Source organism: Lepisma saccharinum, chromosome 30 (assembly GCF_977018435.1).
Source record: "Lepisma saccharinum chromosome 30, izLepSacc3.1, whole genome shotgun sequence".
Classification (NCBI taxonomy): Eukaryota; Metazoa; Arthropoda; class Insecta; order Zygentoma; family Lepismatidae; genus Lepisma; species Lepisma saccharinum.
Window position 1 is genome coordinate 37,901,194 of NC_139258.1, and position 142,303 is coordinate 38,043,496.

General features: G+C 38.6%; 3 protein-coding genes across 3 annotated transcripts; 1 reads left to right on the top strand and 2 right to left on the bottom strand.

The window, feature by feature from the left end:
• Positions 1 to 6,133: 6,133 nt before the first annotated feature.
• LOC145981796 (uncharacterized) lies at positions 6,134 to 75,146 on the top strand. The gene is made up of 11 exons (XM_083115218.1): positions 6,134 to 6,291; positions 20,814 to 20,913; positions 27,454 to 27,580; positions 36,830 to 36,965; positions 45,571 to 45,654; positions 46,964 to 47,106; positions 50,747 to 50,848; positions 58,480 to 58,581; positions 59,868 to 59,920; positions 67,096 to 67,162; positions 70,912 to 75,146. Exons 2-10 carry the CDS (start codon positions 20,815 to 20,817, stop codon positions 67,159 to 67,161), a joined length of 912 nt encoding a protein of 303 aa, XP_082971344.1. The 5' UTR covers positions 6,134 to 6,291; position 20,814; the 3' UTR covers position 67,162; positions 70,912 to 75,146.
• Positions 75,147 to 75,864: 718 nt separating this feature from the next.
• Positions 75,865 to 102,153, bottom strand: LOC145981887 (TNF receptor-associated factor 4-like). The gene is made up of 2 exons (XM_083115372.1): positions 102,075 to 102,153; positions 75,865 to 77,311 (listed from the first exon to the last, which is right to left on the bottom strand). The coding sequence occupies exon 2, from the start codon at positions 77,271 to 77,273 to the stop codon at positions 76,287 to 76,289; it is 987 nt and encodes a 328-aa protein (XP_082971498.1). The 5' UTR covers positions 77,274 to 77,311; positions 102,075 to 102,153; the 3' UTR covers positions 75,865 to 76,286.
• A 29,184-nt stretch (positions 102,154 to 131,337) lies between these two features.
• Positions 131,338 to 132,753, bottom strand: LOC145981938 (uncharacterized). Its single transcript, XM_083115434.1, has one exon. The coding sequence runs from the start codon at positions 132,751 to 132,753 to the stop codon at positions 131,338 to 131,340; it is 1,416 nt and encodes a 471-aa protein (XP_082971560.1).
• Between the last annotated feature and the right edge of the window lie 9,550 nt (positions 132,754 to 142,303).

Here is a 142,303-nt window from a genome sequence, read left to right on the forward strand (position 1 = left end):
TGGCTATCGAGTTTTTAATTGTGTGTGTGACATGAGGACCCCAATGTAGATTCTCGTCCAATATTATGCCAAGGTTGCGTGCTGTTTCTACTTTCTGTATTTTGGAATTATTCAGTGCAGGGAGGGGGAGTTTTAATTGTTCTAACTTTTTGAGGTTACTCGTTGTGCCTAAAGTTAAAATGTAAGACTTGGATGAATTCAATTTGAGTGCATTACATTCAGACCATTTAGATATTGAATTGAGGTCCTGTTGCAATGCTTCTAGGGCCATTACACTGTTTCTTAATGGTGTTTGTATATATATTTGCGTGTCATCCGCATACTGGTGGTATTTGCAGTGTTTTAGAGCATCATTAAAATCTTTGATGTATAGCGAAAATCGGATAGGTCCTAGAATACTTCCTTGTGGTACTCCTTGTTTGATATCAAGCCATTTAGACATGCACGATTTATTATCATGTACTAATTTTACACATTGTTGTCTGTTCGTTAGATAAGACCGAAACCATAACAATTCTTTATTTTTTATGCCGATAGATTTCAATTTCTCTGCCAAGAGGTTGTGGTTTATGGAGTCAAATGCCTTGGTGTAATCAAGGAGTACCAGGAATGAAATGTTACCATTATCCATCCCCTTGGCTATGTCATCAATAACGCTAACTAAAGTCGTTACCGTACTGTGCTGTTTTCTGAAGCCTGATTGATGTGGAGAATAGTGGTCATGCAACATCAGATGGTCTACTAATTGTTCTTTTACTATGCGTTCTATAACTTTAGACATAATTGGTAGTACGCTTATTGGTCTTAGATCTTTAACATCAAGGGAAACAGTGGTTTTCGGTACGGGCGTCACTACAGACTTTTTCCAATCTTCGGGAAATATCCCTTGCGATAGAGAGCAGTTTAAGATGTGAGTTAGGCTCTGTAGGCAATGCGGGATGCAGAGTCTCGACATTTTTAGACTGATGCCATCATGACCCTTGGCATTGGAATGTAGTTTTTTGACCTCTTTCAACCTCTTCATGACACTTGTACAAACCACCAACGTCGTTTTGCGATAATGCAGGGTGCAAGTTTAGAGGTGCACAATTTTCGAAAGAAAGCACGCGTCCTATTTTTCTATTACATCTCGAGGCATTGGTGTACACATGGGGGAGCTGATGAGGCTACAACTCTCCCGAAACTTTGAGAAAAACAAAATTTTGAAATGAAATCTGTAAAGAACTCGGGGAAAAAAACAAATTGGTAAGTGCAACCCCCACACCCCCTAAAATGACCCTAGATACCATTTCTCTCTCTGAACAACTTTAAAAAGGAATCCCAAAAGTGGTAATTACCAAATATTTTATATTGTCTCTCTCCACCTCCCCTCCGAAAGAAACTCCTGCGTACGTTTGTGTCTGGAGGAGAGTTACAAATCACTCGCGTAATGTAAAGTGCTGCTTGAGCTGGAATACTGCTAGAATTTAAATTTGAAAATAATTTCAATGTTAAAGGCGTCATCATTATTACTATTATTATATTATTAATATGATTTTGTAACGTCCTATTTTGTTATCATCACGTCCCTGCCTAAATTCGCAGCCAGAAATACGATTGATTGATTGAGTTATTGTTTAAAGTCCACTTTATGGGGACTGGACCTGCAGTTTAAAGTGGGGTCCGAACTACTATGTGCCTCCACAGGGTATCGAACCCGGGACCCTTTAATTACAAGGCAACGACGCTACCACTGCGCCATCGAGGAGGCCCAGAAATACGAATAAAACGCGATCTTCTATCTTCAGGAAAGCAACGTCTTGACAAGGCACAAGGCGGTCCTAAGACCAGCACAAAGCTTGAATGGAGACAATACAACAAGCTTGTTCAACAAATGTTGGCGCGAAGGTTGCGGACAACCAAAGGCGGCACTGCGTCCCAAATACTCTCTGAACTGCCTGTCATAAAATATTCCTACGAGAGGACAGTCGTCACCTGTCGAACCTGACAAATTGCAAGGAGTGGTCTTTCTTGCTTTAAGGGAACAAGGAAAAGATGGAGAAGATAAAAGGAAGGAAATGACAATCAAATGGTAGAGAAGACTTATCCCTGGGTTGTACCCCTGCTGTTTGAGAGCACAGTTTCTGAAAGGCAATACGCAAATATGGTTAAATTTTCCCTTCCCCAGTAAATCTTTGTTTCCGATTCATTTTGTTCATTCTGCTAGTTTTTGCTTCTATCCAGGGTGCCAAGTACCAGAACGGTCCAATGACCTCGGTACCGTCGAGCAAGGAATAACTTGAGTGAGGAGGCAGGAGGGCTTTGGGGGAGGGAGGCGGGGCAGATGTAAAAGGACGAAGAAAATGTAGCAGTTTACTTACATGATGACTCGTGAAAGTAAAATTGTTATTGCTTGCTTGAAAGAATGAATCGTTGTACTGATTTTTGCATGTCTCAGCAGAGAGGAATTTTCAAAAACATCTCTCCTCTGAAAGTGCTAAGCAGATTTCGTAAATTCTGAAAAATGAATATGTGTAAGATTTCATCTGTAGGTTTGTTTGTTTGATTTGTTGTCTTCACTCTATGCACAGAAATGCTAATCAGGACTGGACCTACAGTTTAAAGTGGGATCCGAACCACTGTGCCATTATCTCCACCGGATATCGAACCAGGGACCCCTTGATTACAAGGCGACGACCTTACCACTACACCATCGGCGAGGCTCTTTCACCTGTAGGTTTGGAAGAATCCTCACGATGGTAGCATTTGTAGCTGTGTAGAAAATAAATGTAGTAGTTTTGTCTTTCCGGAAACTTAATATCACATATCTTGACAGACAATAATGCAATCCACAGGAGGATTCTCCAGAATAGCTAAATAGGAAAAATCCTGCACAGAATAATTTATCAGATGTCAAGAAATCAGCTTAGCACTTCCACAGAAGTTTCGATAAAAAAGAAGAAGTTGTCATTGAGACAGGCAGAAAGTAAAATACATTAAGAAAACTGTAAAGTAATAGTTTAACAATAGTACTTTCATAAATTGATTTGCTTCCTGAAAATTCTTGAACTCTAATGTTTATTTGACCTCCAGTATTCACATATTTATTATATACACTTCGTAGTAGTTTTATATACCAATGCACTGTATATGTAGCAATATTATAATGTAATATAATGTACATATAAAACATTATATATATGTGTGTGTGTGTGGGGGGGGGGGGGGTGGGTGTGCGTGCGCGTGCGCGCGCGCGCGCATCACACAGAGTTGTTTAACTTTACTGTCTGGTAATATTTGCATAGGAGATAAATTATATAGTGGTTTGCGTCGAAATAGAATTCCATTCCCTACATCTCTTACTGCCCTGCTCACGGACCCTACTCCTCCCACCATATGGCTTCTTTATGGATATGCAAGAAGATGTAATTTGACGATCTAACGAACAGTATAAATAAATATCAATAGATGTTTTTTTTTTCATTCTTGTGAAATATAAGTGAATAGCGAACTAAATACTTTTTTTAAAAAAAACAAAAAAACTCAGGAAGATGACTAAAATCGACTACCAGTTGATAGGGTCAGAAAAAGAAGAAGAAGAAGAAGAATATTTGCATAGGAACAAATTTTAGATTTGCCCCCCCGAACTGATCAACCTAGCTACGTCCCTGAATAACTCTCATGCAGAATATGACGAGTATAGCTCGACCACAAGGAAAAAAACCTTCCCTCAAAAGCGTTCGCGCATCTTCCCTGCCGTTATTTGTGCTCGGGGCAGTGTTGCCAGGTCAGACTTGAAAAAATCGGGAGATTGTTCCTTGGGAAACCAGAACATCTGCTACAAAATCCGTTGATCTAATAGTAGCGGATGAACGACCTTCTCGGCGGCGGCATAAGCGTGCACACTATGGGGCAAGAGGATGTCTGCAGATTTTTTCCAGCGAAGGGGAAACAATGTATTTTTATCAGGCGGGTAAACGAGGCATATTACCCCGTATAATGTTGCCCTCTCAGAAAACACCACTTGAGTTTGAAATTATCACGTTCCTACATCCCTATTATAATAATGGATGTAAATTACTGTAACTGAAATCAACTCATACGTCTGAAATAATAAGTACTTTTATGTCAACATTCATTTTCCTGAAGGGGAGGGGGTGGCGACCATCCTTGCACTTCCTTCTGGACGTCCATGCCGCTTTATAATTTTGTAGAAAATTAAGTATTTAAGTATAGAATAGTATATTAAGGATAGAAAATTAAGTATTTTCAAGCCGATGAAAGTTGGAAGCAGCTACGGAGGAGGGGGTGCATTATTTCCTTTGTAATTGAACTATGCCGCTTCGTTCTCTAGCAAATTTCTTGTTATTAACACTCACATGCTTTATTCGTCAGTTATGCTGCCTCTATGTTGCTGCATTTAATATATAATAGACACACACACACACAATCCATATACAAAATAATTTGCCCACGCTACGAAGTCAGTATTTCTACTTAGTAAGTCAAGGATGTTTCACTGTGTTTGTGTCACTTCATTCATTTCATCAGTTTTTCATTCATCCGTAGAGGCACAAAAGCGACGTAAAATAATTAAAATAGAAATAGATTTTCAGGTGGGATAAAATACAAGCATCTAAAAATAGTAATGTACATGGACGTCCGCAGGATTTTTTCCAGGCAGGGGCAAGGAAGGTATTTTTTTCTGAGGGGGCAAAGAAGGCACATTTTCTCCAATAATAGTGTAGTTCCCTCAAAAAACATTGCTTAAATTTCAATGTATCATATTCATGCAATAATTAACACACATTATTGCAGCTGAAATAATATATGTGAAAAATATATAATTTTCGGTTGACTTTCATTTTCCAGGGGGGCCACGCCCCCCCCCCCTTCGGGACGCCCATGGTAATGTAGTAATAGTAATAAAATAATAATAATGTCCTAGCACATCGTTTGGCATAATTTCACAGTTCAAACAGCACTTTTCATGGCTTAGTGGAGTTCCACTCTCCCTCCATGTTCAAGTAACGTGACAGGCCGTCGGAGGTGCCATAGCAATAGTTTATTATGGAATCCTACCGAGAAATCAATAGGTCTGGCAACACTGACGTTGGCCTCTCTGAAGGCTCCTTCCCAAAGAGAATCTTTTTGCTCCTTCCTCCTGTCTTTTCCCCCACCCGCCAGCGCGATGGGGTCTGCGCATCATGAACACCGCAGCCTCTTTAAACTTGAGGGACTCCATCTGTGGTGGTTTTCTTGGTAATTGATGCCAGAAGTGATGTGAGATCCTTGAAGTCGGTTTGCTGCATGCGTGTTACATGAAATTTCTTCTTTCTGTTTGCACTGCTGATCACGTCTGCCCATTCATCTGTTGTATATTGTATATTATAGGAAAATGTGAATGGCCTCCTGGAAGATTGTCCCTTTGTGTAGGAACGTTTCGTATTCTAAATTCTAATATTTTGCATGAGGTATGTGTTCAAAATTTCCCGAAGCTCTGGAAATCTCGAATTCTACACGTCATTTTCACTTTAAGTGATTGTTTTCGCATTTCTGGTACAAAAACGAACAATTTTCGATAAGTTCCAGACATTTACAATGCAGAAAAGGTCGAGATTAACGACTTTTGAAAATGGTCATTCGGTAGTTATTTCCAAACTTTTCGGGGTCCCGGAAAGTTGGGAATTTATTTCCCGAATTCGGGATCGGGACGGGGATTTTTTTCCCGATCCCGGTTCCGACTTTCCGGGATCCCGCACACCCCTAATTTTGATCAATGAGCAAAGAGTGTCGAGTAAATGATCTGTCTGCTCAACGAGCGAAAATCTTGCTCAGCGAGCGTCGCTCAGATACCTGATGGGTGGTTGTGGTACAGGGACAACGTAGTTAGTAATAAGGTGTGTTTTATACAGCGTATATGATACACTTGAATCCAAATATGAAAAAAAAAAAATCAGTGAAACGTATCAACATTTTCGTGGGTCCCAAAATGAATAGTGCAACATTATGCATAAAATACAAAATCAGTACCACTGGCTAAAATTAATGTAAAGTTGATAGGGCCACGAAGAAGAAGAATATCGTTAATAGGGTCATATAAATGAATAAGAAACTACTCAATGGTCGTGGCCTGGCAACATTGCTGAGAGAGAGAAAGTACTCGGTTTTCCATTGTTTTACAGCACACATTTTATCTGCCCGAATTGCTGTATTCGTTTTGTAGTGTGGAAAAACAGCTGTCAGAAGAAAAAAGTGTGTAGAAATTATTCACTTGTTCGTAAAGGATCAGTCTGTACGTCGTGGACAAAGGTAACTTTCTCGATCACACTTTAAACTGTAGGTCCTGTCATGTTCCCGAAGTTCTATTTACTGGTCCTGTCCCAATTAGCCTTATTATGCATGAAGTGGACTTAAAACACCAACTCAATCAATCAATCGTCGTGTTGATTTTATTTGTAATTAATGCAATTTCTCCCAATGTATAGGTTTGTACTGATATTTGGCATCTACCTTGATTCACTTTCACTAGGCTACATGAACTTTGAATACAACCATACCTGGCAGATGTTTCATTTAACTACAGCTCGTGTTTAATGTACCTTTCACGTTATGCGTTATTTGCACCCCCAATTCCAGAAAGATGAACTTCATTATAATGGCGAAGAAGCTTGCTTTACCTCTGCTTTATGCATATATAAGCTAATCGGGACTGGAACTACATTTTAAAGTGTGATCCAACCACCATGTGCCTCCACTGAATGAATTTAATTATACAATTTAACATTGTATATAAACTATAAACCTAGCTTTTGTGTTAGTCAGACCAAGTCTCATGAATCATCATTGTGTATTTTTTAAAGCATACATGTTCCCTTGCAAACTATTTGTTTTTTATGCTGCTTGTTAGATTAGGAAGTTATGTCCCATGTCTCTTCTAGAAAATAATCAGAAATGTCCATAGTGTGTTTGAGTGAGGTATTTCGCTTAACTGCCCTCAATAATAATAACGGAGTGCGTATCTTCACCAGGGTAAGAATTGACAATATAGAGAAAGTCTCCAATTTTGTTAATTTTCGGTATACTAACTAATTTTGGCCTCCTAATTACGAATCTGTTGTAAAAAACAGGGGGTCAGGTACTATTATCGTATGGGTGAAACACCTACGAATCATATATTTCGGACTTCTTTACATTGCTAACGTGTTGCGGAACATTTCTTAAGGCGAAATAATGCATTTCTAACTAAGATAATGTTTATTTTCTCTATTTACGAGTACTTACTGTTACTTGTTGTTTCGAATCTGTAACACATTATGGCCGTCATAGCATACAGGTTTAGGGGGCGTTCTGAGAGTGTTTTGTCGATTTATGCAGTGGTGCAACCTCGTTCACCGGAAAATTTCTACTTTCGTGCCCCTATTTGAAATTATGCTAATACGTCGCATTTACGTGTAGAACTTGTAAAATAACCTTGCGATTTAGCACGTTCATTGTCCATACACAGCAATTCGGAACCATCTTTCTTTCGCAATTCGTTAATGCTCTTCCTTTACGCACAACACTCTTGCAACCTTGAATATTGACGTTAGACGAGGAATGCCTACGTGGTTAGGTTAGGCCTGTTAGGTTAGGTTCCATTAGCATAAATACGAAGAAAAAATAATATTTTCGCTAACAGACGCGTTACCTTTGTATTGCCTAACATGAAAAAGGTCTCTCCTGTGACGTCAGAACACAATGTTGCTAGAGTTTGTGCGATAAGTGACACCCATTCGGGTCGGAACCATCTTTCTTTCGAAATTTGTTAATGCTCTTCCTTTACGCACAACCATCTTGCAACCTTGAATATTGACGTCAGACGAGGAATGCCTACGTGGTTAGGTTAGGCCTGTTGGGTTAGGTTCCATTAGCATAGATACAAAGAAAAAATATTATTTTTGCTAAGAGACGCGTTAGCTTGTATTGCCTAACATGAAAGATCTTTCCTGTGACGTCAGAACACAATGTTGCTACAGTGTTGTGCGATAAGTGACACCCATTTGGGTCGGAACCATCTTTCTTTCGTAATTCGTTAATTCTCTTCCTTTACGCACAACAATCTTGCAACCTTGAATATTGACGTCAGACGAGGAATGCCTACGTGGTTAGGTTAGACCTGTTAGGTTAGGTTCCATTAGCATAAATACAAAGAAAAATTGTGTGACGTCCGAACACAATGTTGCTACAATGTTGTGCGATAAGTGACACCCATTCGGGAAAAATGGCTTGTTCCGAACTCGACAGGTGGTTCTAGTGAAAACACGGCGAGGCTGAAACACTGGCTACGGGGTTGCATCGTCTTAACACACGGAACATTGCACTCTCATGCAAAAAGCAAATGGCGGGAGCAGAAACAGGGTGTCGGACAGAGATTTTCGCAGAAAACAAAACGCATTCACATTAAAATGGATCAAATCTACATTCAGGAACTTCCAAAACGCTCAAGAAAATGATTTCCGTAAGTACTTTCTCCTGTAAATTTGAAGGAAATTTCAAGGAATCCGTTTTACCCATACGATAATGTTACCTTTTTTTTTTTTACAACAGATTCGTGATTTGGAGGCCAAAATTAGTTAGTATACCGAAAATTAACAAAATTGGAGACTTTCTCTATATTGTCAATTCGCTCCCTTCACCAGATGATGGAGTTAGATTTGAGCTATTTTCACCAGATTTTAAAGTGTATGTGCATGATCCACAACCTGACCTACCCTTGCCTATTACACGGATGTGTGTGACGCTTACATTGGTTTGCATTTATTTTCGTGCAGGAGACAAGTACTTTTTTCTGTACACAATGGAGTTAGAAAAATACCGAAAGGTGTTTTAATTTGAACTAGTGCTGCTAATATGTTCCATGACATAAGTATGAAGTTCTATTACATTCCTAAGTGCTTCTTTTGTTAGGTTAGGCAGGTCAGGTTTAGGGCCGTTACCATTAAGATTACTTCTGTAAATACTTCCCAACACCTGAACATCTAATTTGTGGTCTACATCACTTTCTGCTATTCTCACTACCTGGTGACAGGGTCATTCCATGTCAAATCATCCAATTTTAAAATAATTGGTTGCATGATCATTTTAGAATTTTTTTTTAGTATATACGTTTGTACATGTTTCAGTACCAGTTAGATATAGTGAAAACACATTTAACTCGTTTATTTCCGAATTATTTACATTTGTACTTACCTTATATGCATAGCGGAACATTTTTCAATTTGGAGTTGTTTTTTTCACTGAAAAAGGCGTAATTTTCATATTACAAGTATTTATTGGTCGTTACTAATTCACTTTCATTACACACAATATGGTGGGCAAATCTTGACTCACGTTGTCTATCGTCAGCTGATATGCAGTGTTTCCAAACTTATGAACCAGAAAATGCCGCACAAACTTCACAAAAGGTTTTTAAGCGAAAATTGATCCACAAACCATTCACAGAAGGGTAGGTTCAGTTAGGTTAGGCAAACATAGAAAATTAGACACGTCATCTTGTAAAACTACCGCGTGGTTGCTACACTAACACTTATTAACCAAAAAATGATGGTTTTTAGGCTAACGTTGATCACAAACCATTCACAGAAGGTTAAGTTAGGTTAGCCAAACATAGAATACTAATTGAAAAAAAAAAACCTCTCTCTCACGTCATCTTGTAAAACTACCGCGTGGTTGCTACACTGACGGGGGGGTTACATATTCGAACGCACGGAACATTTGTTTCACGTTGTCGACAGTAATGGTGGCACGAGCTATCGTGCAACGGAGATACATTAATGTCACAAAATGACATTATTTACCAGCCGAATAAGTTGCACGAATGGAAAAAAAAACACTATTCCCAGCTTCCAAAAGTCCGCAGGAGCTCAATTCCGTAAGTACTTCCCCGTCATTTCTCCTGTAAATTTGAAGAAATCTGTTTTCACTATATCTAACTGTTATCCATGTTCCTAGATATCAAAAACAATGTTCAAAAAAATTATTGTCTTTAGTTCTCCTGGGGCAGCCATTTTTCAACTTGCCACATGGCTTTTTTTGCTCATGTAGCACTTTTCAGAGACCTTAATATAAAAAAAAAACATTAGAGCTAGAGACAGACCTGAAAGGAAAATTAATTTTTTAGATAATGAAGTGTACTTTCTATGATATTCAAGGATGTTTTGCTTAAAGTTGCATCGTAAGTACCAAAAAATTATGGTGGAAATTGGGGTAACAATAGTTAAAAAATTATTTTTAAGCCCAATTTTTTCAATGAAGTGGTTTAGTCTAAGGCTTGATTTTTTGTAGCGAATTTACCGGACCCCTCCCCGATTTTTGTAATATTTCGCATACTGACTAATTGAGGCCTTCTAATCACGAATTTGAAGTTAAAATTTGGGGTCACGTGTAGAAATTGCAAAATAAGCGAAAATTATGTGTTTCCAATACTTAAAAAATGAAATATACATTCCTTGATATTATAACGATCCCAAATTTTAACTATGCTTGCCTAAAGTAACGTAACCTTACCGTGAATGGTTCGTGGGGCTATTCGTCAATGGTGTGTGGGGCTACCCATGCATGGTTTTATGACCCCAAATTTTAACTATGTTTGCTAACCTAACCTTACAGTGGGCCTATCCATGGTTTGACCCTAATTGTGAAAACGAACCGATAAAAAAAATCTTATTTTTGTAGCACTTTAACGGCAAACATTCATCATCGAGGATGCCATTTTCATATCCTGCAATTTTACGATCGATACATTGTTGCCAAACTTACCTGTAATCAAATTAGTCCACATGTTCTTCTACATCGTGATTGTCACTTTCTTCTTCTTCGTCATCCTCGACGCATAAAGTGTATTAATTAGCCCATGGCCATCCTCCTCCACTCTCCACCTAACAATCTGTACAACATTAACAACTTTTTTATTGTTCTTTTCCGCCATTCTTACATGGTCCATGCTCTCCAAGTATGAAATCGACACTGTGGCAATGCTGTAGACAGCATAACTAATTGTGAACGCCAATTGTTCATATCAACAAATATTGCTACCATACTTGTATACGGAGAATCATTGCGAGAATTCAAAATCTTATTTTACAACTTCTACATGTTAATGAACAATTTCTTCACCTCACGCCAACATGTTAATCTGAGATAAATCATCGCGACTAATTATTTCGTGAATATAAGACGTAGCATAGAAATTACAGAAGGCATATTGATTTAACTGGTATAAGGCGTACTTGACACTTTTTTGCCTAACCATATGATGCAAATTGATTTTAAAAATTCCCTTACTTAACTTTTTCTTTAAGTGGTACTTCTGAAGATCTCAACATACTTTACCATAAAAAACCTTTTTCAATGGTTTTTGCATATTGTCACCTGTAGTCTTGACCTAAGTGTTTTATCATTTTCACTAAGTTTGTTAAGATTAATTAAGTATTTGGTAACCTTACCAAACCTTACCAAGGCAAAGGAAGAATGACAATAGAGATTGTCCATGCCCAGATCAATTCCAGGCTTGCCTCACATCCTATCAAAACATGTCTCTGAATCTTCAGCTGCGCATGACTCACATCTACTTCAACGAATATTTAAAAAATTTTTTAAAAAATCTGGATAATAAAGGAAACAAAAAATAATATATTCTATACGACGCACTGTTTTAGAAGCGATATCGGGCAGAGTTATGGAGAGCGTGTCATTGGTGACCAGCCAATAGCAGGAGTGCAACGTTGTACAGTTAGAAAACTGCAGTGAGCAAGTTAAGCGCCATGTTCTGTAATTTTTTTTGTGCGCAAGAAGTTTTTTATAAAACTCGTCACTTTAAGGTTCGTCATTGCATGGGACACAATATTATGAACATGACTGTCCAAGTCCCATGCATTTCCGTCGCCTACAGCCGGAGATATCGTTTCTCGAAGAAACAAGGGAAACAGCGCGTCTCTACACACACACAATGACCCTTAGTTTTCCTTCAGTGTTCCGTCTGCTTTTTTTATTTGCCACCTTGTTAATCCCGCTGAGTTGTGTCTTGGTAAAGCTATGGGTGTCAAATTTGGCTGAATATGAACAATGGCCCTTCATTGTCGTGGGCATTTACAAACATTGCGAATCTGAGTTACTTTCAGTTCAGCGTTCTCGTAACAAGGGCGGTGTAAGATAATTGTACTTGTACGCCACGAAGAACAGTTGTGAGACGATTCAATATGGCCCTTAGTGATTGATTAAATGTTGGTTTATTTTACTTCGCTTTTCTGCTACCTTTGGCTAATCGCAAAGATGAGTATGGATGATTATATGATGAAATTGTTGAATGGACACTTACAAACACCTATGCCCAGGCCAGGATTCGAACCCGTGACCCCTGGCGTCGTAGCGTGCTGTGAAGTCCAGCCCTTATGTTCGATAGTATGCAAAAGTGTGTGTTCCGCGACTGTTACTTAATAATTTCGCACTGGCCCCCATGGTGGAGGAGTTAGCATATCGCACTATGATGCCAGGGATCCCGGGTTTAAATCCCGGCCTGGACATGGATCTTGTGAATGTCCATTCATCAATTTCATCATATCATCGCTCATTCCCATCTTCGCAATTAGCCATAAGTGACAGAAAAGTTAAATAAAATAAAGTAAATCAAATCAAATTAATAACGTCGCACTCGAAACCTATTACAAGTAGTACAGCCACCAAGGGTAAAATATTACGTTCACAAGACAGAAATTTAGTGAATTTTCCAAGGAATTGGCATCGGAAGAAGTGCATGCTGAAACAATGTTTTCTCCGAGTTGAGAACTTACGGCTAAAGCGTGTGGTGTCTGTGCGCATACTGTGTTGCGTATTATAAAACTGGGTAACGTATCTACCACAAAAATCGGTGAACCCCTATTCAAATCTTCTGGGAAACATGCCAGAAACAGAAACAAGAGTGATGATGATGGTCTTACAGTTCCTCTATAATAAATACCTTCAAACTTTTTCAGGTACGAGTTTCTCTTATATGCTGCAGTGATATGATATAATCCTGTGTAGAATTCTTTACTATATACTAGTATTTCATTTTACTCAAATATCACGTGCATGCATTATATATAAAAAGCTGAATATTGGACACGGCGAAATCGCTGCGTATTGGCTGAACTCATGTTCCTTCTAAAAGCATACGCCGTATACCAGCTGTGACCCTCCAAAATAAATAGCCTACTTTCAGTGGACTGCCCAATGAGGGATTGGTGGGGGTCATAACCCAATATCTTTGGCCTAGTATTCCATAAACAATTACGTCAAAGGCAGGATAATGTTGCAAAAAAAAAAATACCAAACTGGTCGTGGGTACCTAATAAATCAAAACTTTTGCAATGAGATTTCGCAGATTTTCAATTGTCATACCTTGTAATTTCAATTTCTGGTAAGTCAAGTATAAAAACCTTATGTTACTATATTTTCTGAGGCTTTATTTAACCAAATTTAAAAATGAAAAAGAAAAGACTTCATTTAAGTATGGGATGTAGTTTAGCCTTACTTTGCAACGTCAGAAATTAGGTGACATACATTACCTCATATTGATCAAAACGAGTTGAATCTAAAAGTTGATATTTTTACTGTGAGTTAGGTTCATGCCAAATTTCAGAATTTTTCAAGAGGACCCATCTGAGATATTGAACCCCGAAAACTGTCAAAATTCAATGAACGTTCAATGAATGTTTGAGCGCATGCTGTAAAAAAGGGTTTGCATTTCTAAGCACTGATATTTTATTTACAGACACCCTGCAGGCAGGTCTACACATGAAAGAAAAATCAAGCCTAGACTCAACTCCTTAATTGAAAAAATTGGGCTTAAAAATCCAATTTTTTAACTATTGTTACCCCAATTTCCACCATAATTTTCGTACTTACGATGTAATTTTAAGCATAACATCCTTGAATATCATAGAAAGTATACTTCATTAGCTAGAAAATGAATTTCGTTTTAGGTCTCTAGCTCTAATGGTTTTCGAGATATTAAGGTTTCTGAAAAGTGCTACATGACCAAAAAAAGCCATGCGCCATGTTGGAAAAATGGCTGCCCCAGGAGAACTAAAGATAATATTTTTTTTTGAACATTGTTTTTGATATCTAGAAACATGATTTTTTTTCTAAAGTTGTCATGCAACCACCATTGTATGTTTTGGCATGGAATTACCGGACAGTAATAGTCGCACTCATTTTAAATTTATAGTAAGTTCGGCAACCTGCCAAGTAATATAATAAAATAAGAGACAATGTTACAGTATGATTCAGGAAATTACTTTTGTTGGTGAATGTAGCCACAAATACTGATATCAGGGCCCAAGTTCCTTTTGTTTTATTGCAATTTCAACATGCTACGTATGCAATTTTTAGATGGTTCGATTTCGATTTAATTCTGTGAACACATACTGTGGAGTTCTAGCGATTACTTACTGCTTGTTTCCTTGACACTGGTTTTTCACTTCCATATACTTCTATATAACTCTGTAATTGTCCAACAACCTTTTGTTTACTATTGTCTCAGTTATAAAGTAGTCCTACCTAGATAACGTGTACAGCGTTGCTAGCTGTCTGGAAAACAGGGAATTTGTCTTGTCAGAGGAAAATCAGGGAATTTTGCTGATCATCTGGAATTTACGTTCATTTTGGAGTTTGCAGGAGAAAAAGTTGGAAAATGAACAAGGAGTTCACTTTGACTTCTGTATTTGGTTCTTGTGATTCCACTCCCAAATAATATTCACTTCAGATACTTGTTTCTTTCATTCTTATGATTCTGTCTTGTGCAAAATTATGGTTCCTTCGAATTTCTGTAATAAATTTTCACTTTTATGATTCACTAATTTTAGAAAGAATATCAAAGTAAAATTTGCGGTTCAGATATCTGATTGACAATATGATCATATTTATCGGAAAGGTTGGTGGTCTATTATTTTATAGATCTTGGTCTTGTTGGCATTTCCTATAGAATTCCTATATGCAACAAAAATTTCTCCAGCATTTTCTACAACACTATAAATCAGTTTTTATATTGTGGAGATCTGTTATGGTGAAATAATGTACCTCTGTTACCTTAGCCTGAAGGCTAGGTATAACTTGACAAGTTTAAAATCAAGACGCTGCAAATAGCTGTTGCGCAGCTCACACCGCATTTGCCCACTTCATTCTTGGCAGCGACGTTGGTTCACAGTGTTGAATGGTCTGAGGATTTTCAACGAAATTTGTATTTGCTTTTACCTGGGCTGTTTTCTACCTGTCAGAGTTCAGAACTTCAGCTCACCTTTCGCCAACGACTCATTTTTTTCTTTTAAAACTTGAACTCCCCAATGGCGCAGTGGTAGCGTTGTCGCCTTGTAACCAAAGGATCCCGGGTTCGATTCCCGGTGGAGGCACATAGTGGTTCGGATCCCACTTTAAACTGTAGGTCCAGTCCTGATTAGCCTTACTGTGCATAAAGTGGACTTACAACAACAAATCACTCCAATCCAATTCTTTTAAAAGTTGAAAAACCATCCATTTAGATACTCCCGTGGTGGCGCTTGTGGACTCGACAACATTATACTTAAGTTATGTAACTCCTTCTGATTTCGCAAATATGTTGTAACATTGTAAACAATTTCTCTGGCCTGTCCGCTAAGGGGCTTTCCAGAGCAGATTGTGGATTTCGTTGGACCTGGCATGATTTGATTTTTGCATTTCAAAAATATGCAGCCAAGAGTAAAGAGCAAGAACATTTCAGTGCTTTAAAAAAGATCACAGGCAAGCATGTTATCAGATTGCCTTCTAGTAGTGATTGCTGTACGATAAGCAAAATACCCCTACCCCACATAGTTTTAATAAAAAGAAACACCACTCGTAGTCTCAAGGCCAGACCAGTACGGAGAAGAATGGTGGGGAGGATGACGTAATAGGAAGTGCTCCGCAGCGATCTGCGCATATCGGGACTTAACTTATTTATTTATTTATTTACTCAGATTTTCAGATACAGTCTTATTTGGCTATTTTACACTGAAACAACATAAAGTAGAAACAAAAAATAACAAATGATAAAAACAATAACAAGATGGGATAGATTTACATATTCTTGGTCAGTAATATACAAAAATTATGTTCTGGAAGGAAAATATCTACATTCAGGGGAAGTTTGTTGTAGATTTCTGGGAGCCTGTAAAACAAGGAGCGTTGTAGAAATGATAGCCTAGTGGGTGGGTTGTGGAAGAGTTGCAGGTTGGGCATTTGCTTTTGGGGTACCCTAAGTGTGAATTTACTGATTAAGAGATCTGTTCTGATTTTGCCATTTATTATCTTGTATAAAAATTTCATGTCAGCTAGATCACGACGAAAGGATGGAGTGTGAATATTCAGAGCAGCCATGGTGTCTGATTTGGAAACATGTCGAAAGGAAGGTATTCTATGGCGAACAATTGCAAGAAAGAAACTGAGAACAGAATCTATTCTTGTGAGTTTGGTTTTTGAGGCCATTGCCCAAATTGGGGAACAGTATTCAAGGATGAAAGATTTAAAGAATAAAGCAAGAGATGATGGGTTTTGAATTTCGCTAAATCTGTATAGAAGACCGAGAAGGTGCATGGCTTTTTTAGTGGTAGCTATAATATGATAATTAAAAGTGAGTTTTTCATCCATGATAATACCTAGGTCCTTTTGGGTAGAAACGTTTTGGATTGGATTGTTTTCAATAGTATAAGTAGACACCACTTTGTTCTTTTTTAGGGAATAAGTAAGGAAAGAGCGTTTCTGAGGGTTTAGTTCTAAATTCCACTGACGACACCACTTAACAAGTTCTGTGAGAGCATTTTGAAAAATCATCATGTTATGATGCGATGAGATCTCCTTAAAGAGTTTACAGTCATCCACAAACAAAGTATATTGATAGGGAGGGAGGACAGTTTTTCAGGGAGGTCGTCAATGTACAGAAGGAATAGGAGCGGCCCTAAGACACTCCCGTGGGGAACTCCAGACAAAACGGGAAGAAAGTTAGAAGAGGTACCTGAAAGCACAACACGTTGTTCACGCTCATGGAGGTAGTTCTGGAGTAAAGAGAGAGATTTGCCATTGATGTTAAATCTGGATGATAATTTATGAAGAAGAAATTTATGATTAATTTTGTCAAAGGCTTTCGAAATGTCCAAATATATAGTGTCAAGTTGGGAGTTATTATCAATAGCTCTGGCGGCATGCGAAAGTACGAGGGTCACTATTTATATTTTGAGCCTTGGCAACACTGATTGAAGTTAGACGCGATTTGACGTTTGCACGGAATCGTCTGGCATTATTGACCATAACGTACTTCAAATGTTTTGTCAATAGCTTCATTTGTGTTGTTTATGTTGCCTTGGAGATTGCGCAACAACAATAAAATTGAATTAACTCGTGAACATTTTTGTGCGATGATTTTTTACGATTTTCGACGTGGATTATCAAGACAAGAGTGCATCGATCAACTTACTTCCACATTTGGCGATGAAGCCCCATCCTTTGCCACTGTGAAACGCTGGTATAACGAATTTAATCGTGGCCGCCATTCGCTCACCGACGAGATTCGCGAAGGTCGTCCAAAATCAGTTGTTGTTCAAGAAAACATTGATGCTGTGCAAAACCTAATACTGCAAGATTGTCATGTGACATACTGTGTGATTGAGGCAACCATAGGCATTAGTTCCACCAGCATATATAAAATATTACATGATCATTTAGCTGTGAGAAAGGTATGTTCTCGTTGGATCCCACACAATTTGACAAAAACTCAAAAAGACGCTCGCGTCAATTGGTGCAAACAAATGCTCAATAAATACAATCGTGGTGCTTCAAAAGACGTATATAAGATTGTAACAGGTGACGAATCATGGATATATGCATATGAGCCGGAACGTAAACAGCAGTCGACTGCATGGGTGTTTCAAGATGAACCCAATCCAACAAAAGTTGTTCGCGCTCGAAGCACATCGAAACAAATGGTCGCCTGTTTTTTTTTTCCGGGAAAACTGGTCATGTGGCAACTGTGCCTTTAGAGGAACGTAGAACGGTCAACTCTGAATGGTACACAACAATTTGTTTGCCAGAGGTCTTCGGTCAAATACGGAAAACAAACAAACGCCGTCGGATCATTCTTCATCAAGACAATGCCAGCTGTCACACATCTCGTCTAACAACCGACTTTATGAACAGTCAAAAAATCGAATTGATGGGTCATCCGCCGTAAAGTCCTGATTTGGCACCCAATGACTTCTTCTTGTTCTCGAATGTCAAGAATAAATTGTGTGGACTACGATTTTCGTCGGCAGGAAGAAGCCGTTGATGCGTTCAAAAACCATATTATGGAGGTGTCTAAAGAAGATTGGAAAAACTGCTTTGACAAATGGTTCGAACGAATGCAAAAGTGTATTGACCATAAAGGAGAATACTTCGAAAAACAATAAAGCAGTTTTCAATGCCAAATTCCTGTTTTTTCATTGTTAGGCTCAAAATATAAATAGTGACCCTCGTAAGACGAAAATAATTGTTAGGCAAGAGGTGCCTGGAAGAAAACCGTGTTGTTCTGTGTTGATATATGGTGACGTAAACTGAAGTAACCTGTTTTTGATGATTTTTTCACAAATAATTGATAGTGGCGACAGAAGTGAGATTGGTCTATAGGATTTGACACATTTGTTATCTCCAGTTTTGTGAATGGGCACATTGTTGGCCCGTTTGAAGTTTTTCGGAAACACACCCTTAGAGAAACATTTGTTGAGTAAGGCAGACAGAGGAAGAGCCAAGGAGTCGGCAGTTTTACGAAGGAATATTGTGGGGATTTCATCTGAACCTAGGGACCGGTGGAGGGGCAATGAAGCAAGAAGGTATTTTACTTCCTCGGTGGATGTTTCGATTGAAGATAGTGTGTGAGGACAGACAGCATTTAAGTGGGGGAGAGGGTCAGGCTATAGGCATGTGATTGTAGCACCCAATACATTTGATGCCGATTGTAATTTTACATTTCACTCTTCAAATTTTCACATGTATTTGTGCATGTAAAATGAAATTTGCTAAAAAATAAAAGTTGTGAAAGTGAATATTCATAATGATTAACGGATTTTATATTTAATTGAAAAACACAAGGTTCCAAAGCAAAAATCATGATAAACATGTCTGGAAAGATTCCATAATAGAAAAATCATAGATACCCTGCATGTGTGAAGTACAAAGAGTTTTCCGGTATCCGTTCACGAAATCTGTTCATTTACTGTGCAGTGTGATGTGTACTTTCTTCTTGCCACCAAAATGTTTGAAGATTTTGTTCAATACATACTTTCGTAGTTAGATTAGGCTGGTCAGGTTTAGTTCTCTTAGCATTAATATAATATCCCTAATGCTTTCTAGAAAAATATTCTAAATTTCTTCTACATTCATTCCCACAAGTCAACGATATTTACTGTCACTTGTATCTACGGAGAAAGCCTTGTCCATGATGAGCTTGCATGCTTGTGTGAGGTATTTTTTTAAAAGTTTTTTTCTCCCAACGTAGGCTAAATTAAGGAAGGTTCAAATTTCATGTGACAATATTGCCAAAAAACTACAATAATTAGTCTTTGTGCTAGGAGAATTTGAAAAAAAAAAATGAAACAATCGGTACCTTTACAGATTTCACCACCTGGTGAAAATAGTCGCGGCCTAATAACAATAATGCTCATGATCCATGTTATACTTTATGGCTGGTGTGAGTAATTTCACTTACACAATATTGACAATGTGCGAAATGTATAATAGCATATGTAGTTAACAAAGAAAATGCTGGTGAAAATAGCTCTCACTACCTGCCGGCAACACAGCAAAACAATCTAGTCATGGTGCTATGCCATGGCCCATGATCCAGTTGCATAATTCCAGTATGATTTATTTATTTATTGTGCTGCACATATTACAATCTACAATAAATTTGATGTTTTGGAAAGTGCTCGTGATGAAGTTGCGACAAACCTAGACGTCCGGAAAAATTGAGGGAATTTTGTCTTGACAGACAATTGTTTCTTTGTGGAGTTGTTGATTAGATGCAGTAAATCTGTCATGTGTTTGCTTTTAAGGAGGTTGTTATGAAGCACTACAGGGGAAGGGCAGAAATGTTTTTAAAAAGACTTGGTGTCAACTTTTTGTGCAAAAACAAGGGATGAAGTCAGGTACGGAGATTAATTCCAGAAGGCAGACAAATTTGATAAACCTCTAAATGTCACATATAAAATACATTCACTTATCATTTTTTTTTGTGTGTGTGTATGAGGGTAGAAAGGAGACGGAGCTGTCTAGCATGGAAGGGGACACCATTCAACAGTTGTTGGACATTTTAGTCTGGCATTTTGTCAAACCTTTGAAGGAACATGGAAATAAATTAGTAGCTTTTATGCTACTCGATCTTTTATTCCCGTCTGACTAATGTTGCACTGTGGCATCCGAAAAATATTGTGTGTATGGTGTTCCCATGGTTGAGTTTTTTCTTGGAGGTGGTGTGCCATTTTGTTGGGACACAATTTTAGGTTCAGTTTATGCATGTAATTTTTTTTCAGGCATCACTGTTCAACATTTTATTCTGCAACTAAGAAGAATCACATGGATTGCGATCTTATGAATCCAATGTTTGTTGGGTGTCCCAGTATGAGATTTGTTTTGGGTATGAAATGTGACTGGTTGTTGTCCTGTCCTGTAGCATGCTGCTTGTACTGTAATTCAGCTGCAAACTAACAACAACCTGTTTACTCATTCTTAAATAAAGATGAGTGTTATATTTTTTTATTATTCTTTTCTCTTAGGATGATGGGCTACAGGGAAGGATTTGTGCAGTGCCCTTATGATCCTGCTCACAGGATCTTAAAGGATAGATTCCAGACGCACCTGGTGAAGTGCAGAAAGGTAAAACTTCTTAAGTGAAGGAAAAATATTAATTGTTGATTACCATGTATGAGGGACGTTCATAAAGTAATTATTATTGCCAAGAAAGAATACAGTAACGTGCACAATATTGTGTGAATAAATCAGTCTTTCTTCACATAAACTCCATCCAGAGTGACACACTTCTCCCATCGATGCCAACTTACAGATGCCGTTGTTGTAGAAGTTCTGAGTCTAGCTGTCCAGGAGGTCATTCGCTGCCGGAATGACGTCGTCATCGAAATGCCTCCCATGAAGGGCTTCTTCATTTATGGAAAGAGTAAGAAGAAGTCAGTGGATGCAAGGTCTGGTAAATGTGGAAGGTGAGGGAGAATTTTGAAACAAAAAGTGAATGCATGAGTCACCATCTCCTGAACAGAATGTCCAAAGGCGTTGTTGTGGATAAGGTGCTCTCTTTTCGTCAGCATTACATTATGTATTATTTTAAATACGGGCCCCTAACTAATGTTCCTGCCTGCTGCATTCATCTTCGTGCAGACTTGTTGCACCACACTGTAACCTTCTACGCCACCTTACCACTGTGTCATATGATGCAGCATGCCCTCCATACACCGCCACAAGTTCATTGTGGATTTCTTTTGCAATTTTTCCTTTCAAAAACTAAAAGCCAATCACACCTCGAACTTCAGCTACTCCACGGGTTGCGCCATCTTGGTTTTCTGTCCCTCTAGCGGTGTTCCGCAGAACTACTATGAGTGGACCAAAGACTTCCCTGCAGTGCAAATTCTTGAAACAAGCTTGCAAAAAATTAGCAAAAATTATTACTTTATGAACGTCTTTCTTTAACACATATTCATTGATTTTTTTCTTTCATTTTTATTGTTTTTATTGCAAATGCATAATTCAGTGGACCCTAGGTTTCCCAACACCTTTTGATTTATTTAAGACTGATGTTTACTGTTGTAGAGAATTTTTGTTTAGAAATATGTGCTTTCTTTTTGGAGGGGAGGGATGGTCCTCATGTATTGTACCCATTGCTTGTTATTCACTGCTTCTTCAAATATCAAAAATGAATAAAGACAAAACGACAAGAAACTCTTATCAGGCAAAATATAATCAGTAGGGGAGAGGGGGGAGAATAAGAAACAGGGGTAATAATAAACTTATTTTTTCTTTTCTTTATTTTTGAAAGTAAAAATTTGAAAATAAATCTCAAGCTAGCCCCATTAATTGTCTATCACTGTAAAAAAAAATAATCAAGAAGATTGCGGTTATGTTTAAGATTATTCCATCATTTGTTTATAATTGTGTGAAACTTTTCCATGGGAAAGTAGTGTTTTCACACAAATATTATTCTCTGTAGTAAATACAGAGTATACATTCTTGATATTTTTGACATGTTTCTGTGGACAAAGGACTTTCTGGTGTATTTTGTTAATTTTCTGTCACAAAAATAAAGAGTGATTATTGTCATGTATCTTATTACCCAAATATGAAAAGCAAATGGGGTAATAGGGTACTGATGTGTTTCCGATTGTTGGGTTGGGAGGGGGACCATAGATTTTTTTCATTACTTTAAACTATAATACTGCAATTGAATGTTTAGTCATCTCATGAAGATCAAGAAGATAGTGAAACAGATACTATGACATCAGCTGGTATGTGGGACGAGTTAGTAAAGTGCAAGAAGACAGCTGCATAATCAAGTTCCTCAAAGAATCTTTGGGTACTTTTAATTGGCCTTCTTATGATGACATACAAAGTGGACATAAAGATTTTATCTTATGTGGCCCTATATCTTTAAACGGAAACGGACCATTTACTTTAAACCGCTCAGACCTAGTTTGAATCAAAATACTGTATGCAGAGAAGAAAAAGGACATTATAAAGTCACAAATATGATTTTCTTATTTAGTCTTTGTTTATTTACTATAAAACCTATTGGAAATAAGTATTTGAAGATGTCAATTGATTTTGCTTTTAAAATATAGAGCTGTATAAAAACTTTTGCCATTACATTTATTTTCATGCATTTTCCTTCCTTTGTAGTAAAAAAATGCAAAAAAAAAACAATATGCACCAAAATTTTAAGGTTAAATAAGGTACACATGTTGAGTGTATCTTTTTACTCCAGCCAGTTTAATAGATAGAATGCATTAAAATACACAGCTTGTTTCTTATTACCCCTATTGAGGTAATAAGGTTTTAAAAGAAATTAAATTATTTTATAATTTTTGTGTGCTCTCTTTATTGCAGAATTGAACTCATATTTTTTTCTGGGTACATTGGGTTACCAACTATGCAAGAAAAAATGATCAATACTAGAAATTTAAACTTGTTGCCTATTGTGTCTAAAGATATCTGTTTGGCGATTACGGGGAGATAGGTAATTAACTCTGATAAACTTATTTTTCATTTTTCCACGTAAATTTTTTCGCGATCGATTTTGAAATCCGTCTGGTGTCTTCGTCAGGCATGTACTGTCTTGCTGCTGACGACATGGTTCCTTCTTCTTCCGCTTGTGCTCGTGGCGGCACTAGTTGACGTAGTCCTTCCACTTTCTGCCGTTCCTGTGCGGGCATAGTGTTTCCTTTTTTTACCACGCAACGGGGTTTTGGCTCTCTACGCGCCAGTTCCCGCTCTCGTTGTCTGCTTTCGTGGAGCGGCGGTTGTTCGCATGTGCAGGCGGACTTTTTAGTGAACGCTTGAGGTCCGTGCTTGGTTTCTTGTCGTGGGGGAGGAGCAGGTTGGGTGGGTGCGCATATTCCTGATAGCGGGAAGCCAGGTTTTATTGAGGGCCCCGGGGTTAGTGTTGTCGGCAGGCGTGGTCACTATTCCATAAGTTTCCTTTGAAAACCTTTTCGAATGTGGATTTAGCTTCCATGACTATTTTGGCTGAGTCTATGTTATGGTTTTCGTCTATGAGGTGGCTGGAAAAGCCTGATCTTCTCCTCCCATGTCGGTGGTCAGCATCATGCTCCTTGAGCCTATCATCGAGCTGGCTCTTTGTCATACCTACGTACTTGCCTTCACATGTGCAGGTGATCATGTAGATGCCACTTCTTGCATTGGGGTTGGTGTAATATCATTTGAAATGGGTTAAGTGGGAGGCTATGGAAGGAGGGGGTTGGTCTGCTATCTTGAAATTGTGCCTGGATAGATCTTTTTGAATTTCCTTGGTTGGGCCAGGATGTCGAGAGAGGCCGATCCATTTTTCTTTCGTCTTTTCTTTCTGGGGGCGTGGCTGGTTCATTTTTCTTGTTTTGGTAGTGTTCAGGAGGTGGAGGAGTTCCTGTTGGCTGTACCCGTTCCTGATGCCAAGGGAGATGATATGATTGAATTCCGTTTGCAGGAGGGTTGATGGCCCTCTGGAAGAAGTTGAGCCAAATGTTGTTTTTCTGTCGTGCAAAGTGACCTAAAAGTTTGTGGATGTATTGCGTTCGTGAGTTGAGTTTTCTATACACATTGATCTTGAATTTTCATTCTTTCTGCTTAGGGCGAGATCCAGGTAGTTTATTATGCTGTCCTTTTCTTCCTCTGGTATGAAGTGGATGCTTGGGTGGTCCGAGTTAAATAATCGTACAGCTTCTTGTAATTGCTCATGGTTCTTGTAAAAAAGAATGTAGTCGTCAGCATGCAGTCTGTAACCAATTCCGTAAAGGATGGTTGAGGACAAGACAGTGGTTTCTATTGCATTCATAACCATGTTGGAGAGGATAGCGGAAAGGGGGTTTCCCATGGCCAGGCCTTCCTCTTGATAGAAGTATTGGCCTTCGAACTGTAGGGCTGAGTTTTCCAGGCAAACTTGCAGGAGGGATATGATTAGTTCAGTCTCATACGGGCTTTTTGTGAGTATCAACAAGCTGGATTGCGCTGCCACCTTTGGAAACTACTCACTACTATTTTCAGCTATCCCACCTATGACTTACCCTCGTATAATAATTTATTGTGTTCATATGTAGCAGGCTTAGCTGGGTTGGCTTTTATATTAGACTAGCTGGTTGCCTGGCATTGCCCGGGTATTTATTTCTCCCAATATTCTATCAGACAGGAAAATAATGAATTCTAATTATAGTGTAAAATAAACTTTGAGTTGAATGCCAATGGGAGTGTCAATATTCATCCTAGCGACTCTGAAAACTATGGATTCTACACTAGTATCAGTCGTTTTAAATTATTTTTACATGTCATCCCCTTCCCACCCCTATCCCTAGGGGTGCAAGGGATGTCTTTTAGTTGAACGACATTGGGGGTGTCACTATTAATCTTAGCGACCCCAAAAACTATGGATTTCACACTAATATCCGTCGTTTTCGATTATTTTTACTTGTCACCCCCTTCCCCCACTTGTCACCCCCTTCCCACCCCAACCCCTAGGGGTGCCAGGGGTGTCTTTCCATATTGCAAGTGATCAGTGGCAGTGCCAGGATTAATCATCTTGGGGTGCTGAGGGGGTGCAGAATAAAATTTAAGAGGTGCGATCTTGAAAATAAAGAAAGCATAAAATATGCATTTATGCAGAGCCGCAATCACGAATTTTTGTCTGGGGAGGGGCAAGTACCAAGATAAATGTGCCAATAATAATAATGACATTATTATTATTATTATTATTAGTAGTAGTAGTAGTATAAAAGTTATCATCCTCATAAATCACGCAAAAATTTGAGAAGTCTGTGCTAAAGCATTTGTGTTGGACAAACAATTTGACACACAAATTGTATTTTTGAAAGACAGAAAATGTATGACATATAAATATTTCTGTACATACTTGTATAACTTTCATGTACAACATATGTTTTACACATATGCAACAAGGAGCGATGTAACACATAAGAGCATGCATATGCAACATGTTAACACTAGATTGTGTACGTATTCAAAGTTTCTTTAATACACTCACACACATATTTGTATATATATTATTTAAACGCATTACATAATCAATTCATCCGGTTCGTAATAAACCAGCAGCAAAAATGAAATAAATTTCTCAAATGTGCGTGCTTCTTTTCATCCAAACAATTGTACATGCATTTAAGACCAAACTGCTTAGCAGTAACATTCTGAAGTACATACTTAGTCTCACATCTCTCTCTGGTAATTTACAATGCATTATAGAAAAGAATGATGATATTGTTCGCTTCGCTCGCAAGAAACTTTGTAGATCCATATTATTGCAAACTATAAACAATATTAATTTAATAGAGACGGCTCTGAACTTTTATGAAATGACAGAAAAGTTTACTAAATGTATTTTTAATTGCATAAAATTTGAAATCAAGGATGGCAATTGCCTCTGTGCCCCCTCCCCCATTGAGGTGTCCTCGGCCGTCTGGAAAAAAAAGTAAATACATGAACAGTTGAACAATAATTCTGAAGTATCATTTTGTCATGCTACTCTTAAATTCTGCTAGCCTTGCTTTTTTTTACTTCAATTTTTGACCCCTTGCCCCTCGTAGAATTGATTTCTAACCAAGTTTGATCTTTGTTAAAATCCCCTTCTGGCTCACTATCCCCATCAACGAACTGTAACATTTCTTTGTGAACTTCGGGCTCCTCGGCAAAGTCTGAAATGGTACTTTACTAAACATGTTACGTGGAACATACAGAACGTACCGACAGGTAAACTACATGTCACGATACAACTAGCATTAAATAGTTTCCCGAACACAGCATGATATCTTGAAAGCATCTGACATTTTTGTTCCAGTGTGATTTGGAGAAAAGAGGAACAGCAAGTAGGCGGACAATAAAACCGTTGAACAACAATGCCAAAAAAAAAAGAGCTAACTGAGCTGTAGTCAAATATCGAAAAACACAAACAGGCTGCTTAAAACAAAAGATGAAACAATTCTTAACAACAATAGTGACGAAAGAAAAGACAACAGGCTCTGATCTTTATAGATTGCCGACTGTACAGGAAAATATATGCGGCTTCTCCTTCAATGCTTGGTTGTTGTATACCATAACAGTTGTCTCACTACAATACCTAACATTTGGGAGCTCAATGTAACTATGACATATGACACTGCAAGAAATGATGTTTTCAACATAGATTTTGAATAGGGGTTGCGGAAGAACACCCCCTTGCGCCGCCAGCCTCCACGATGGCGCAGTGGTAGCGTCGTCTCCTTGTAATCAAGGGCTCCCTAGTTCGATTCCCGGTGGAGGCACATAGTGGTTCGGATCCCACTTTAAACTGTAGGTCCAGTCCCGATTAGCCTTACTGTGCATAAAGTGGACTTAAAGCAACAAATCAATCCGATCCTTGCACCACCCTTGCAAGTGATATGTGTACCAAGTTTGGTTGAAATTTCCCCAGGCTTTGGAGAGTTATGCCAGAACAAACATACGCGCGCACACACACACATCCATTTTTATATATATAGATTGGTACCCTATCAATTACTGGTATCTCTTTGAGCAGAGTGGAATTGAGGGATGACATGCAGCATTGTTAGTATAAATTTTCAATGTGTGTTAGTCTTTCAGACTCCAGATTATTCGAGTCATTAAACTAATCTTTTTGTATGTTTACTTCTGTCTGTTTTTCATAAATAGAACCATCCAACTCAGGATTACAGAGTGTGTCCGTTAAATTCTACCCATCATGTACCGGCTCCGGAATTTAACTACCACATGGACACATGCCCAGGTCGTTCAATCGTGGAAACGCACATGTTCATAAGTAAGTATTAGCAACATATTTGTACTGTAACTTTATTGCTAATTGCCATCATGTTCAATGGTTGTAGTTTTTTTTTCCAACATGATTTTGCTTGGAAAAACTCAATGTATGAAGTCAGCCAGTGAGATGGATATTTTCATTCTTATCGTCTCAACATTTTCTATATGTGTATATATATTTTGGTATTCAAAAACAGTATTTCAGGGTGGCTACTCACCGGGAATTCTGCATGAATTATTGGCTCCGGTAATTATGCGTGAATTCTGCTTGAATTTTTCTCCGTAGACGTGAAAAATTGCAACTTTTATTAATCCAAATCCTATTGAATTTATACATATTGATTAGTGTAATGCTCTGAGGCGAGATTTTCACAGTTGAGTTTTTATTTTTTATCGAGTAAGGAAAATAATGTTGTGTGAAAAATAAAACCGAATTCTCATGTTTGTAGATGTATTTCCAGTCTGAGAATGTGAAATGGCAAATGTAAACTGAGGACCTCAAATTAAATGTTTTAAATATACCATTTAATGAAATTAAATTTTAGAATTTTTGGATACATTGGAATCACACAGACACTTCATTTCTTACTATATTTGTGTGTGCATATCAGTGGCGCCCAACCTTGAATGGAAATCAATTCTAAGGAGGGCATGGGGGCAAACATTGATGGCCAAGGGCACCTGCAGAGGGCACAGAGGGGTAATTATCCCCCTCTCGATTTCAAATATTATGCAAATAGAAATACATTTCATAAGATTTTCTCACTCGCTTCACTCGCAATGCCTGCTTTTCTTAGTCTCGTCAAGTTCAGAGCCGTAGCTAGGGAGCGGCGGGAGTCGGCCCTGGCCGCCGAACAATCTAAATGATAAAAGTTGTAAAAGAGTGAATGCAATGGCCCCTCGTGAAATTATTTGCCCCCTATTAAATTAATATTGTTTTCAGTTTGCAAAAAATGGAAAAAAAATCTTGTTCGCTTCACTCGCAATATGATTGTTTTCTGTAATGCACTGTAAATTACCAGAGAGAGAAATAAGACTTCTCTTAATGGATTTTGTCTTAAATGTATGAACAATTGCTGGGAGGAAAATCAGCATGCACATTTGAGAGACAATTTATATAATTTTTCCTGTTGGTTTGTTATGAGGTGGATGAATTGATTGTGTAATGAATATAAGTAATAGACCTATATGTTGCGTATATATAGGATGTACTCGCATACTTTCGACGTGGCCTTTGGCCACGTCTTGTACGCTCGCATGCGTGACCTTCGGCCACGTTGTTGGCGCAATCATGTTATAGATGGGGTTCTTCATAGATCTTAATGACTTTGAAAATGTCTGCATGTTGTATTGGATGATGGGGAACATATGTATAAGTTTGAAAAGTTTAGAAAGTAACTTTATATGTATATGGGCTCTAATAAGGTATAAATATTCAAACTATTATTGTCTATATTCTTAATAATGAACTGAGTAAGTAATAACCGTTTCAAGATAAGTAGTTGGATGTTTTGCTTAAACGAATTGAAAACCGACTAAATTGAAAATGCAATATTTACGTATTTTGTTATTTTCACATTTTTGAACGTAATTGGATAATAACTGTTTTCCGTCATTCCCTTCAAATTCCTACCTTGCCTCTGTAATAAATTCTGATGCTCGTATTTTGAAATTCGAAAAGTCTAGCATAATTCCCTTACAGTAGTTTCCGGGGTGAAAATAAAATTTCTTTAAATTCCCTAGCAACGTCCGTTTCCATGGACAACAACAGGCACGGTAAGCTCTAAGGAATTGCATGTCATTATACCCCCTAAACATTTAGTTAAAACAAGCACGATGTAGATATTTACGCATTGAGTATAACAATATATACGTAATTGTATCTGGGCTGAAACTCCTTATTATGTAGATGTCACCCTTGTTTCAGGCACCTTTTCAAAACCAGGAGTTGATTCATCTGTGTGTTACTTATCTGTGAGAAATATAATGTAGCTGGACAATTAAGAATTGAAGGAAACAGTGTGTGCAAAAGAAATGCCCGTGGCAACGGTTGCTAAGGACGTGAAAAAAGGGCATTTTCACCCTTAAGGAAGGGCCGATTGAGCGATTTTTGAATTTTCTCGGCCTTTTGGGACGATTTCATGGGGGGTCGTAATCGGGCGTTTTTCGCCTCCGGGGCTTCCTTCATGGAGAACATTTATGTCAGTGAGTCAGTGAGTCAGTGGTGGGATTGGGGCTATATATATATATTGGACTCGCGTACTTTCGACGTGGCCTTTGGCCACGTCTTGTACGCTCGCATGCGTGACCTTCGGCCACGTTGTGGGCGCAATCATCTTATAGATGGGGTTCTTCATAGATCTTAATGACTTTGAAAATGTCTGCATGTCGTAGTGGATGATGGGGAACATATGTATAAGTTTGAAAAGTTTAGAAAGTAACTTTATGTGTGTATGGGCTCTAATAAGGTACAAATATTCAAAATATTTTTCTCTATTTTCTTCATAATGAACTGAGTAAATAATAACCATTTTAAGATAAGTAGTTGGATGTTTTGCATTTACGAATTCAATTGCGACACTAAATTAAAAATGTTTTATTTACTTCTTTTGTCATTTTCACATTTTTGAACGTAATTGGATAATAACTGTTTTCCGTCATTCCCCTCTTTTGCCTCCCTTGCCTCTGTAATAAATTCTGATGCTCGCATTTTGAAATTCGAAGAGTCTAGCATAATTCCCTTACAGTAGTTTTCTGGGTGAAAATAAACATTCTTTAAGTACCCTAGCAACGTCCGTTTCCATGGACAACAACAGGCACGGCAAGCTCTAAGGAATTGCATGTCATTATACCTCCTAAACATTTAGTTAAAACAAGCACGATGTAGATATTTACGCATTGAGTATAACAATATATACGGAATTGTATCTGGGCTGAAACTCCTTATTATGTAGATGTCACCCTTGTTTCAGGCACCTTTTCAAAGTCATGAGTTCATTCATCTGTGTGCTATTGATCTGTGAGAAATATAATGTAGCTAGACAATTAAGAATTGAAGGAAACAATGTGAGCAAAAAAGAAAAGCCTTGGAAACGGTTGCTAAGGACGTGAAAAAAGGGCATTTTCACCCTTAAAGAAGGGCCGATTGAGCGATTTTTGAATTTTCTCGGTCTTTTGGGACAATTTCATGGGGGGTCGTAATCGGGCATTTTTCGCCTCCGGGGCTTCCTTCATGGAGAACATTTATGTCAGTGAGTGGTGGGATTGGGGCTATATATATATTGGATTAATGAAACTTTGAATATTTGTAAAACATAGTTGTACATGAAAGTTATACTTGTTATATGTACAAAAATAATAATATTCGGAATGCATTTATCATGCATTTTCTGCCATTCAAAAGTACAGTTTGTGTACTTGTTTTACATTATTAATTAATGTGAAATTGAACGTTTTTTTTTTTTTAAAAAAATGTTTAAAATCGTTTGTTCCAACACAAATGCTTTAACATCGACTTCTACCCCCTTTTTGTGTAATTTACAAGGATGATAACATCTTTGACACTACCACTACTACTAATAATAATAATGGTCATAATAATGTCATTATTATTATTATTGGTACTTTATTCTGATACTTGCCCCCACCCCCTCAGACAAAAGTTCATGGTTGCGCCTCTGGTGCATGTGTGTGGGTGTTGAAATAGAGAAAACATCTGCTTGTGGCCTTGAATTTTTTGAAAATTTGCCTTGAAAACCGGGAATTATACTTGAATTTTATCATGGTCCTAGAGTAGCCACCCTGTATTTGTATTTTTTTTCACATTGCTTTTCTGACACATTTTGCGATTGCGATGATGAGTATTAATGCTGATGAGCTGGGATGTCAGTGGTGAGATTTAGAGTCCCAACACTCAATGAGCATCACAGGTGCTGGGCGATATTGATTTTTCGATATCGTTGTTGATATATCGAGTAATGAAGATATCAATATTGATGATGTTCATAATATCAGTATCGTCAATATCGATATTATCGGTTTCAGATATTTCATTGAACGTATCAAACTTGGGTGATCGGCATCAGTACAAATTTCATACGAGTCCTTGAGTTAACACATTCCCTGCCACCTAAAAAATTGCATACTTTTGTCAGGATCCGATTAAGGTTATTATGTAATTTTGCTTATTTGTAGGATAAAAAGGATTGATTTATGTAAAATATTATACACATATTGTAGCTTGGTGCGTATTACTCACTAGTAAATAAAATAAACAACGTTAAATTGTATTAAGTTAAGTTTAACACTACTTACGTGAGTGAGTATGAAACTTTTTGGAACAACGTTTCAGGGTCCAACTGCCCCCTTCATCAGGTTCGTAAATATTTTCATAAGCACTGAACATAATGCCACGTTAAAAAGTGTTAAAGGAGGGTTAGGTTGAGGATAGGGTTGAAAACACTTAAAACTATCCCTGAGAGATTCATAATTAAAAAAAACTTCACATATTAAAAATCCCATAAGGACAAACCACCTATTTCGATTGAAACCACTTAATAAAAACTGGAACACATGAAATCGATAAAAACCCACGTCTGTTGCACAGCCAGCATTGGTGAACAACACCAATCTGATATGAGGTGAAAGCTGCTTCCCCGCCTATTCAGTCCCACCTTCCCCTCCTATTACGTCACTATTCAAGCACAAATTCCCGTTCCACACCGGCCGCTCGGATGACCTCCGGAGTAACATGAAAGCCAATCTTAGGCTCTGTTTTCATTGCTTATCCCATTTTTTGAAAAGTCTTACCCACCCTTCTTCCTAGTTGCCATCATCCCTGTTAAGTTTAGTACTCCTCCTTATGCAAATATTCGCGGCTTCGTAAACATTTTGTACCTAATTTATTCGCCTCTTTCCTGATGACCTCTCTCTCTATGATTTTATGCCCACTCTTAATAATATGCTCTGATAACCCTGTTTTGGGGACTCCCTCTCTAATGTCATCTTCATGTCCCCCCCCCCCCCCATATCACGTGCATGCTTCTTCCAGTCTGCCCAATATACTCCCTGCCACATTCACATTCTATTCTATTCTGTATACACCTTTTTGTCCATCTGGGTTTTCTTTCTCCCTTTTATACTCTGTGAAGTGTTTTTCTATGTTCCGAGGGGCCCTCATCCAACATTTAACCCCATATTCTTTTACAGTTTTTTCTATTTTTTCCAATACCCCTTTATAGTATGGAATCTCGACGAAACTAATTTCCCTGTTTCCTTTCCCTCTTCCTCTTCTTTACTTGCTTTCCCATTTTTGTCAGTGCTAGTCTCCCTTTTGATGATCTTCTGCACTTTCCTGGCTATTCTATTCATTTCTTGGTTTGTGTACCCATTTTTTCCCCCACCTCCATTATTCATTCTACTTTCTTCTCTTTTTCTTTCCCCTTTCCCTTTATTGCATAATCTTCCTGCCCTAATGAAAAAAATGAGAAAAACATATGTTTTTATTTTCCCGGGATGTTCTGATTTTTTATTTATCTATAGGTCCCGGCTAACGGTTTATGGTATATGCCTGTCTTTATTCCTATATAATTATTCCTTATTTTTAATTAGGAATGTGTCAGGGATAGTTTTAAGTGTTTTCAACCCTACCCTCAACCTAAACCTCCTTTAACACTTTTTAATGCAGCATTATGTTCAGTGCTTATGAAAATATTTACGAACCTGATGAAGGGGGCAGTTGGACCCTGAAACATCGTTCCAAAAAAGTTTCGTACTCAATCATGTAAGTAGTGTTAAACTTAGTACAATTTAACGTTGTTTATTTTCTTTAAAACTAGCTGATTACCCAGCAATGCCCGGGTGTTTAATGAATTCTAACTATAGCGTAAAATGTAACTAATTTTATTTACAGGTATTTAAAAGTATAAGTACAGTATACAAATTATAAATTATATTTTTTACAAATTCACTATAATATAAATTTAACAACAATTTATGAACATTTTTAGTTCCACCTCCAAGTCCAAGAATAAATAAATTGAAGGGCATTGGGAATGTCACTATTCATCTTAATGACTTCGAAAACTATAGATTTCACACTAATATTGGTCGTTTTACATGTCACCCCCATCCCTAGGGGTCCCAGAGGCATCTTGAAGATAAACAGCATTGGGAGTGTCCCTATTTATCTTATCGACCCCAAAAACTATAGATTCCATACTAATATCAATCGATTTCGATAATTTTTGCATGTCAACCCTTCCCACCACCCCTAGGTGTGCCAGGGGTGTCTTACCCCCACAATATTTCTGTCCAGATTGTAAGTCATATGTGCACCAAGTTTGATCATTGTGAATGTCAACAATTAGCTTAGCGACTCCAAAAACTATGGATTCAACATTAATCTTGGTCATTTTTGACATTTTAATTTTCACCCCCTCTCACCCCCCATTCTGATAGGTAATGAACTTGAAGTGGAGCGGCGTTACGAGTGTCACTATTCACCTTAGAGACCCCGAAAACTATGAATTCCACACTAATATCGGTAGTTTTCAATTATTTTTATGTCACCCCCTCCCCACCCCCACCCCCAGGGGTGCCAGGTGTGTCTTACCCCCACAGTATTTCTTTCCAGGTTGCAAGTGATACGCATACCAAGTTTGGTTGAAATCGCTCCAGGCATTCAAGAGTTATGCCAGAACAAACATACATACACACATCCATTTTTATATATTAGAAGATATTATACACATGTACGCATGTATTACATGCATTGTATAATTATTATATAAAGCAGTAGAATATATTAATGCATATATGTTTCAATACTTTGTTAAATTTTGATTTTGTTTATTTTACTTCGGTTTTCTGCCACTTTTGTCTAATCGTAAAGATGAGAATGAGTGATGAAATTGATGAAGGGACACGCACAAACACCCATGTCCAGGCTGGGATTCGATCTAGGACCCCTAGGGTCGTAGCATGCTGTGCTAACCATTCCACCACAGAGGCTGCATACTTTGTGCGATATTGATGTAACATGACAGAATCACGTATAAAAACAATATTAACCTTTTGTGTCCCAAGCTTCTTGATCGAGATACCCAAATGTAACCCTCACGGTCCCAAGCGTCTAGATCGAGACGCTGTGTCAAGGTCGTAGTTTTTACATTATAACTTTTCTATTTTTGGCTAGAATTTCAATTTTTTTAATATTGTTCCTAACACATGTATTTAACAGAAATGTTTTTTTGCTTTTTTTTGTGTTCTTGAAAATGGAGGGGAAAAGGGACTTCTCTTTTGCGTCTCTTTTCAAGGTCAAATTTTTGCCGACAAAGGAAGACCGGCTTTGTTGTTCTAAAGCAATGCTTTTCACTCCCTCCTGTTAACTGCATTCGAAGGTAGGTTGTTTATCAGTATCCAGTGTCAAAATGAAAGTTTTCTGTGAGGGCGCAAGCAGGGGGTGGGGTATGGGGAGGGGGAAGACTGGTTGTTGAATCTACGTTGTGAGAATGGAATTTCGAAGCACGCTGAAGGAAACCTTTGTTTTTTTAGCACAAGTTGCAACAGGGGTTACCCTGCATTGTCTAAAAATAGCATTTCAAGCAGCTGCAAGAATTGGCGTTCATTTTTCACTGCATTCTAGCTTTTGATATGATATGATATGATTTATTTCATCCCTTTGACCATTGTACAGTGGTTGTTTTCCACACATGGTATGGAACATGTCAGCACATTACAGTTAATAATTATTTTCAAATAGGTACAAGTATGAAGATATTATACATAACATTTAAAAAACATTGATTACATTATAATTGATTCTCCTTGTTCTTGCTGTTAGTTGCAAGGTTTACATTAATTTACATACATATAATAGATAAAATCAATCCATACATATACATGTCGTCCGTGAATGTTGTGCGTGTTTGTCATTTTGTGCCCAAGTGCGAGGACATTTTTTGGGTGAAGTGACAATTTTTTAAAATAATTTGTGGGGGTTTTCTCCCTTCCCCCTCCATATATATGCCAAATTTGCATAAATTTTCCATTTTGTGCATTTTGACATTTTTTCGGGGAGTGGGGGGGCGGGGAAACAATTTTTTTTAAGGAAAGTATTTTTGAGGGGATTTCCCCCCTTTCCCCCTCCATATGTACGCCGAATGTGCATAAATTATATATCGTCTGAATCTGTGATTCATTCTGCGTACAACGGTATATCTTTCATATCTCTAGGGCATTTAGTTTCTGAGCTATAGTCATTTCAATGTAACTCTGCATTTTGAGGCTTGAATCAGTGGCATGTCGACCATTCCTTTTGGGGGTACAACTCAAGTTACATTGGTCATATGATAATAATGCAAATATTTTTGTGTTCCTTACATGTCAGCGATCATTTCCATGTGCATGTCGACACTGTCATGTACTTTTATCTTGGGGGAGGGTGGGGGAACCAATTTTTTTTCCGAAATTTTGGAATTTTGAAAGTTAGCCCCCTCCCCCCACCACATATACACCGAATTTGCATAAATTTCATATAGTCTGAATCTCTGGTTCATTCCGCGTACAACGGTATATCACTCATCTCTCTAGGGCAGTTAGTCTCCGATCTACACTCATTTAATTGAAACTCTGCATTTTGCTCAAAATCGGCTCGGGACAGAGAGGCTTACATGTGAAAATGGCCTTGGGACTCAAAAGGTTAAATTTATAGGTTTGCTTGTGAAAGTCCAATGATAAATTTCGAGAGTTCCCATACATTTACTTCACTTATGGTAAAGAACAAAACAAGGTTCAATGCAAAGTCCTGTCTCTCCTGGAGATTCGATAGAACAGAATTCAGTGTTTTTTTGTTTATTATTACAGGAAATATAAATTGTAATGTTTCAGATTAGCAATGTTAAAGTTAAAAAACAATTTCTTTGCTGTTAAACTATGTCTTGATGCATGACAAGAGGAGATATAATGGTATTTGATGCAACAATGCTAAGAGAGATGTGCAAATGAGAAACCAAACTACTGTTTATTTCAAACAATCCTTCAGAAATGTGCCATGAAAAACTTAAAAGCCTGCTGTGCAGTGCTGCTGATGGACAAGCATTCAAAGATGGTAATAGGTATGATGCACATGTGAGAAAAGGCACCCAGCTACAACCACACGTGTGCGTCACCAGCAGCGAACGTGTTAATATGTGGTCCAAATGTGAGTAATATTTCAATGTTGTGTAAACTCTATTAATATTTGTTGCAGATAGAGACGATTCCAAACCAACAGCTGTACCTCTGCCGATAGAATTGCCTCCAACAGAGGAGAACTGGGATGATGTCACGGAGCCACAAAGCACATACGATCCTCGCAAGAAAATTGCTTCCCAGCCTGTGTTAAGGTATGTGTTCTTTTACCTACAAGACCATCCTATGAATTCTTATACAACATTGCATTGGAAAGCAGGTATCTGCATGGTAAATTAAAATGATGTTCCTGATTTCAGTATATTTTTATTCAAATTCTAGCACAGGTAAACGCAAACCTTTCTGATAAGAAAACCTCATTACTTAGCCTTGTTGTGCATACTTCTGGGTACACACACAATTCCAATTGTGGTGACAGCATCGTTTTGAGTTGTGGAAGAACTGAAGACTGCAAACATGTTAGGGTCAAGCTGTTTGTTTGAAGGAATATGCTGACAGATGGTGAATGTACATATCACCATTTTCAACAGTATTATTTTATATACCACTTTTGATCTGATTTTTCACCGCTATATCACTGAAAATTTTATTTACCTCTTTTGAACCTGAAATTGTCTGTTTTTGTACTGAAATTTTGCTTTTTTTATTTACCAAAAATATGTGCCTCTAATTATTGGCTCCGGGAATTATGCGTGAATTTTTCTCCGTTCGAGCTAATTCATTTGGCTTGAAGTCCAATAGGACTGTGTACAATTGGTTTTCTGAATTCCAGCATGGTTGCACATTTCTCAGTGATGAATTTCGTGAAGGTCGTCCATCCACATCTGTTGTTGCCAGTAAAAATGATGCTGTGCGTGAAATGATTGAGAGAGATCGGCATGTGCCATACCATGAAATTCAGGCATCCTTGAACATTGACATGAAAGCAATACATACGATTTTGCATGGTCATCTGAACGTACGGAAACTTTCAAGTCCTTGGATCCCACACAACTTGACTGAAGCTCAAAAACAGGCTCGTGTAAATTGGTGTTAAGAAATGCTCAATAAATTCAACCAAGGCAAGTCAAATTTGGTGTACTACATCGTTACAGGGGACGAAACTTGGATCTATTCATAGAAACCCGGAACTAAACAGCAATCCACACTTTGGGTGTATCAAAGTGAGCCGAAGCGAACAAAAGTTGTTCGTTCGAGGAGTGCTGCCAAGCAAATGATTGCTTGTTTCTTCGGTTATACCGGACATGTGGCAACAATAGCTTTAGAAGTTCAAAGGAGTGTAAATGCTGAGTGGTATACAACAATTTGTTTGCCAGAGGTCTTCAATGAATTGTTTAAAACAAACCCAAATCGTCACATTATTCTTCACTACAACAACACCAGTTCCCACTCAGCACACCTTTGCATACAATCTATCTGACAGGCTGAATATTATTGTAAGATATCTTGAAGTTCATTAGTTCAATTTGAGTTTTAAATTCGTATAGTTAACAGTTTTTCGTAGATTAGTACATCCCCTAACATTCGTGACTTGCATTTGTAGATGTATTTCGAACCTCAGTATGTGAAATGGCAAATGTAAACTCTGCACCTGAAATTTAATATTTTAGATATATTTACCATGTAATTGAATTAGAATTTTCTGATATATTGGAATCAAAATATTGGAATCCCACAGACTCTTCATATTAATAATATATTTTTTATGGGTGATGAGAGGCAGTAATATGTAAGGTTGAAATAGAGAAAACATCTGCTTGAAGTCATGGATTTTTGGAAAGTTCACCTTGAAAACTGGGAATAATTTTTGGATTTTATCATGGCCCTAGAGTGGCCACCCTGTGTCTCCCTCCCTCGAGACAATCAGACTGGAAAGAAGGGAGGGAAGGGAAAGTGGAAGTAACATGTGGCAGAATGGAAGGTCCTGGATGTTTTAAAGATAATTTTGAAGACCGAGAAGCAGGACTGTAGCATTCATTTTTATGAGCAGCATATTTATCTATGAACCAAGTTGCAGAAGACAGAAAGAATAACAAAGGGGGAAGGATCATTGCTTTCTTTTCCCATGCTACCAATATAACAGACACACGAGCAATATTTCTTATGCAGATAGCTGCATTAAAAAAAATGGGAGTAGGTGCTTCATAAGTAGAGAGAGGGGTGACTTGTTTCACTCATTCCTAAGCCAACATTGGAACACTGTACAACACCGAATTTCTTTCCTGAATAATAATAGGTGATTCTGAAAGGGTTTTTTCTGCTGAAGTCAAAAATGATATTAGTTTTCCCGTATCAGGTCTCAATTTTTAAAAAAACTGAAAAGTGAATTGAAATTGTTAATTTTCTGGAACTAGCTTGGAAAAATATTTCCTGATGATAATAATGTTAGTTATAATTTTTCATACACTCCAATATATTAAACACAAACGTTTATTAATATAAAATAAATTACCCCCCCTGCCCCTCCCATCACAGACTAAAAGTTCAGAAACTTATGTGGGAGAAAAGGGAAATGTGATCGTCGGTGTAGAATTTACCTACCCACACTTGGCAACACCGGATGATTCTGAAACAATTGAGCATGAGTAGTACATGTTTACTCTCTTGCTTGTTCGTATAGTGAGCTTCATTTTGCTGTTTAACACTGTAACGACGGACGGGTCTTTTTGGCCCGGTTTTAATTTTTATACCTCTTTAATTTTTTAATGCTGCAAATGAATGTGTTCTCCTTCCGTGACTTTTTGTAAATTTCGAAGGCCCTTGAAATCATTTATTGTAATCTTTGCTTATTTATTAAATTTGGTCAGAAAATGTATTACTCGTGTTGCGGACGGACGGGTCCTTTATGCCTGATTTTAATTTTTAAATATATATATATATTTACTGCAGAAATATCCCGCTTCGCTTCTGTGACTTTTCAACGATTGTCGCAACATTGAAAAGCGTATAGCCGGACCTTTTGGCTGAGTGGTCAACACATTGCACTGCAATGCCAGGGGTACCTAGTTCGAATCCCACCTTGGCATGGTTGTTTGTAAATGTCCGTTCATCAATTTCGTCACTTATCTCAGTCTTCGCAAATTAGCCAAGAGGCAGAAACCGCGAAGTAATAAAACAAATCAATCAATCAATCAATCAATTGAAAATCGTATACAGTACCATTTGCCTGTTCAGCTTACCCAGGAAAATCAAATATCCTAAGTTGCAGACGGATACTGCGGAAATTTTTTTTTTTTTGGTTTGTCCACAATAGTCTGCATAACCATTGTTGCTTATTTCAGTTTGTTGGTTTCAAAGCACAGGTGCTGCAATTTTCCGGAACTTTCTGAACGAGTCTGCATGCACACATTGTTTGGTGCAGAGCATCTGTATAGTTTGGACGACGAATTTGTTAGTTCTCATGAGTTCTTGTGTATAATTGAAGAAATACAATGGCTCACGTACCAAATACACGAAGGCTTACTGCTGAGGAGCTGAAACGCATAATGATGGAGGAATTGGAAAATTCTGAAGATCCGATTCTCTCAAGTGACGATGGAGAAGGAGATGTTACAGAGGACCGGGAGCAAGTGGAAAGGAATATAGATGACGAGGAAATGCCATTAGACGAAGAAGAAACATTACTGGAAGAAGACGTAGTTACTGATGAAGCTAGATGGTATATCTCACGCAAGGACGAAGAAATTTGGTGCTCCAAACCCGTATCTAACCCAATGGGACGACTCAAAGCATGCAACGTCATCAAAGAAAGGCAAGGTCCGACACGCTGGGCAGAAAGACAATGTGAATCTCCTGCGTCGACATTTCTTCTCATCTTTCGAGAACCACTTCTTCAGAAGATTTGCTCGTGGACCAATAAGGAGGGCCGTTTAGTGTATGTCGACCAGTGGAAGGAACTGAAAACAGAAGAGTTGAAAAAATATATTGGACTAGTCATTCTCATGGGCATATTCAAGTCAAAGAATGAAGATGTGAGTGAAATGTATAGTAGAGTAGAAGGTCGTCCACTATATTCTCAAATAATGAGTCGTGATAGGTACAATGCAATAACTCGAGTAATGCATTTTGACAACGCTGAGAATAGAAGAAAGCATAGGTCTCCAGATAAGCTCGAACCTATAAGAGATTTGTTCGAGACTTGGACTGTTTACCTCCGGGAAGCGTACATTCCTGGTTGCAGAGCATGACTGTAGACGAACAACTGGTCACTTTTAGAGGGCGATGTCCTTTTAGACAGTACATGCCGTCGAAACCTGGTAAATACGGAATCATGCTGTGGCTGATTTGTGATTCTCAAACAGCTTATGTTTGGAAAGCCAAATCTACAAGGGAAAGGAAGCTGGAGATAATAGAGAGAAAAATCAAGGAGAGAAAGTTGTGAAGGACTTAGTGAAGGAAATCGAAGGTAGTGGAAGAAACATCATGTGCGATAATTTCTTCACCAGTGTTTCTCTTGCAAGGGATCTACTTTGCAAGAAACTTACTCTGGTCGGCACGATGCGAAAGAACAAAGGAGAGCTGCCGCCAGAGTTTACTGCCACAAAACAGCGAGTGAGTTGCTCCACTTTGTTTGGATTTCAAGATGATCTCATGATAGCATCATATTGCCCCAAGAAGAACAAGGTGGTGATTCTACTTTCTACGTTGCATGAACAGCCGAAAATCGACGCTTCCACAGCTCAGCTAAAGTCTGATGTTATAATTACTTATAATAAAACAAAATTTGGTGTTGACAAATTGGACCAAATGGTGTGAAACTACAGTTAGCCCAGTCAAATTAGACAAAAGATGGCAATCGAGGGAAAAAAATCCAAGAGTTTTGAAAATTGGAATGGTTGTTCGTTGGTACCTACAGTACAACATACTAAAAGTCCTGGAGGGTGGGGGGCGAGCGGGGTGTGGGGGAGCTGTTTAAAGGTGACTTTTCCTCTTTTTTTGCTTATATCTCTGTAACTATCAACCCTACGGAAAATTTATGCATATACAAAATTCAAGTAGACAAAATTTCCTACAAAAAAGGTCCTATTCATTTTTCTCGTAGGAGGGATACTTTCAAAGTTGTAGAGTAGACAAAACATATTTTTTAAAAAAGCCTTTATTGGCATTTCATAAGTAAATTTACAGAAAATGTGTATTTGAATGAAATTATGACAATTACCGAGCACCATATTTATATTATACATTAAACATTAAGTAAAATCAAATTGTTTTTGTGGAAACTCATTGGTCTGGGTCTTCGGCTACATCTTCATCGAACTCCTCTTCTTCTGGTGGAGGGCTATTCGTGCAACTTCCCTTACAATTGCCACAGACTGAAGTGCATGTTATCCCAGCCTTACGACATCCGCATCGTACCCCACAACCAGCTGTACATTTGCAAAATATGGTTTTCATGATTGAGTCAGGAGCTGCAGGGTCATTGGTCATGATAGGTTCGAGGGTTTGACACGCACCTTCTGCCTTTAGGGCTTTATGTTAGTCTAGTTATAACCCTTTTATCGGACTTCTCAGGGGCTTCTAAGGGTTAGTAGGACCAAGCCCTTGCGAGGTCTGTGGTGTAGGATTTATTTTTAATTATCACCTATATAGGTTTGAAATAAAAGATCATTAAGACCTTTCACTCGAAGATTTATTTAAACTGATGATGTTATACAAACACGTTTTCAAACAGACAATTCACCCGGTATAACTTGTAGGCCTAAACCTATTAGTTATACCGAAGTTTATAACCCTGGTCTTTTGATGATGCAGGAGAACACCTTATTCAGAGTTGGGTTTGTAGAATATCCGCCAAAATGGAGTACAAGTACACCAGCCAATCCGAAGATTGAAGCAAGATATTCCCCAACGTCCCCTGAACCATCAACCTTTCGGCAACCAGGAGAATGTCCCCTAGACTTACAAAAATCTAGCTCTTTTATATCATATTGTTGTTTACAATTTACCATGGTTATTCCATAGTTGTTTAGTATTTCCATAGTTTCAACAATTTTTTCTGATTTAAGTTAAACAATTCATTCCTATTGTAACATTAACAATAACACATTTTTTAAAGAAAAGATTCCAACATAGATTAATATAATACAGATTGAATAGTTCTGTGCTTGAAAAAGTATGTGTTGACAGGGGCGACACAGGTTCCATCCACTCCTCGTTTCCATCCCCAGGCCTCAGGTGTCAGCTGGTTGCCCAACCATATTTGCACTTGCAGAAAGACTCCGTATACATGCTGCTGGGCAGAGCCTCTTGTTGGTGGCAAAGATTTAAGGTCTGGCTTCAGCTTGTTCGCAGATTTTAAGATCTTTGTTAAACCAAGTGTGTATTACTTTCTGGCAGAGCTAAAGCAATCAACAAGACCAGCAAATCAATGTCTTCGCCTATTATTGCTACCTTGTCCTCAGATGATGCTTTGTCAAGTCCACATCGCACAACGGTAGTATCAGCATCCCCCTCAGCTGTTGTTGTTTCAATATCATCCCTATTTAATTTCTGAGACAGCATATTAATGAACTTAGTCTTGTTTCTCTCATTAGCAAGGAATAAGAACACACCAGTCCCACTTTTAGTGTGTTAAAACCATGGAGAAACCAGCATGTAGTGACTATTGGTTTGGCACAAACATAAGATCCAGGTTAACGTTCTAATTAGGGATATGCCGAAGCCGATTACAGATGTATGAAAATTGGCAGAAATTGACATATCAGTATCGGCATCGGCAAAAATCAGATATTTAAACCGGTACAGATTATACTAGAGTTTTACCTTCTAATAAGTTTTATATTTTAGTTTTGTAAGATTTATTGAAAATTTGGTTATGATTCATCATTATTGTAGAGTTTTTGTAATAAAATTATTGCAAACTCTCATTCAGAGGATCAACCTAACTAATATCGGAAATAAAACAGTACATTGCTGAACCAGGATCTGCTGTTGTATTGGAAATTCAAAAATGAGTACTCAAACCTGAAGCAAGTGCTGAGAAAATACTTGGGCATACCTGCTGCATCAGTATTAAGAGAAGAAGTAGGTAACTTTCTGAAGTGCTTCCAGAACTCGTGTTTCTGAAGTTGAATGTGGCAGCAGTAAATTTCCAACATTAAGAACATAATTCATTTTGCATTTCAAAGAACTGCTTGTGTACTAATGTAAAATCTCTTGATTTTCTTAAAGGTTCACATAACCACCTTTTGTAGATGCAAATGTACATTCGCATCTCTTGAGAATATATATGTATATACATATGATATGCAATACAAATGTACATGGCAAATTTATTTTTGTCATGCTGAAAATAACATCCCATTTCTGTTTAATAATCTTATGTATCGAAATAGATTAAATATCGGCATCGGTTCCAAAAATTATCGGTGAGTACATCGGCATCGGTAAATTTTCAGCTTCGTCACATCCCTAGTTCTAATGTTTCATGTGGTCTTTGTGTACTTAATTATACCAATTATTAATTATATTAATTATACCTTCCTGTTTTGTACCTTGTTTCATTTGTACTTGGTACAGAGTCTGAAGAAGACCTTGATAGAAGGTTGAAACGTTACATTTAGTTTGTTTTAAAATAAAATAAATTTCTGCCTTGGTCAGCATATTGAGTTTTTCATATCATGGAAACAAGGCTTAATGGTGTTTTAATTATAGCATTTTAATTTCAAAAATATGTTTTTACTCTTCTGCGTCCCATAAAACATATAACCGAGATTCCACTGTATTGTAAGTGGGAACATCATTTTGATTTACTTTGCATCTGGTGATAAGTTATTTATTTTCATTACTTTTAGTCAAATGTGAGTAGTGACAGTGTGAATTTTTGTGTGCATAAATAAACAGATTTTTTTTACAAGAATTCATGGTTTTTTAAAATCTCAATTTTCTGTTGATTTGTACTTTGTGGCTATTTTATGTTGATTTTATACCTCTTCATGATGATTAAAATGAATGTCGAATTGCTGGAACAAACAAAGGGAAGTGTGGTTAACACGTTCTCTGCCATGTTGCTCATTATGACCGAAACATGTGGCTTTCACTTTGTTTAATTACAGTAGAAATTTTATGTTAAATACTCTAAGAAGAAGTCACGATTTTGTGCTATTTTCATGTAGAAATCTACTGCAGTATGTGGCTGTTAGAATTTCCCACTTTCTTATTGTAATTTTTGGGTTGTGTTTGGTGGATATTGGAATTAATAGAGATTATATTACTAAATTTTACTATAATTATTTGTATGTTATTTGTGCCATATATGTTATAATTTTTTTATGCAAAATTTCTTTGTTATCCATAAGTCAGTGCTGCCATTATTACTTTTACCTCTGAAGTGAATATTCTAAATATTTGGTTAAGTACGATTCTAAGTGTAGTGTTGCTTAAAATATAGTGACCTTCTTACACACGTGTTTAAATATGTGAATTGTCCTATTGGCTTTGGTCTGGAGAATTTGTTTCTTTGTTCTGGAAAAGTCAGGGAATTTTGTTTTTACAAAATTGTAAACACCCTACTTCATGCTTTCATATTTACTTTTTGAGATAAATGATAATCCTTTTATCTAATGAAAATGCAGTGCTGTGTAGGCATGAACAAACCCTGGAAAGCCAAGGTGTATAGGTAAACTCATTGCCCCACCTTTACTTAACTGATCTTTTAGAATGAATGCAAGAAATGTGTGTCTGAATGCATGTCAGAGAACATGAGATGTTAGTGAAATTTCTGTGTAAAGAACTTGCATAGTTATGTAAGCATGATAAAAAATGTTCATAAAGTTTGACAATATTTTCAACACATTGCAGGAGGCTTACTGGAGCAACGAAGTCTGAAAGAAAAACCTTCAGATTAAAGGAAAGGGAACGGCTGAAGAACTTAAACGATGGAAGGTTAGTTTTATCGCTTTTATTCAGGAAATTCCTCTTACAAAATCGATGGGAATTATGCATAGAAATATTAAATTTTTAACTAAAATTTTCAGTGACTACCATTGATTTTTCATCATAAAGTTAACTGCATTTTTAGACATTTATGGTGGAACCTCAATGTTATGTTTTTCAAGGGACCAAGCCAAAGAAATTTATAATGCAGAAAAATGTAAAATGTGGGAATTATTTGTAACATTTTGCTTTATTGGGGCCATCAGTATTGAATGTATAATGCAGGAAAATGTAAAATCAGGGGTAGAAGTTTACAGTAAATTAGAGGACATTTATAGAAATATTTGATATATAAAATTGAGAATTTTACTGATTTACCAATACACTGGTATGCTTATATTGGCTACTATTTACAATCTGGAGAAAGCATTTGATAGAGTGAATTGGATGAAACTTGCAGAGATACTGAAAAGTAGGGATGGGCTGATATGAAATTTTGGCCGATAACGGTATAGTACTGATATGAAACTGATTATTCTACCGATGCAATATAAAATTCCAAATGGCACTGGAAGAACCTGAATTGTTCATTGACCTCCTTAATATATATTTTTTTAGATGACTGCGGTGCAAGAGATATTTATTTAAACATTTACTTTATTTTAAAAAGTAGGACATGGAGATTATCCATAAAAATTAAACAAAATGGCAGAATTTTGCTCTAAATTATAAGATATTTATAGATATATCGAATTGGTAAAAATAATTGGTAATTTTACCGATACTCTAATTTGTCTGTATCGCCCTATACCAATAGAGTAGCAATAAATCTGTCCCTTTCCTAGCAAAAAGTATGAGTGTACATTGTAGGGAGAGGAGACTGTTAAGCAATCTGCATATGAAACAAAGTGAGAATAGAAGAAATTGCTGAAGGGAACAAAATTTGGAGAGAAGGACTACATTATTCAACATCTATTTAGAAGATGGAGGATATGACCTTGTAAGCAGAACGTGAAAGGATGGTGAATAGTGTATGTTAGAAGACTTAATACACACTGTGAGCAGTTTGGGTTGAAAATAAATATGAACAAGACAAAGTGAATGGTTATTGGGAATAAATCAAGGAAAATTAACATGAGAATTCAACGTCGAGTTATTGAAGAAGTTGACCTCTCCTTTAGGAAACCTTCTTTCCTTTAAAAAAATATGCTGCATGCAGTTAAATTTAATGATATATTAGATTCTTATTATTGCTTTAATTTCGTGTACGTGTACATTCTGAATTCTCAGTTCTTAGATGCACTAATCTGTATTGTAGGCCACCTTCAGAATGTTCCACAGAGCTGACCTCAGATCCTGAGTTCGATTTTCCTATAGATGATGAAAGCAAGGAAATTAGAAGGCCTAGAGAGCCATCTAAAGTCATGAAAATGTTCAATCCCAACATGGGCCTAGGCAGAGGTAAGTAAAGAAACATCATCTTCCACAATAAATAAGAAAGATTTGTATTCTGTATATGTATATAATTGGATTTCATTTACTATAAATTTTTACCTGTATTATTAATAAAATCAGAATGGAATCATGAAACAGCATAAACTGCACGCACACAGGAAAAAGGCTTGCAAAGTGCTATCAGTGTTTAAGGGATATCATCACCGAACACCAAGATAGAAAGGACTGATATAAGGCAAAAACTATTCTTAGGCGATATATCATCCTGACAATATGTCATGATATTGTCCACGTGATAATCAATTAGACAATATATCATCATGATAACACCATTAAGCCTTGTTTCCATGATATGAAAAACTCTATATGCTGACCAAGGCAGACATTTATTTTAGTAAAGGTAAAAGAAAAAAGGTAAAGTGTTCCCCTGTGCTTAGCACCATGCCATGAAGGCGTATAGGGGGTGTGGGGTTAACGCCCAACACTTTCTTCATCCGGTCGTGAGTGCGGGTGATGTGATCAGCACCACGCCCCTGACCACCTTTACCCCCCAGGTACCCATGTTATTCGACGCTGGGTGGGTGCCGGGGCCGCTTCCAACGTTAGAAAAGTTCCCGGATTTGAACCGGCCGGGGATCGAACCCGGGTCCTTGAGCATGGTAGTCAGACGCGTTACCGACTGAGCCACCGCGTTTTAGTGTAAAACATAAACTAAACGTAACGTTTCAATCTTCTAGCAAGGTCTTCTTAAGACTCTGCACCAAGTGCAACGCTTCCTTTTGTGGATGCGTGGGAAGTGCCTCTTCTTTCCTCTCCCGAAAGAGAAAGGTATTTAAAAGGAGAGAAAGAGGCGAGATGAAAAAAGAAAGAAAGAAGCAGTGAGTCTCTTTTCTCTCTCTTTTCCTTTCTTTTTCTTGAAATAAATAGAAAAAAAGTATTGGAGAGAAGAGAGAGAGACACAAAGAAAGAAAGACGAAGATGGAGAGAGAAAGGGTGGGGGGTATTTGTACCTGGTGCAGAGTCTGAAGAAGACCTTGCTAGAAGGTTGAAACCTTACGTTTAGTTTGTTTTATAATAAAATAAATTTCTGCCTTGGTCAGCATATTGAGTTTTTCTCATCATGATGATATTTTGGCGGTATATTGTCACAATATTTGGCGATATGTATTGTGTTGGTGATATGTTGTCATGATATTTTAGCGATATATATCATGTCAGTGACCTATCGTCACGATATTTGGTGATATACAGGGTGTTTCCGGGCTGATGATACAAACTTTCAGGGATGATGGAGAAGGGTACATTTATCAATTTGAGATAAGGAACACTGGTCCGGAAACGACTTAGTCGAAAGTTATAAGCAAAAATCGGTATATAAAGATGTAATACTTTTATTACGTGCACAAGTTTCACAAGCTACTACATTCACAACAGTTGTTCAAAGTTGCATCCCCCAGCTTCGCTGCAGGCATGACAAGACAGTCTTGTGTACGAGACACCTGTAGTAGACTGAAGAGGATCTCCTGGCAAGAATTCTCGCTGCCTGTGACATTGTTCGAACGACTCCGGGGTTCCAACGGGTACGCCAGAACTTTGTGCGACGATGTCATGCCTGCAGCGAAGCTGGGGGGGATGCCACTTTGAACAACTGTTGTGAATGTAGCAGCTTGTGAAACTTGTGCAGGTAATAAAAGCATTACATCTTCATACACCGATTTTCGTTTATAACTTTCGACTAAGTAGTTTCCGGACCAGGGTTCCTTACCTCAAATTGATAAATGTGCCCTTCTCCATCATCCCTGAAAGTTTGTATCATCAGCCCAGAAACACCCTGTATATTGTGGAGATGATATATCGCTGATATAACGATACGGAAAAAAATTTCGTATCGTCTGTATCAAATTTGAGATATTGTCCACCCCTAACAGAAACTCACCAAAAGTCAGCAGAGACTGAACTGAATTCAGATGGTGTGAAGGTGTTACATTGTGGCAGTCATTGTAGTCTTTATGACATCTGCTTGTTTTTTTGCAAGACCATGTGAAATGATTACCAAATTCTTTGTCTATAGCTTATTTTTTCTTTTGATTGTTACCGTATTTGCGCGTGTAGAATGCGCACTCAGGTTTTTGATGGGGAAAGGTGACAAACAATTATATCTTGTATATAATGCGCAGCACAATTCAGTTTTATGAAACTGTGAAGTCGAAAAGGTGTTGCTATGGAGATCAAGAGTAAATGAAATCATACCTATTCAATGAGTCACCTGTTGCTGTGTGTCCCAAGAGAAGAATATACTCTTGTGTAAACAATAAGTCACCAGCCCCCCCCCCCCCCCCCCCCTATCCCTCCACTGTGTTTAGCATCCCAAAGCTTTCACTCTTTAACCACCTTATTTATTCTGTAATACAGTGCTCAAAAAAGTTTTGCACATTCAGGGTTTGTGATCATTTTATTGAACTAGATACATGGAATCATATTCAAGAGTACAGGGGAGACATTCAAACAGAAAGAAAACTGCAGCCATGCAGAAGAAACAAAATCACACCAGAAGCACAAGATTGAAAATGTTGGATGTGAAACACAAAAGCAAGGCAGTGCAATACCGTGTAGCTACGGCTTGCAGGCATGCTTGGGATCAACAGATGGGAGTTCAGTACCGTACCGTATATAGCCACCTCGAGCCTGAAGGCATGCTTGAACATGACGGGGCATGCTAAGGATAAGAGCATTCAACTTCTCCTGAGGAAGACTGTCCCACTCTTGAATGGCAGCCTCTCACAATTGCACCTTATTCACAGGAGGATTTTCGCGGCTGACAATTGCTCGCTTCAGGTGTTCCCATGCATGTTCCACACAGTTCATGTCTGGAGAATGCGCCGGCCACACCATGCGTAGAATGCCATGCATATCAAGGAACTCTTGAACCACTCTGGCTCGATGTGGTCGAGCGTTATCATCCACCAGCGTGAAGCCATCCTCCACAGCTGTAGAGAAACCTGCTACCACGGGTTCCTGAATAGCGTTCTGTACATCAGACCAGTCATGTGACCCTGGAGAGGAATTAGGGGCGTACGTCGACCAAACATGATTCTACCTCAAAACATGATGGAGCCCCCTGCTGCTGATGACATTCCTGGATGAAGGGCTCGTTCAATCACTCATCTGATCATCTCGAAACCCTTATTTGTTTGCTTAACGGGTGCAAACTGATATTTTGCTCAAAATAGTGGCAAAAATAATTGTAGTGGCCGCTGTGGCTCAGTCGGTAACTCATCTGACTACCATGCTAAAGGTCCCGGGTTAGATCCCCAGCCGGTTCAAATCCGGGAACTTTTCTAACGTTGGAAGAGGCCCCGGTGCCCACCCAGCATTGAATGACATGGGTACCTGAGGGAAATCCTGGGGGGTTAAGGTGGTCAGGGGCATGATGCTGATCACATCACCCCATTCACAACCGGATGAAGAAAGTGTTGGGCATTACCCCCACACCCCCTATACACCTTCATGCTGTGGTGCTAAGCACAGGGGAGCACTTTACCTTTTTTTATATATATATATATATATATTTTGTTCAAAAGTTCATTGAATGTATTTGCATATTTGATTAGAAAAAATGTTGATTCAATATTATTTTTCTCTCTAGGGGCACGTGCAAACTCATATGAAAGTGAAGAACAAAGTAAGCGGAATCTGACATTTGATTCACACCTTGCTGCCGATTTTTCACAGTTGCAGATAGACAAAGGTTTGTATTACTTAGATTAATAGTGTACATTAAGTGGCATGCTCAGTTGAATTGAAGTCCATTTAGGGAAGTGATGAGTGTGTGAGTACGAGTGGGTACCCCCCCCCCCCCCCCAAATGGTTTGTAGCAGTTTTTCACCCGAAGAAGGGAATTTTCCAACTTGTTAAGTCAAAGGAAACAAATACAGAAAGTGTTGCATTGTAAATACGAGGTGTATCCAGAAAGTAAGTTCCGAAAGTGCCCCAAGATTAGGCTGACCAGACACACACATTCAAGGAGAACCAAGCCATAAGAGAGAGGACACCGCAAAAAAAAGAAAATCTCAACCCATTTGTGATTACTCTTAACTTAATAAAATAATCTTATCTTACCGACACTTTGCTCACAGATACTTCTTCGATGATACTTCTTCGATGATCTTTTCCAATAATCTTCTCTTACCTATCTTAAGACCTGACAATAATAACTAAGAATGTCTATAATTTGAGATTGAGCTTTGGTATGTAGTTTACTTTGTGCACACAATGGCTAATCAGGACTGCACCTACAGTTTAAAGTGTGATTCGAACCACTATGTGCCTCCAGTCTATAATTGAGTTTTGCTTCTTTTCCAATTCTTGGATTTTAGATTGAAATATCCCCATAGGTGAATGCAAATATTTGCTTAATTACTTCCAGAACACTGAATTAAAATTTTAAGTAGTTTAGATTGGAACAAAAAATATGATTTTAATGCCGACAACAACTTTACACTCTTCCTCATATTCGTTTCTTCTATCCTTAAAGCCTACACATTTTCTTAAGAGATCATTGTTGAATTTACAATTTCGCTTCGTTATTTCACAAAAGTAAATATTACTTAATAATCAAAATTCTCACCGCTTTTCTGCATCGCGTATGTATAACTCAAATAAACTGGACAAACTTCATGTGTTCCCCACTCAGAGAGCTATGCAACGAGTTAGATTAATACTAATTACTCATTCGGGCAAAGTGATCGTGGTTCAGTTCTCAAATGCTCAGTGAGCATTGTTCGAACACTTAACGTGCCCAAAGTGATATACTTCAGACGTAAAATGCAGCACATTTTCTATGATGGATGCTATACTCTTTCCAAAAAGGAAGACATTTTCAGATTTATACAAAATCCACCCAGTTGCCGACACACCTAAAAAGGAGGACATGTCCAGATAAAAGAGGGCGTCTGGTCACCCTACCCAAGATGGCACGAGAGCGGTCAGAGCGGTACGTGCTTGCGCAGGAGTGGAGGAGGAACACATAGTCATAACCTGGCGCAAGCGCAGTTGTGTGGAGTCAGTGGCGAGAGAACTGTAGTACGGGAAACATGGCTGCGTGCATACAGTCTTTCGCCGAGTACGAGGTACGTGCAGTAATCAGATTTTTCCAAGCTAAGAAGCTGTTGGCGGCAGAGAAGTGTGTGAAGTGTATGGACAGAATGACATTAGTGAAGGAATTATCCGAAGATGGTGCAGAAAATGCACAGCAGGCTGCACCAGTGTCCACGGCGAACCCATTGTGCACACAATGTGAGAAACTGCAGTTACTTGGTGACGATCTCATTCAGCAGGGAATGGAAGATCTGCGGAAACTGACATGAGAGGTCGGACATTGTAAACCGCTGGTTCTGCAGCATTGCTTGCTGCACACTTTCCTCCAGTTCAGGTGTCACGATGCCTGCCGGGGGATCTCTGACGCCAACAGCTTCTTAGCATGGAGAAGCCTGATTACCGTGTGTACCTCGCACTCTGTGGGAGACTGTATGTGCGCAGCCATGTTTCCCGTACTACAGTTCTCTCACCACTGACTCCACACAACTGCGCTCGCCCAAGGATATGGCTACATGTTCCTCTTCCACTCCTGTGCAAGTGCGTCTCGCTCTGACCACTTGTGCCATCTTGGGGCACTTTCGGAACTTACTTTCTGGATGTGCCTCGTATTAATGCAATCCAGTGTCCAATAGTGCTGCATTTGAAGGCCCATAACCCTTTATTCTCATTTCCTCATAACCAGGGAACGGATTTATATGTAAATACATATTTGTGTATGAAGCTAAAATCAGTTATATTTTGTATTATCTTCGCTCATCATGGCATGTAGACTAGAAAAATTCAGTTTTTTTTCCCATTATTGCACATATGTTAGGTTTTGGCTCATATTTTACATATTTTAGTTGTTTACATATTATTTCCATATTTCAGAACATTTCTCAACATATACTCCATATTTGTGCAATAACTGCATGTCCCCATGCGACCGAAAGAGTTGGGAGAATTTCTTGTGAATAACTGACAAAGACTGAAGCGATGGTAAACAAGCGAAAGTTTACGACCTTTCTTATGCCCTCCAATTGAGTTAATTACAAGTTTTCTGTCATCTGAACAGTATTTTTTTTTTACAATTTTTACACCTCCCAACTATTTGCTTTTGCTATTGTAAAACACTTGAAATTCCTGTTTATTTACAATTGTTGTCAACAATAGAGAGTGAGGACTCAAGCATCAGCTCCTGCTTGTTACAAACATTATTTTGGCAGTGTTGGATAGTCCCAAGCCAAGCAGCCCATTTCTAACCCCACCCTTTGCTACTAGTTGCATGCCAGACAGCAGCGCCAGAAGCAACGATTTTGTGGCACATGTACGGGATTTGCTTCTGTTTTCTCTTCAAGACAGTCACGGTAATAGTTAAAATACCAAGACTATTTTATTTAGCTCGTGTAGTGTCTTATATTATTAAAAAAGGTAAATATTTACAATTTTATGTCCATTTTTAACTCCAAATTTTATTGAAAATAACTTAATATGGATGTACATATTTAGCACATTTTTACTACGTATAAATCTGTTTCATGCTCAACATATCCTAGCCTCATTTTCAAGATACATTCTTGTTCACTCCTCCAGTACATTCTATTCATATCTCTCTCTCTCTCTATCTCTCTCTCTATCTATCTATCTCTCTCTCTATCTCTCTCTCTCTCTCTCTTTCTCTCTCTCTCTCTCTCTCCCCAAGAAGGATATCAGCAAAACTTTTTGTTTTCTTGCTGCATTGCACTCCTGTGTGCTCTCACAATCCTCATCAAACCATCCATTTCTCTTATGTCACTTAGGGTTTCCATGCTTCTGCTTCTTAAAATGGCCTACTTAATACTTAACCATTTTCTCTCTATTGGCTCATTCTCACCATTCCTTCTCATTTCTAATTGGTTTGTGCTACTTTACATTCATGGACAATAAGAACATCTTTTTCAAATAGGCTGGCAGAAAGGTAATAAAATTTGAAAAATTGGCATTTCCATTCAGCATAAAATATGGCACAGCTTGAGTGATGGCAATGTAAGGACTAAAATATCAACTATTTTTTTCCCCTGCATCTTCTCATAGAGATGGTCAATGGAACATAGCCTTGTACTGTATATTATTCCAGGAAATAATTTGAAATTTCTATTCAGAATCAAACTTTCAATGATTTGTTCCCTGTTTTTGTCTTTGGAAACACACAACCTTGAATGATCAAAGTAGGTAATTTGAGACCCAGTATAATTTACACGAAACATTAATTAAATTAAATCCTGAAGTGTGCTTATGAATGGAAAAATTGTCAATCTGTTCACATAGTCATTTGGGCAAAATTAGGACTATAGATGAATGTGCTTTTAGAATAGAAATATTTATTGCAAAAAGTATCATATTTTATGCCATTGCATCACTGCTTTGTAATTATCATATGTGTACAGGTGTACCATTTAAGTTGATAACTTTAAATATCAAACGAAGCTTTTACGAAATAAAAGTTAATTAACTGTAAGGGGGAAAGAGAAAGCCATTATGTAAGTTATAGTAGGTGACCATTTTGAAGGTCACTCATTTTTTTTTAAATGGAAACCTAATTTTTTTATTACTGTTACAAAAATAAACAACTTCTGTGGAAACCATATTGCCATTCATCACATAGTTTTACAGATATTTGACAAGAAAAATGGTAACAGAAATTCATACTATTTCATAAGCATCGATATTTTTATTCCAAAAATGCAAGAAATAAAGTTTACATCATTGTCAATGCTGTACAAAAGTATTATTACTTACGTGAAATCTAGAAATTTTGTATTTCCGCGTTGCACAATTTAATAGTTAAATCCTATTAATTTCGAAGATCCTATGTCTTCATTCACTAAGGGTACGGCGTTTCCACTCCACTCCAAAATTGCGCAATGCGGAAATAACAAAATTCCTACATTTCACGTAAGTAATTTTAAACCGCGTTTACCGCATCCATCATGAAAAGTATTATTATCCAAATTTTCAATTTTTTATAGAAAGTAAATTGTCTAACATAAATTGGTAATTGTGAAAAACATTACAATCATATTGTGAGGATCCCCGGGACCATTAAAACAAAATCTGGACTTAATGGCTGCTGGAAGTAGAAATGACGATGGATAGTTGGAGAACACCTTTCAAACTATTTATCACATGCACTATTTAATCTTCCGACTCGCACGTTTGAAAATCCATGGGTCAGGGTAACACTTGAGTTAGGAGTGTTGCTCCAATCTGGAAGACATACCAGCCGCACGAGTCATGAAACCCCGACTTCATTCTAGGATAGCAGCTGGCCTCAAAGCAATTGCCTAAATGTCATACAGATGGAAGCACATGATAGGTTACCTGTTTCAAGAAGACGTGTTTCCATTCATGGTGTCGCTGCATGACAGAAAAAAAAGAAGGGGTGGAGGTCAAGGGACTTCGGTATCTCCGTAAACAGTGACAAGACACTGCCACAAGAAAAATTCAAACATGTGATAAAGATGGGGGAAAATATTTATTTTAATAAATGTTGATATTTTACTGCAGCTTGCGATCATAGTAAGTAGTTTTACAGTGATGTTTGCAGTAGATTTTGATGTATACATGTACCTTGACGTATACATATACCTTCACGTAGCATTCACAATCGTTTACGGCTAGGACTAATTCACTTTCTCCGGCTACTGGGTGTATGTTTATGTTTGTATTGCACATGCAAGTTTACATACTCTGTACTGCAGAATGTGCACAGAAAACATCTGCCAAAGTATACATTTAATAGCATACTATATATTTCTCGCTTTTTATATACACAGTTTGAGTCTTACTTCCAATTTTAAAAGTATTTAGTTTTGAAATTCTGAAGTGATACAGTACCAGTTGCGGATAGCAGCCATTACTCTGCTCCGCGTGGGTTAACTCCAGTTTTACTCCCAGCTTGCCCGGCATTTCTGTTGGTGCAACAGATAATCAGCCGATTAGTGGGCTAACTCTGAGTTTACTCTTACTCGCGAGTAAAGCGTCATTGGTGCAAACGGGACTAGTGGTTCCAAACATATGGCATGATGTCATCCACCAATCACATGTAACTTTGCGTGTGCAGTCCTTCTCCAAAGTACTACTACAATCGTTCTAGTGGTCACCTGTTTGCACACCCTCCATGTTTGTTAAAATGTGTAAAACACTTTGGATTAAAATGTGTGTTACATCAACTTTTTGCTCATGTAGGCTTATCAGGACTGGACCTAACGTTTCAAGTGGGATCTGAACCACTGTGTAATGTGCCTCCACCAGTGGCCGAACCCTTGGCTTACATCCACTACACTATTGGAGAGGCCCTCGTTCTAATGTGTAGTAGGATATTTAGTTTCTTTCTCTTTTGGAATAAAACATTTCAATGCTTAAGAAATAGTATGAATTTCTGTTACAACTTTTCACTTGTCAAATATCTGTGAAACTACGCGATGACTGGAAAAGTGGTTTCTACAAAGTTGTTTATTTTGTAAGAGGAATAAAAGCTTAAACAAAAAAATTAGGTTTCCATTTAAAAATTGAGTGACCTTCAAAATCATCACCTACTAAAACTACAAAATTACATTCTCTCCCCCCCTTAAAGTCAATTAACTTTTTTTTTTTTAAACATTTGTTTCAAAAGTGCTTTGAGTTATCAAGTTAAATGGTTCGGTCTTAGTCTGTGTATCTGTGTATGTGTGTATACACACACACAGGGTGTCCGGCTTAAACGTCCAATAAAAGAAAAAAATTCACGTAAGTATTTTAAACCGCGTTTACCGCAACCAGCATGAATAACTTGAGATGTATGCGAGATATTTCTACAGAGTTTAGTTCTACAAATAGAGTAACTCAAAATGTTTTTTTACATACCTAGTTTCAATATATGCACCATTTGTGGCACGACAGACGTCTAATCTGTATTCTATCTCTCTTCAGATGTTCAGCATTGCAGGCGTAACATTGTTGATAGCTGCACAAATGCTATGGTGCAGATCACGAACTGCTGTTTGATACACTTAATTTTTTACAAATCCCCAAAGGAAAAGATCAAGCGACTTAATGTCTGGGTTTCTAGGGGGCCAAAAAATTGGATGGGCTACTCCTACCAATCCAACGCCCAGGAAATTCACGGTCCAAAAAATCTAACAATTCCTGTGTAATGACACGGCGTGCCATCTTGCTGGAATATCAGGTCACGAGGAAGTTGTGGCACAACGTACAACTTCAACATATCTAGGTAATTTGCTCCATTAACGGTACGCACCGTGAAGAAGTATGGCCCTATAACCCTGTTCTTCAAAATGCACACCAGACACTCTCTCATTACACAGGGTGGTCCCGTTCCCCAGATGCGGCAATTGTGTTTATTCACCTTCCCAGAGTGTGGAACGTACACTCATCTGAAAAACAAAGTGAATCAAGGTATGCATGGTTCTTGTCTATTTTAGCAAGAATTTCTTCCACGAATGCTTCCCACAGCGGCTTTTTCTGAGGTTTGAGTTTCTGACAAAGCTGCAATTTGTATGCCTGTAGGCACAACCGTTTATGGAGAACATCTTATACACTCGACTTAGGTACCTGTAATTCCCTACTTGCTCGTCAGACGGACTTCCTATGGCTTCGTTGGGAGGACATGGGGATATCTTCAACACTAGCCTCTGAAACTGCATGCTTTGTGTGGTGGTCTGACATTGACTGCACACAGGCGGTTTCCCGAAGGCTTTTGTACCTTTTCTTGATGGCTTTAAACGTGGGAACATTGTCAGTTGGTCGTAATTGATACTCATGCCGAAAACGACGTTGTACAAGTGTTACAGATTTCAGATAGGTGAAAGCAAGCACACAGAAAACCTTCTGTTGTGGAGTCCGCATTTGTGCTCGCCGCAAACAATGCATTGGCATGCTTTCGCACTTTTTGCGGTTATGCGCATGTGTATGTGCGGAGCAACCACACAGAAAAAACATTTTGAGTTACTCTTTTTGTAGAACTAAAGTCTGTAGAAATATCTCGTTATGATTTTTTCTTTTATTGGACGTTTAAGCCGGACACACTGTATATATGTATATATATATAACTGGCACAAATGAAATGTTTATGAGTGAAATTAATATAGTGTTTTGCAAAAGTAGTCATATGACTAACAATGTTGCCACTTCAGAACAAAGTTGTTTGGTGTTTTGAAGTAATTCTTTGTAATGACAACTGAAAGGATTAGAAATACAATCATTTTAACTTGTCAGTAAGATACCACATTATCTATTAACATATAATATTATTCTGTTTTCCAGAAGTACCACAGCATACTCTATCTGGCAGAGGACGTGGTACTCTTTTCCAGACTCCTGAATCAATTTATGAAGAAACTTCTTCAATTTCTACAGTCACAAATGGTACATATCTGGTTGTTAGATAAGTTGAAATCAGATTTCTTCATCTTTATTTTAATGTGTTAGTCTTGATTGATGTTCATTTCATAGACGATCGTGTGAAGATGGCAGAACATTGAAGGTTCCGGATACCTGTTCTGATTGTGTCGTGTTGGTTTCTCACTTGATTCCGGAGATGAAAAAAATATATAAATTGAGAAAAATATAAATTCAAATAAATAATGGTGTACTTGAAATTTAATAACTATACAACCATTTAATGCATGTAGTTATTGTACTTACAGTCCAAAGCTATTAGGGTGGATCAAATGAAAACGGAACAGGGGCCACAGAATGAAATCAACAAGGTTTATTTGAAACTTAATCTCCAAAGTTACACAAGCACTTGTCCTAATGTTTAACCAAGCGGTGAATATCCTGCTCATAGAACTCCTCTGGTTGAGATCGGGACCAGTAGCGAATATTTTCCATGAATTCATTGTCCAAGTGGAAGCGCTGACCCCTCAATTCTTTTTCAACGGACCAAATATATGGAAGTCGCATGGTGATAGATCAGGGCTATACAGTGGCTGATCCGACACTATGTACACCCGTCGCCAACATGTTCTTTGTAACAGCTGAAGTATGTGGCTGTGCATTGTCATGCAGCAAAACCACTCCAGAAGACAAGGGCCATTTGGCCTTGATTGCTGCATGCAAACAGTGAAGGATACTGCAGTAAGAAGCGGCATTGATCATTGGTCTAGGAACGCATGATCGAAGAAACATGTCAGCATCACTTTGCACCATCTTGGACTTCTTCAGCGGTGGAGAGCTCTGTTCTGTACATCCACAGTTCCGTTTTCATTTGATCCACCCTCATACATTAAAGCTTATCATTGTTCTAAGTTTAGCAAGTTATAAACACTAATTGTGTGAATCACATTTCAAGGCCAACTGTACAAGTTGCAAAGTGCAAAGTTACTGGATAGGGACCTTGATTTTTCGAAGCTGTTTTTTTTTTTTTCATTTCCTTTTCCAGAATTTTCAATTTTAATTGACGTCTTGCAACTGTTTTCGAGCTGGCTTGTATGGCATTTTTTTTTTCAGTTATTGTTCATCACTAAATAAATGGTATGCCATTTAGATCATTTAGTAAAAGCATAGAGCATTACAAAACTGTTTACTTAATTCTGCCCCACTCTGTATGTCGAAGTGAATGTTATATATCTTGCAAATTTATATTCATGTTAAGGAAATTATTGCTATACCAGAGTAATAGTAATTTTGATTATTTTTTACCTATTTAGGTTGTAGCGATGATGAATGGACTCCAGTGTATGGCAGGAAAGGACATCGTAAGGTAAGTGTTTACATTTGGTTGTGTTTGATTTTTTGTGTGGTATAAGGTATTTTCTTACTTTAGGATTTTTAGTACGTTGTGTAGCTACTGTTCGTTATTGATTATGTCGTAATGGTTTGAAGACATGTCTTTGAAGTAAATTTTAAATTATGAATTGAGCATAGCAATGTTTTAAGAAATCTTGCTTCTAAGGAGGAAAATACAAAGCCTAAAATGAATTATCACAATATTAGCATGTAGAAATTAGGAATGACCAACAATGTTTGGTGCACCCAGATCCAGATCCCAGAACAGGGTACTCAGAACCAGGTGCTTGGATCCAGATCTCGGAACCCGGTACCTTTTTCCAGTTGCCAAATCAGAATGCCAGAACTGAATACCTGGATTTCAGGTTGTGGTTGTATGAATTTTCATAAAGGGTTAAAACCAATAACTGGCCATTAGATCAATAATTTCACACACACTTTATCATTATTGCAAATAAACATTATAGGCAGGAAACCTGTGCATTTACACCACTATAATATTTCAATTCCAATACAAGCACCATAAAACATTAAAAATGCAGTATGAACATCCACCTATTCTGTTGTAACATTATTTTACTCTACCAGATACAGGTGGGGCATGAAATGTCGTCACCCATTGAAAATGGTTTGTAGATTGTGTATTATACATAATACGTAGTGCAAAGCAATTTAATTGCACATACTACAATGTGAAGTGGTAGCCTGTATGCAGCACATGTTCAATATGTCCACCGTCTTGTCGTAGAACCTCTTCCAGATGGACTCTCCATGTCATTGACCACTTGATGACACAAATCCTCTCCCAATCCCTGGGAAAGGTAATGATGTTGGCTTGCACTTGCTCTGTAGTTGCAGCTGTCTGTAGATACACCTTCTCTAGGTAGCCCACAAGAAGAAGTCACTGGTGCTGTGTGGGGACCACATTGTTCGTGGTATGCTGGTGAGCCCCGTCTTGCATAAACCATTGGGTTTCGATGGGACGTCCGCTTGCCAGTAACTGTGGAAGGAAACTGTTGGTAAGCATCTCCAAGTAGCATCCCCTGTTGACAGTATTGTTGAAAGAGAGAAAGCCAATAATGCCATGGCTTGAGATCACACCCCTCCCCCCCCCCACACACACGTACACACACATTCGTCCAATATGTTTCAATCTCGTGCACACTGGGCTCTCTCCCACATTCTGTTTGTGTCAATTTTCCCTTGTCTGCCCTGTTGCGCAGCTGGGGACAGGACATTGTTATGGGCTGCCATCTGTCGAACCATCCATGAACCAAGCTGCATTGTTTGAAAATATAATACGCCAACAACCAACAGTGTGGAAAATATATGCCTTTTTCAATGGATGATATTTCGTTCCCCACCCTGTATTTTCACAGCAATTTTTATGGTCTCTTGTGTGACTTTGTGACATATTAATCTCCTGCCAGTTCTTTTCCCCTCACAGCTGACTTGAGGCTGAGGCTTGAGTTTCAGCTGGGGGGGAGGAAACTGAACTTTGATAAGGCTTGCTGGGGCAGTCAACATTCCAAGAATCACCCTCGTAATATCCAGTGTTTTGGTATTCTTAACATTTGAAAGTTTTCAGCTGATTTGGCTGGAGTAAGGAAGAGACATGCCTCTGCAGTAGATCTCTCGGAGCCTTCTTCTAATTTGTTTATGAATGGTTCCTTGAAACATATATTTGTAAAGGTTTTTTGTTGCAAGTAGTATTATGCTTGGATGTTTTGTCCTGTAAGTAAGGAGATAGCTCGTAGACCATCATTTGCTGAGCCTTTCCCAGAAATAAAACCCATTAATGCAATCAAGTTTAATAATGTGGAACTTGTTGAGAAATATAAATAAATGTGAATCAAGAACGTTACAACATTCATAATAGCTATACAGTGATGCTATTTATTCTTTACAGAGTGTATATTCATATACATCTCTACTGAACATTCAAACCATAGAATAGAATGTGACAAAAATGATTGGTCAAATACATTGAATGGTTGGCTCAGGATCTTGCAACTGAATGTTCAAGGTTCAAGTTCGAGCCTGGGCATGGATGTTTCTTCAGTTCCATCTAATCATTACTTATTCTCTTACTGTAAAATATGATGAAAATACTAAGTGTCAACTTTAACCTTTAGCCAACAGCTGGTTTAAATGGAAAGCAGGAAAGGGTTTTAGCAATTAACATGTCATTCTTGAGAACTAGATGATAATTCAGTTTTGTCTTTTTTGTTCTTTTACATACATATGAAGGTATGGCATACTGGAATGACAAAATAATGTATTTATTGTTACTATTTTGATGAAATTCACTTTGAAAATGTTGATTTTTGTCCTCCAAAAATTATGTGATGTGTGTGACCACTGTTTCTTGTGTGTTTTACTTTTACATTTAATAATGACAAAAAAAAATTCACTAAGTGCAAAAATTAGAGTCGAGCGGGAGAAAATTTTGAAAATTAGAGTGGTATTTTGTCATGCTTCCCTGCAAAGTTTGTCCATGCATCCATAGGGCCGATGCTAGAAGCACTTTTCTGGACTTTTTTTAAAAATGGCAAAACTCTGTTTTTCTTACACATTATTTTTTTTATCCCAAGAAGTATCTACCTATTTTGAACGTGTTGTAGGTATGCAGGGGTCATACTAAAATTAGTTAGCAATATTTTTTTATAAATTATCAGGATGCATTATTGAAACCAAGTACATAACCTTAATGTACAGTCTTTTATTTACTTTTCCAAATAATCTCCACTTCTTTGTACACATTTTCCCACCGTTCTGGAAGATTGTTCAGGAAGATTTAATATACCCCTGAGATTGAGCTCCGTTCCAGCTTGCCAAAGACATTGACACACTGCTTTCTGAAATGCCTCCATTGTCTCATAATATTGTCCTCGCACCTGATTCTTCACAAATTCCAACAGATGGCAATTTGATGTTGGCAGATCAGGGCTGTATGAAGGGTTTGGAAGAACTTTCCACTCCATTTTGTCAATTTCTTCCCATGTGAAGCAAGCTGAGTGGGGTTGATCATTGTCATGCTGGAGAATGATCTTTCATCCAGGACCTTTATCATGCAATGTGTGACTGAGCTTGTACAGTATCTGGCCATAATGAGCAGCATTAACGGTTTTTCCAGGTTCAAGAAAATCTCCCCAACCCTCTCCTTGTTGCATTCAGTTGGTTCAGTTCAAGGCGGACCACTATAAGGCTGATAATGGATGCACACATGCCGATGCAAGGACTAGAGAGACTCGCAATATCTCCAATGATGTCACCATGCTTCTCATACACCAAATCATGTCCGTAGCAACTTTCATTAGATTATGACCAATAGTGTGATTTTTATAAGCAAAAATCAGGGGCTGAAAGCGAGCAAAACACCCTGTATGTCTAGTCCCAATTAGTCTATCTTATTATAACGTGGAGTTAAACTTTAAAAAGTCATGGTCTGCATAGATGTAAAGATTATATCGAGGAAAACAGTAAAAGCAAAGTTGTTTGTATCATTAGGCATCACTACCCCTCAAGTCTTTGAGAGAAGGGCATGCCATATGTAATACACAAATATCTACATGCATATTATACAGGGTGATTCCCTCGCTAGAGGCACCAAACTTTTGTCTATAAAACTGCCATTTACTTAAAGTTTGTATTGAAAATTTGTATGCACATACCTTCAACAGGATCTACTCATATCCGATGCTGAAAATGGTCCCCTTCCACATGCAAGCACTCTTGTACACATCTGTCCAAATTCTGGAATACTTTTCTTAAAGTGGCATCGGTACTGGCTTCAAGCTCTTCACGTATAGCTTCTTTCAAGGCTGCGATTGTGCGGAGTTTATTTCTGTATACTTTTCCCTTCAATAAGCCCCAAAGAAAGAAGTCTGGTAGGGTGAGATTGGGAGATCTTGGGGACCAAAGATTTGTTGAGATAATGATAATTCTGTCTCCAAAAAAAAAAACATTTAGTTTCTCTCATGCTGACATTTGAAGTGTGACATGTCTTGTTGGAAATATCCATCAGTTAGTACATCATCTGTTAACTGATTGACAAACTCAGTGAATATTTCCATGTAGACTTCCATGTTAACCGTTTGTTGAAAAAAAAAAAAAAAAAAAAAAAAAAAAAAAGGGCCTATAATTTGCCTACGAGACACTCCACACCACACTCCAATTTTCTGAATGCAAAGGCTGTTCATGTATTGCACGAGGATTTTCTTCTACCCATATATGCGTTTTTGAGAGTTTATATAGCCACTGAGATGAAACCATGCCTCATCATCCATAAACCAAATGAGGTGTAAAATCCCAGGATTGTGAGTAAGAAAATTTTGAAACCATAAACAACACCACACACATTTTTCATGGTTTGTCGGTTGCAATTCTTGAACACATGACACACGGTAAGCGTGTGGTTTTTATTTTTTTGCAGCTTTTTGACATGTAGAATATGGGAGATTAGTTTCTTGGGAAAGTCTTTGCAATGATTTTGATGGTGATGCCAGTAATCGCTCCTTTACATCCTCTTCAGACATTTTCTGGCCTCCTGAATGCTGTGTGACAAGACTTCCCGTTGTCTCTAACTTTCTTACCAATTTCTGGATACAACACTTTGTACATGTCTCACACGAAATTCAGTCTGAAATGACTTTTGACATGCTTTAAATGAACCAGTTTGCCAGTATTTACAAACGAGGAACACACACTCTTCGATTGTGTACAGTCACGGACACTTCTGGGTTGTAATAAACCCATTCACTTTCAATAGGTTTGTTACAACCCAGAAGTGACCGTGACTGTACATTGTAATCCCTATACATTCGAGCCAACACTACCGAGATGCATTGTCACGGAACAAAACAAATGAAGGTCACTGGAAGAGTCCAAACCTATTGTGAGGGGTTAGATCTTGTTTTACATTGTACAAAATTTCAAGACAAACTTTAAGGAAATGGCAGTTTTATAGACAGAAGTTTGGGGCCTCTTGCAAGGGAATCACCCGATACTTTTCTGTACTAGGAGGATAACCTTTACTCTGCCGAGGGGGTCGTCGGAAAGTAACCCCGGTTTCACCAAGGCCTTTGGCGCACATTTTAAATTCATACACTTCTTGGACAAAAAAATGTTGTTTCACATATTCGATAATGTAATGCACCCAGGAACATGAAATGACTTTCAAGGACCATTCTTTGAAAATAAGGCTAAAGTTTGCATCCCCTTCCCAAAATAGCGGTGGAAGAGGGGTCAAACTCCCCATTTTTATGATATTTTCATTGAAAGTTGGGGGCTGCGGCCCACCCAACCCCTCTTATTGGCTTTGGCATTTTGATTTCTGCACGGTTGCATGCCCTTATGTTCTAGCTGCAAAACAAAAGTTACCCGAAGTAGATTGGTCAAATAGTCTCCCAGTTATAACATTTTTTGTCAAATAAGTGTACAAATTTAAAATTCGCGCCAACTTCCATACGTAACTTTGGACTCGGGGAGTTGGGAGGGTGCATCCACATGATGTGCCAAAGCTTTGATTAACCCACTGTAAGTGTTTCCGACCGAATAGAAAAGTATCAAGATGATAAAAAAACAGGAATTTTGTAATTAGCTGCATGGTCGATATATCGACCAAAATATGAGTAAAGGTTAAAAAATGTGTGGGCTTCACATATCAGATTTTTTTGTGACGCGTAAAATGTATGTAACACACAGAGTTTTTCAAAAAGCAAGGCATGCAACCTGGTGTTTATGCTATCCTGTGCCCATGTATCCATTATTACCTGGGAAACGGGTGTTTCAGAATCAAGATGTGGTCATTCCTAGTAGAAATACGTGCTAGGCTTGATAGGCAAACTTTGTAAGCGTTCAACTTCTGATCTTGCCACCAAAGTTTTCAGGTTCAAATCCTGACCTGGGTCCTTTCATCAATTATGAATATGATGGATCCAGCACAAATGTCATAACCGCTAAAGCTTTATCTTGAAAGTAATACTTTTTAAGAGGTCCAAAAATGTAGAAGGAAGCAAGGTTGACAAATTGACTAGGAAGGGCATGTCTGGTATGAAACTCCAACAGTTAAGGTTGTAAAAGTAGGAAAATTTTCCTGTTGGTTGAAATACCTTATTCAGATATTTATGGTGTCAAAATATGTGTGTTCCTTCATATATTTGTCAAACCGTCCACATAATTTGTGCTTAATGTAGAGAGATAAAAATTGATGTGAGGCAGACAGTATAAAATAGAGAAGTTTCTAGGCTACACTATATTTCTTATTCTGATTTTTTGTAAAGTTGGATGATGACCATCATTCTGCGATGTGTATGTATTTCTATTTATGCTAAAACTACATGGGTCGTTCAATATATAAGTTTCCGTATGCTGCAAAAAAAAAAAAAAAAAAAAAAAAAAAAATTAAGATACATTAGAAAACTATACATACACGTGTAGGAGGATCCTTCCTCACTTCTCCACATAATCCCCATAGAGATTCAGGCATTTGTCCCACCATTGCACCTATTTGTCCATACCCTTTGCAAGAAAATCAGGGCTCTGGCTATTGAGCACTATTCTCACATCCGCTTTACTTCTTCATCTGTTTCAAAACGGTAACCTTGCAATTCAGACTTTAAAAAGATGGAAATCACTCGGTGCTAAATCGGGGCTGTATGGAGGGTGGGGCAGCCGTTCCCACCCCAAGTCTTCAATTTTGTGTTGTGTTTGCACTGCTGAGTGAGGGTGAGCGTTATCGTCAAGAAGAATGACACCAGCTGACAGGAGACCTGGTAGCTTATGTCGAATTGCATTTTTCAGTTTATCCAATGTTTGACAATAATGGTCAGCATTAATTGTTATTCGTCGTTCCAAAAAGTCCATAAGCAGAACGCCCTTAGCATCCATGCTTCTGAACTCCTTATGACGCGAGCTCGCATTTTCCGAACAAGCATTTACTTTTCGCCCTTGAGCGTATGCGCATTCACATCTGATAACGAATCGATTGTTGTTCCTTGTAGACGAAGGATGGCGCTCGTCAACCATGTGCTTCTTTTTAATGGCATTGCTTTATACAATATTTTATAGCAAAGGGAAACTTATATATTGAACGTCCCTAGTATTTATGTTGCCTCTTGTGTTTATACTTTGATGTATACTTTCCAGAAACCAGAGTCTCCGATGAAGAGGCCCGGAGGATTGAGCGGTGGAGCACTTGGAATTGAAAGTTAAGGTAATTTTATCCTCAACTTATTAAGAGTATTATCATACTACATTTTATGAATTGAATGAAACTTATGGTAGCATTCTCAGAGATCTGGAAATCTGGGTGAACCTGGAAATGCCAGGAACACATACTTATGAGAAAAAATAGGTGGGGGGGGGGGAGATCCCTTTTTTCTTTCCAGGATTTTGGAATGAAAATGAATTCTACTTTTCTTCAACGAGCCTCTTGCTGAGGTACTCTACATACAAAAGGCCTAGGTGTAGTTATTTTTGTTGATTTATTTTTAAGTGTTCAGCAGTTTTAGTTGTAATGTGCTCCCCTGTCCCTTGCACCATGCCATCAAGGCATATAGGAGGTGTAGAGTTAGAGCCCCTCACTTTCTTGATCTTGGCCGAAGGTGGGGGTGATGTGATCAGCACCATGTCCCTGGCTGCCTTTACATCCCCTTCCCCCACCCCGAGTTTCCTCCAGGTACCCACTTTATACGATGCTGGGTGTGAATGTTTGTAGCTGCTTTAACGTGGAAAAAAAATCCCGGTTCACCCCCACCCGGGATTGAACCCAGGTTTCTCGCATGGTAGCCAGATGCCCTAACGACTGAGCTACCGTGGCTTATAAGAAAACATTTTTTATTATTATTGCAGTTGACCATGTAAATTTGTTTACTAGCATGTTAAAGCAGCACAGAATGGTATAGAAAGCTGTCTTAAAATTGCCTGGAAAAGCTGGAAAATTTAGGATATTTGTTTTGCTGAAATGAGCAGGAACTCTGCATACGTACCAAATCATATTTTGCACCTTGATCTTGATTTTACGTTTTCCAGGGGGCCAAAATGTGGGAAAATGAAAAATCAAGGAAAATTATATTACATTTTGCTATGTTGGGACCATGAAAACTGAATGTATAATGAAGCAAGAAAGTAAAATTGGGGTCCCACTATGTATGCCTTGAAGTTGTCACATTTAGGTGTAGTCATCTTGTGTTTAATTTCCATTGGCAACTTTTGTGGTTCAATTTTCGTGTTAAACTTGTGATCCTTGGGAAGTGGAAGTCGAAATAAGCAAAGGAGGAAGACTGGTGATGAGGCACCCAGAGAACCGCTGGAGACTCATATAGGGTCCGAATAGATAAGAACTATCTTTGCTAAGATGTACTATGATTAGTCTTAGAGCACAAATGTCTAATGGTAGTGGACAATAGTCAAAAGTTGTTAATTTCCTTCCCCAACCAATCTCGATTTAGTAATGCCATGCGAGTACCAAGCAAAATCCACATAGCATCGAGAAGTGTGCTCATGCACTAGACACAAGAAGATGTAAACAGTTACTAGTTTTATGTTCGCATTGAACATACATTCACTAATGCAATGTTTCATCTTGGCAAAAACACTTGTACTCTAATAGTTCATGTTTCAGTTCTGCCAGCTTATAATTTACCTTAAGATTTTGTATTACTTTGATTTTTGATGTCTAAGGGAAAAGAATTGTTTAACTTTCTAACTAACTCTAACTCTTTAGCCTTCTGAAACCCGAAGGTTCATGGCTGCAGCAACACAGGCCTTCCATCTGTCCCTATCTTGAGCAAGATCTATATACTCTTTTCCATCCCTACCGATTTCCTTTAGGTCCATCTCAACGTTGTCCCTCCATCTTCGTCTTGGCCTTCCTACAGGTCTCTTACCATCAGGTTTCCAAACAAGAATCCTGTGAACTCCTCTTTCCTCTCCCATTCGTGCCACATGGCCTGCCCACCTGAGTCTTCTTGATTTAATTATTCTAATAATATCTGGACATGAATACAAATTATGTAGTTCTAAATTATGTAAACCTTCGCCACTCACCTGTCTCCTCATCCCTTTTAGGTTCAAAGATTTTCGTAAGGATCTTATTTTCAAATACTCTCAATTTATGTTCCTCTTTCAATGTAAGGGACCAAGTTTCACACCCATATAATACTACAGGCAAAATTACTGTTTTGTATATTTTAACTTTTAGTTTCTTAGATATTAAACAAGAAGACAAAAGTTTATGAAGAGAGAAGTAACATGCATTTCCTGAATTAAGCCTACTTTTTATTTCCTCTTTGATATAATTTTCATTTGTTAATATTACTCCTAAGTATTTGAATTTGGAAACTGGTTCAAACGAGTTGTTATCAATAATTAGATTTTGATTATTACCTAACACTTGGTTTTGGCCTGTAAGCATATATTTAGTTTTCTCTTTGTTAACTTCCAAACCTATCTCTTTAGCAGTTTTGAAAAATATTTTAGCATTATTCTTAATTGTATTTATATCATCCCCTAATAAGTATACATCATCTGCATATGCTAACAACTGAGTCATACCATTTAATTTTAGTCCTTCGTTAGTTTCTTTAACCTTCCTAACAGCATATTCTAAGGCAAAATTAAAGAGCAATGGAGATAATGCATCTCCTTGTTTTAACCCATCATGAATTGTAAATTTGTCAGACACATTAATACCCATACGAATTTTACTTTCTGTTTCACTGGTGCATACTTTTATCATACTAACAAGCTTCTTAGGTATTCCAAACTCGACTAATATATTATATAATTTATCTCTTTTGACCGAATCATATGCTTTTTTGAAATCAATGAATAGCTGATGGACATTTTGATTATATTCCCACTTTTTTTCAAGTGTCTATCTGATGTGAAAAATTTGATCTGTAGTTGATCTGTTACATTTAAATCCACATTGATAATCACCTATAATTTCATTAGCATATGGGGTTAGTCTTTGTTAAAAGAATGTTAGATAATATTTTAACTTTCAAAATAACAATATTTTATTACTGTACATTGTAATTAAGCATTTGATTACATATGATTTTGTATCTTCTGATCGCATTGCAGTCCCAGCTTGATTTTTAATATAGTTTAGAGTATATCTTGGTGCACCAAATATATTTTTTTCACGATTTTTGGTGGACATGTTTTCAGATATTCAAGGTCAAAGGTGGCTTGATAAGCTTGTTCAATTCCCTGTACAATAAATTTTATTTGAGGTTCCTAGGCCAAATAGGGGCGGAGTTACAACACATTTAGTATAGCTAAACGTGCTCAGAAAGAGCAATTTCTGTTAACTTTGACCTTGAATAATTTGACAATTACAAGATGCACAGTACTCAAAATTTTCAGTTACTAAGTTCCATGGATAGGATCAACTCCCCAAATTTCATAAAAATCTGTGATGGTCAGGGTGTGGGCTGTGTTGATTTGGCATGGAATGACGCCTACATGATATGTATCACCAAATACCGTAACCATGTATTGCTGACAAGATATATGTCACTAAAATATCGTGTCGATATATTACCAACACGATATATATCACTAAAATATTGTGCCAATATATTGCTAACATGATACGTATCTCTAAAATATCGTGATGATATATCATCTAGTTGATATCGCCTGGACGATATTTTTTCAACACTAGTGGAGAGTTGTCTCATGCAGTGGATGAGGGTTTTCTGCCAGAGAGAATTTAGGGCATCCACATACAATTTTGCCTAATCAGCTGTTTATGCAGTTTACACCCTCAATTAATCCAGTTTTCTCTGTTACTCGTTACTTACCACCTAACAAGCAAAAATATAGTAATAATATTAATCAACTACATTTCCCCATAAGGTTGCGTCTCTTTTTGATCACCCTGTATTTTCTACTTTTAATTTTGTATGCAAATGAGAAAGGTGTATTTACTGTTTTCCTCTCTTCCGTCAGGTTCAGGTGGTTTATCAACTGCGGAATTGAATACGACAGGAATGACATCTGTTAGTTTTGTATGGTCAACAACAGAAAACTTATTTTTTATAAATATTGTGAACTATATACAGTGGAGTCCAGGTTTTACAGTTTTCTGCACTCATGATGCAGTAAAACAGCAGGTTACGGAATTTTCTCATAATTTTGCGTATTGTAATTTCTTTTGCTACCTCCACCACTCCAGAAAGCATAATGAAGGTTCAGCATTATGGAAATTTGTGGAGAATTCCCTTTAAGTGGTAATGAGTTTTTAATTTTACTTGAGTATTATGTAATACTCTCATCTCAAAATAATAGTTTGATATCTGCAGTTGGCAGTTTATTGGCTCATACTGGCAGACCACAATGCCATGCATTTTTTTTCTGTAATCTGAGATGGGGTTCCCAGATATTTCAGAAAAAAAAATATGGGACACTTATTTTTCAAGGCTACGGTGCACAATATGTCCTTCTTCTAATGGAATGTGTTATACCTTGTTTTAAAGCTTCACTACTGATTATATCTTCTGTGAAAAAGATAAGGTATGGAGACTTATATTTATAGAGCTTTTCACATTAAATAACGTTAATTTTCAATTTTTTAATGCAGTTTTCTCGTATTGTCACTGATTCATAAGTTAATAACTCATACAGAATGGGTCAATGGAAAATTGTACAAGACATAGTGCATTAAATCGAAAGATTTCTGTTCTGGCAAACTACATTGAAATGAATTTAGCAGAGGCACTCAAAAGAAAATAGTACATGCTGAAAAAGTATTTTAAGTTTGAATGTCTGCTGGAATATTTCTGCGCAGAATGAATTTCACTCACGAGTTTTATTTTAAAGCAGCCTATTGTGAAATGATACACAATCCTTGCTAAAAAATGAATTCACAATAACCATGGACGTTACAGGTTTTACAGACAACTTGCTTTTCTCATCGGTCCAGAGTGAGTTCATTTGAGAGAACAAACATTCAACACTTGTATTAGTACCAGGAGTACACATAACAAACTCTTATTACTTTTTTCCTGTCGGATTCCTATCGTTGAAATACAGGACAAAAATCTTCGTGAGGACTTTTTTTGGAACAACAGGATGCCTTAATAAAAAACTGAATGTTCCCGTATTTTATGGGATATCTGGAAACTGGAAACCAGGTACATTTCCTGGAGCCAACATACTCATTAGGAAAATGTAATTATTATGTCTGGACGGAGGTTGTAACTCTTATTAGCAAGAAGACTTCATACAGATCTATATTGACAGGTGATCCATCCAATTTTGTATGCAAAAAAATACTACTTGGCAGTAGCTATTCTTTCCATCCTTCCTCAATGTAAATATATAAGAATTAAGTTCCCTTATAAAAAAAAATATTTCTTTTAATTTTATATATTATTTTTGCATGAATACGTGCAATCAATATATTTTATAACCTTCAAAAGTCAAACTTCATTCGTGTTTATGTCTCTGGTCTAATATAAAAATTGTAAGCTGTACTACTAGACATTCGAAGTAAATATGTTCAGAAGCAGTATTAAAGTCTTATTGTATCTTGTGTTTGTGCACCATGGGTCATACTCATGCTTTGTACTTATGGTTGTGTTACCGTACAAGCGGAGAAAGAAAGAACATGGTTAGTTGAATTGACAGATCGGTAACCATCTGTTTTTATCCACTGCTGTACTTGGTTATCCAGTTGCTTAATTAATATTTGCCAAATGTGCAAAATTTCATATGCAGTGGAACTCTGATTTTGTTAGCAGATGTTACATTTTCCTACAATTTTTTTTTCACCTTGATCCCCTGAAAAATTTGAAATGAAAGTATTCTATGTATTTCTCAATTGTGACACAAGTTCTACTATATAATCAGAGTGAGCCACATGTCCCATGTTATTATTTCTTTCTCTTTATTTTTCAAAGTCAATTGTATAATCAAATGGTTCATTTAATATCATATTATGTGTACAGTTAAACATGTTTCCTTTCATGGAAACCCATAACAAAAACCAGTTTTACAGTTCAATTTATTTGTTTAAGTGTGCTTTTTAACAAGTGTATCATTCTTTTCATGGATTGTTTAGTATGGTTCTTATTTTTCTTATGGATTTTTAAAGAAGTAAAGAATGTTAATACCAAAGTAGGTACCTTTTATGCATACTAAAATGCATGGGATGTAGAATTGAAATCATGCACAGTATGTGGAATAAAAATGTAGTAAAGAGAACTTTTGATTTGCTGTAAGGGAGATTTCTCACCCAGGTGACATGCACTGCTTAAGGATTTCACCAATCAAAGCCTGTGATTCCACTATGGTGTGAAACATTGTTGTTGATTGGCTCATTCTGAAACGACACGTGTCGCCTGTCACTTTGGTCTCCCTAATATGACTGTTATTATGTAGCTGCAAATATCCATCAACATGGCATGTTACATTGAACATAAATAGCAGTGACTAGGATTTATGCACCAAGAGATTTCTTTATAATACCAAGTTCGTTAACTGTAATTTCTAATCTGACAAATGTTATGAAATAATTGTTTTCTTTGTCGAGAGGAATCGATTAGAGAAATACATCAAATGCAGCATAGTACAAAAAGGAGTGTGATAAGCTGAAAAGAGTAGAAAGTGTTTTAATGTAAATACTGTAGTAGGAAAATGAAAAATTTGTTTTATAATTTCAGTTGTGTAGATACTTTTCCTTAGTGCCCAAAATGGTAATGTTTGCACAAACCTGTTTTTTCAGTTAAATAGTAGGAGCATATGAAGCATAGAGTATAAAGAAGAGATTCAAGCAGGCTGTGTTCTGTTATGAAATTTGAATTATATGGAACTGAAATAAGTTTTCTTCAGAGTTAAATGTTTATTTTTTTATGCAAAAATACTGTAAGTTGTTTGCATTTTGTACATAACATTTTCATTAGTGGGTTTTAGATTCATCTGAAAATGTGGTACTAGAATCAGTTAAATGAAAGATTCTAGCTTTTTGCTGTATATGTTTCTGTGATAGTTTCCAAACTCAGGAAGACTGTGTAGACAACATCTATTGTATTGTGCCAATAAAATTTTTACTAATTATCGAAGAAGTGAAATGTAAGACCATTGTTTTTCGTTCTTTTAATATTATATGTCCTATTTCTCTGTATTTTTTTTTTTTTTGTTTCATTGATAAGTCTTTTTCTGTACACATATCTTAATACTGCCTTCTCTACATAAGTCCATTCTAATTTTCAGAATTAATATTATGGTAAAAGTATTTTGTAATTCCACATATCCTATTGTAATGTACATGCATAATTATGTTCCTCTGTAAGTAAATATTAAGTTGGACTAAATTTATTGCCATTTAGAGTAAGTAAGTTAATTTCTTTTATAACCTTAGTCCCAAGTAGAGTGGAATCTTGATTTTATGTTGTTGTTTTTTCCACATCCGAAGTCTCATAGAAGATATATAAGTTCTGAGTACTAATGTTCACTTTAAATCAGGGTAGATCTGTGGACTTTTACCTCAACCCTCCTGAACTTCAGAATCAAGTGACCAGTTCATCTACTGTCGGATTAAACATTATGGATACCTGAGTTTGGATTCACAGTAGACCTATGTAAAAACCAGTTACATCAACTTTTAGCTTATTAATTCTGCGCAAATGGTAACCAAATATTTTTTTGAGTATGCCTTCAATTTTTTATAGCCGTGAGAGAAAAAAAAAGTGCCAGTTTTTTGCTATTTTCCAAATGACCCCTCTCTTTGAAATTATATAAATAAAGAACTTTTGTGTAAGAAAAAATTAAGTGCAGGTAGAAAGGTTTGAAACCATTCTTAATTTTCAATTTTGTGAAAGAACTTTTTTCTTAGTTTGTGTACATGCGAAAGTCATTGCTCGAGACTAGATGAATAATGGAATGATTGATTATATTGACATATATTTCAAACTCAAGTAATTTGTTGAAAAACTTATTTCTAAGAAAACTTCAAATTAAAATGCTTTATTGATAATAACGAACAGAGGCCAATTTTAAGTAGGTAAAACTTATATATGTGTAATAATCATTCCGCAAAACTTAGATTTAGATTTTAGAAACAAATTTTACGCAAGATTACATTTAGTGGTGTGCAAATATGGCATTTGGGAAGCGATGGGATAGGAAATAGAAAAATATGGCAAAAATCTCATAATTCAAGATTATTCGAAAACTATTGTAATTACGACAAAATGTATAATAATGTTTTTCAAATAAAACATTATGCTTTAAAATGAGACATGTTTTATTAAAATATATTCAGTAGTTTCTTAGATATTAGACTTTAAAGAATCTGCCAGGTGGTCATTTTTATGACATCACTGCAAGTGATTTAATCATTTCTAAGGTGATCTCCTGGCTGATTTACAGTCTTGGATATACCGGGTGTCCCAGAAGTCTTTCCCTGATTACAAACTTTATTCATATCCGCTATTTGCAATGTAGAGACGTGAAAGTGGTGCTAAAATGCTGGAAAACTAACAAAGTTTTTTTTTGTTCCAGGTTTCAGTAACGTGGCTGTAGTGTAGCAGTGTCAGTGCCCAGGAAACCGGAAATGTTCACAAATCAGGAAAAATCTCAGTGTGTCACGAGACCCGGTCACCAATAACAGTGCAGAGGAACTTTCAAACAACTTATGGAAAGATGCCGCCCGATGTCGAGAGCATTAAGTCGTGGTATGACAAGTTCAAGACCACCGAATCTGTTGCTGACTTACCGAGAAGTGGCCGAACCATCAACCTATATATTAAAATTTATTTAACTATACTTAGTTTCCAAACAAATCTAGAATATCCATTTACAATTTTGTACATGATACAGTGTTGCACCCCACCACACCGTACATTAGAGTATCATTGTATCAACACAAAATATTTCTGTTACATTTTCTTGTTTCTCTAATTCAAAAATTTTCTATTTTTTATTACTGAATTTATTTCTCGAGCTTTTTCTTTTAACAGGTATAGTAATTCAGTTCACAAAACCATGAATTAATTCAGACAGAATATACTTCCCCACATGGAGAAATTATACCAAAAGTCATATGCTGTTCATCAAAGAAATTTAAAGGAGATGTGATCATGTTTTCAACATTATTAGCCTTATTCCACAGTGACTTCCAGGAAAATTGCATTGTCTACAATGTAACTTCCGCTCTTGAGTACTTCGTGAGAGACAAATGTGGGAAAACCGTAATCTCTATTACAAACATTGTCCTTAGGTTTCATAAAGTACTCATCATCTTCTCCATGGAAACTTTCCTCAATGTCCTCACCCGACATTGCTTGGTCAACTAATCTAAACTTTACAAGTTTTGTGAAGGGTCATTTCAAAATGGAATCATATTCTCCTGGCATTATTAGAATGAAAACCCCTAAATGACCTTTGTTTTCAGCAAGATAACTATCTGGGTATAATATCGCCTTTAATTTGTACCCATGCTTACTGCTGTAAAATGGGGCACTTTCAATTGCGTAATCTTCACTGTTCTTAGCTTCTTCTTTCTCCTGAGCTATGCCTTCCACTTTCCACATGAAACTAACTCGTCTTATTTCTTTTATCTCCATCTGCAGTTCTTCTAATTTCCTTTCAATAATTTCAACTCTGCAACAGAGCTTATCGATGATATTTTTTGCTAGTTCTAAGTGACATTGCATTTCCTTGTAAGCACAGGCAGTAAAGCGCTTCTGGCATTCTTCATCCAAGTGTGATTCCACGTCTTCTCTTGTAACTTCAACACCACAAATCTCAGGACAAGGAATTGGGAATTTCAGACATTCTGAATGGTGATCCACCAGCAGTTGTTTCTTGACTTCCTCCTTGCAATATTTACACTCGATTAACATCTGGGGGCACTCATTCTCAACGTGTTTGTAAAGATCTTTCCTTGGCAATTTCTTCCCACAGTCATAGACACAGCGGATAGGCATGAACTCGCAGAAGTCGTAGTGTTCTGTTTCGAGCACTTTCTCGTCGCAGAAGACGCACTGGACTTCTCGCTGCATACATTTGTCTCTCATGTCGGATTTTTCCACTTCTTTTGAAAAATTGTCACAAGGCACCACACGAGTTCCTTTCTCGGTGTCAGATTGGTCCACAGTCTCCTTCAGGGAACTTGTCTTGGATTCATTCTTGGCAACTTTCACAGAGCACCGTTGTTCGTGATTTTCTATATCTTCAATGGAGAACAATTCTAAACAAAACTGGCAAACAGCTTTTCGTTTTTCGCAGTTTAGGCGGTGACTGTCTAGTTTCCTCTGCTTTACCTCCTTCTCGCAGAACGAGCATTTGACGTAAACAGTTGTCGGCATCTTCAGTTTCCAAGAGGGAATCGCGAATCCATTGAAATCTGCAATACAAATGTCTGCATTAGGAAAATCCATAAGGCTCTGGTTATCGAGACTGTTTACTTTGTACCATGGGAACAGAAACAGGCAACCGATCAATTCTACATACGCAGACATGAAATCATGACGTCAAAGTATTCCTATGACGATTATTGCCCACAAAAACAAATACAGGAGATAATCTTCTACAATATTGCATCATGGAAACTTACTACTCTTATCTTTCTCTCTATCTCTCTAACATACTACTCTCATCTTTCAAGACTATCCATCCAACAAAGAGTGGTGTGCTATGTATCAATTACATCTAGGAGGGGATGGGAAGATAGTCAAAGAAAGATGTGTATTTGATATTATTGTGAAATATTATGGAAGTGGAGAGTTGTTTTTGTTAGATTGGTTCGTTGATTTTATTTCACTTCCCTCTTCTGGCAATTTTGGCTAATCACGAAGATGAGTTGGTTGGATGGTGATGAATAGGGCCCGGGACTTTATGTTATACATATTTTTCATTTGGCTTCGGATCTAATATTGGAGTGAGATCTTTACATATCTGATAAAAATCAGCCGAAATAGACAAACTTGACAAAGGATATTTTGACATATTTCACCAATTTCACATTTTTACACCTTATTTCTTCAATTTTGTTGTAATAAGACATATTTCTGTATAATTTCGTAATTCTCTCGCACATAATCGGTTATTTCATAATTTTTTCTTCGTAGCCTTACCACAACAGATAGTTCATATTGTCGATGGCAGGATATGGAAATTACGGAGGAAGAATGGTGCCGTCTTTTTCTTAGTACAGGACAATAATACCCCACTTTTTTTATCCCGCCAACAATTGATAGCCATGCAAACATTATTCAGGAAAAATGTTCTCTCTCATTGTTGAACGGGAAGTAAAGAAGTTTCGTTCTCACTTTTTTGCCTTTTTTGCTCTTCACAAAAATCAGTCAAAAGTAAAAATATCATTCGGTACATTACAGCCCCTACTCTACTCTATCGGGTATGGGAGAAATTCGAGAGTACTGTTGTACATATTTTTGACTTTACTGGGAATATTTCTGCATTTTCTGACATATTTGTAATTTTTCATGACATATTTTCCAATTTATATGACAATTACATACATATTTTACAGTTTTATAGGATGTTACTCGCTTGGTCTGCCCCCCCCCCCCCCACACACTTTACCTCCGCACTCGAGGTTCGGTGCACTTCGTACTCGGCTCAGATTTGTCTAGGGGTATCTTTCTTTGTACGACAATGCACGTGGGTTGCCACAAGTCAACATAATTATATAATTAACTACAAGAGACAACGGATAACTTTTGCAAAACCTTATTGCTATAGGGGGATAAATTACCTTGTCCTGCATCTGTGAAATTAAAAACGGAAATTTTGGTTATTTTCTATAAGTTTAATTAACGTAAAATTTGAAGTATATACAAGTCGTTTCCGAACGTTCATTTCTCTAATTATTTATCGGGCCAAAACTCTAATTTTGATGTTGGAATCTCTATTGTTTGTACCTGGATGCTTTACATTTCATGAATTACATCTGAAGTACGCTTGTCACAAGGTAGACTCGCGTTACTCCAAGAAACGTCTTAACAGGCGCTAGGCCGCCCGACGTGTACATTTCTCAACCTCCACGGTGACAAGGCACTAGGCTGCCCGGCGCACCGTAATTACTTCAAAATAACATCCAGTACAACTACCTTTTTACCTGTAAACTGGACACCAAGGCACTAGCTTGCCCGGCAATCCAATCTCTTACAGCATCCGTTTCGAGAGATCTGTCCTCCGGTCCTAGCTAACCGAAGCAAAAACAGCCTCTCCCTTCCAAGTCTCAGTTCCAACAGCCGACCTCCCCTACTCTCATCTGGGAGTTTATATACGTTTTGTTGGCGTCTGTTGCCAACGGCCCTTCTTTCAAAATTTTTAAGCCCGCCTTTCTTTTGAACGTTCGAAACACGAAGAAAGAACAGAGCTACATGGTATTTATACATGGAATAATACGAACCTAAAAAATGCATAATAAATTGATTTACACTAATCACACATACATATTTTTATACACGTAATTACCTAATTAATTAACATATTAATAAATATTACAATAGAAAAAAACACTGTTGCCCTGACACGGGGGCAGGGTAACAGATTCCCCCTCCCCAGCGTTACAATTCCATCTGAAATTTAAATTTCAGTATGTGTGAATTGTCTTAAAGTCACTGAGAAAAGTTAAGCACTGTATCTGAAAAAGAAAAAGTTCACTGAAAAAGTTATTTTCACTACACGTCAAAACGTCTCTCTGAAAAAGAAGAGTCTCGATTTCACTTCACTAAATATCCTATTTCCACACTGTTTCTTCCTCCGGAATCCTGTAACCTCCTGGACATCTCGGTCATCAGGACTGCTCCCAGGTGCAGACGGATTCAGCTCCTCCACCTTCTAAAGAACATGTCCAGCTCCCGCTCTAGGGTCGACTCAGCCTCTCCACGGTCCATTCGAAGAACTCCCGGCTCCTTAGTCCCCTAGTCCTTGCGTCTGGGACATCCGCGGTACTCGGTTCGACTCCTGCCGAATTTCAGCTTCAAATGCTTTCCAAGGTTCTATCGTTCGATCACACGACCCGATTTTAAATATGGCTTTTCCATTTTTCATCTATAAGGAAACTTTCCCTTTCTTTTCCGGGCATCGAACTGCCATCCTTCAGCATTCTCTTAGCGATGAAAATCTCATGTCCTCATGTGCAGAATATTCATTTACTTTTATCGTTAAAAGGTTCACATAACATAAAATCCAACAGTCCGTAATGTAAATCTTACATTCACATGAAATAAATTTACCAGAACTCAAATGTGTAGCGACAATAAATCAGGAACTTAATTACTACTGTACAAACAAGAAGTCAGTCACTCGGCTTCTTTTTCATCATTTTTCACAGCCCTTCTACCCCCTCCCCTTGAGATGGATTCTCAGGGTAGAATTTATGGACGAGTGTTTTCCCTCACACTTCTCAAATTTCTTCTCGAATTGACCTTCAGCTGGTCAACGTTAGCCAGAACTCTCTTCCCCTCACCTCCCTTTTCCAAAACAACATTATTTGGAGTAGTGAAATTCAGAATTCTGTAGATCCCTTTGAATTTCGGGAAAAAGCACGCAGTTTGCTTGTTAAAAGCAGACGAAATCTTATGCTCTTGAAGCAGTACTCGATCTCCTACACGAAGATTAACCCTTCTTCTGCCCTTATTGTAGGCCTTTGACGCCTTTTGCCTCGTCTTTTCTTCTTTTTCTCTTGCAAATTCGAAAGCCGCGCCCATTCTTTCCTTTAACTGCATGACGTAATCCATCTGTCTCTCCGCCGTGACGTTCTCCCCGGTTCCATCTTCCCTCTGAAGCTCCATTTTCCGAGTGTCATGCGGTGTGTACAAATCACGCCCAAAGAACAAAAATGACGGCTTCAATCCAGTCATCGAATTCGTTGCATTATTGACGGCGAAACTTATCGCGTCCAAGTTTTCAGCCCACGACGAGTGCTCTCTGCAAAACTTTCCAAGTGCTTGCTTGATTATCTTAATCGCTGCTTCTGATTTATTTCCCTTCGGTCTATATGGCGTAATATAGACAGGCTTGCAATTCACAGAACGCAATGTTTGTGAATACAGTTTGCTTCGAAATACACTCTGGTTGTCACTGACAACGTATTTCGGGAACCCTGATTGAAAACAGTACTTCAAGAATGCTTGCGAGATCCTCCTCGCCGTTGTAGTTCTAAGCGGTGTCAAACTAATGTGCCTTGAGAACTCATCTTGAATGACTAAACAGTACTTGTATCTCCCTTTTGTACTTGTAGGCAGTGGTCCAAAAATGTCCAGAAACACTTTGTATCCAGGTGCAGTAGATTTCCTCGAGTTCATAAAGCCCATCTTTCTGCTGTTGTCAGGATTATACTGAAGACAAGTGATACAACTTTTGCAATAGTTACTGACATCTTTGACTACTCCGTCCCAAGTATAATTCTCTAGGACCTTAAACAATGTCTTTCCATGTCCTAAGTGCGCAGATAATAAATCATCATGCGAAGATTTAAGTACTTCATTCTTTAACTTCTCTGGTACCCGCAGCTTCAATCTGGAGCTAAACGGTGGATAAAGTCCAGTGTTTTCGTCAACGAAACGGTAAAGCAGTCCATCATCGTCGAGACAGGAATGTTGGAGATAAAAGTCAAATTTTCTCTTCTCTCGAGAATCCTTGATTTCAACTTCTTCTCCATTTAAACATCCAATTAATTTCGACAAGTAAGGATCACTCTGTTGTTCTCCTTTCCACATATCTTTATCGTTAAGATCTACGGGCGGCGAAGTTTCGTTCTGTCTGTCCGTCTGTCTTCCATTTACAGTGTTGCCAGCTGCATCTGTAAACATCGCTTCCGTTTTCCTTTTCTGCTTCCGGTCGAAGTTCTTCTTTTGCTCAGAAAGTGGCCTAGGTCTCGCTCGGAACGGCTTCTCGTTATTCACATCCAAACGAACCTCGTAATCCTTTGCTAATCCCGGTTTATCTTGAAAGACATCAATATGCCTTCTCAGTATGGCATACGATTCCGGCTTGTTTTCCTCTGAGATAACGGTACCCTTCATCAGCATGGCAATCCTTCTCTCTTCGTCAACCCCCTCCCCTTTGATGTCGCTGCTACGTGTCTCCGCTCCGCAAGCAGAAACGTTCTCTCGGACTCCTTCGACTCCATCCGTGGTCGAACCCAGTCCCCTAGAACCAACAGCATCAACGCTGTCACGTGTCGGCGGCGAATCAAAAGGCACGATTTTCAAAAGATCAGGCTCAATTGCCCACCCGTTACGATGAATCATTGGTATAAGTCCCAGCTTAGCCATTAATGTTCTTCCCATTAACATTTCATGATTAGCATTTGATAACACAAATATCTGATCCCGAGCCTTGTGTCCGTGAAACTTAATATTCACGTAAGCACTCCCCAAAGATTCCACATTTCCTTCCGCAAGTATTACTTTAGTTCTGCAACCCTTCAATTTCACTCCATTTGTCTTCATTTTCTCGAAAACCTCCAAAGACACAAAGTTATTGGACGATGCCGTATCAATACATGCGTGTACTTCCACATTAGCCACGTTGCATAAAACGATAGGTTCCCTTACGTCTTTTACATTTACATTGTGAGGTGAAAAATTTTCCTTCCGCGTAAAATTTGCAGTTTCCACGCCACGAACATGACAAATTCGTGGCGACTCTACGAGTTTTTTGTTATTTCCTTCCCACGTTCATTTATCTTTTTTTCCTACGGTGATTTGAAGCTCTGCAACCTTTCTGTCCACAAGTGTAGCATAATTTATTTCTCTGGCAATCTTCCTTCGAAAAGCGGTTCTGTTTGTTTTCATCCCTCACCGCAAGCCGCAAGGGTGGAGGGCGTGAAACCACATGTTCAGCCCTCAAGCGCTCGACTTTCGGGCGGTCAAAACCAATGCTCACAGGGTCCAAGAAAATATCAGATTTCTTTCTCCCCCTCTCCTCTTCGAATTCCTGGTTAACGGACTTTCTCAGAGCCAAGTTGCGAATTTCGTCTTCAGAAACGAAAGACTTGAATCTCTGCCTTTCCAAAAACTCCGCTTGTAGCTCCAGGGCGTACTCGCTCATTTCTCTCATAGAAGTGAATGTCTTGTTGTACAAATAATCCCTAAATACCGGATTGCAGTGCGATTTCATAAAGTCAATTCTCTCCTGTGCAGAAGCCGAATTCTTTATCCTACTAAAATGCCTGTCAACCTTGCGAACGTATTCCGCCAATCCCTCGTTAGCAAGTTGAAACCTCTGAGACAAAAATAACTCTGCTTCTCTCTGATAATCCAATCCATGAAAAGCCTGCAAGAATTTATGCCTGAATTGTGAAAAATCACCGAACGGTTCCGTGAACAAAAACCACTCCCTCGCTTCATTTCGCAACGAAAGAGGAATAAACTCCTTCAGAAGATCATCTTCAGAAATTTTCAACGTTCTCGCGTAATCTTGAATCCTATCCAGATACGAAAAAGCATCTTCCTTCCCTACATTTCCCTCAAATGTCGGAAGCGGTAAACGAATTTCCTCCATTGTCACTCTTGGAACGCACCTTTGTTCCTCAACAACAGAAAGTTCTGACGCGGTCGGGCTGGACTTACTCAAGTTACCAAGAGACATTCTTGTAACTTCCCCTTTTCTGTTTCGCAAGATCATCGGTTCGATCCTCGTCCGTTTCTCTCCTTAACTTTCAAATCAAAAATCTAGTTCAATATCCTGCGACACGCCTTCAAAGAAAATAAGTTCAATCGCGGACAGAGCCCCCAAATAAATAAGTTCAATCCCGGACAGAGCCCACAAATAAATATGTTACTAGTCTGGCCCCCCTACTCTCATCTGGGAGTTTATATACGTTTTGTTGGCGTCTGTTGCCAACGGCCCGGCCCTTCTTTCAAAATTTTTAAGCCCGCCTTTCTTTTGAACGTTCGAAACACGAAGAAAGAACAGAGCTACATGGTATTTATACATGGAATAATACGAACCTAAAAAATGCATAATAAATTGATTTACACTAATCACACATACATATTTTTATACACGTAATTACCTAATTAATTAACATATTAATAAATATTACAATAGAAAAAAACACTGTTGCCCTGACACGGGGGCAGGGTAACAAGGACATAAAGTCCCGGGCCCTAGTGATGAATTGAAACGTATGAAGAGAACTATCACAATGTAACACAGGGGTCATTCAATGCCAAACCTTCCAATGGTGGTTGCGTGGCCATTTTAGAAGATTTTCATCTTTAGTACATGTTTGTACATGTTTCTAGGTATCAAAACCAATGTTCAAAAAAATTTATTGTCTTTAGTTCTCCTGGGGCAGCCATTTTTCCAACATGGCGCATGGTTTTTTTGCTCATGTAGCACTTTTCAGAAACCTTAATATCTCAAAAACCATAAGAGCTAGAGACCTGAAGCAAAATTCATTTTGTAGCTAATGAAGTATACTTCCTATGATATTCATGTATGTTTTGCTTAAAATTGCATTCTAAGTACGAAAATTATGGTGAAAATTGGGGTAACAATAGTTAAAAAATTGGATTTTTAAGCCCGATTTTTTTCAATGAAGGGGTTTAGTCTAAGGCTTGATTTCTTTTTCATATGTAGACCTGCCTGCAGGGTGTCTGTAAATAAAATATCAGTGCTTAGAAATCCAACCCTTTTTTACAGCATGGGCTCAAACATGGCCGTTCATTGAATTTTGACAGTTTTCGGGTTAACTATCTCAGATGGGTCCCCTTGAAAAATCTGAAATTTGGCATGAAGGAAGCCCTGCATGAACCTAACTCACAGTAAAAATCTCAACTTTTAGATTCAACTCGTTTTGGTCAATATGATGTAACGTATGTCACCTAATTTCTGATGTTGCAAAGTAAGGTTAAACTACATCCCATACTTAGAATAATGAAGTCTTTTCTTTTTCTTTTTTAAATTTGGGTTAAATAAAGACTCAGAAAATATAGTAACATAAGGTTTTAATATTTGACTTACCAGAAATTGAAATTACAAGGCATGACAATTAAAAATCTGCAAAATCTCATTGCAAAAGGTTTTTATTTATTAGGTACCCACGACCAGTTGGTATTGTCAGCTCTAAAACTGAGCTTCTCCCACATTTTTTAAATGTAGCAGTGCATGCAACTTAAGATAGGCAGTGGCATGCCCAGGAATTTCGGAAGGGAGGGGAGGAGGGTTACATATACCCTTTTAGTATACAGCCCTGTTTTTACCTAATTATCCTGCCTTTGATGTGATATGGAATATTATGCCAAAGGTATTGGGTTATGACCCCCATCAACCCCTCCTTGGGCACTCCACTGAAAGTAGGCTATTTATTTTGGAGGGTCAATGCTGGTAGAATATATTATTTTTCTGTTTCCTTTATTTTCCACGTTTTTTTTTTTTTATCCCAAGAAAAGACATTTGTTGAAGGAGATGTGAGTCATGCACAGCAGAAGATTCAGAGACATGTTTTCATAGGATGTGAGGCAAGCCGGGAATTGATCTGTGCATGGAGAATCTCTACTGTCATTCTTCCTTTGCTTAATGTGCCGATAGTAGTGACTTGTGAATGTTCGTTATCTGTGACTGGAAATGGAGTGTTCTGTAGGATTTTAACTGGAGAGGACTGTCATAAATACACTTTTGGTAAGTTTACCAGACCTAATTAATCTTAACGAACTCAGTGAAAATGATAAAACACTTCTTAGGTCAAGACTTTAGGTGGATGGCTTAGAGACATTATGCAAATACCATTGAAAAAAGTTTTTTATATGGTAAAGTATGTTGTGATCTTCAGAACTACCACTTAAAGAAAAAGTTAAGTAAGGGAATTATTGAAATTAATTTGCATTATATGGTAATGCAAAAAGTGTCAAGTAAGCCTTATACCAGTTAAATCAATATGCCTGACATGCTGGGAGTAAAATTTTCATATCTGGAGAAAGTGACTCACTTAAATACCAGAATGGAAATGATGGTTTTTGTGCCAACCCAAGAAAAACTAAAGGAATTGCTTGAAGTCTGTTCTGTTTTTGATGTATCTCCTGTTTCAAAACTGAGGAGGCTGATTGCAGAAAAACAATAAAGTGCTCTAGCACGAAAACTATTCACATCATACAAGAAGTGCAAAGGAAACTGGAAAGTTGATTTTCACAAACTATTAGAACTGAAGAAAAGGAAGGCAAGTGTGACAATCCTTTGCGAGACCAGTACAATCATATAATGGGAATTATAAGAAAAAACTGTAAATTAGTGAAAACGAATGTTGAACAGGTCAGAATCATCAGTTTAATTGCTACCACTTGGTCAAGAAAAACATATATGTGATGAACTGAACAAAGAATTCTGCCTGATTTGACAAAGAGAATGAATAGGAAACTGGAGCTCACAACACCAACATTTTGCAATGAGATTTTGCAGATTTTCAATTGTCATATCTTGTAATTTCAATTTCTGGTTAAGTCAAATATTAAAACCTTATGTTACTATCTTTTCCGAGTCTTTATTTAACCCAAATTTAAAAAAGAAAAAGAAAATACTTCATTATTCTAAGTATTAGATGTAGTTTAACCTTACTTTGCAACGTCAGAAATTAGGTGACATACGTTACATAATATTAACCAAAACGAGTTGAATCTAAAAGTTGAGATTTTTACTGTGAGTTAGGTTCATGCAAGGTTTCTTTTGTGCCAAATTTCAGAATTTTTCAAGAGGACCCATCTGAGATATTTAACCCCGAAAACTGTCAAAATTCAATAAACGGCCATATTTGAGCCCATGCTGTAAAAAAGGGTTGAATATCTAAACTGATATTTTATTTACAGACACCCTGTAGGCAGGTCTACACATGAAAACAAATCAAGCCTTAGACTAAACCCCTTCATTGAAAAAATCGGGTTTAAAAATTAAATTTTTTAACTATTGTTACCCCAATTTCCACCATAATTTTCGTACTTAGAATGCAATTTTAAGCAAAACTAGATATCTAGAAACATGTACAAACGTATGTACTAAAAAATACATTTTTCAAAAATGGTCATGCAACCAATTATTTTAAAATTGGTTGATTTGACATGGAATAACCCACAGCGGATTATACTGGTTGTGAATCCAGACGCCAGAGCTATGATAGTGTGCAAAATGCTGCCTAGGGTGTACTATGTGGAAGAGAGGTTGATATTTGGAGGTCCTCATGCCCCAAGCAGAGAATTATAATTTTGAGAAGAAAATGGCAGGGTGGGGAGTTCATTACAATGATCACCTCAATTTTTACTACAAGCATAAAATATTTTACAATTAAAGGCTCTCACAGCAAATACATTACTTTCTCTTGGTACCATGTTGGTTGATTTTTATTATTTAGCATCGCACTTCTGGCTAATCACAACGATTACGGATGATATGATGAAAGGACACTCACAAAGAAACCCCCATGCCCAGCCCGGGATTCAAATCCAGGAACCTTGGTGTCGTAGTTGGCTGTGGTGATACAACCGAAGCAAAGGGGATATTAATTTATCCCCAATTGTCAGGGATTACTTTGATTTACATGATTTAATCTTCTCACATCAAATTGGCGCCTGTGTTTCTAGACCCACTACCAAATCCTTGTCCTTATTGGATGGACTTACACTTCCCTTATAATCATTTTTGTTGGATATTTATTGTAGTTTCTTTCTTTCTTGGAGTGTAAGGGGGCGACCTTCTGCTAAGGTGGCCAAAAGTCAACCTTACTTCCATGCACCCAAAATTTTAATTCAAATTCCAAATCTTTCTTTCTTGTAGTTGCCATCATGGTGTATTCTCCCCATGGTTATCAGTTTCCATTGTCCTTCTTAAATAACCTCTCCATCCTTTTAGGAATATCTGTTCCCCAAATGCCACAAACAATTTTTTTCACCCCTTCTGAGTGCTCACTGGCAATAAACACAGACTACCAGGGTAATCTGTTCAGCTTTACAACAAATCCTAAAGTGCAACCCCCTATTGACACAAAGAAAAACTTTGTTGGCTCGGAATTGTTCCCAAGTAACCACAACCGCTGGGCCAACATCAGTTTTTACGTGAGAAAGTTTGGCTTTAAGTTGGTTGGTAAAGTGACATTGGTCTTACGTTAGGCCACCGGTGGTTGCCAACTTTCACCCAACCATGGAAAAGTGAGTCAAAATCACTTTTAAAAACTACTTTCTCCTGTTAAGACAATGTTCAAGAGTATGCTCTAAATTCTAGAGTGTAAAATAAATGTCATGTAACAGTGTTTCTTTTCGAATATTTCAGTCACAGCACATACTGGAACACCCTACTCACTAAATCAACAAGGCCACAAATTACTGCAAATATTTTTCACTATTTGGCATGGATGTGCAGTACATTATGGACTAGAGTATTGTGTACTTTAACTTGGACTTTTTATTGTAGAGCGTGACCAGTAGATTAACCATAAATACCAGAATGGATTATGAACATTTTGTGTTGTGATTATTACTTGGAAACTGGCTTCTTATGACATATTACTAAGAAAAAGATAGCTTTGATGGACAACTGTTAAACCTGACATCATTTGGGTCGTCCCTAGCTGCCATGGGTCAATACTCAATGATAAAAATTTAGATTCTACAATGTTTTTGTTTTTTTCTTGTTGCAAGTATGTGTAAAACAACCACACGGATAGCCTAAGTGAGTCAAAATCAGTTTTATGAACAACTTTTTCATGCTAAGACAACTTTCAGGAGTATGATGTAAATGAGTGTAAAATAAGTGACATGTAACAGTGTTTCTTTTCAAATATTTCAGTCACAGCACATACTGGAAATATAATATATTTTTAATGAAAGCCATGGATGAAAGATGTGTAGGGAATTGCTTATTGCTTGTGTCTTTAGCTGTAGTAGAACAACATTCTTACAGGTATTATTGTGAAGGTGGTTAAGCAATGTTATGTGCAGACTAAATTCCTGAAAGCTGGAAAACTAAGTAAACTCTAGAAGGTTTTTGTGCTACCACTTGAAGGTACGGTGCCTTCAAAACAATGATACCATGTGACTAAGAAAGTGCTGTGTATTTTTTTAAAATTATTTTCACAAATAATTTGTGCTATTGTTTACATTTGGCCTCACAATAAATTATGTATATATCAGAACACAAACCTATTCATTCTTTAGTTTTCAGTACGTTGGTCGAAAGTCAAAGCATACATTGGCCCAACATAAAAACCACACGTTGAGCCAACGTTGGAACCACACCCAAAACTACCATTGCCCAATGCTATGTTCTTACATTTTGCCAACCATTTTCAGTACAGTTGGCCCAACCGCTTTTGTTTACTTTGGTTAATAACAGGGCTAGAAGAGGCTACGTATGTTTTATACAATTTTGAAGATGATACCTCAAAGAGGCTCTTTGCAAGGTGGATTGATAATAAGCACATTAATCCATGTCACATTATTCAGAACATTTCTATGAATGCCATATTAATACAATATGATGAGATATATGGAGCAGCAATGGGTTGCGGTTCACTTGATGAACATGGGAAATACTTATTTCAGACTGTATCCGAAAAATTAAGTTCTCATTCATTGATATTAATCTTGTCTTGTAATTCTCCGTTAACAGAGAGTTTCCAGTTTTCGGCAGATGTATCTGTACAAGGAGGACTAAACAGAAATTTGGGTGTGGTAATTCAGGGCCTGTATGAATACCTACAAACCAATTATCATTTCGAAGAGAGAGAGAATATATTGAAGCACTCAGATTGCACAATATTAGTGGTGCATTTGTTTGGTTTTTTTGGTTTGGTATCAGCCTCCTTGCATTTTTATCTGAATTAAATTATCCATGTGATAAAAGGAATGTAATGAACTTATGTAGCAAGGTACACTATCTACCAAAAAGTAATCGAGCACCTATGATGATGGTTAATTTAGTATCTAATTTGAATCATTTAGTGGGACCACTGGTGGTTGTTCGTGGCACAATGAACTCACAGGCATACTGTACAATACTAGACAATGAAATTCTCCCAACCTTGTGGCATTTTTACGGAATGGACCCCTGTTACTTCCAGGATGACAATGTTAGGTGGCATGTTTTGGAGGCTACTATGCAGTGGTATGCCGACAACAATGTTCACCGATTGGTCTGGCTTGCACAGAGTCCTCATCTCAATCCCATAGAACACCTTTGGGAGGCATTGGACTGGTGGGTAAGGTCTCGGAAGATGCGGCCAAATTCCATTGTCCAACTGAGTGAGATCTTGCAAGAGGAATGGCAACACATTCCAATAGACGTCCTCCACAAACTAGTCGAGAGCATGCCTGACAGAGTGGCTGGTGTTATAGCAGCAAGAGGTGTCTCCACGAGGTTCCAACAGGGTTCGCACCACCAGACAACCATTTTGTACACGTGTCCAATTACTTTTTGGTAGATAGTGTATATTAAATCTAATGTAATTCAAATTACTGCAAATGTAGGTAAGATATGGTACAGTTCCTCATGCATATAGACTCATGTAGGAGGTGTGGGGATAACGCTAGACACATTTTTGATCTCAGCCATTTTGGAGGTGATGTGATCAGTATCTTGTTTCAGCTGTCTCTTTCCTCTTCCCCCCCTCCCCTGGGTTGTCCCTTCGTATCCATTTACTTGAAGCTGGGTGAACTTCAGAGCTGCTTTAGGAATGGACCGTCGGAAAAATTCTCACCTTAGATCACTGACCTCGGGAATCATACCAGGGTCTCCCGTGTGGCAGGCAGACTCCCTACCCACTAAATCAGGAAGGCTACAAATTACTACAAATATTTTCCACTAGTTATCATGGATGTGCAGTATATTGTGATTATTACTTGGTCACTGGCTTCTTATGACATATTACTAAGAAAAAGATAGCTTTGATGGACAACTGTTAAACTTGACATCATTTGGGTCGTCCCTAGCTGCCATGGGTCAATACTCAATAATATAAAAATTTAGATTCTACAATATGTTTTTTCTTTTTTTTCTGGTTGCAAGTATGTGTAATACAACCACAGGGCTAGGAATCGCAGGAACTTCCCAAATTATCCAGAAATAAAGTCTTAAATATGTATGCGTATGACATTTATTATTATCCGCTATGTCCAACCCAATAATTTAATGTTAATGCATTTCCTTGCATTAAGCAATTTTCCTCTCATAGTTTTGTCCTATACAGTATGTAACATTGTTTTTCATACACATAGAATTTCCAAGGAAAAAATGTCATATCTACTAGTAAATATAATCATTTTCATATGTACCTGGAAATTAGTTAATGAAGGTTTCACCAATAAATGTTAATAAAAATGTATGTTCAAAGTGTATAAACAGAGCATATAATTTGTGTGAAAAGATAAAAACACGATGTTCATGCAACATTGTTATTCGTACAGGCATGAGTTTCAATCTTCCTCACATACAGCGCCACCACTATTCGGGCGATTTCATGCAGTTTGCAACTTCGTTACAAGTTTGAACATGCAGGCACGCTCCCCGTCAAGCAGAATGCTGGCGTAGGCATATCGTCTAACTATCAGCATGTTCGAAATGGGCAAGGTGAAGGAACTTAGTTCCGATCTGAAGGATGTTAATATAAATTTGGCCCTTAGAGGTTATTCGTTAAGAAAAATTGGACAAACAGTCAATAAATCCCACTCCACAGTTCAATACAAGTTTCCCTATGTTGCAAAAAATTTATTTTTAAGTTACAGACAAAAATCAAGTTGCACCAAGTAGCATGGTCCTTTCTCACTTTTCAACATAATTTCCAAGGCAGCATAAGCATTTGTCTCATTGTTGCACGGCTGTTTCCATTCCATCAACGTCGGTTTGAATTCTGGAGTGTAGTGATGAACGAAGCTCTCATCCTGAGTCACAATACAGCAGAGAAAGTTGTTCCCTTCATTGTGGTACCGGGTCAGAGAATCCAGACAACATGTCATACGCATCGTGAGATGTTCTGCAGTGAGTTGTCATGGGACCCAACGCGATGAAACCATAACTGACACTGACATTACAGAGTCTCCATTAACAACAAGCACCTTCCTGTGGATGTCGATAGGAGCAAGACCATTTGCCCACTCATACCGGATCACAGAACAAATCTCTTCTTACTCCACACCGCCATGACTTGCTACTCCTTATGGCCAGGGCACCTTTCTCACTGCATGACTCACGCTAATCACAGGCCGCGCATGCACGGTAGCCTGCACGAACATTGCATTGTGTGTAAATGTAGAGGAAAGACGAAAGAACACATTGCTAGTTTCATTTCATTTATTGGGCTCGTACTTTCTCAAAAAAAAAAGGGAAACTTTTTCCTTGAATGACCCTCGTAGTAAACAGAAGGTTCAACACAGAATGTGCCAAGAAAACCAAAAGAGAGACGGTTGAATAAACGTGATGAGAGTGCGAGAAAACCCCCGACTAAGTGTTCCTCAGTTACGACCATTAGTAGAAAATGTTGCTGGCAAGATGATGTCCGATCAAACTGTCCAACGTGCCTTGTGGAAGCATGGATATCATGGCAGAATACTACGAAAGAGGCCGTATGTAAATATGGTGAATCACAGGAATAGACTTTCACTCACGAAAGAGCACATCCACAAGGAACAGGAATTTTGGGATAGTGTCATATGGTCAGACGAGTCCAAGATTAATATATACGGGTCAGATGGGATAAATAGGGTCTGGAGAAAATCAAATAAAGACAATGATCACATTAACACAGTTCCAACAGTTAAACATAGTGGTGGGTCATTAATGATTTGGGGCTGGCTGTATGTCATCCAAAGGTCTTGGTACCATCCAGTTTATTGATGGTATCATGGATGCATATGTCTATTTGGACATATTGAAGAACAATGTAAAGCAGAGTGCCCAAAAAATGGACATGCCGCCTATCTACAGATTCCAACAAGACAATCACAGTAAGCATAAGGCACAAGTTAACATGAATTAGATAATATGGAATGTGCACAAACTACTACAAACACCACCTCAAAGTCCAGACTTAAATCCCATTGAGAATTTATGGGCAATTTTGAAGAGGCGAGTCCATGAAGCAGGCGTCAAGTCCAAACAAGAGTTGAAAACTGTTGTGCAAGCCGAGTGGAATAAAATAAGCTCTGAAACATGTCGGAAACTGGTTAATTCTATGAAGAACAGGTGTCAAGCAGTAATTAAAGCCAAAGGATATGCATCAAAGTATTAGAACTGTCAGTCAATTTGCTCTGAATATACTTTTTCTTTTATATTATTAAGTGTACGAATAGAAAAGTTGTACAAAAAAGGGCATGCTTCTCTTTCAGTTTCATTTCATTTATTATTGTCATTGGTTATACAGAATTTGGGTAAGATTTTATGTTCCTAATGATATTAGTTATTGAACTGTAAAGAAACAATTTCAAAGGAGTGTATTTCCTTTCAGATATTGAAGCATTTTCTTAGAAAATCCATGTGTATGAATAAGAATGTTACTTACTGTATTATTTTGGCTAAACACTTTCAACACTATAATTCCTGTAAATGAGAATGCTCTAGAGGTTGCCAGAAACAAAATAGATCGTTTTTTTTTTTGTAAACTATTCTTCTCTATAAATATGCATGTATAAAACAGAGTATCATCTATATCAGTCATGCCGAAAAGTGTGATATGTAATAAAAATGTCAGTTAATAAAGCAACTATCAAAATAAAAGTACAGTGGTGTTATTCTTGGCTAATCATGAAGAGAATGAGTAATAATGTGATGAAATCGATGAAGGGACACTCACGAAGAACACTCATACCCAGGCCAGGATACGAACCCGGTACACCTGGCATCGTAGGGGCTGTGCTAACCACTCCACCATGGAGGTTGGCTATTCGTAGTTACTGTATATAATGCATGTCAACAATCAAACGTTTGAGACCAACAATTTTCTCTAATAGATGTAGAAACTTGAATAACTTGATTTATAAATCCTTTGTTAAATTTTTTACTTCGTTCTTTGCAAAGTTAATAATATCACTTATGTAATTTCAATATAAATTATGCAACACAAATACGCACAATTTATTAAGGACTGTCAAAATTTGCTCCTTCCAGATGTGTGTTAAAGATTGAGAAATGACTGCGGACTGTCCCAGTGGAGTTCCATTCCTCAAATCAGGCCCGAAGCCAGGCAGGGGCTTAACACTTCAAGAGATGTTTTAAAAGATGTAGTATTTGTGTAGTATATGATATTTATAAATGAATGAGCGTCCCCCCCACACCTGATTTGCCTTCATTTAATATTTTTTTAAAAAATGGACTTGGTTTACAAAGCCCCCCCCCCCCCCCCCCCCGAGATCAATTCTAGCTACGGGCCTGATTCTTTATCTGTACCTTCCCTGCCCCTGTTGCAGCCTCTCGTATGACAGAAATCTGTTACTTTGACGCCATCATCCACATTACTTCCACATCTGCATCAGATGTCAACAGATCCAAAGTTTTGGGAACGAGGAAGAGTTTTATTGCTTCGGCCGGGGTACAGTAGTGTCTATGGTTGAAATGAATATTGTACATTTTAACTTGTATGATATAAATATCTGTATCATCAAAAAGAGTATGGAGTGTGTAGTAAATGATGGTGTCAGTAGCAGTCATTAGAACTTCAAGAGTTGTTTTAGAAGATATAGGAAAAAATAATATTTGTATGATATTTCTAAATTTTATATTTAAAATTAACTTAACCCTTAACTAGGCACGCGGGGGTAAATTTGACCCCCAGGTAGGTATTTCTTAACGCCCAGACACTTGTTGTTTGCCCCCGGTGCTAGCTTCTCTAGTACCTTCCTAAAATAGTCTGATTCAACTGTCAAGGTCATTTCCTTCATTGTGTGTGCGTAATGGCAGCAAGGTGAAGCGGTTCCAAAGTTGATGGGGGTCAAATTTAACCCCACGTGCCTAATTACGTATGTGATTTTTTCTTGTTCATTTTTCTAGTACTTTCGCTTACTATGCTTCGTGAGTGAAATATTTTAAGAGTTTTTACTTGATCTGTGATGTGTGACCATGTTTTAAAGTGAATGTATAAATTTTCTAAGAAATCGTTCAAAAGTTCATAGTATGAAAGACAGGAGGGGCTGTGCCTGTTGGAGGATGTTTTGAGCCTAGTTCATCTGAAGTGCTTGAAGATGAATAATTGACTCCAAATGAGATCATGATGTAGAATATCATGTTACTGAGTGAGAACATTATACTAATTCTAAGACAAATCATGATGATGAGAATGATTTCCCGGATGAAGATGAAACTTATTTCCTGGGAAAAGATGAAGATGAAACTCATTTCCTGGGAAAAGACAAAATAACTCGATGGAAAGAAGCTTCCTGCTCATGTTCGAATGTTCACAAAAGAAGTATGAACATTGTTTTACATCTTCTTGGATCACTTGCAACTGCAAAACAATCCAAATCTGCTATTGAGGATTTTCACTTTTCATAGATGACACTACTGTGAGAATCATTGTGGAAAATACCAATACGTACTTAGAAATTATACGGGAATATTCTGTAAGGGAAGGAAATGTCAAATTTGCCGATGAAGATGAAGTTTTAAAAACGAGACAAGTATTTGACATAATATATGATCAAAAAAATAATACAATGGTCCCATTTTGTTAGTTGTGCAAAACAATTGAGATTTTGAAGGGAAAACGTACTAGAAATATATATTTGCATTTCTTTAAAAAATTTGATATTGCTAAATTTACACAAATATTTAAAGTGTATACCCTACAAAAAAATATTTTTTGTATTGCTTTTTCCACACTTTCCTCATTATTATCATTCGATTTAACTATTGCAAGAAAGGGTTTTGAAATGTTGAAAATGCAATGTCTGCCCATATTATTTTTTAAAAAATTAATTGCACCTCTTTTCTATATTCAAAAACTACTTTAAGTTCGGAGCAAATAAAGAATACCGGAAGTATCTTCAATTGCTTTAAAATTTGGCATAATTTTGACCTCGTACTCACGAATCTGAAGTTAAAATTTGGTGGTCATGTCTAGAAATTGTGAAAACAGTTGGTCCGTGAACAGATGAAACACCATTGATTTATGAAGAAAACAACCATTTTTTTGCAATGATTAGTGTTACAAAACTATGTTTACGATCTAACTAACTAACTCTCTAGCCTTCTTAAACCCGAAGGTTCATGGCTGCAGCAACACAGGCCTTCCATCTTTCCCTATCTTGAGCAAGATCTATATACTCTTTTCCATCCCTACCGATTTCCTTTAGGTCCATCTCAACGTTGTCCCTCCATCTTCGTCTTGGCCTTCCTACAGGTCTCTTACCATCGGGTTTCCCAACAAGAATCCTGTAAACTCCTCTTTCCTCTCCCATTCGTGCCACATGGCCTGCCCACCTAAGTCTTCTTGATTTAATTATTCTAATAATATCTGGACATGAATACAAATTATGTAGTTCTAAATTATGTAACCTTCTCCACTCACCTGTCTCCTCATCCCTTTTAGGTCCAAAGATTTTCCTAAGGATCTTATTTTCAAATACTCTCAATTTATGTTCCTCTTTCAATGTAAGGGACCAAGTTTCACACCCATATAATACTACAGGCAAAATTACTGTTTTGTATATTTTAACTTTTAGTTTCTTAGATATTAAGCGAGAAGACAAAAGTTTATGAAGAGAGAAGTAACATGCATTTCCTGAATTAAGCCTACTTTTTATTTCCTCTTTAATATAATTTTCATTTGTCAATATTACTCCTAAGTATTTGAATTTGGAAACTGGTTCAAACGAGTTGTTATCAATAATTAGATTTTGATTATTACCTAACGCTTGGTTTCGGCCTGTAAGCATATATTTAGTTTTCTCTTTGTTAACTTCCAAACCTATCTCTTTAACAGTTTTGAAAAATATTTTAGCGTTATTCTTAATTGTATTCACATCATCCCCCAGTAAGTCTACATCATCTGCATATGCTAACAACTGAGTCACACCATTTAATTTTAGTCCTTCTTTAGTTTCTTTTACCTTCCTAACAGCATATTCTAAGGCAAAATTAAAGAGCAATGGAGATAATGCATCTCCTTGTTTTAACCCATCATGAATTGTAAATTTGTCAGACATATTAATACCCACACGAATTTTACTTTCTGTTTCACTGGTGCATATTTTTATCATATTAACAAGCTTCTTAGGTATTCCAAACTCTACTAATATATTATATAATTTATATCTTTTGACCGAATCATATGCTTTTTTGAAATCAATGAATAGCTGATGGACATTTTGATTATATTCCCACTTTTTTTCAAGTGTCTGTCTGATGTGAAAAATTTGAGGTAACAGTAGTATAAGCCGGAGACACATCAAACTTGTTTGTTTTCAAATAAAAATTATTGCTACTTACCTCATATGCATAGCGGAAGATTTTTCAAGCTGGGGATCACTTTTTTCCATGAAAAAAGCGTTATTTTTAACATTATAATCATTTATTGTTCGTTGCTAATTCGGCGGGCAAATTTTGACTCACGTTGTCTATCGTCAGCTGATGTGCAGTGTTTCAAAACTTATGAACCGATAAATGCCGCACAAACTATTCATAAAAGGTTTTTAAGCGAAAATTGAGGCTAGACTCTACTTTACGTCCTTATCTGCATGGTGATTGCTTCTTTGCGTTCGCGGTGCGGCACCCGGCATCTCTTCGGATAAGTACCTTTTTCTTTTTACACTTTCTGTTCACGATAGCCCCACTATCCATTCACGGGGTCGAGGTATGCCTACGAGGTTAGGTTAGGCCTGTTAGGTTAGGTTCCATTAGCACTCATTTCACCCCTAAATATGTGCTTCATCATCTAAAAAATTCCTCAGTACGTTCAATTACGCATATCCGGACAACATCGGTTTTTCTCGATTCACTCCTTCAGGAAATTTTTGCTCGCTTTGGAATTTACGTTGTTGAATTCCTTATAAAATAAGCTTTCCAACGATATATGACACGTATTCCTTAGGAAAAGGACGTAAACTACAGTCTTACCTTACATTGGAGAAAAAAACCGCTCACACGTCATCTTGTCAAACTTCCTCGTGGTTGCTACACTGTGAGGGGGTTACATAACCGAACGCACGGAACATTTGATTCACGTAGTCGACGGTAATGGCGGCACGAGCTTTCGTACAACGGAGATGCATGATTGACGAAAAATACCTTATTTACAGGCAAAATACGTTGCACGATTCTAAAAAACAATTTCCCCGGCTTCAGAAAGTCCTCAAGAACGCAATTCCGTAAGTACTTTCTCGTCTTTTCTCCCGTAAATTTTAAGAAATCCGTCTCCGGCTTATACTACTGTTACCAAATTGGATCTGTAGTTGATCTGTTACGTTTAAATCCACATTGATAATCACCTATAATTTCATTAGCATATGGGGTTAGTCTTGTTAAAAGAATGTTAGACAATATTTTGTATGTTGTTGAGAGTAGAGAAATTCCACGGTAATTATTGCAGTTCATTTTATCACCTTTTTTAAACACGGGAACAATTATGGATTCTTTCCATTGTTGAGGGATTTCTTCTTTATTCCATATTAAACAAATTAATTTATGAATTTGACATATTAATGAATTTCCACCATATTTAATTAACTCAGCTGGTATTAAATCAATGCCAGGTGCTTTGTTTTTCTTTAGCCTTTTAATAGCATCTTTAACTTCAGTCAAGTTAGGTTCTGGAACTAAAGGTTCTGCTGTGTGGACTTCATTTACTTCTGATTTATCTCCTACATGAACATTTAAAAGATCATTAAAGTAGTTCTTCCATCTATTTAGAATACCGCTTGGGTCAGCTAGAAAATCACCGTCTTTATCTTTTATCAAGTTTACTTTAGGTTGCCACCCCTTTCTAAACTCATTTACACCTTTATATAAATCCCTTGATATTTTTATTTTTGCTGTTTGTTTCAATTTCGTTAATTTTGCTTTTCAAGTAATCTCTTTTTTTACTTCTAAACGTGCGGTTAACTTCTCGCTTTATTCTATTATAATTGTTTAGATTTGTATCATCAGAGTTATTTAACCACCTAAGTCTAGCCTGATTTCTTATTTCTATTAGATTATGACATTCATTATCAAACCATGACATTCATTATCAAACCATGGCTTACTTTTTCTCGGTTTATGGTATCCTATACTTTCTTTAGCTGCTGATTCTATTGCATTACGTATGTGCTCCCCATTCTTATTTACGTCTGTTTCATTTATATTTTCATCATCATTTAAATCCTGCAAAACATCAAATCTATTTGACAGTTTAATTTGGTAATCTTTCTTAATTCTTTCATCAGTAAACTTTCCTGTATCAAATTTTAGAACTTTTAGATTTTGTTGCTTATGATTTATCACTGTGAGTCTTTCTCTTAATTTAGCAATTACTAAATAATGGTCACTGGCACAGTCAGCACCTCTATGTGTACGAACGTCAATTATACTAGTATGCCTTCTCTTATCAATGAGAATATGATCAATCTGATTGTGAGTTTTACCATCTGGAGAAAACCAGGTATATTTATGGATATCTTTATGTTTAAAAGTGGTACTTTTCACAATTTAATTCTTTGAGGTTGCAAAAGTAATCAATCTTATACCATTATCATTACTTAATTCATGAAGACTTTCTTTACCAATCGTGGGTTTAAATGTCTCTTCTTTGCCAATCTGTGCATTACAGTCACCTAACAGAATTTTCATATCATACTGAGAAAAATTATCAAAGACCTGTTCTAACTCTGCATAAAAATCATCTTTAGTATTATCATCTTTATCTTCCGTTGGTGCATGTATGTTTATTAAAATAATTTTACACCACCTACCCTGTAAAACTGCATATGATATCCTATCATTAATAAATTCTGTTTTAAGAGCCGAGATAATTCTATTATTTATGAAAAAGCCTGTTCCAAAATTATGATTTTCAGTTTACGATCATCCTTAATATTTACTATGCTTGCCTAACCGAAGCTAACCTTACATGAATGGTTCGTGGGGTAAACATATTTTTCAACTTTACGCAAGATGCCATGTTCTCACATGCGAGAAACATGGTTTCCATGTTATTGCATAGCAGTAATTGACAAGCTTATTTTGCAATTTGTAGACGTGACCACCAATTTTTAACTTAAGATTCGTGATTACGAGGCCAAAATTAGTGAGTATGCCGAATCGGAGATACTTCCAGTAATCTTAATATATTCCTTAAGTTCTTGAAAATAGTCAATTTAATTGTATAGAAGTATGGTAACATTTTAGTATATCGGAAACACATTAAAATCGGATATTTTGTGTTTCGCATGGTTCGTACTTACCAATTATGTATCGTGGAACATAGTTCAAGGTATCTTTACGCATTTTACACGAAAACAAACACAATTTTTCACATACAGAGTGATTTCTTTGATTCCTTTCCTTGCTTCCGTAACACACAATATGGCGGCCACAACTTGACTCACGTTATGGGTATGCAGTGTCTCCAACCTCCTTCACTGAAAAATACCAACTATCGTATTCGTCACTGGTGGAAATTGTACATTTTGCACGGGTAGCTGACAAATAGCCCCATGAACCAGTCACAGATAGCCCCACGAAACATTCACGGATAGCCCCATGAACCATTATGCAAGGTACTTGATGGATAGCCCCACGAACCATTTCCGATAAGGCTAGCCTAGGTTTAGTTAGGTTAGGCAAGCAGTGAAAAAAAAGGGAATTGGAAACACTGACAGGGGGGTTACATCATGAAACGTATGCTGCATCCTGTTTAGGTACGGGAGACAAATGAAAACAATGGCAATTGTGCGTCGGTGAGATATTTCTCTTGAAAAATACATAATTTCCCGGTCAAATATATTCCACAATGAAAGAAAATACCTTAGACAAACTCATTTCCGTAAGTAGTTTCTTCTGTAAAAATGAAGAAATGTGTTTCCGATATACGAAACTGTTACCAAAAGTATTTTTTGGTGCATATGCATCTTACTTGATTATAAATAATATTTTATATCTGGGGGTGAAATTTAGGTAACAATATGGTATAGTGAAAACACATTTCTTCAAATTTACAGGAGAAACTACTTACGGAACTGAGTTTCTGTAGACTTTTGAAAGCTCGTGGAAGTGTTTTCTCCCTTTGTTCAACTTATTCGGCCGGTAAATCATGTATTTTTCGACATAAATGTATCTCCGATGCACGATAGCTCTTGTCACCATTACCGTCGACTATGCGAATCAAATCTTCTGTGCGTTCAATTATGTAACCCCCTGTTAGTGTAGCAACCACGCGGTAGTTTTACAAGATGACGTGTGAAGGTTCCGTGAATGGTGAGTGGATCAATTTTCGCTTAAAAAACTTCTGTGAATAGTTTGTGCGGCATTTTTCGGTTAATAAGTGAAGGTTGCATTGTGAATTTTTTCCAATTTAATTCTCTGTTTGCCTAACCTAACCTAATCTTCCGTGAATGGTTTGTGGATCAATTTTCACTTAAAAACCTTCTGTGAATAGTTTGTGCAGCATTTTTTGGTTAATAAGTTTGGAAACTGCATATCAGCTGACGATTGACAACGTGAGTCAAGATTTGCCCGCCATATTGTGTGTAACGAAAGCGAATTAGCAACGAACAATAAATACTTGTAATGTGAAAAATTACGCTTTTTGCAGTGAAAAAAGCAAAATCCCACGTTCAACAATGTTCCGCTATGCATAACAGGTAAGTACAAATGTAAATAATTAGGAAATAAACGAGTGAAATGTGTTTTCACTACACCATACTGTTACCGAAACGTTACCCCCCCCCCCCCGGCATACTTAAGGTGGTGAAAGAGGTGCGCCTGGTTAAGGGTAAATGACCCCCTACCGACACACACAATTTATTTTCATTTAATACTGTTAAACTTTTGAAAAATGGACTTGGTTTACAACAACCCCCCCCCCCCCCGATAACGCGTGAGCTCCCCTGGTGATCAGTTCTAATGTAGCTATAATGTGCGTGCCTCAAATTCAGTTTTTCTAAAACATATTGTCCACTCAGCAATAAGAATATGATAAACAGTTCTAACCAAGTGAAGCACAAAAGGTATTTCCCAACACTCACTTTTCTGTATGAAATCTGGATATTCCTTTGGAAAACAAACAGTTCAGCAAACGCAGGACGTGGCAAGGCGGCAAGGTGGTCTTCCTTGTCGCACAACATTCTTGCTACATTGTGTTCTGACGTCAGACGAGGAATGCCTACGAGTTTAGGTTAGGTTCCATTAGTATAAATACAATGAAAAATTATTATTTAGTCTAAGAGGAATAAGTATAGCCAGCCTAATCTAACAACGTAAACAGTTAGATTAAAGTTGAAAAGTTTCCTCCCGTGACGTCAGGACACAAGGTTGCTCAAATGTTGTACGATAAGTGAGACCCGTGGCAAAGGAAGTGATCTCCCACAGGGTGGTCCCCCTTGCGTACCCAGTGTTGCCACAATATGAGGGCACAATTTCCCTTTCTAAGTGTCAAAATTTCCCTTTTCGGACAAATTTTTCCCTTCAACTAAAAATATCAAATAATAATAATAACAATAATAAAAAACTTGTAGCAGCAGCAGTTGCAATTCTTATTATTATTAGTGCTGGTGGTGGTAGCAATAGTAGTAGTATTTACGTTGGTTAATTTCGAAAAAATAAAATATATTAAACAAATTTTTCAAAGTATCAGAATGACAAGGGACAGAAAAAATTAAAAAGATTAAAATGTGGATATGAAATTGGAAATTAACATAAAACTGTAATAGTGTAGAGCAGTGGCGCAGGAACGTTTTTCAAAATTCAGCCTCCTATACACACACACACACACACACACACACACACACACACACATACGCATATATATATACTACCAGGGGCGCCGACTTGTCAAAATTATTGGGGGGGGCTCTGATCACTGAAATAAATGAATGAATGACTCACTCCCTCCCTTTTTAAAAATAAAAATTACGTCTTCGTATAGCAGTTTTTAAGCAGCTATTATATTCCTCATGCAAATGAAATGTAACATGAAAAACGTTTAGAAAATGTTTCAAAGTCTCTTTATGTCTTTTGTGTCTGCTCATTTGTTTTTTAGATAACAATTAACATTTTTATTGAAAAGTATGTATTTACATTAAGAGACCAACCAACCTAACAGTTTTATGCCGGCCTCGGTAGCCGAGCGTGTTGGGTGGTCGACTCAACTTGCTTTGATCCAGAGGTATCAGGTTCGAGTCCCGGCGAGGGCATGGGGGTGTTTTAATATCCGCAACAGACATGTGATGGGTTGCAAATAACCCATAAAATAACGAATATTTAACAGTTTTATTTAATTATTTACATAAATGCTAACACAAATCGTAGGAAAATAATTTTATTTTTTTGTTCTTGCTACAATATTTTACTTTTTAAATTTAATTTTGCAATAATAAAAAATAGCATGTACACTAAGATATAAAGTGACATACACAACAAACACATATGAACATGATTTAAAAAATAAAGCAAAAGTTGCTCTACGCAGTGGGTTATTTTTTTATGAACTCATTAACGAGCGGTCTCAGGTCCAAATTATCAAGCACAGTTTGATGTATGTGGAGTACCGCTAAGCTGCTTAGTCTCTTCTGCCTCATTGTATATCTCAAATATGTCTTTAGTCGGCTAATAGCACTGAATGACCTTTCGGCTGTGGCTGTCGTCACTGGCACAGTGAGGAGGACCATCATGAATTTGGCCCCTGGAGGGTGCTGTCTTCCAAAAGAAACTTCCTTATGTCACGCATGGTAGTTAGAATCACTTTCTTCTGTTTGGCGATATCACCAAGCATGGACATGTGTAAGGAGAACCTATCGGCATCCAAATCTTGGCGAAAGAATTCTCGCGTTTGCTGAAAGTTTGTTGTGCAACTGTTCACAGCTGAGATGCACTCTTTCTCTACGGCTGTTACTTTTTGTAGTCATGTAGATTCATGTCCTTGTTTAACACATGATTTTGCTGTGTCACACACGTCAGTGCATATTGATTATAATACTATTTTGGAGTATATAACTTGTGATGTTTGGCAGCATCAGGATTTTCAAGTCTCTTAGGGACGTGACGTTGCCGGTGCAATTCTGGTTCATCAACGAGGCTCGGTTTGCCCTCTGTGCATTTCAGCCAGAACTGCTCAAAACACATTCGCTTTTCTTGAAAGATGTCAGTCAAGTATTTTAGTTTTGATTCCACTTCTGTAGCACCAATGCGTGGAGACTGAATCTTACATTTTACCTCTTGTATTAGACCCATCACATGGCAGTAGAGGGAGAGAAAGAAAAATGTCTTGAAGTGAAGCATTGTCTCCAGGCAGCGGCGTAGTGTCCACGTAAGGCTTGTAAGTCCACCTTACAAGCTGAAATTATTGAAGAAAACGTATTTCATTCCCGTATTTATCGCTTGAACACACATAGCAATATCAGACTTCAAGTAGAACTTTTAACGAAACAATTGAGGACTTGTTTTGATTCGAGTTGTTTCTCTGTAAGGCTTCTTGAGAGGACTTACGTGCGAGTGAATGGAAGAAATGATTTTGACTCGCCCACAGCCGGTGTGTTTGCTTACGTAGTATCTTCTCAACCAATGACAGGGCGCCCCGATTCTGACGCACTGTAATGCGCATTACGAGTGGGTGCTGCTATCTGGTGAGATTTCTGTCCCCGCTGCGTCTGTTTGCACGGTCAGAAGAGAACCAAGAAAATCGACTCCCGTGTTGTTTCAACAATGCTTGACGTGCGGTGTAGCTAACAAAACGGGTGTCATTTTAAATGTGTAAACTAACTATTAAGTTCACAAAGAGATGGTTTAATGATGGATATTACCTTCATTAGAAGCAGCGAAGTTAAAGATAAAAGAGGAATGTCTGGCAATTCTAGATCCGGCAGCGCCCGCAAAGTTAGGTGCGTGCATCCCAGTTGCCCGTAATGTTAAAAGCATGCGCGTAATACTTAGCGTTATGATTTACAGATTTTTTTTTTACCTTTTCCTTTGACTAAGTTGCTTGATATGCTTTTCAAAATGTGCGCAAATATCGTAACCATGATAATGAGTAATATTTTCGAATGCATTTGCATTTGCAAATTGTATCTTACGCATTTCCCACAAATGTCTTTTTAGTGAAAGAAAAAGAATAATAAGAATAAAAATAGCTATGACATGGCCTTTCCAGAAGAAGAGTTTGTGTGCGAAATTTGTCAATTGCTACCAGTTGAAAGTTGAGCTATAGGTAATTTATTCTGAAGCCGAATATCGAGTAAAGACTGTGTTTGAACTTCATGAGTACCTGCATACTACCCATTTGAATGAAGCTGTTGAACAAGTGTACAAACTAACAGAATTCTTCCTCACTGTTCCTGCCTCAAGCTCGTCGGTGGAAAAGTAGTTTTCTACACTGAAGAGGATTCACACATTTCAACGCAGCACTCAGACTCGGGCAAGGAAATCTGACTAAAGACATTGACCAGAAACTCCCGATTCTACGACGACGTGATTGAGGTGTTCAGGCTAAAGGATCGCCGGATCGAGTTACAGTATAAATGAGAATTTTCATTAAGTAATACATAGGCTATTATTGTTAACATAGAGTGTGTGCATTTTATCTTTGAAATTGAGTATGCCCATGCATGACTTACATTCAAATATATTCTATTTCGTTAAGATATCTTTGGGTTTTCTTTATCCAATATTCAGATCAGGTTTATCTAAGGAAGCCTTACACCTTTCATAGAATCACGCTACGCCACTGTCTCCAGGTATCCAGCACATTTTGATGCTGCGTCAGTAGAATCTTTTTACAAAAAAATCTCAAGAAAATTGAGAAGGTTTTCATAGTTCCTTAAGATCTGTTGCATACTGGAGGCTCTCAATGTCCACCGACGAGGGCAAAGTGGTCGCAGTCCAGTATGGCCAGCCTTCTCATTCACTCAATAATATTCCTAAATATTTGCATTCTTTTAGGGGATTCCCAAACAGTCTTTAACAAGTCATCGGCTAAATGCATTATGTCTGATTAATATATGTATAATAGTAAATAATAATTATATACTTAGTATATAGTGATAAGTAATGTGTTTTGCTGTCTCCGGTCATAGCCCCCCCAAATTTGATGGTCTAGAACATTTCAAATGTGTATTTAAAGTTAAGTTCATGTGGCACAATTCAGAGTAAACTTTACAAGAGAAGAAAAATAATACATTAGATCCTTTAAGCAAAATTATTTGGGGGGCTCTGCCCCACATCATTAACATTGGGGGGGCTCGAGCCCCCCTAAGCCCCATGGAGTCGGCGCCTATGTATACTACGCATATACTACTTCAAAGGTATACTACTATAGGTATAATGTGAAGGCATCGGAAATATTCCATTTTAGAACAGCACACGAATTTCCTGTTTTTTAAATTAAAAATTGGCATAAATAATTTTTGTTTCTTTATTTTCCTTAGAATTTATGGTCATTTTAAAAACAGATTTTTACCAGATAACAATTCCGAAAAATATAAAGCTCTGGACCTTGTTCATAGGCTCATTTTGAATTTAACGAAACGGAATATCAGGATTTCGAAATGTGAAAATTGCGAACAAAGATACAGCTATTGATTTTTAATGCAGGGTGATATTAAAGGGGGTGAGGAGGATTCCCCCTCTCCTCTATCTTCAACCATCCCAACCAGGAATAATCGTCTCTCTCAAACTGGATATAGAAACCATATTATTGAATATATCATACTTATGGAGTCCACATCAGTTCATTTTAATTTTAAAGTCCCATAGCTAAGCATAAAAATATATTTAAACAATTTATGGCAGATGTGCACCACATCCAATGCCTTTTAGAAGACATATATTTGGTATTTCCTCAGACATCTATAGGGTGTTGTATTTTTTTAAAAAAAAATATTGAGTTGAGATGGTTCCCGATCAACTCGTAAGAGGTCTAATTAAGTTTGGAATATTTGTAATACATTTGACAAAGCATTTATTTGTAACAAAATTATTTGTACCTAACGACGTTCTTCAAGCACTGAAAGTACTATCATTACATATACAAAACCGAAATCCTTCAGATCTCAGAGCAAGCAAGGAAAGCCAAACTCTCGAAAGTTGTTTTATTTCTCTTTTCAATCTTCGGTGAATAATATGAAGAGCCGGCCAAGGTTTCTTTTCGTGTTTAGTAGTAATAAATGCATATACATGCATGTTTTATGGTGACTTGTCCATTCCTCGTTTACGTGAAAAGGTGAACTTTAATGTAAGCAAAAGCATGTGTGCATCACAGTTAAAGATTTTCGCATCTACAAAGAAAATCCAAAACACATTCCCACCTCGCCGGCATCCGTGGCGGAGGGGTTAGCTTAGCGCGCTTTGACGCCAGAGGTCCCAGGTTCGAATCCAATCCTGGCCTGGGCATGGGTGTTATTTGTGAGTGTCCCTTCATCAATTTCATCATACCATAACTCATCCTCATCTTCGTGATTAGCCAGAAGTGGCAGAAATGCGAACTAAAATTAACCAAATCACTCAATCAAACATTCCCATCTCGCTCAAAGACCTTGTGAATTCAATCAAAAATCTACCCATATCTACGATACCAGCCGAATGTGAAATGTCATAAACCTAACCTTAACTGATTAGAAAAATTATTTAGAAGTTTTAAACATACTTCTACTTTCCTTATACCCTCTGTGCATTGCTTTCATGCAGAAAAATTTGCAAGGTATTGAATGAAGTCTAGTTTAGATAACACAGTGGCCTTAACAAGGCAACTGGCAAACCATAGGACCTGTAGTGAGTCTCATTTATCCCGTGCATTCATTTGACTAATGTAATTTTCTTCCAGTTTGGCTATAGGGTTTAACTTCGAATGGCGTTGTGTTTGTGTTGCATTCGATATCAAAATTAGATTTTAAGCGATTAATGTCCAATTCTAAGTACTATATCTTACTTGAGTAAAAGTAAGTTGTCGTCCTCTGATAAAATTACAAATCGCACCCTGTTCTAATGTCTAGGAAAGGGGAACCTTTCATTTGACCTAGGAATGACATCGAGATGAACGAGTCGAGAATTGTCACAGCCTCATCTCGTCTCCTGTGTAGTGAGTTTGAGTTTGATTGAGTTGGTGTTTTAAGTCTACTTTATGCACAGTAAGGCTAATCGGGACTGGACCTACAGTTTAAAGTGGGATCCGAACCACTGTGCCATGTGCCTCCACCGGGTATCGAACCCGCGACCCTTTGATTAAAAGGCGACGACGCTATCACTGCGCCATCGGGAGGCCCTCCTGTGTGGTGAGGTCCTTCTCGTTCTTGTTTGTGGTTTTCTTTTGTTTCGGTGTCCACTCAGAAGTTGTTAAAACTTATTCTATGTATATTCACTTCATGGGCTAATCGGGACTGAATCTGCAGTTTAAAGTGAAATCCAAAGGTCTGTGCATGTTGGACCCTTCAATTACAAGGCGAGATATTTCGTCCTGACCCACGAGATGTTTAGTATAAGCAACACGTACATTGTGCCACCACTCAAAGTTTCACAACGTATGATGTCATCAAAGCAAAACTTTTCCTAATAACGTTTTTCGGCTTTATATTTTGTTTCGATGCTGTGAACCGTCGAAATACGGAATTATATTATAGTAGTGGTAGTGGGCCGGTTCTGCAACCGAAAATGAGGCTCGGTGAGGCTCGCCTTAATGGATTTCTCTCGTAAGGCATGAGCCTCATTTTCTCGCAGTGTTGCCAACACCTTACTCGAAAAAATCACCAAGGTTTTTTTTGGGTCTAACCTAACCTAAAGCAAGGAGCTGGCAACACTGCTTGAGGCTTGCCTTGCAGCGTTGCCAACATCTTACTCGAAAAAATCACCAAGGTTTTTATCTTGGTCTAACCTAACCTAAAGCAAGGAGCTGGCAATACTGCTTGAGGCTTGTCTTGCAGTATTGCCAACATCTTACTCGAAAAGTCACCAAGGTTTTTATTTTGGTCTAACCTAACCTAAAGCAAGGAGCTGGCAACTTTGCTTGAGGCTTGCCTTACAGTGCATAAAGCAATTTGCCAACCTACTGGTACTTTTGCCATAGCTTTTTACAAAAAAGAGAGAGGAAAGAGAGGGGTTAAACAACCGACAGTGTTGCCAACACCTACCTACAGCCCTTTTTTCTTACTTGGCAAGGGCTACCTTGCTTGAGGCTTAGCCAATTTATATACTGGCGTAACATACACACACTGGGCAAGGAGAGCCGGCAACAAATATATACTGCCGTAAAAGAGAGAGAGGGATGGATGGATGGCAACACAGTATGTGTGTGCGTGTGTGTGTGTATAATATGTAGCATTATTAACTAGATTGTGTTGGCAACCCACCTACAACTAAAAAAATAGAGATGCCAATGTTGCTGTAAGATAAAGAGGGAGAGACCTAGCGTGACTTTTGTAAACCTCTCTCGGGGGAAACACGATGTGCTATACACACGTGCGCGCGCTGGTGCCTCTCATTATTTTTCGTATTGTGAGGCAAACAAACAAATAAATAATTGTTTTTTTTTTTTTTTTTAGGATTCCTGGCCCCTATAACCTCGCCAGGGTGCGTGGTGCCCAACCAAAAAAAGTAAAAGGTTCTAACGGCTGCGGTTGTAGATAACCGCACCTCTGTAGGGTTTCACGTGTTTTTTTTTTCCCCAAACTTCCATGAAACCCTACAGAGGACCTCCGTAATGCATGCAACGTGTACTAACGACTCTAGTGTTATTTGATGTTGTAATATTTTGGATATAGAGTTTTATTGTGTGATAGATAAAAATAATTATGTTTATTATAATATTTTTTTTTGATGAAGATGGAGAATGTATGTGTGTGTTACAAATAAAGTTGCATGCTTATTTTTTTAGTGTGTTTGTATGTGTATGTGTTTTTGATGTTCGACAGCATCTGAAACGATAAAAAAAGAATTTTATTGTTAATTTTCTCATGTAAAAAACAACAACAACAAAATTTTTGTGCAAAAATTTCTGATTGTCTTGTGCTATAGTGCAAAAACTGATGAGAAAAAAGATATTGTAACTGATAACTGATGAAATTGATATTGTAACTGATCTTGAACTAGTGAAATTTTCGTATTGTGCCATTGAAACTGATTGTGCTAGTACAAAAATTCCTTATTGTGCAAGAAAAAATATTTAAAACTTGTTAAAACTGCTCTGTGACCCTCTCGTTCTTCACGTCGTGGACGAAGGACTTCTCGGCGACCAGGATCACACTGCATACGGTGTCCTCGGGCAACGGACTGTTGAACTCGCAGACGATCTTGATGTTGGTGCGATCGTTGACCACCACCTGCTTCCTCTTCGTGGTATTGATGACGGACATGGGTCTGTGGGTTATGAATTCGCTGGGCGTGTAGTACATGTCCACGTTTCCCTCGGTCACGCGTTTGAAAGAGGTGTAAGCTTCGTAAAGTTTTAGGTAATCGTTTTTGGTCATGTCGAGGTTGTAATTCTCGCGCGGGAACACTTCGTTTCTTCCATTCTTCAGATAAATGTTCTTGATCTTGCAGTCGTCGAATTTGCTGGAATTTTTTTCCTGATTCTTATCGCGCCCGGTCTGAAAGAGCACCACGACGAAATCTGGCATGTCGAACTGTATGTTGTTGAACTGCGTTGTCACGTCGAATTCCATGTGACTTCCCGACGCCACCTTCTGCACGCACTGGTAACCGTGAAAGTGAATCGGCACCTGCGGACTCTTCAAGATCTCCGCTTTGTACTTGAGGGCGTAGTTTGTTTCGTATTCCACGATCGGCATTCTCAACTCCATGCTCCGGATGACGCACTTGGCTGCTTCGGGTAATGTGTTGGCTATCGGCGTGCCGTCGGCGTTCAAGTTGGTGTATCGCATCAGCGCGTCGTTGTCGTTGGCTGCTCTTCGAAAAGTGACGCGCAATCCTCCCTTCCACATGATCTCTTTGTAGTCCGAGAAGAATCCCGGCAGCAGACGCATGGGAAAGAGCACCGTGTGACTTGTCGTCGATATTTTCGTCCCTGCTTCGAATCCTCCTGCTTGATAGTACGCTGCGTCTGTTTTGGATAATTTCAATGTTCCCACTGCCGTCGACGTGATGCCTGGATAATCGATTCTGTCGATGATGGTGTTGTGTTTCCTCACCTCCACCTGCGAGAACAGATGAGGCACGAAGTTGTCCACGAGTATCAAATTTGCATTGGGCGGAAACGCGTCTCCGCTTTCTTTCTTCACCACGTCGAATTGAAGGTAGAGGTCCGCTCTGTGAGGATGAACAAACCCATCGCCTACGTCCACGTCGTATTCGATCTCTCTGTTCGCTTCGTTGAGATTGGCGAACGTGCGACGGTTGGGAGGAAAAGATTGCAATTCGTAACTTTCGATTTGCTCCATTTTCACTATGTGTGTTATTTATTATACGTTGATCTCCACGATGGCAGTGGTCGTTGCACCTGCGAAATCCACCGCGTCTCCTTTCTCGTTTGTCACCACCAACTCTATGTCGTCTATGCGGTTGTGACATACTGGAAAATAGATCGGCGAAGAGGGTGTGTAGATGATCGGTTCCATGAATTCGGAACTGGGTTTGAACGTGGCGATGATTCCCGTCTGCTTGTGACTTCCTAACAATCCGTCCGAAGATTTCGTGATCATGCCTTCCGCCACGTTGCAGTGTACGTTTAGAGTCTCGATGGCCAAGAATTTAGGAATGTTTGCTGCCGTGTGCTTGATGCCAGCTTCGAGTTTTGTGTCGTTCTCGAAACCTAAAAGTTCTCCCATGGTGCCCAGGTCCACGGTCTCCGTCGCGGACACGATTTCCACTCTGTGCGTGACCGAATTTTGAGAAAGGTACGTGCCTTTGGGTAATTGAGCTTGCAAAGTGGAAAGATTGTATTGGCCTGGCGTGACGACGACGTGTTCGCTTCCGACGCTAATTTTGTTGTTGTGCTGCGTGACGTTAGGTATGAGGTACATGCTGTAGAATGCACGCAGAGCTACGGATTTAGGATAGACGATGTCGTCGTGCAGCGTGAGTTTCAAGATCGAAGATTCGCTCGTGAGATGGAACACGCCCATCGTGTTTGAGGTTCCACAATGCTTTCTGGAAATCTTCGATCGTAGGCTTATTTATTTTAGAGAGAAAGGCGAGCACGGAGAGACAGAGATGACCGCAGTTCACGTCTCCGAAATTTTGAATGCGTTCGTCGTTGTAGTATATAGAGGTTTTGTTTGTTTTCAGATAATGAACTAAATTTGTAGGTGGAACACCTCCGAAAGAATCGAAAACGAATGCTTTGTCATCATTTTTGTGGTAACATATCCAATGCGTGCCTGGATTTTCTTGACTGTCCAAGTTGACTACGCCACATTCTCTTCTTTTAACGGTTGAAGGTAACGAGTCGGACATGAAAACTCCTCTGAAGTGTTTGATTCGTAACGGTTCGATCAGAGATTCAATGTCTCGGTTGGTGAGTGCTGTTGTTTCTTTTTTATAAACTTTTTCATCACACCCTTCCCTTTCTTCTCCATGGCCAGATTATGACGTTTCTGTTCTTCCAATTCGGCCTTGTTTTTCTTCGAGTCGATGACGGTTTTCGCGATGGCGGCGCTTCCGCCAGCCAAACTTCCAACGGCCCCCAATGCTGCCAGGATGGCCGGGATGCTGAATATGAAACCTCCGATCTTTTGCTGTTTCCGCGAACGCTGCAAGCGTCTCAATTGAGGTGTGCTGAGAAGCAATTTCATTCCGTGTCCTTTTGTTAAGCAAGAACGTTTCTTCTCGCGTTGTTTCTTGGTGAGTAACCCATCGAGGGCACCTAGATTTTTTAGATTGGAGTATGGTATCTGGTACACGACACCCTTGGGCTTCATGTTGTTTTTTTTTTTTCACGGTATGTTATTTATATATATAAATGTTCTGAGATTTTTCCCGTGTAATTTTTTTCACGGTATGTTATTTATATATATATATATATTTATGTTCCGAGATTTTTTTTTGTTTCGTGTAATTTTTTTTCAAGGATATACTCCGCGCAGCGTTGTTAAACAAATTCTATTACGTGCTTTGTTTTCTTACCAAGAAGTTCTTTTGTACCCTTGTACACAATTCGAGTTTTGTTCTCGATTAAAATAGATAGCTTTTCGTCGGATAACATGTTAGCATATCGATCTGGTAAAAATAGACTGTATTGTGCGTTGAGCAACAGACGCACCCTGGGACCATACTGGGTAGAAACAATTGAACCGGAAGTTATCGCGTAAGGTTTGCCGACTTCCAATTCCTGAAATTTTACATACTCTACTGACAAATTTAGCATTTGTTTTAATGCTTGGAGGTCACTCATTTTTTCAGTCGTCATATCAAAGAGAAATTTCAGTGTGTTATTTATATATATATATTTTTTTTCACGATGTGTATTATTTATATATCAAGTTTTGACACGTATATATATATTATTATTATTTTTTAACAGAGGAAGAAAGTTCGTGCTTCGGAAAACGCGATGATGTGCGTGATGATTTCTTCAGTTTCCTGTTTGGACTTACGCCAATTATCTGTGTATCGTCTTCTTCCCTGCCTTGCCTTGTGCAGTTCGTCCATTCTCTTGTTTAATTTTTTCCCCTGCAGCCGAAAGAAGAGTGTCGAGATCACCGCACCTCATGCCACTGATCCCCCGAAGACGGTCCTTGATAGCCATTTTACAAGGGATGTGAAATTCCGGCGTTGATCTTGCTATGATTAAAAGTTTATTAACATCTCTGTTTACTGCCTGTTGGAATATTTGACATAGCAGTTCGTGCGGCAAATCGGTTATACGAGACATGTTGTTTTTTACTCTATGTTATTTATATACCCCACCCAAGTTTTTGTTTCGTGTTCATGGCGATGGTGGTGCCCAGTGCTGCAACTCGTTCACTCAACGATGCGTCTCTGCTGACGAATCTTTCGAAAGCTGCGTGCTCTAACTTTCTGTCTGCTTCGTGACGTGCATCCAGATCCGTGCGAGTGGTGTTGTAAGCGATGTCGTGATTTTTGCATGCCGCGTCCAACGGATTCACACCCTTGTCTCCTCTCTCCAATCTTTTCTCGAGTTTGGTACCCGGTCCGCAGTACTGGTAGCCAGGTAAATGCATCTCGAAAGGTAACTTGTTGATGATGTCGTTCACGAGTCCCTTTCCTTCGGCCACGTTCCAGAATCTCGGAGGCAGCGTGTTGATGATTTTGATGAGGTAACCTATGCCCTTGTCGTCGTTCACGATGAAGTTGGAAAGTTTGGTGCTGATCATGTCCACGATGCCAACCTTCTCGTTGTAGAAATTACGATTGCCTGCATTCTCCTCTCCTGCAATAACCAACAACCTGTCTATGAGCTTGCGCACGTCGTCCACCCAAACGAATTCTTTGGGTAACGTGTTGTAGAGTTTGACGCCGCTGCCTGTTTTGACCTGGTTCCATATCGGTTTGATGAGATTCCTGTACTTCTCACCGCTGCTCGATTTCACCCTATTCTGCGAGGCGTCGTTGTTTTGGTACAAGGCATCCGTCATGATCAAAATTTCCTTGTAACTCTGGTAATCTTCGTCGGTGTAATCCTTCGGCTGCTTTTTGGCAACGAGTTCCCACAGTCCCACCGTACCCGGATACCTGGTCCAACTATCCTTATCGCCTAAATTGACTTTAATGTCGTTGCCTTCGAAGGTCACCTTCGATTTTCCAATCTTCCAAATCACACCGCCGCCTTCATTGCTCTCCATGCTCGGATACAATCCGAACACTTCATCCTTGTCGAACTTGCCCGTGCTCAGGTAGTCTCGTGCCAAAGGTCCCAACTCGATCTTATCCAAAGACGACGACGTGTTACCTATGGCTCGACGTCGTGCCGGTACTTCCTTCAGTTCGAACGGGGTCGAAGGAATGCTCGAAATGGGCGTGGGTACGGTGTAACTTTTAGCTGCAAGTGGTACGAGTTCGTTGATCAAATTTTTATTTTGTTCCGTGACGCCTTTAATTTCTTTACCTAGACCGCTGATGGCATCGATCACAGGTTGATCTTGACGTTTCTTCTCTTCGTAGGATCCGCGATTCTCGGATTTCCAACCTTTGAAGCGTTTCGCGAGGTAATCGCGAAGCTTGAGATTTTCGTCTTCGATTTTTCGTTTCGTCATAACGTTATTTATACACATCGTTTCTCACAACGTTGCAACGTTTAGAAAGTCGTTGATTTTGTTTCTGTATTTTCCGTCGTTTGGTTTCCTCGTCATGTCGATCGTCGCGAATCCGAAATCGTCACTGTTCCAGCAAGAAGTGCAGCAGCGTTCCGAAAATTGATTGTAGTTCATGTCTCCGCCTACGTAGTCATCGTACGCGTGCTTGAGGTTGGTGTGATCTTGACGAAACAAACATATGAAATTAGCGTTGTCGCGTACTAACTGTTTTGGAATTTTGGAAAACGTTTGAGCTAGGTAAAAGCAATCTATTTCTTTGTGACGACCCTGCGTGAAAAAGTTGCGAATTTCATTTTGATTTTCCAGGATGACATCGTCGAACACAACGACTGAATTTTCACGACAATCGTCGAGTGGTTTTATTTCCGAAGCGAACGTTGCAATGTCCAGACCATCATACAGTTTCATCAGTTGCTGGTATTTGGATTGCTCCAAACTTTTCGAGAACACGTACAGATGCCTGTTCTTCCAATCTAACCAATTAGGTGCAAGGAGAAAATTGTCCACGAGTAGTGTTGTTTTTCCACACCCTGAAGGACCTACGATTAGACAGCGGATGCTGTCGGGAAGCAACTCGCCGTTCTTTTTTTTCGTTTGACTTTCCGAATCCGGTAGACGCTTCACCACGTTCCACGTACTCACAAGATCACTTCGTTCGCGTCGATCCAACTCTTTTCCGGAAGTCCCAGCCATTTGACAAACAGTTTGTCACCTTTTCTACGCAATACTTTCTCGATGAGGTACGTGTCAGGATGTTTCGTTTTAGAGAGTTCCTCTTCGTAAAATCTTCCTTTCAAAATCTCGCCGCTACTATCTTTTATTATATACGTGTGTCGGTTTCCGGGTAAAACTCGAACCACCGTAAAAAGTTCCGTGCTCCAATTTTTTGTGAATCCCTTCTCGAAGGTGCGTTTGAATTTACTGACCCTCACCTGGTCTCCAATTTTGAATTTTGATTTCTTGGTAGTCGTGGGAGTGTACTTTGGACAGTAAACTGTAGAAATTAAACGCTGCTCGTCGGATTTCGTAACGTCAGCTGGCTTCATGCCTATGGTTCTGTGTACTGCATCATTATAGGTGTCGACGAGTTCCGGAAGAATGTCAACCCATTTGTAATTTCCCCGAAGCGTGAATCGTTTCCACATGTGTGTTTTCAAGGTTCGATTAAATCTTTCCACGATGCTGGCTTTGATGTGACTGAAAGTCGAATAATGTCGAATGTCATGTTTTTGAATAAACTTTTGGAATACGATGTTGTAAAATTCTTTACCGTTGTCTGTTTGCAAAAACCGAGGTCGTCTGTTGCTTTCGCGAAAAATTGTCTTGAATGCTTCCGTGACGCACGTTCCCGTTTTGGCCTTCAAAGGTAGAGCCCATGCGAATTTCGAAAACGTGTCTATGACGGTGAGGAGGTACTTGTTGCCCTTGTTCAATTTATGTACATTTTTCAAATTGCCGCTGCTCATCTCCACAAGATCACTTTGCCAGAGGTCGTCGATTCCCTTGGTCACCACCGCCAAACGTTCGTAGTTGCGCCGTGCAGGTTTATGCAATTCTTCGACGATGGCTTGCCTAGACATTTTTTTTAGAGATTACGTTTGAAGAGAAGCACCAGCGTGATGGGATTCAAAGAAGGTGGCACCTCGCTCGTGTTTTGAATGATCAGCTTATCGCCGGCACTCACGTCGAAAACGGTAAGATCTTCGTCTTCGTGTATTTCATATACGTTGCGCGTTTCGTTCCAACGTGCCAGAGGAATGTTTCCTGCTTTCTGGACACCACGATTCGATATCAACGTCATGGTGGGAACGCTAGCTTTTCTGCCGTGAGACCAGTACGAAAATTCGTTTATCTGAATCGTGCCATCGAGGAGAAACTTGTAGTACGGATGATAAGGATGTAGCATGTACAGTTTGTTACCTTCGACGAACGTGGAGATTCTCTGTTGATTGGGTACGCTGTTGATTTCGATGGCTTGCAGAGAATGCAGTTTAGCGAATTTAGTATCGACGCTAACGAGGTTGCTGTGAAGCTGTCCTAGTGTATTTTGTAAGGGCAACAAATATTCGACTATGGTATCCGTTACGGTAGAAAACGACGGTTTGATTTTCACTTCCACGTTCAACTGCTTGTAGTTTTCGTTGAGTTCTTGCAACTTGGCACCGAAAGAGGCCAGCGTCGATTCCTGCGTGGATTCCAGCACTCCAACTTGATCTCTGATGTTGACGACAATACTCTGCAGGTTCTCGACTTGATTCAATTTCGAACTTTTCTCGGTAAGATCGTTCACGATGCTTCGCATCTCGGTAAACTGCGTGTGAAGGTCGGCGACGCTCTGCGAAGTGGGCAGCGTCGACACCAGCGAAGCAAGTTCGTCTCGAATCTGTTCCACGTTTGCCGTTTCCGTTTCCAGTCGTTTCAGCATTCGAGATATGTTCCTTTTCAAAACGTATAATTCTTTGGAGGTGGGGAGATTGGCCACCCTACTCTCGAGATCGCTCAACGAACTTTTGACGTCGCTCGAATCGGATAGTGCCGTCACGGCCGTTTTCAATTTTTCCAAATCTTCGCTCGAAGGTACGCTCGTCCGTAACGATTCCAAGTCACCCTGTATGTTGTCGAGTACGTGATGAAAATGAGCAAGGTTCGATTCGACGTTCAAATTTTCCAAATATTCCATCTTCTGCTGGACCGTGCTTAACGTGTCTTGAATGCCCCTCAACGCGCTTGCTTCAGCGTGAATATTTTTAATTTCTTCGTTGATCAACTCCAGAGACGCCTGAAGCGTAGCGATGGTGGTTTGAATGTGTTCGAAATCTTGATAGGCCTCCAATTGAATTTTTATGTTCGCGACGCTTTTACCGATGACCTGCAGTTCGTCCGACGATGGTAGGTTCGTCATGGTATCTTCCAAAATCTGCAACTTGGATTTAATTTCTTCCAATGTGCCGGTGAATTCTTCTTGTAATTTGGAAACGACGACGTGCAAGCGTTCTACATCAATATCCTTCACAACGGTTTGAAGTTCAGAGAAATTTTTTTCTATTGCGGAAGTTCGTTCTTCGATTTCGAGTTTCAATTTTTCCAAATCTTCATTTTTCGATTGAAATTGCTGTAATTTGGCCAAATCATTTTGAAGCGAATCCACGCTCAACTGTATATTTTGAACGCTGTCGTAAGAAGGTACGTCAACATAATTTTTTATGAGCGTTTTCAGTTCGGAATCGATTTTCAAAATAGGGTCGAGACATTGCGTTTGGAGCGTAGCGATCTCCGACTCTAAACTTTTGTTTAAGGTCTCCTGCAAAGCGATCAAATCGCTCCTCAACTTTTTAATTCGGACATCCAACATGAGAATCTCTTCTGCATGGTCTACACGCTTAGTGTTGCCGAAAATGTCGTTAGGCATTTTTGGTTAACGGTTATTTATAATAGGATAGACGATTCGCAATTCTACGAAGAGAGGAATGAGTTTGTCGTAATCTCCTAGGAGTTGAACGTAAAGACAATCTCCTGCAGACACGTCGTACGCCATGTTAGAAAGTACCTTGTCGTGCTTCATTCGAAAAATGTTCTTGCCGCTAGATATTTTAATTTCGCCTACGTTCTCGGGATTCACGGTGATCCGAAGTTTCCCGTCGATCGGAATTTCGTAGAAATGTAAATTGTTGTTGAAGACGTAAAAAATCTTGCCCACGTCCTCATCCAATTTCGTCCAAATGCTGTTGAGGTGAATGATCAACAGACCGTTGAGTTTAGTTAACATGGAAGGTAGAAATTCATGATCTGTCGTCGCGCGGTGTACAGTCTCCATTGTTTGCTTTCGGAAACCAAAAAGATTCATTGGCATGCTGGTTATTTAAGAATACGGTCAAAGTTTTTTTTTGTAATAACAGTCAAAGTGATTTTTTTTTTGTTTTTTTTTTTTATGAATCTTCTGTTGAAGATGGGCATATGTTGCAGGTTTTGCTTTCTGCTAAGCGATAGTGCCCCCACGGCAATGTGTGAATACCACACTCGAGGACGCACCTCTTGTCGTCGCGTGCGTCCAGGGCAACCTTTCTCACCTGGTTGGTGGTCAACACATGGTCGACGCTCTGGATGCGCTGTTCTGCTCTTAGAACCGACGACTTGGTCTTGAGGCAATCGACGAAGTCCTCGAATGTGAGATGCTCCCGAACCACCTGTCTGCCGACACCCTTGGCCTTCTTGGTAACGCTGCCCTCGGCTTTGATGGTATAGGCCTTGGCGCGAAGACCGGCAAACTCGAGAATTATATCACCGTCCTTCTCGTCTTTGAGTTTGCCAGGCTCCTTTTTGTTGCGAGTCGGGATTTTGTATCGGTTTGGCTGGGGATAGCCTGACGTATCAAAGAGGTTCACAAAAGCTGGTACCGTGGCTATATCCCCGTATGCATCGTCCGTGCGAACGTGGTACATCAAACTATCTGTGTCCGTGTAGAGTAGGTTGATATTGTCGTTATAGTGCTGGCGTAGTATCCCATAATATATTTGAAACATGTGCAGTTTGCTCAGGTCTAATACTGAGGCACCAACATAAATTGGCTTGTTGAGCATCACCTTGTTCTTCCTCATATGCACCAGAGCAAGCTGCTCATTATAAATAGTCCTCGATTTGAATAACGGGTTTGCTACGAGCCTGCGACATTGTGCTTTGTTTGATATTAGCCTCACATCTACATGATTTCGCACATTCTCCATAGTTTTCCCAAACACCGCATTGTTCATTAACTTGAAGAAATCGCGATCGAAATCAGAAGTGGCGGCTGTACGATGTTCGGTGTTGAGCTCGATGTATGGCCTCAACCATGGAGAATGCTCGAACTTGAGGATGTGGTGAACTGCGTGGACCGTGACCCCTCGCTGCATCAACCACCGGAGATTCTGGTAGTGCAGGACGTAATTCTTCTTGGGTTCGAAATCCATGACGAGCTTCTTCTGGTTGGAATCGGGTGGACACTTGAACTCGGGTGCAGGGGGAAGATCGCAGAACAAATCCTGCAGCTTCTCGGAGAACTCAAGGTCCACCTCGGCAAAAAATCCGCATTCCTCATCGTCGAAACCTTCAACGTCGAAGTTGGAGGGATCAGCCCACTCGAAACCTCTAAAAGGGAGTGGCTGCATCATGGAGTGTCCGTAGAGGTTATTGACGTCCGTGTACATGATGTAGCTGGACGGTTGTGAGGGGTCGTAACCGGTGGCCATGTGGTGATTGTTGGCGTGCGAGTGTCGCTGCGACACCTGGACCATTCCACCCCGCACGGCACGTTCCACAAACAGCATCATGTCCACGTCCGAAAGAAGCTCAAGCCTGACTTTCGTAACAAGAAGCATGGCCGACCATGCCAGTCCGGGAAGACTGTAAAAGTATGCAGGGTCCAGCTTGTAGATGGTCTTCGCAGTTGCACGAAACGCCTGGATCACATCGGCGAGGAGCGTCACATCAAGTCTGAGGTAGGCGTCGTGGTAGTCCCCGAGATTTTGGCAACCCAGCTCGCGCCACATGGACTGAGCATGGTTATAGTCATCCTCAGAAATGCCCGAGCCTCGCAGCTTGCTATAGAAGTTTGCTCGAGGAGGTAGCGACGTCTCCGCAAACTTGTCGGGGCCCGTTACGTACTCGTAGGGGTAGACCCCCTTTCGCCTGAAGAGACCGGCGTCCAAGTTCGGAAAATTCGCAGAGGTGATGAGCATTTGCTCGTCGCTAAGCTTCCCCGCGAGAGCATCGAGGCTTGCCGGGAGGAACCTCAGGGAGTCGAGGAAGCGAAGCTCGACGGTAGAGTCTAATCCTGGGATCGACACTTGTTTGCTCACACTGATGTAACGCTCCTCGTTCTGGGCGAGAACGTTGATTCGCATGTCGTCGTACCCAAAGTGAGGCACTAGATGGTGGAAGTCGTATCCCGAGACATTGTGAAAAAACACAGGGATGAAGCGCGGGTCCCAGGCCATACGGTTGCAATCGTTGCACCAAGGACCAACGTACCTACCATTAAAGTGATCGTGGTGTCGGACTTTATAGTTGTTGGCGGTGTACTCCTCGACGCAGACAGGGCAAGCGATGGCCTCGTCGTGTCTACGTTGATCGTCGGGGGACAGTGGGAGCATAGACTTGGGGGTCAACAGCACCTTCCCTATCTCGATGGCCTCGACAACCATCCTCTCGAGGAAGTGTTTGGCTGCGTCGGGACCACGGTACACGTAGGGCTCGGGGGCGATGTGCTGGTCCCGACGCACCACAACGTATGCGAAACTGGATGCCTCGTGGAGTTGGTAAGGGGTAGTGGAGGAAACTTCGGGATCGGGATAGCAAGTGGACAGGGGTTTGAGGAAGGTCTCGAAGTCCGCGATGATGATAGCGGGGTGCTCCACCATGGCACCGCGCATGTGGAAACTCTCCACGGTACCAGGTTTGGGCAAGACTGCCACCCCCGGCTCGTTGGCATTGCAATAAAGTTTGTGGTTAGCGAGCTTCTCGGCAGCGATGTTGGGACCTCTGATGCGCTGATAATCCTGCTGTTCTCGATTATCAAAAATAGACAAGCACCTGCGACAAACTTCTTTGCGGTGTTCGTGTTTGCTTGTTTGGCTCGAAACAAGCCGAGAGAGGGAACGGATGAGGGTGTAATGGTGATGGGTCTCGTCCTTGATGAGCAGAAGATGAATTTCCTGCACACCATCGTCGTCTACGTCGCTTACCTGGATAGGGTACACCACATTTTTGTCAGTGAGGCCATAAACGTTGATGGCCAACCGAGGGTTGTGTGTACGGGTCTCGAACTTGCGAATGTCCGGGACCTCCACCGGGTAGTCGATCCCAGCCATCGCATCTTCCAGCTCTGGCTCGTAGGGTAGGTAGTGGTTAACTCGGTGTGGTTGGTTTTTCCGGTCGACAGGGTGCAATGCTGCAAGCACCGACCAGAGAAAGCACTTGGCGTCACTGTTCTGAATATTCAGGACGGCCTTCTTTTCCACAATCGTATCTGGTAAGGGGACGTAGCTGGAGGCGGAGAGAGGCACAAACTTGCAAAGTTTGACGCGCAGTTCGTGACGCTCCCCACACAGCGAACCCCCCGAGCCCTTGGCTTGATGTTCCTCCTGCTTTGCCACCAGCTCCTCGGCAAACTTGTTGTAGATGACCTCTAGGTTTTCGACATCCGCCAGATGCAGCGTCTTCGCCTTGGTGTTGTGGCAGAAGCTGTAAATTTCATCAGACGGCTTCTTGTACCAGCAACGAAGCGATGCGTAGAATTTGGTGGAGTGCGTTGCAAGCGCATCGCCGAGGATGGAAATAATTTGGGCTTGCACGTTCTCCAAAAAACTACGCACGTCGCATGAGCCCTCCGAAGTAAGGGGAAAGTCCTCTAACAAACGCTGGAAAGCAGACTGGTTCGCTTTCGCCACAGTCTTGATGCGCTTGGCGGATGGTGGCGAGTCGGCTTCCGCTTTCCTCTTGGTTGAGCTGGTCGACGGTTGAGCCCCAGATGTACTTTCGCTTAAACAAGTAAGCTTATGCTTCTTGGCATACGCAATTGTAATGTGTTTATTGCATCCGGAACACAGTTCGGTGGCAGCCAAATGCTTGCCTGGCACGCAGGTGCGACAATGTCTTGCAAAATTTTTGCTTGATATAGTTCTTTTGCACACAGGGCAACTTTTCATGGAGCGCATTTTTTCGGGGTATGTTTATTTATATGTGATCTGTTGGTGGTAGAGTGTTTACAAAACAAAAATGCCTTATGAGAAAAATTTTGTAAGCTAATTGTAATTGGTGTTAGTTTGAGGGGTTTATTTATATATGGGTAGTGTTGTCTTCCTCAAATATGTGCTTTAATCAACCCTATAAAAAAAATTAAAAAAATATATAAGAAAAATATGATTGTAGATAGACAAAAAACACAATAAATATTGTATGCATGTGTAATTCTATTTAGCTTATTTTTGCTAGACACAAATCTTCTTCAGATTTTATTGCCCACTAATATATTTTTCTACCAATCTAATAGAGGTGTGAAACTATGAAAATATTCTTGTTTATATATATTTTTTTGTTTTGGCTGATATAATAGCAAATATATATATATATAGCTATTTTGAAATTCTAAAATTTTCAGGTATACTTATTTTTACATGCAAACATACATCATAAAAAATTACACAATCATATTTTTTTTCCATACACACATTTTTTATTTTCAGAAAACAAAGTTATTTTCGATCTCCATTTTTTAAATCAAACAATAAACATTATTTGTGTATATAGTATTTGTCGGGCAATAGCAGATAAAACAAGAATGGGTTTTCTACGACCCATAGTTTTCGAGTTACAAAACAACTTAGAAATTACATCTTGAAATTTAAATTTAAAATAACTCGAAAACAGTAAGCACTAATCATTATGTTTCCAATAGGTTGTAGAGTACATTTAATTTTTTATCAAATGTTATTAAAATTTTCGAAATAGGGTAAAAACTAAGCCAGCAAATCAAGTTTCTCAAAAAATAAAAAAATTGTCTATATTTTTGAAATTTGAGGGGGTGGAATCGATTTTATTTGCTAGTCGAATAGTTTTCGTCAAATTCTATCCAACAAACTTAAAATCATCATCCTAGGTCAATTAGGAGCCAAGAAAATCAATGTCTTGGAAAACATCTTAAGACAAATGTCTTAAGAAAATTTTCTTGACAAACCGGAAGTAACATCTTGACAGACCGGAAGTCGACTTTCTTAAAGATTAAGACAAATATCTTAAGATGTTTTTCCAAGACATTGATTTTCTTGGTTCCTATGGGGCCTAGAACCACGCAACTTTGGATTATGTATATACCGTTGTTTTTTCCTACATATTTACTAGGGTTCAATAGTGCTGTGGTTGTGTTGTTGCCTTGTAATCAAGAGGTCCTAGGTTCGAACCCGATAAAAATATATAGTGGTTCGGATCCTACTTTAAAAAAAACTAGGCCTAGTCCCGATTAGCCTTACTGTGTATAAAATAGACTTAAAACAACAAATCCAACCCAGAGTATCAACAAATTCAATAAAATAAAATTTCCCTCTGTACACTCCAAGTTCGATACCCGGCGAAGGTGGTTCGGATCCCACTGTAGGTCCAGTTTCGATTAGCCTTACTGTGCATAAAGTAGACTTAAAACAACAAAACCAACCCAAAATATCAACAAATTCAAAAAAATAAAATTTCCTTCTGTACACTTGTATAATTTTAAACTCCAAGTTCGATACCCGGCGGAGGTGGTTCGGATCCCACTGTAGGTCCAGTTTCGATTAGCCTTACTGTGCATAAAATAGACTTAAAACAACAAATCCAACCCAGAGTACACGCGTCAATACTATCCACCATGAGTAAACTAACATGATCATAATCATCGTCCCACCCCTCCCTCCGATTGTTACCTCGCTTTTATGTTATTCGCGATGAAGAATAGTTTTTTCAAGCGGACGTTATATATGCTCATATTTTTTTTGTTTAGCGTAATTTCGTTGTTTAATCAAAACAACACTTTCTGTTCACTAACGCCACTCGCAATTATTATTATTAACACACACACATGCAAAAGAAATAACAAGAAACAAAACTTACCTACAAAAAGCTGCTAGCAATTTAACACACACAAAACAGTAGTATAATCGCGTACAGTTGTAAAAACGTTACTCTTCTGTGCAGAAGCTTTCACATTACTGTGTTTGATCTAACCTACATCGACACCACAGAACAAAAATCACCCCCCTTTCCCCCCCTCCTTTCCTCTCTCTTTCAACATGAACTTGGGGAGTGGTGCAAATTCCACACCAAAACATCCGTTCCGCCCGGCACAAAAGTTGATGTTTATCGCGACGTTATGAATCCAACAGGATACACGTGGCGCGTTGAGCGTGTCCCGTAAGAAATACAGTGCTGGGCAGAACAAAAGTTGATGTTTATCGCGGTAGCACGAATCTCACCGGCTGCACAGAAACAGGTCTCCACGTGTATTTCTCACGGGGACACGCTCAACGCGCCACGTGTATCCTGTTGGATTCATAACGCCGCGATAAACAACAACTTTACCGCCGGGCAAACTGCTCGAAATAGACGACAAACAGAATACGGCTAAATTGATGATAAACAGCATGTATAGTCAGATGTACGAATTGAAAAACATTCCGGAAGAGATTCGCCCCCCACGTTAATCAATTCTACGTTCGAAAGCTGTACGGAACCGCAGCCGTTAGAACCTTTTACTTTTTTTGGTTGGGCACCACGCACCCTGGCGAGGTTATAGGGGCCAGGAATCCTAAAAAAAAAAAAAAAACAATTATTTATTTGTTTGTTTGCCTCACAATACGAAAAATAATGAGAGGCACCAGCGCGCGCACGTGTGTATAGCACATCGTGTTTCCCCCGAGAGAGGTTTACAAAAGTCACGCTAGGTCTCTCCCTCTTTATCTTACAGCAACATTGGCATCTCAATTTTTTTAGTTGTAGGTGGGTTGCCAACACAATCTAGTTAATAATGCTACATATTATACACACACACACGCACACACATACTGTGTTGCCATCCATCCATCCCTCTCTCTCTTTTACGGCAGTATATATTTGTTGCCGGCTCTCCTTGCCCAGTGTGTGTATGTTACGCCAGTATATAAATTGGCTAAGCCTCAAGCAAGGTAGCCCTTGCCAAGTAAGAAAAAAGGGCTGTAGGTAGGTGTTGGCAACACTGTCGGTTGTTTAACCCCTCTCTTTCCTCTCTCTTTTTTGTAAAAAGCTATGGCAAAAGTACCAGTAGGTTGGCAAATTGCTTTATGCACTGTAAGGCAAGCCTCAAGCAAAGTTGCCAGCTCCTTGCTTTAGGTTAGGTTAGACCAAAATAAAAACCTTGGTGACTTTTCGAGTAAGATGTTGGCAATACTGCAAGACAAGCCTCAAGCAGTATTGCCAGCTCCTTGCTTTAGGTTAGGTTAGACCAAGATAAAAACCTTGGTGATTTTTTCGAGTAAGATGTTGGCAACGCTGCAAGGCAAGCCTCAAGCAGTGTTGCCAGCTCCTTGCTTTAGGTTAGGTTAGACCCAAAAAAAACCTTGGTGATTTTTTCGAGTAAGGTGTTGGCAACACTGCGAGAAAATGAGGCTCATGCCTTACGAGAGAAATCCATTAAGGCGAGCCTCACCGAGCCTCATTTTCGGTTGCAGAACCGGCCCACTACCACTACTTATTATAAATACAGGGTGGTCCATATGTCTTGTTACCCCCTCGAATCAATATCTTGTTATCTCTAATTCAGTGTTTCTTTTGCAGAGATGGCTGACACAAGCTCCTACAATGTAGAAGAGCGCCTTGTTGTCAGTGTTTGGGCCCATGAACGTCCACATACCGGCAAGACCATGGAGGATGTGCGACGAGATTTCACAAGACGATTCCAAAAAAATGCACCACCAAAAGTGACAATACTGCGTTGGGAAAAGAAACTGTTTATGTTGGGATGTATCAAAGACAAACCGAGGCCTGGCACCAACCAAAAGACAGAACACATGTGCAGGAGACGAGGCATCTGTGCTTCGGTCACCACAGAAGTCACTGCGCAAACGGTCTGCTGAGCTTGGAATCCCGAAAACAACAATGATACAACACACGAAGAAGGATCTTCGATTGAAATCCTTTAAACCAGCAAGCGTCAACGAGCTCAGTGATTATGACATGCGTAGACAACATGCAGCATGTGGAAGAATGTTGGAGGTATTTCCGACACTTCCACAGTGGGCTGACCTTTTCTTCTCCGATGAATGCGCAATATATCGAAGTGCACGTGCAAGGATTGTGTATTTCTGGTCCAAGGAAAATCCGCATTGTTACGAAGAGCTGGAAAACAACCCCCCACATGTGATGCTCTGGGTCGCTATGTCCGCTAAACACTTGATAGGTCCCTGTTTCTTCGATGGCGTAGTCAATCAACACTCCTATCTCGCCATGTTACGGGCATTTTTTGTTCCACAGCTCCAAAGACTGAATCTCCTGGGACGTTCCTGGTTTCAACAGGATGGAGAACCGCCCCACTATGCCATCGCTGTCCGGGAATATTTAAGTGAAGTGTTTCCCAATAGGTGGATAGGACGCGGATCGGTACATCATCCGGCGCCTCTGGATTGGCCTCCCAGAATCCCTGATCTCTCGTCTTGTGACAATGCCCTCTGGGGCATTATTAAGGAAAAGGTATCACAACAACGATACCAAACAACAGAACAATTAAAGGACGCTATTAGGGCAGCCTTTCAGACAACAATCACGAAAAAAATGCTTCGTAATATGTCACACAGGTCATGGCGCCGTGTCATTTTGTGCCATGAAAATAATGGTGGTCATACTGACCTTTTGGATGCGTGAACAACATCCTGGTTGACGCTGAATCCATACGTGTTACAAATTGTTATATTGTTATTATCATAATATAAAATTATGTAAAATTGTTGGTGTCACACGACATGTGGAATGAATGGCTACCTTACACTTCATTATATTATACTGTATTTTTATAAAGTTGTATTATTATCAAGTTATGTAAAATTATGGGGGTAACAAGACATATGGACCACCCTGTAGATTAAACTGGGCAGCACAGGCTCGCAATTGTTACTAATGCATTAACTTTGAAATTACAGTAAACAAAATACACGACATTTTGAAAAGAAAAGTCAATACATTATACGCTTGGTATGTCTGATAAGACACACAGTAATTTAAATTTATTTTTACAAATTTCTTCAAATATGATACCAGAGTTTCGAAGGAGATCATCTCGGACATCAAGTATCGTCTCGCTTTGATTTTGCAGAGATTTATTTCAGTCTCGTTTACAGTGGCGAAGCGTAAATTTACTAGCAGGGTAGGCACAAAAGTGCGACAATTTCCATTATTTGCTTAAATATGTAAAAAGAAAGGGAGGGGGCTATGGTTCAATGTCTCTCCAGGCCGCTTCTTTACTTGCCAGTGGCGTGACGTTCTCGAGCCCTGTTGTCAATTCTTCATCACTTTTATTCTAAATTTATTTTGCAATTGAGGTGAAAAGGGCTAGAACTCCCCCCCCCCCCATAATTTTCGGGTCAGTCTGACGTTTGTGCCGTGAGCAGACGACAGAATTCCGCACTTTCAGCGACTGTCAGTTTGGTACGTTCTACTGCTGCCAACTTAGTTCTTTTTAGCAGGACTTCCTCGCACCAAGGAAAACACCATTGTTATCTGTTGTCTAACTAAAGGAATGATTGTAGTTAATTCCAGTCTTGGCTTTCTAGATAAATGAATTTCTAACACCTGTATATGCAAGTAAACATAATTTAAATTTTGAATATTTCGTCTCATTTGTTCTGCTCTATGCAAATCGTGACGATGAGAATGTATGGAGAATGAATTAAAGATGATCAGGAAACATTGACATGACCACAATTAGGTCACCTGGCTTCGTAACGTGTTAGGATGACCACAACGCGGCTCTCTCATTCAGTGTGTAATACAGTGTGTATACTTCGCATCCTAGTTTGTTCTACCCCTTGTGTTAGTAGACACCTTTACGTGATAATAGAACATAGGATCTTTGTTTGGGACCCGGCAACACGACATGTTACTATGTAACATATAATCAGGTTATAATAAATGTAGTTGCTTGAGAGAATAGAATCCCAATTTTTAGGCGCAATTCAGCTCTTTTCTGCCAATCCAATGTGACTACACTGGCCTGTTCCGACAGACCTGAAACAGACATGGCCCGCGCAATAACCCCATAACACAAAACTCTTAGTCCTAAACCCAAAAAAAGTCTTCCCTTGTATTGTACTCTCATTGACCGCCCTCTTCTCTTGTTATCCCTTCAGTAGGGTGACCAGATATTTGTTGACCAAAAAGAGTATCAAAAAGAGTATAGTCTATAGGCTGAAGGTGCGCATGCACAAAACATAAAAAAAAACGAAAATAAGGATGGCTATTTGTTATTGCTTCTATTATAGCCCCTATAAAATAGGCCTACACTTTACAGATTCAAATTACTTATGGGTCTAATGTAATTAGCTAATTACAAATACTTACTCACCAATGGCCACCATCATTCATATTTCTGGGATGATTTTTCTTTCTTGAGTATGTTTAAGTCGTCCTTTATTGCCAGTCCAAACTCTTCACAGGTCATGTCCACATTGAATTTCACTTTCATTACTTGTTCGAGTGTTGATACCAGGAGTGTACTTTTCCCTCTCGCCAATAAGTTTTAATAACACACAATCAACATATGTACCAGGCAAAGTAAACAAGAATTTTATAAGAGGCACAATTATTTTTAAAATTGACCCAGCCTGTACTAAAACTTTGTACACTGACCTCCACTTACCCATCGTTGTTTCTTTTCTTTCTGTGGATTTTAACGCATTTTTACGCGTAAAATAATGAACGAAATTAAATTCCAAGGAAAAGAGTATATTTGGGGATTTTTGCAAATTGAAAAGAGTATAGAGTATATGAACCTCTAAAAGAGTATAATACTCTTAAAAAGAGTATGTCTGGTCACCCTACCTTCAGGGAAAACGAAACTGCCTACCTCTTCGCTTGTGTCGGCTGCATAAAAAAATGTCTGCTTGTAATATTTATTCAACGACAGTGTTAACGCATTAAATAACGTTTCAACAACTTTGAATTTTTTTTAAAATACTTGCTGTCACTTGCCACTGCTACTTGCAAAGGAAAATATAGTTGAAAACATTTTATAAATGATTGTTATAAGAAGGAAACATGAAAGACCAAAAGTGGGTCCTACCTTACCGATGATTACATCTTCACTGAATTAAGAACTCGATTGTTCTTGCATTTCAGTCCGGCACTTCTTGCGTAAATCTGATCGCTGCACAACACACGAATCACAAACAAAGCTCTACCGCCACGAACCTCGCGCTCCGAGCCACTCTCCCTTGTAGCGTCCTGAGCAGGAGGCAAGTTTTCACAGAGAGGGAAAGAACGAGGGAATCCCCGTTCACGATCAAAATGAATTATTCTATTTCCAGTGAAAGTAAAACTACTTTGTAAATATAAGGTGTAGCTAGCATTTTAATTTACATTATTTGGTATGAAGACTTACTTTACACATATAAGTTCTTTAGACTTTCTGTTTACGCTACGGTGTTGGGTGAATCGACAAGACCATCAGCACTCTGACCAGAAAACGAAGTCAGAACTACAGTACTCCGTAATTTTCAATTTCACTTACACTTGTCGATGAAAGGAAGGAAAACCTAAGTTTCGTACAAAATGTGGAGAATGTACAACGAAATAGAAGTCTCTCTGCACGAACACAGGCTAATGTTTATAAAAAATGCTGGTACACCACAAATTTCCAACCCTGACGGAAATGCAGTGTTGCTGACATTCTCTTCGTCCTAGTGGGTAACACCGCGAGGCCGGCCTCCTAAGAATCACGAACCTTCCGACCCTCTGTAAACAACCGTCTCACTTCGAGTAACGTATCACTCCGCGTCAGCTGTTCATGGATGGCGCGGTCATCATATGCTGTTGTTCACTCGCATTTCACCCGAATACGTTACATGAAAAGAAAACGTATTCCTATGTTTTATGACATCCCTACACATTGAAGCAAAATACATTTTCGAAGTGTGATTAAATACGTGTTCTTGTTGAAGCTTGAAGTACAGGTATGAACATATTTTCGACTTCAAAAAATTCATTTATCTTACACTGGGTTAACGGGTCCCTCCTCCCTCCCTTTTCTCTCAGTATGACGGGGCCAAAGTAAAACTAAGAGAGCGAGAGTCGATTCAGTAAATTCAAGCCTTTTCTTTTCCTTGCTACCCCTTCCACCAAGCTATTGCCCAACATTGTTGACATACAGAGAATTGTTTCTCTCCTTTGTCCAACAATGTCCCGCCAGTTTTAGCAGAAACTAGACAAAGATAAGCCGAAACATAAAAAATAGATTGTTTATCTCCATTCATTTCTCTTTCTTGAGCACTAAAAAAAAGCGACAATAAGAACTCACATTATTTATGCAAGGGAAAAATATTTACTTACTTTAATCCGATGGGAGAGGTTCGATGCCTGTCAGATCTTCATCACAACTATCTTCCGATTCACTTTCCCCGTCATTAACTTGGATAATGAATCTTTCCAAATTTAAATCGTCTGTCAGGTTGTCCACTTCCCACAATTTCCGCTCTTCGGTTTCGATGACATGCCGCACTGCGTCCGCCCAGTTACGCACCGAAATCTGAGACATGGCAATCTCAGTCAGTCTCTTGACCTCGTCCAACTTGAAGGTCTTGTTGCGCGCAACGTACCCTTTGACCTGAGCCCATATCATTTCAATGGGATTCAGGTTGCAATGGTAAGGTGGTAGACGCAACACGGTGTGCCCGGCTCTCTTCGCCATTTCGTCGACAACGTATTTGTCATAGCTTGGCTTCATACGCGAAACGTGATCCAAAAGTTCCGCCTTGAGCACGTCAGCTGGAAGTACAACGCCTTTTTCGCTCAGCCAAGCTAATATGTCAGCCTTCTTCCAAGCAGTGGTTGGCAACTTTTCACATTTCACACTGTGATAGGGAGCATTATCCAGCACAATAACACTGTTCGGGTCAAGTTTTGGCAGAACAGATGAAAACCACTCCTCAAAAACATCACCGTTCATTTCTTCATGGTAGTCACGTGTAGTCTTTGACACAAAAATTAGCTGTGCACCGTCAACGAACCCACTTCCACTTCCAACATGAACAATGATGAGCCTCTTGCCTTTTCCTGATGGTTGCTTCATTCCGGTTGACAGTCCTTCGAGAAAAGCTTTCTTCCTGGAGGTGACAGTGCTATCGTGCCACGCCTTGCTCACAGTGTGTCCTGCGTTTACCCACGTCTCATCCAAGTAATAAATGTTCTTACCTTGCTTTCGCAGTTCCCTTATGGACCGGAGGTATTTTCGGCGCCAAAAAACAATATCGTCCCTGTCGATGAGTGCTGTCTGCCGACTTCGCTTCCCATAAACGAACCCAACGTCCAACAAGAGGCGCTTTAACGTGGACGCGCTAAAATCGGGGAGATCCTCATCGTTATTAACATCCGCCAATACCTTCCGCACGGTGGGTAGTTCTTGATTAAAAAAATAGGAATGCACTTTGCGCCGTATTGCGCTTATTTCAAAATCTGTGTACTTGTTCACACGAGCAACAACGTTGTGTTTCTTCCCGGGAGTCACAATTTCACCGGTCGTTTTCCGTTCTTTCAACGCACCGAAAACAGAAGACGCTGACACACCACTGCACTCGGACACCAACTTCACCACCTCCTTCACTGTTTTTTCAGGATGCCACCGACAGAATGTTGCATAAACGTTCAGAACAATCTGCTTCTCGCCACTTTTCAACGGCTGTCCTTGCCGATGTTTCTGAAAGAAACTCGGAGAACACGGAGACCTTCCTGCACGCATGGAAGTCGCCATATTTGAAACTGGCGCTACTTTCTTGCCGCTCACGTGATCAGTTGTAATTTATTCAATCATCACGTATTATTATTATAAGCAGAAACCTTTAATGAAAAGCTATTTTAAAATTCATATTCCGGGATAATTTACATATTTTTCTAGCATTGGCAAGCTTTTTTAAAACGGACTATATGCGGCGGAAGAAATCCGCTATTAGGTTGTTGCCAACCCCAATACCTTCGCACTAAGTCGGTGAAGAAACTGAAGTGGCGTGGTAAATGTCGGCACATGATAATTTGATTTCACGATGTCAGTGAGGGTGCTGTGTTGTGAAGGGACACAGATGGGCTGACCATAGCAGAGGTGTGCACCATCGATTGCGACCCTCATGACTGCAGACCTCATAAACACCCTCACACTCTGTAAGACTTGTGGGGGTGAGGGAGGGCAATGGCAGACCGTGAGGTTGAGATGAGGGCAAGACGCGAGAGGGGTATGGGTGGAGGTTGATTGAAAATGAACACCTTCGCTCTAGAAAGAAGAAAAACATGGTAATTTTTTTTTTTTTTTTAAAAAAAAACCCTGCAAATATGCATTTTATATGTAGGGTGCAATAAAATGTGACTGCCTCTTACCGTCCTCTTCCCCCAGTTTTCTTTCCAGTGACAATGCTTCATTGAGTTGCCGTTTTAGTCTCCCTCGGCGTTTTTGCTGCTTAACCCAGAATTTTAGATAGAGCTGAAAAGGGCATACGAGTGTTTTGGGATAGCGTAACTTTAGAGACGTTGAAGAAAACTCTGGAGCATGTTGTAATGTGTGACATTGAGGTGTAGATGCCCCACACTGTGACACGCACTTTATGTCATTAGTTACCGAGACGATGAATACGATTCAAGAACTTAGTTAATCAAATTAAATCTATCAGCTTACTTATGTGCAATAGTAATAATAAATCATACTTTCAAACCCCAATGAATTTAATCAATAAACAGCTGTTTTAAAAACGTCATTTATCTCAATGTGTCATCGAATTCCCTAGCAAAGGTTAATTTTAGCATAAGACGACAGAAGAAGAATCATTTGGTACTGAACTGTCACATCCGGTAGGGGAAAAGATCATGGACGTCCGTAGGATTTTTTCCAGGGAGGGGCAAGGAAGGTATTTTTCCAGGGGGGGCAAACAAGGCACATTTTCCCCAAGGGCAATAATTAACACACATTATTGTGGCTGAAACTAAATTGTATGTAAAAAATATATAATTTTGGTTGGATTTCATTTTCCAGGGGGGCCATAGCCCCCCTTGCCCCCCTTCCGGACGCCCATGGATAAATATACATTTTGTTCTTTATTTTTTACATTTAAGACTTTATTTTCCACATTTGGGTAATCGTCTCTATTTGCACTCAGCCATCGAGCAGCCAAGATGTATATTTAATTGTTCTTTTTAAGCTACGTATCAAATTAACTCCCAACAAGTGATAGTTCCTCCTTAAGAGAAACATTGCTATAACGCGTCCGTTGACAAATAGAACGTCTCTGCATCTTGTAGGCTACGTAGATAATTTTATTGTCATAAGTTGGCAACACTGTTACGATACACGTGCTTTTGTTTACAGAAGGTCTGAAGTTCTATGATTCTCACTTTTTTTTTTTAGAGTACTCGTAAGATTAGGCTTCCCGCATATACGACCGTAGGACGGAATGTGAAGAGAAGAGGCCCTAGCAAATGTGCCTCACTCCGTGGAAAGTTCGTATACTGGTCAGGGTTAGAATTTTTTTGTAATTATCATAAATGAAAATTCCAAACTTTTCCATTGCATTACATGTGTTTTGACAAAATAAGTAAATACACCTTTCAAAGAGTAATGGCGTGGGTAGGCCCGGCTTCCTGGCCTCATAGGACGCTTCGCCACTGCTCGTTTAGAAATGTGAGAGGAAACACAGACTTTTCTTGTCTCAGTATCATCTCTATGTTCAAAAATCTCTTAATATATAGGTTTAAGTATTGTTTTCCCTCTTACAAAGTTATGAAGTAGGCTACAGGAGTACATTGTACCCCCCAATGTCTCGTCTCAATTGTGTAAGTATTTCGTTTCGGAAAATTCCATTTGAAAAATTCAAAAGAAAAGGTCAGTCATGTACTCTTCTGATGAAGATTTATATATTATCTTTGAATCGACGTGACCACTTCTTTAGAAAAGTGTACCCCCCTCCCTTACGCAAAGGAGCATTCATCTGGAGCGTAATTTTCTGAGAGTAAACTTTATCTGATTCCATCGTTTCACAGAAATTTTACACAATTTTCATTTCCTTAAAGAGGTTTCCAAGAACACAGGTCAATGAACTAACTACATAGAAGCAAGCACAATGTAGTAGAATAAGTTTACAATGGTTTGAATTTCTGTAGTAGCTAAGATAAATTAGATAATGCTTGTAAGTTATAAACAATATACCTAAACCTTTTTTATTGAGCGAATTGAAAATATGTTCCTTTAACAGTAGCACCTTGCGTCTGTCAAATTATCTAAGGGGGGTACAGGGGGTACAACGGGATTTACGGATTTAGGGGGAAAAGAGAAATTCCCCTTCATGTGGCAACACTTCTTACCTCCATGCGTGGTCCAAACGAAAAATGCATTCTTCTTCTTCTTTTTGGCTCACACTACGTATTTTTGCGATTTCTAGCCAAAGTTTCTGAGTTTGGGGTACTATCCCCATAGATGAGCTGCTAGGGACAGAATTAGCATCTTGGGAAATACATTCTAACAGCACCAAACCTGACCTGCCTAACCTATCCACGTATGCATATAACATCTTAAATAAACAAAATATAACATTTCCAAACCTATTTTTATGCCTATTTATGCTATTATATGCATACGTGGATAGGTTAGGCAGGCCAGGTTTAGTGTTGTTAGCATGTATTTCCCAAGGTGCTAATGCTGTCCATAGCCACTCGTCCTATGGGGCTGTTCACTGCCAAACATTTCCGCTAGAGGTGCCACCCCTGTTGTGTCCCTAAAGAATTTCGTTCGTCATCTGGTTGCCCTAAGCTTTACATTGGAGAGCGATAGAATGGCTATTCAAACGTTATTTTCAACAGAGGTAAGAATTTCTCGTGCGTGAAGCAAACCTTTAAGATTATGTAGCAATTCATAAGTTTCCGAAAGTTACATTCTCCTGAACCTAAGAATTAATATATTAAAGCGTAACGGCAGGGCAGCTCAGACGGGCTAAATATAGTATGTTTTTGCACAAAGAGCACTAAACTTGACGTAATTTTGGTCGTCCCTAGCTGCCATGAGTCTGTGATACAAGAATTTAAGATTTTTACACTGCGCTTTTATGTTTTCTCTTGTTGCGACTTGCAAGTATGTGTAATTCAACGGCGGGAGTAGGAATCGAAGAAACTCACCATATTACCATGAATGGAATTAAATGGACTATACTTGACTAATCCTGTGACGTCACGAAAGCTGGTGTGAGACTCGTACATAAGTATAAGTATCGCTCGGAGGCTCCGTCCTGTCCCATACTAAAATTTCATCACAATCAGATCGGGGCCTCCGAGATACATAAGTATGAGCGCTATTCACCGGATGTTTACATTTCTGTGCTTCCTTGGCGCTGGCGGGGACCGCACTTCCGGTTTTGAAAAGAATAACATTGAATTCAATGGTGTAAAGGCAGTGTCGTTTCGGAAAAGGCGACAATATTTGTGTGGATTTTGGTTTGAACATGAGATAGGGTACAAACAATTGTTCTCAGGTATCTACGCATAGTTTTTAGACAGACCCGATATTGAAAGATCAGTGTATTTAGGCAGTCAAGCGATAAGATTGGACACAAACACGAGGAAGTAGGCTCTGCAGTCGTCACTTTATCAAATCAAATGAAAATATTTTACCTGTTTCGAAAATCATAATTGTCTAACGGACATGTGTTGACTTCACTTAAAAGTTGGAACTATTTATAGTCATATTATAAGGCATTTACCTTTTGGGTGTTGATAAGCGCTCTCTCCATGGGCGTCGGTAGGTCAGTCGACCCCTCCTCTCCCCCCTCTGGAAATTGGCATCCTTCATTTCAAGTTGCAAAAAAGCAGGAAGTTCGTTATTTTTATTGTTAATAAAAGAAATAAATTTAACTTGGTTAGTATTCGAACAGAGTAATCAGTGTAAAATATGCATTAGATCGAAAAAATGAGTGAAAAATACAGGAACCAGGATATTTTTTCATATTCTATCATTTAATTCAAAGAATAAATGGTTCCACAGTTCTCAAATTTCGAGAAATTATAATTTTAGACGAGGTCACACAATATAAACTTTGTATTTTTTTCTAACTTCTAAAGTCCTTTCTTGAACGACACTTGCAAAAGTTAATAACAAAATACAATAACTGTGCATTTCAGTATAGTAACTATGAAATGTAAAAGTATTAATGGAAAATAGTTGTGCTGGATATTCACTCGGCGTGTGGATCGAATAGCATGCTAATAATAAACAACAATAATAATTAAATTCGAATAAAATATATATATATAATTAGGTAGTAATTATTATTATTTCTTTTACTGTTGTTATCGAAGTATTTCAGTGTTTATAATTAATGTAAGCTTCATTTCAACCTGGAGAAGTCTTTTCAAAAACGAAGCTGATGGTAGATCAACATTGCCTTGGAAAATATTAGTATTGTGCTTTTATATCTGCATCCAAACGATCCGGGAAATTGCCAATCTTTTCTAGGTACCAGGTCCGTAGCCAGGAATTCTTTATAGGGGGGGGGGGGGGTGAAGTCAATCCTAGAGGGGGCAATTTTTAATATATGGTGTCCCATTGACAGATATAGCAGGGTACAAGGAGGCAGTTGCCCCCTCCCCCAAAAGAGATAAGTAACAGAAAAGGGATGATATCTTGAAACTCCAACGAACAAGAACAACTTCGAGCAACATCAAATAGCAATATTTCGATAATGACCTTTCCAAATTGTCAAAGAATATAAAGTTTAACATAAATAGGCTAATAGGGGACTGTATCTACTTGATATTTACAGGTCGATAATGTTAATGGACGATTAATATGTACCAACAGCTTTGGGCCTCTCTGCAGAACTGATTAAGGGAGCCCTTTATAAATCATACTTCATAATTATTCCCTCTAGTTTCCAGTATGCAAATCAACAAATTGATCGCAGGTGGCCGCGGTGGCTCAGTCGGTAACGCGTCTGACTACCATGCTAAAGGTCCCGGGTTCGATCCCCGGCCGGTTCAAATCCGGGAACTTTTCTAACGTTGGAAGCGGCCCTGGTGCTGATGCTGATCACATCACCCCCACTCACGACCGGATCAAGAAAGTGTGGGGCGTTACCCTCACACCCCCTATACGCCTTCATGGCGTGGTGCTAAGCACAGGGGAGCACTTTACCTTTTTTTTCCAGTATGCAAGATTTTTACGCACAAAGGAATCTAACGAGAATCCAACAACACCATTGTGTTGTGTTATGGAAGAAAAATTGAATTAATTAAATAATAATGGTTACATATTATCTACACTTTGATGAATTGTGTAAAAATTTGTAATACTTTTTTGTACTTGCTAAAACATTAAAACATAGGTTCCTTAGTCCACCACGGACTATATTTCCTTCAAAGGGCAGACTCTTGAATCACTACAGACAATGTTTGCCTACTGGTTATGTTAACCATTTTGCAAAATATTGTGAGAATTGTATTATATTATAGTTGAAATACATGTTTTGACACCTGAGAAAAGAAAAAAATAGGAATCCATTGATTGATCAACGACTTTTTGGAGTACAGTGTCATCATTAATATTTCATATTAAGTTTCATAGAAAGAAATTGTTTTAATAGAGCGCAAATAATTTTACGGGGAGGCATGGCATTCACTTTAACATTTTTCTTTCATATAGATCGTTTGGCTCTCATGGCCGACTCCCACCGCCCCATAGCTATGGCTCTGAACTTGGACTATAAGAATAGCAGGCATTGCGAGAGGAGCGAGCAAGAAAATTTTACCAAATGTGTTTTTACTTGAATAAAATTTGTAATCGAGGAGGGGGGCAATTGCCCCTCTGTGTACCTTGCAAGTGCCCTTGGCCGTCTGGAAGAAAAATGCAAGGAACACGTGAAAACTAATTCCATCATGAGTATCCAATTGTCCTGCTATTCTTAGATTCTCCTAGTCTTGTTTTTTTACTTCAATGTTTGCTTTCCCTAGAATGGACTTACATCCAAGTTCGTGGGGGAGGACAATGCCCCCAGCCCCCTGTGGTAGCGGCACTGTTTATGAGTGTCTCTTCATCAATTTCACGTCATCCTTCATTGTTGCGATTAGCTAGAAGTGGCAGAAAAGCAACGCTAAATAACAAAAATGAAATATCCATTCCCTCTCTCTACCACATGAATCATTATTACCAAAAGGTAGACTTGGGAAACAAAAATTTAAGCAATTCCAAGTAACACATCCAAGAAAAACATCCGAACACATTAGGTACCTTTAATACAAGACTACCGTACTCAAAATGTCACAACTGTTCGAGATACTGAAAATTGCGAAATCATTTCCCGAAGTCTGAATCTGGAAGGGAAACCCCGCCCCAATCCTGATACATTATACGGAATCCCATACACCCTAATAAATCACAAAATCAATAAGTGTCTTTGTTATTATGCTAGAGTAACACATGATATAATTGTAAAGATTAGAGAGAATTCCAGGTAGGAATGTGTTCCGTATTTTTCATAGGGGGGCAAAGCAGGCTCTCAGGGGGGGGGCAGCTGCCCCCCGGCCCCCTCTAGCTAGGGTCTGCTAGGTACCTTTGTTTCTCTACGTCACTCAAAAATTTCAAGTGATCCATTTTGTTTCCGATCTTTTATAAGACAATGAGCTCGGTGACGATCTGTATTCCACTTGTTTACATTGGAAAATTCGCCAAAACGGAAGTTCTTTCCCCGCCATCAATAATCGAAATGTCTGATCGATCATTTTTTGTTTACTTAGGAATAACCCCCATAATATCTCTCGGAGACCCCGGCCTGCTCCATACTAAAATTTCATCACAATCAGATCAGGGCCTCCGAGATACTTATACACGGGCCTCACACCAGCTTCCGTGACGTCACAGGATTAATCAAGTATAGTTCATTTACAACATTTAACAAAGTGCATTGTAAGAGTAGAATATTTAGTATTCTGAGTGAATAGTCCTTTCTTATTCGTTCAGAACGTAGCTTTCACATCAAAAACATTCCAAATGTTATATGACATTAGAAAATACGTAAATAATATTGATAAAAGTAAAACCCAATCTCTACCGTTCTGCATATTGTACCATTATTTTTCAAATTACCAATGAAAAAAGGCGATATTGATTAAATTTTATACCTCATTTCGAACTTACTGTAAGTTCGTAGAAAATAATCATCGTTAGTATAAAATTGCTATTAAATTGCTGTGGAATAAACTTACGGTCCAAGTTATGTATGGAAGATAATTTTGTAAAAATTTACGTACAGAAGGTTGAGGAATGAGCTTGTAAGATTGGAATTTCGTACTAAAATAAGCTTTCCAACTTTGGAAATTCAATTCCCGTGTGTAATTTGAATGAATGTATAATTTTCTAGAAATCTGGTAAATATTTTAACCCCATTATAACACCATTAAGCCTTGTTTCCATGATATGAAAAACTCAATATGCTGACCAAGGCAGACATTTATTTTATTATAAAACATAAACTAAACGTAACGTTTCAACCTTGTAGCAAGGTTTTCTTCAGACTCTGCACCAAAGTACAAATGTAACAAGGTACAAAACAGGACGATATACATACATCGTACATGTCATCGTACATAGTATATCTTATCCTTGGTCTTCCTGCAGGTCTTCTTCCTCCAACGTTTCCTCCTAGCAACTTCTTCGGGGTCCGGTGCTCATCCATTCTAGCTACATGGCTAGCCCAGTTTAGTCTTTTTATTCTTATGTATATGGAGAGAGGTACTTCCTTATAAAGTTCGTAAATTTCGTCATTATATCTAATTCTTCACACTCCTTGTGATTGAATAGGGCCAAAGATCCTTCGGAGGATTTTACCCTCAAATGAGTGGAGTTTGTTAGCACCTTGTTCCGCAAGAGGCAATGCTTCACATCCATATACTACAATACTACGAGTGAGTGTTTTGTATAGCACCACTCGAGCTCTCCAATTGAGATTTCTACATCTGATTAAAGGTAATATCGAGAAGTAGGCCTTATTTGCTGTTTGAATACGTGCTTGTATTTCTGCTATTTCTTCATTTTTTCATGCAGGTTTGTGTATGAGAAGTTGTTGGTCATTTCGATATTAAAGTTTTCTATTACCATGCTCTGTTCACAGTTTCTTCTTTTCCTTGACTGGATTAATATCTTTGTCTTATTCTCGTTTTTTTTAGTCCAACTTTCATGCCTAAAATTGTGCTACATTAATGTCGTAAATTATATTTAGGACTTAAAGTAAACGGGAACTCAGTATCTGCTGCGATACGAAAGCCATTCGTTGTTACATTAATTCATGCAAGCAAAACAACAGATGAAAAAGAAAAGCGGCGTAACTAGTAGGCGGGGCAGCCGAGGCGGTGACCCCGAGGAAAAGGAGCCCCGAAAGACCGGAAGATCGATTTCTCTGACTTGTGTTTATCTTAGACTAGCCCGCTGCAGGCAGATTATAGAGACGTGTGAGGCCCAAAGTGGTTTCGTATAGTTTCACGTCTGCAGTAATAATGCCACAATTTTCCATTATGCTAAGTAAATAATTCCAGCTGGGTAAAATTATGGAGGTAAGGATTGCAACATTGGCTGGGAAATCGGTGTACGTACAACAAAGAGCTTGCACGTTAGTCATAATTTAAATTTAGTTCTTAATGCTGTAGAAGATAACCGGGAAAGATCCCCGTTTTATTTTTGTAATAGTTCAGAATGTCTATAATTTTCTTTGCCAACAATATTCTGCAACGGCAAGAGTTAAAACCTTGAACAAGAATAATACTCTCATAACGCTTAATGCAACACGACGGGTAAGAAATAAGAAGTTGTGTATGATACTCGTAACATTAACAGGTAGGAGTGAACATGAAAGAAGTGAGTCTATTGGCATTAAGGGAAAAATTGAATCTTTCAGTTCTATTATTATATTGACTGTTCAATGAAAAGTCTTGGAGCAGATAAATATCCTTTCTCTAGCAGACTCTCTTGATTTGGCTGCTTCGAGCTTCGATGATTATTTGAATCACTTGTTGAAATGAAGAAGAAATGAGCCAAGTAGGAGGATTTCAAGTGAATTCTCTGACATAAGAATCAAAATGGGAAAGAAGCACTTTGACGAACTCTGTCCAAAGACTTGCCAACTGAGACAGCTGATTTAACCAGAGAGTATTAGAACTCTGTGGTTTAACCCGATGATAGACACAATTTGCTCACAACTGGATAATCGCTCTACAGGCATGAAATAAGTTGTAGACACATAGAAAGTGACAAGACCTTCCAGTCACGTGCCCACAATTTTTCGAAA

What these genes read in the sequence shown, in the direction of transcription:
- LOC145981796 (XM_083115218.1), top strand. Translation starts at nt 20,815, where the DNA reads ATGATGGGCTACAGGGAAGGATTTGTGCAGTGCCCTTATGATCCTGCT. An exon ending in AAGAACTTAAACGATGGAAG is followed by an intron (nt 45,655 to 46,963) that starts GTTAGTTTTATC and finishes TCTGTATTGTAG; the next exon opens with GCCACCTTCAGAATGTTCCA. An exon ending in AATTTCTACAGTCACAAATG is followed by an intron (nt 58,582 to 59,867) that starts GTACATATCTGG and finishes TTACCTATTTAG; the next exon opens with GTTGTAGCGATGATGAATGG.
- LOC145981887 (XM_083115372.1), bottom strand. Translation starts at nt 77,273, where the DNA reads ATGCCGACAACTGTTTACGTCAAATGCTCGTTCTGCGAGAAGGAGGTA.
- LOC145981938 (XM_083115434.1), bottom strand. Translation starts at nt 132,753, where the DNA reads ATGGCGACTTCCATGCGTGCAGGAAGGTCTCCGTGTTCTCCGAGTTTC.